The sequence below is a fragment of the Poromitra crassiceps genome, assembly GCF_964638095.1.
Source record: "Poromitra crassiceps genome assembly, chromosome: 21".
Classification (NCBI taxonomy): Eukaryota; Metazoa; Chordata; class Actinopteri; order Beryciformes; family Melamphaidae; genus Poromitra; species Poromitra crassiceps.
Window position 1 is genome coordinate 18,092,816 of NC_139638.1, and position 114,332 is coordinate 18,207,147.

The following is a 114,332-nucleotide window of genomic DNA, read 5'->3' on the forward strand; positions in this document are numbered from 1 at the left end:
TGAACGTAAACGTGAATCCACTATTGTCGGGTCAGCCACTCCCAGTTCACCCCCAGTCACTCCCAGTCAGTTTCGTACCCTTTCCTTATCCCATGCACCATCACCCTTATGGGTACACACAGCCTTATACTTACACTCAAGTATACTGAGTCCACTGAAATCGCCATATAGACAAATGCCAGGAGTCATTTTTTAAAGTCGGGGAGAGTGTAATGGGTTGAGAAAATGGACCTGTAGAGAAATTAAAATTGACAATTAGACTATTAGAGATTAGAGGATTCAAAAGTATATTGGAAAAAAGGGAACCCCTATTTTTTATTTTATTTCATTTATTTTTCATTCTCCTGCATGATTATACTGTTACTCAAATGGTTTGGACAGAGACATTTGTTTATTTGGGCTGCAATTCTTATACCTCCACGCCGCTAGAGGGCGCTATGCGCCTGAGGAATAACAGCGTTACAGAGGCCGACACCACAGAACAATAAACCCTGCGGTGTACATGACCAGAAGCTGAACTTCTCTCTGCCTCTTTTCTTTAAAACCACTGGTGAAAGTGGGCCGGAACCGTCCGGTGCGCAGTTCCTGTAAGACTTTCCGTGCCTGAACGCCGTTGGGGGAAGACATGCAGCTGCCTGTCAATCAAAATCCGATTGCTGCAGAGTGCAGAATACTATACGATCGATCGCATAATTTCCAACCAGGAAACACATGGCTGACGTTATGTCATTAGGTTAACATAAACAACATGTAGTCTCTCTCATAAATTGCTTCTAAATTGTTCAAATGCAGTGTTTTAGACCTGTGGTTTTAATCCGTGCAGTCAGGCTATAAGCACGCAGCTTCTGAATGCGGCTGCTGCTGCTGCAACTCGGCTATCTGTCTGTCTAGTCTCGCTTGCCTCCGCCAACAAAAACAGTTCCACCCAGGATTGCACTAGTGTTCCCAAGCAAGCAGAAACAGTAATATTTCCAACCAGTGAGAGGCAGCGATGTGCCTCAAGGCATCTAGTCTGCTGCAGAACTATTAGAAGCAGCAGAAGAAGAAGAAGCTTGCCCGATAGCACTAGTATTTTAGCAAACTACCAGAAACAGCATTATCTTTATGGTGTATTAATAATGGTACTAGACACACGTAACTCTATATAGCCCCGTTGTGAGGTCTGTTTATCAAAATAACGCATATTTTGAAAACGGTTTTACATTGTGGAGTAAATCAGCAGCTAACTAGTCTCGGTTTCCAGACGTTTGGTGAGCGGCGCCAACAGCGCCACCTAACCACCAAAGGTAGTGAAATGGATTAAGACTGAGAGCTGAGTCTAGCAGCTAACAGGCTGGATGTAATAGGCAATGATAGAGCAGCTGTGAAGCGGAGTGATAATACAGTGAGTGAAGTGTCAGTGCTCGTGAAATGTCTTCTTCTGTTGTTTAATGGCGGTTGGCAAAGGAGACTTGAAGAGACACAGTAGTTCACACAGGAAAGAAACAAGTTAATTGTTCAGTGAGTGGTAAATGTTTTGCCATAAAGGAGACTTGAAGAGACACGATAGTTCACACAGGAGAGAAACAATTTAATTGTTCAGTGTGTGGTAAATGTTTTGGTCAAAAAGGAGAGTTGAAATCACACATGATAGTCCACATAGGAGAGTCTGTTGTTGTAATGTTTAAATAATTCACTATACATATTGTCAAGTGTTTCTAATTTCTACACCATACAGGCATTAAAAAAATGGATGTGTGTGTTCAGGGATGCATGAAGCTGGGGGCGGGAGGAGAACAATATGAAACGATGAAGGTTGGGGTAGTAGGCCTATAGTTCCTGTAAGAAATTCAAACCACTTTCACCCCTGTTTAAAACCACAGGTTTGTAGGTATTCCTCAAATAACAGACAATGGGATCTTCTAAGAGATAAACATGTACTTCGACAGTTAGAAGTGGTTGTATTGAGTAAAATCGTCACAGTTGTGAGATTTGGTTAGTAATGCTCAAAGCTACATGTTGCTAATCTGTTATGCTAGCGTTTTGATGCTAGGTAGGTAGCAAGATGGCGGACTGCCTTATGTCTGTCTGCAAGTCCTTAAACTGAAGAATAACTAGCTCCAACCATGCCATGAATGAGTTTTACTGTGATGCAGGTTTTGTTTATGTCATAGTTTCACTGAATAGCCTAATAGTAATGACTGAATGATTATTTATAAATCTAATACCAAAGTGGAGATACAGTCATGCATTAGGGGTGGAAATGCAATGCAAATTTATGCACTTTATTTTATTGTTAATTTAATTCGTTTTTGCATCTGTAGTGATATCCCACAGGATGATATGCATCTGAAATACTGTAATTCAAGTGTCTAGTAGTTTTACAGGTAAATGGGTTACTGAACAGTAGAGAATATATTTTGAAGTGTTAATGTTTATACTGTAAATGTGTTTTTTTTGTAATAAATGATATAGAGTTAATTACTAAGCTAAAGGTAAATTCTGCTGCATATTATAAATATTTTGATATTTTCTAAATTACTGAACAGAAGTAAAGTATTCTGATATGATACTATCAGGGACACTGTATTTGGTTGTCGGTAAAATAGAGAAACCATTTAGTTGTACCTGAATCTGTTTGTTTTTGACTATTTGTTAAAAGAAGAAGTTTTGTGTCAAAAAGTCCGTTGCCATGATATTATTGAGCATCAATGAAAAGAGTTTTATTGCATTCAGACTGAATAGTCTTATGTCTATGTTCATAGAAGACAGAACAATAAACCCTGCGGTGTACGTGACCAGAAGCTGAACTTCTCTCTGCCTCTTTTCTTTAAAACCACAGCGCAACACCACAGGACCATTAAATTGCCCACCCTGACACCATCCAAGTTAGGGAGGCAACATAGGCTATATAAGGCAGACAAAGTGAATTCACACTCATACAGTACGTGCAGCCTGCGCCCAATTCTGAGACCAAATCCAGCTTTAGAACGAGGTAAGTTACACATCTTTCACCCCACAAAACTACTGTAGAAGTAGATGATATTACACGCTATATATATTATATTATATATTATATTATATGCTGACTTCTTCAGAATTCTGACTTTTTCATATGGCCCTGATCCCCTTCTGTAAGAATCCACTGCCAAATAGGCTGTGATCTTGTTTCAACTTTGCCTGATGGTGGGTCTATGGGAATCTTGTCAAGCCATATTGTATAGTACTAAACCTTTTCTTTTCTACAGTGACGTTGATACCAGCATGAGCCGAGGCAGATACCAATGGGCTGGAGAAGACTCTGATCCGCCCGATACAGTCCGACTGCAAGCTCTTTCAGTGCCAACATCTGGTAATGTCTACATCATGTACCACGGCACCTCCAAGGACAGCTTCAAACAGTCTGTGGACGGGATGCTTGGCCCTGGCGTGTACCTCAGCAGAGACCTGGACAAAGCCAGTCACTATCCCATTGGGCTTGATGAGTCCGAGCGCGTCGTCGTTAAGGTGATGGTCAATCTGGGGAAAGTAATCGCCATCAATAGACAGCACCATCCACGTCAGACGACCTGGCATGACCCCCCTGGCAAGGTGTTCGATACCGCCTGGGTGCCGCCCAAGTGTGATATGGTGCAGAGCGGTCTGCAAGAGATTTGTGTCTGGGATCCCAACCGAATCACCGTCCTGAGTCCCAACTTACGACGTGCACCTACATACACCTCAGGCGGCTATGCATCTGGATACATGTGAGCTCTTGAGTTGTGGAGAGAAGTAACCAGAATGTATTTTGAAATCTTGTCTATGGGAATCTTGTCAAGCCATATTGTATAGTACTAAACCTTTTCTTTTCTACAGTGACGTTGATACCAGCATGAGCCGAGGCAGATACCAATGGGCTGGAGAAGACTCTGATCCGCCCGATACAGTCCGACTGCAAGCTCTTTCAGTGCCAACATCTGGTAATGTCTACATCATGTACCACGGCACCTCCAAGCACAGCGCTGAGCTCATCCAGTGCTCCGGCTTCGAACAGTCTGTGGGCGGGATGCTTGGCCCTGGCGTGTACCTCAGCAGAGACCTGGACAAAGCCAGTCGCTATCCCCTTGCTCTTGCTCTCAGTGGGCTTCATGAGTCTAAGCGGGTCGTCATTAAGGTGAAGGTCAATGTGGGGAAAGTAATCGCCATCAATTATCATGACCATCCACGTCAGAGGACCTGGCATGACCCTGGATATGGCGAGGTGTTCGATACCGCCTGGGTGCCGCCCAACTGTGGTATGGTGCCGAGCGGTCTGGACGAGAATTGTGTCTGGGATCCTGACCGGATCACCGTCCTGAGTGTCATCTCACCACGTGCAGATACATACGCCTCAGGCGGCTATGCATCTGGATACATGTGAGCTCTTGAGGTGTGGAGAGAAGTAACAAGAATGTATTTTGAAATCTTCAAATGTATTTTTATGCCTCCGCCGGCGATAGCCAGGCCGGAGGCATTATGGATCCGGGTTGTCCGTCCGTACGTACGTCCGTCCGTACGGCTGTCCGTCCGTCCGTCCGTCCGTACGATGTTTGTTAACGCGATATCTGAGGAACGCCTGGACGGAATTTCATCAGATTCGCCTTAAACATTCACTTAGGCTCAAGGATGATCTGATTAGATTTTGGTGGTCAAAGGTCAAGGTCACTGTGACCTCTCGAACGCCATTTTCAAGCTTGTTAACGCGATATCTGAGGAACGCTTGTACGGAATTTCATCAGATTCGCCTTAAACATTCACTTAGGCTCAAGGATGATCTGATTCGATTTTGGTGGTCAAAGGTCAAAGGTCAAGGTCACTGACCCCTCGAACGCCATTTTCAAGCTTGTTAACGCGATATCTGAGGAACGCTTGTACGGAATTTCATCAGATTCGCATTAAACATTCACTTAGGCTCAAGGATGATCTGATTAGATTTTGGTGGTCAAAGGTCAAAGGTCAAGGTCACTGTGACCTCTCGAACGCCATTTTCATGCTTGTTAACGCGATATCTCAGGAATGCCTTGACGGAATTTAATCAAACTTGTCTCAAACATCGACTTGGACTCAAGGATGAACTGATTAGATTTTGGTGGGCAAAGGTCAAAGGTCAAGGTCACTGTGACCTCTCGAACGCCATTTTCAAGCTTGTTAACGCGATATCTGAGGAACGCCTGGATGGAATTTCATCAAATTTGCCTCAAACATCGACTTAGACTCAAGGATGATCTGATTAGATTTTGGTGGTCAAAGGTCAAAGCTCAAGGTCACTGTGACCTCTCGAACGCCATTTTCACGCTTGTTAACGCCATATCTCAGGAATGCCTTGACGGAATTTAATCAAACTTGTCTCAAACATCGACTTGGACTCAAGGATGAACTGATTACATTTTGGTGGTCAAAGGTCAAGGTCACTGTGACCTCTCAAACGCCATTTTCCAGCTTGTTAACGCGATATCTCATGAATACCTTGACGGAATTTCATCAAATTTGCCTCAAGCATCTACTTAGACTCAAGGATGAACTGATTCGATTTTGGTGGTCAAAGGTCAAGGTCACTGTGACCTCTCAAACGCTATTTTCAAGCTTGTTAACGTGATATCTCAGGAATGCCTTGACGGAATTTAATCAAACTTGTCTCAAACATCGACTTGGACTCAAGGATGATCTGATTAGATTTTGGTGGTCAAAGGTCAAAGGTCAAGGTGAGCTCTCGAATGCCATTTTCAAGCTTGTTAATGCGATATCTCAGGAATGCCTTGACGGAATTTAATCAAACTTTTCTCAAATATCGACTTGGACTCAAGGATGAACTGATTACATTTTGGTGGTCAAAGTTCAAGGTCACTGTGACCTCTCACACACACAATTTCCAAGCTCTGTAACGCAACATCACAGGAGCGCCTTGACGGAATCTCTTCCAATTTGCCTCAAATGGCGATTTGGACTCCAGAATCAACTAATGGCGGAGGCATAAGTCCGCGTTGCGGTCGTTCTAGTTATATAATTGGGTAAAAAAAATGTATGCCGAATTTTGTTACTCTGTCATGACATTCTGGAAAATAAATTGGTTATCTTTACCAGCTGGTATTGTTATTGTTTGTTTTCACCTTGTGAGTGGTGGGTGTGTGTGTGTGTGTGTGTGTGTGTGTGGGGCCGGCCCCCCGCATTGGCCACCCCACTTTACGCCCCTGGCCACGTGGGCGTGGGCATGGTGGCTGCTGTGATCCCATCCCAAGATGGCCTCTAGTTTGACATCAGGCTATATTTCATCCAATAACTTGTCAGATAAAGCAGACTTTCTATCATTATTTACACCAGTGATCCAGTGAGAGCTGCACTGGCAGGACAAAGTCAACAGTATATTTATAATAGTGCAACACAACATTGCACTATTTTTTTTAATCAAATGCTTCAATACAGTCAGAACAAATACATCAAAAACAATTCAGCCACAAAGTCCTGAATAAATTATTCAGGACTTGAATCTGTTGATGAGCTGCACTGATGGTGGTGTATTGTTATGGAATTTATTGAGTTGCCTCCTATCTGAAGGCTCTGAGTATACAGAGAAGTGTTGAACGCTTTTAGTGCTGAAGCAGGAAGTAGGCGGTCACTTTGCCCCTCTATCATCATATTGATAGTATTGTATTGAAAATGGGAAGAGGCATAGCCATGGTCAGAAAGTGTTCCACCTACTTGACATCCTTAGTTATGGGTCAAGTCGTTCAATCCTTGGTTTTTTGTCACCTTCATTACTGTCCTATCATATGGTCAGCAGCAACAAAGTCAGACCTGAACAAACTGCAACTTGTTCAGAACAGAGCTGCTAGACTGGTACTAAATTGTTCAACACGCACCAATATTTCATATATGCATTCGCACCTATCCTGGTTACCTGTTGGAAAAAACTGATCTGCAGTCTATTAATGTTCTTCAGGATATGGAATAGATCCATATCATCCTGGAATTCTTTGCCATCTCACATTCATCTCTCACAAAGTAAGCTATCATTCAAGATAGCTTTAAAGAAACACCTCTTGCAGCTGACCACATGACAGGTTTTTAATACTATGTTGAATATGATGAATTTATTGTATATGACCGGAGTTACCATCATCTTAACTCTATGATGTATTTATTTATATTGTAATAGGTTTGGTAATTATGTATTTTTCATGTTTTTATATTGTATGCTTTAACATGGACCCCAGGAAGACTAGCTGTTGCCCCGGCATCAGCTGACCACATGACAGGTTTTTAATACTATGTTGAATATGATGTATTTATTGTATATGACCGGAGTTACCATCATCTTAACTCTATGATGTACTTATTTATATTGTAATAGGTTTGGTAATTATGTATTTTTCATGTTTTTATATTGTATGCTTTTACATGGACCCCAGGAAGACTAGCTGTTGCCCCGGCATCAGCTAATGGGGATCCATTCAATAAACAATAAACAATATCACCGAAAGTTAGTGTAGCGGGCTAGTATGTTGGTTTGTGGGCGTTCTGTGCATGCTGTTGTGTTCATGTGTTTTAGGAAGGTCTGGAGTCAAGTCAATGCAGTAACCAGTCATAGATGACACCTCAGTCAAGCAACAACCAATGAGGGTACACAGCTTGGATAGCTCAATCACGGATTGGCCGAGACCGGCCCAAGTGGGAGGGGAGAGGGGGGAAAGCGGGAACTAGAGGGGTTTTTCGAAATGCTGGAGGAGGACGGAGGGAGAATTTGTGTTGTGACAGGAGAAGGGTTTTTCTCTGGGTTTGTTTAGCGTAGATTGTGGCTGACAGCAATATCCTGTAACTGTTCGGTTCTATCGGTTCTATCATTAAAGAGCTTTATTGAGAAGAGTGCCTCAGTGTAATCCTAAAAAAAAAAAAAACGATTTCAGACGGCAGCCCGTCTTTATTGTCACACAACACACTACAACACATGCACGGAGGGCCACAACACACACATGCTGATGGTGGCCGGTGAAATTTGTCCTCTGCATTTAACCCATCCTGGCTTTGTCCTTTCCTCCTGGGGCAGGCCAGGAGCAGTGGTCGCTTTCTCGTACAGCGCCCGGGGACCGACTTCGGATGTTGTCGTCACTGGTCGGATGACGATGACGATCTGTATCTGAACTGTATAACCAGCGGTGCCTCAGGAGGTCCCTGAAGATCATCAAAGACACAAACCATCCCCACAACAGCCTGTTCTCCCGGCTACCCTCAGGGAGGAGATACAGGGTTCCAAAAACACGCACAAATCGCTTGAGGAACAGTTTCTTCCCGCAGGCCACGAGACTCCTAAATATGCACAAATAGTGCAGTAGTCGTACCGCAGTACCGTACTGCAGCTGCTACTATTACGGATGCCTAACGTTTAATTGTAAATTTAAGTGTATGTTTAATAAGGTGCCTAACGTTTAATTGTAAATTTAAGTGTATGTTTAATAAGGTACATGCTATTTGCACATGTATGTATAAAACGTCGAATTTGGAATGTCTGAACACGTCTAACGTATGCACATGACATGTGCACCTATGTGCAATGAATATGCCACTGTCGTATAAGCCACCGACTTGTCTTATTGCTTATAAGATGCCTATTTCTTATTGCCTTATTGCTGTCTTATTGCTTATTGATGCCTATTTCTTATTGCCTATTACTTATTGCTGTTGCCTATTTGTACTATGTCGTAAACGGAGTCCACTGCACAAGAATTTCACACGTGGTACTTGTACCATGGAGTGACAATAAAAATCTTGAATCTTGAATCTGATCTTCTGCATGTTTTTAGTGGGGGGGGTTATATACGGAGGAACCCCCCTGGGGGAGCACGGAGAGCAGAGATGGGCGAAAATACATCATAAAGTATTTTGATACAAATTACAAATACTTGCTCAAAAAATGTATCACAATACAAATACAAAATACCTGTCTGAAAATGTATTTGAGATACAAATACGTATTTTGTATTTTGAAAATACATGAAAATACATTTTATAAAAACTTATAAAGAGCTGCAACGATTAGTCAATTCATAGATGAATTGCCAAATATTAAATTAATTGCCTATTTTGATGATCTATTAATCATTTAGAGACATTTCTTTAAGGAAAATGTCCTAATTCTCTGATTTCAGCTATTCAAAAGTGAAATTTTCTGGTTTCCTTAGACAGTAAATCCTCTCTTTAGTCCTCTGTCACAGTATGTGTACTCCCTAACACACTGCAGTTCTTCCATTTTAGTTTTAGTTGTTTTTCAGTAGAACTAATTTCTCCTTCAGCTCAGCTGTTAATCACCTTCTGTGAGGGCTTTTGACTTAAAGGCAGCATTTCTGCATGTTAACCTCAAGTTTTGGAACTTTGACTATGTTTAGCCATAGATATCTGACATCATAACACAATGTATAAATAACTGAAATAGGTAAAAGGCATAGTAGGTCCCCTTTAAACAACTTCACATTCACCACCATGTCAGTAACTTGTCGTCACAGTATTTATTTAACGTGCAAACATATTTATACAACTAGAAAAGGTTACATTTCAGGAATTGAATGCCCTGATGCACATCCTGTCTAAGGTTGTGAAATTGTGAATCGGTGAGAGGAACGATGAGAAACTGCATCTCAAACAAAAAAGGCCTTCCATGAAATTAGACTCTTGTTCAAATCCTTACATCCTTAAAATGACTTCCCCTCCTTCTGCTTCATAAACAAAATCCAAAACAACCTGGCTATCTAGAACATAATTACTAAAGAACAATCACTCACTGAATACAACTTTCCACTATCAGCAGTGGTAACACCATTCTAGTGTCAAAATCTGCACAGCCATCATTATGCACAGTGAAGCTCAGACATCCTTGTAGCAACAGAAAGACATTTTTGATTTTCATTAGGGTACTTTGGTGTTCAGTTATAGTTTTTCAGTATAACTAATTTCTCCATCTATTCAAATCAGGTTTATGACAGTTAGTTGTTTTTCAGTACAACTATTTTCTCCTATTCAAATCAGGTTTCAGTTTAGTTCAGTTAGGTTTTTTTTCAGTACAACTTATTTCTCAATCTATTCATATCAGGTTTTAGTATAGTTCAGTTAGTTGTTTTTTTTCTCCCAGTACAACTTATTTCTTCAGCTATTCACATCAGGTTTCAGTTTAGTTCAGTTAGTTAGTTTTGCAGTACAACTTATTTCTCTATCTATTCTGAATCATATCAGCTTTCAGTTTAGTTCAGTTAGTTGTTTTTCAGTACAACTTATTTCTCTATCTATTCTGAATCATATCAGCTTTCAGTTTAGTTCAGTTAGTTGTTTTTTCAACTTATTTCTCATATTCATATCAGGTTTCAGTTTAGTTCACTTAGTTGTTTTTAGTACAACTAATTTCTCCTATTCAAATCAGGTTTCAGTTCAGTCCAGTTAGTTGTTTTTTAGTACAAGTAATTTCTCTGTTTATTCATATCAGGTTTCAGTTTAGTTCACTTAGTTGTTTTTAGTACAACTAATTTCTCCATCTTTTCACATCAGGTTTCAGTTCAGTTAGTTGTTTTTCAATACACCTTATTTCTCCATCTTTTCATATCAGGTTTCAGTTCAGTTTAGTTCAGTTAGTTGTTTTTAGTACAACTAATTTCTCCTATTCAAATCAGGTTTCAGTTCAGTCCAGTTAGTTGTTTTTTAGTACAAGTAATTTCTCTGTTTATTCATATCAGGTTTCAGTTTAGTTCACTTAGTTGTTTTTAGTACAACTAATTTCTCCATCTTTTCACATCAGGTTTCAGTTCAGTTAGTTGTTTTTCAATACACCTTATTCCTCCATCTTTTCATATCAGGTTTCAGTTCAGTTTAGTTCACTTAGTTGTTTTTAGTAGCCTACAACTAATTTCTCCTATTCAAATCAGGTTTCAGTTCAGTCCAGTTAGTTGTTTTTTAGTACAAGTAATTTCTCTGTTTATTCATATCAGGTTTCAGTTTAGTTCACTTAGTTGTTTTTAGTACAACTAATTTCTCCATCTTTAGTTTAAACCTGTGTCAATGTTTACATGTGTCAATTTGAGAATAAAAAGAAAAATGTATTTTATGTATTTGAAATACACAAAATACAAGATCTGAAAGTATCTTGATACAAATTACATCTCATTTTTCTCTGCCCAGCCAAATACAAATTACAAAATACAAAAAAGTAGTTGAAATACTGCCCATCTCTGACGGGGAGAACATGCAAACTCCACAAAGACCTGGGCAGTGGGCACTGAGGATATGGGGGGGAACACAACCACAGCGCCCACAGTGTGCCAGGCGAGAATCGAACTCAGGACCTTCTGACTGCGAGGTGACAGCTCTACCACTGAGCCACCGTGCCCCCGGGCACATCCTGACACGTTACATTATATTAAGTGAAACGAAACTGAAAGACAGAGACCGACACAGCTGTTGTTGAATTCCTCGCTCCGACCTGAAGCTGTATATCAGACAGAGTGAATTCACACTCATACGTGCAGCCTCCTGCCCCCATTCTGAGACCAAATCTGGCTTTAGAACGAGGTAAGTTACACATCTTTTACCCCACAAAACTACTGTAGAAGTAGATTATATTACGAGTTATACTGTACTGTCGCTGACTTCTTCAGAATTCAGACTTTTTCATCTGGCCCTGATGCCCTTCTGTAGGAATCAACTGCCAAATATGCTGTGATCTTGTTTTAACTTTGCCTGATGGTGGGTCTAATGGAATCTTGTCAAGTCATATTGTACTAAACCAGGGGTGTCCAAACTTTTTGCAATGGGGGCCGAATTATAGATCATGTGAAATTACAGGGGGCCGGCCAGCTGTGCTTGTACAAACTGTATGATAGTGCTGTCATCGTTAGGTGAACGGAAAAAATGCAAATTGAACTTACTAGATTAACTAATACTGTGTGGAGGGCCACATATAGTATATTTTGAGAGACAAAAAAAAAAATATGCCGAATTTTGTTACTCTGTCATGACATTCTGGAAAATAAATTGGTTATCTTTACCAGCTGGTATTGTTTGTTTTCACCTTGTGTGTGTGTGTGTGTGTGTGTGTGTGTGTGTGTGTGTGTGTGTGAACGGCCCCCCACATTGGTCCCCCCACTTTACGCCACAGCAGCCACCATGGCCACGCCTTAAACCAAATGTGGCCGTGGCCAGGGGCGTAAAGTGGGGTGGCCAATGTGGGGGGCCGGCCCCACACACACACACACACACACACACACACACACACACACACACACACACACACACACACTCTATCTCTCTCTATCACACACACACACACACCCTCTCTCTCTCTCTTTTACACACACACCCTCCCTCTCAACTCAGCAAATGTGGAGCACAATGACAAATTTGCATAATATTGATGTTTGCCCATGTTTGCCACTAATTGCCAACCATACTGTAACTTGTGCATTTGATGATATAAAGATCTAAAACAGGTAAACATCTAAGAAGAAGAATTGGCATTGCAACCTCAGCCGTGACAAGACTGGCCAGCAGTATCTGGAGAAGCAATAGGGTACCATCAGCTTCTCAGACACCGAACGTAGGATGCAGGCATTTGAGAACAAGTTCTACAGTATAGAAGGATGTTCTGCATCTTGTCTGTACAAGGAGCCATGCTGGAGAACATGCAGGAAGCACTACTCATGAGCGTTAGGCACTGCAGACTTCTCTGGTAACTGGACACATCTCACGACACACCTCCCTGTCAAAGACCATCCTACAGGGGGCAGTAGAAGGCAAATGACAGAGAGGCAGACAGAGAAAATCCTGGCTCGACAACATCAAGGAACGGACTGGCTGGAGCTTCTCAACCCTAACACACACACAGATCCCTGACTGTCCAAGCATCCATCAGGACACCTCTATGGCCCCCAAGGTCACGAGTGATGGAGTGCAACATCTAACAATATCACATAACACATCGATGCCAGGTATTGGCAAAAACAGTTACTGTGTGACTCTGCTGTACTGTTCATTAGCATAAGAGAAATTTAGAACCAACTAAACCTGTTCAGAATTCCCAAAGTTGTTGAAATCCAATTCTGAGGACTGAGGAAAAAGGTAATAAATCGCAATATATCGCAATACTCAATATCGCAATACTATCGTATGAAGTATCGTTATAATATCGTATCGTGGGGCATTCCCACCCCTAGTAGATAGGGTAAGAAAAATAGAGCTAGGCCAGTGGTCCTCTTGTTCCCAGTACAACTTTCAGGTGTGTACAGGTGTGTGGACCCAAATGCAGAACAGAGAGGCAGCAGGCAAGGTTTCAGGAGCAACAAAGGTTTTTTACTAGAAACTTTAAATACAAAATAACATAATGCTATTAGCTCAAGGCTAGGCTAACTCCAAACAAGGCTGGAAACACTGGGAACTTACAGTAGACAACAAGAGACATACCAGGGACCGAGCCTTTGAGGCGGTCGCCCCAAAGCTCTGGAATGAGCTCCACCAGGACTTAAAAGCCTCTGCTTATGTGGAGATCTTCAAGGGGCAGCTGAAGACCCACCTTTTCAGACAGAAGTTTGGACTTTTTGTAGATTGAACTGTTGATTTCTGTACTTTTCTGTACTAACTTTTAGTCTGCATGCTGTGTATTATCTGTATGTCCCTTTTGCTGTATTTTATATTTTGTTGTATTTTATATTTTGACTTTAAACCATTGTGAAGCACTCTGTGCACCCGTGCTGAGAAGGGTGCTATAGAAATAAAGTTTTACTTACTTACTTACTTTACCATACCAACGAGCAGGCCCGTAGCCAGGGTTTGAGAAATACAGAGGTCCTTTTAGCGCAGTGTGGGAAAATTTTGTCCATTTTAAATTAATATGCTTCAATCTGGTGCACTTTGAGAGCACAATTAAGAGGCTAGATCTATAAAGAACTACAGACATCATGTTAGATTAATATCCTCTTTACTGTGCTGTTGCTTTACAATGATACAAAAAATAAATGTCTCCAGTCTCCCCATATAATTTAATTTATATTTTGCATACAGGTCACATGTCAGAATACTGCTCAATTAAATACAATGGCCCATCTACACAAACATCACTTACAGGGGAGTTACTTATCCATTCACTTCAATAGAACTGTCTCCAAAGTCTAGCCCCAATCTAGCCCCAATGCAAAATTTGAACGTTGTGGTGAGTTATGTCTCTTCCTCCTATAGCACACAGAGAGTAAGCAAATTGTTACATTTCATATATCATGTTATTTATGAGGGCTTTAAAATATCAATGACAGATGAATAGATCTGGGGGCCGGGGCTATTTAAAATAAATAAATAATAATAATAATAAATTGTGTGAAAATACTGAGATCATGACCTCGGTGTCCTCAATGGTAGCCACGGGCCTGCCAACGAGAGGGTAGACAATGACTCAACAAGGACTACACACAGACTGAGACAATAGAGAGCCGCAGGGATGACGTGTTTTTGTAGTCGGAACGCGGTAGTCCCGGGCTTCATGGTTCTTTACTGTTTCTGCCTATGGGATTTTTGAATGGGTTTTTGGCGCGATGCCTCAAATAAGGTCTCTGGGCAACGCAAGCTTAATCAAACGCGAACCAATTTTCAGCGGGATAATCTTCTTCACACATGAGGACCACTTTCATGAGTTTTGAAGCGTATACCAGCCCTAGAAGTAAAAAGCTCTTGCTAACTAATCCAGAACTACACACCGTGTCGCATAGGCTTCCACATCACGTCACCACTCAACCTGGAGTGTTGTTGATGTGTGCGCTGCTTTGCACTGATTACCCTGGGCTGAACCAGGTGAGGGAAAGAGAATTTCCGTGTTCGTCCTTTGAAGTGATGACGTTATTGACGTATATCCCTGTCGACTCAACAGTGTAGTCTCATTTAGCTGTTTGCTAGCTAGCCGCCCTTTTAACGACACGTAAAAGCTTAAAAACTCATAAAAGTGGTCCTCATGTGTGAAGATTATCCTGCTGAACACTGGTTCGCGTTTGAATAAGCTTGTGTTAACCACAGATCTTATTTGAAGAATCGCGCCAAAAACCCATTCAAAAATCCCATAGGCGAAAACAGTGAAGAACCGGGAGTGTTAGCATCGATGTTTTCTGGACTCATTCCTGCGTCTCTCTATATATAGACACAGGTAACTAATGAAACATGAGGGACAGCTGGGAAGGCAGGAACATGGAGGGCAAATCGGGAGAGCTGATTGGTGGGGAAAACTCAGGTAGGCTATTGATAGTGTCCTCTAGAGAGAGAGTGGCATCAGTGGAGGACCAAAATGCGAGACTCATTAGCCAATGAACAGCCAGGAATGGGTCTCGTGCTACTTTTGCACGCTAAAATAAAGCTGATCATGTACAATTTGATTCAAGGGGGGGAAAACCCTTTCAGAGTACAACACAAACTGTCTATTTTGCTGCAACTCGACAGTGCTGCTTAAACGAGGACCTTACTTCCTGGAACTCTGGAGAGTAAAAAAAACTGGTCCATTGGAGTGAATGGAGATGTCGCGACTCTTCTATCTATATGGCTCTGGGTATTAGGTGCAGACTAACGAGGACACATAGGCAACAGGTGGGAGGAAAAGACAAATAACACACAAGGAATAAACATAAGAACAAAGGCCTTTCTCTACAGTCTGACTAATAGTAGTCACAGTACAGTCAAACAACAACTGTTTCAGATCAAAAAGGAACAATGGATGGAGGAGATTTGGAAGAAACCAAAGCTCAGAAATTATGTCCAAATTAAAGAAGATTATTTTACTGAACCATATATAATGTCAAATCTAAAAAGAGGACAGAGGTCCCTATGTTCTCAGTTAAGAACTGGTACCCTACCACTGGCAATTGAGGTAGGTAGATATACATGTATTCCTGAAGAGTTGCGTTTGCGTGTTTTTTGTGATCTTGTTGTTGTGGAGGATGAATTTCATTTTGTGTTTCTTTGTCCCATATACAATGATTTGAGAAATCTTTTATTTGAGAAAATCCAGTTGAAGAATCACGATCTGTTTTGGCTGTCAGAAGGTCATATGTTGAGTTGGCTTTTTGATAAGGACATTTTTGTTTTAGCCAGATTTATAGAAAATGCTTGGCGACTAAGACAGGGAACATTGTACCCAGTATAATTGTTTCTGGAAAGTGAATGTCTCAGTGAAATGCCCTTTCTTTTCTTTTCTTGATTCTGTACAAAGGTATATTATGATTTGTTGTGTGGCCATCTTGGCTATTGTAAATATGATATAGTGTCTTGTACGCCCATATGGGCTGGGCACCCAGGTGCATGACACTTAAATAAAAATATCAATCAATCAATCAATCAATCACAGTATGACAGTATGATCTATCCCAGCTCCTAAGGAATTATACACATATGGAGTTACAGACAGGATGATAACAGAGGTGTTACAACAACAGGTAGGACCGGACTTTGGACATACACCTGCAGTAAAATGATAACCGGAACATCACACACACTCCTTATATGGAGAAGGTTATATCCTGTCTGACTATAACTGAAAGTTTTAAGAGTGTAAGAAGTGAAACGAAACTAAAAGACCTGCACACCTGATGAATTCCTCGCTCGGACCTGAAGCTGTAGGCTATATAAGGCAGGCAGAGTGAATTCACACTCATACAGTACGTGCAGCCTCCTGCTCCCATTCTGAGACCAAATCCAGCTTTAGAACGAGGTAAGTTACACGTCTTTTACCCCACAAAACTACTGTAGCTGTAGATGATATTATGAGTTATACTATTATTATACGCTGACTTCTTCAGAATTCTGATTCTAATGGAATCTTGTCAAGCCATATTGTATATTACTAAACCTTTTCTTTTCTACAGTGACGTTGATACCAGCATGAGCCAAGGCAGATACCAATGGGCTGAAGAAGACTTTGATCCACCGGGTGCAACCCGACTGATAGGTGTTTCAGCGCCAACATCTGGTAATGTCTACATCATGTACCACGGCACCTCCAAGCAGAGCGCTGCGCTCATCCAGCGCTCCGGGTTCAAACGGTCTGCGGACGGGATGCTTGGCCCTGGCGTGTACCTCAGCAGAGACCTGAAAAAAGCCAGCCGCTATCCCCTTGACCTTGATGAGTCTGAGCGGGTCGTCGTTAAGGTCAGGGTCAAGGTGGGGAAAGTAATCGCCATCAATTATCAAGGCCATCCACGTCAGAAGACCTGGCATGACGCTGGATATGATACCGCTTGGGTGCCGCCCGACTGTGGTATGGTGAAGAGCCGTCTGGAGGAGGATTGTGTCTGGGATCCCAACCGGATCACCGTCGTGCGTCTCATCTCACCAAGCCCACTCCCATACGCCTCAGGCGGCTATGCATCTGGATACATGTGAGCTCTTGAGATGTGGAGAGAAGTAACAAGAATGTATTTTGAAATCTTCAAATGTATTTTTATATAATTGGGTAAAAAAAATGTATGCCGAATTTTGTTACTCTGTCATGACATTCTGGAAAATAAATTGGTTATCTTTACCAGCTGGTATTGTTTGTTTTCACCTTGTGAGTGGTGTGTGTGTGTGTGTGTGTGTGTGTGTGTGTGTGTGTGTGTGTGTGTGTGTGTGTGTGTGTGTGTGTGTGTGTGTGTGTGTGGGGCCGGCCCCCCGCATTGGCCACCCCACTTTACGCCCCTGGCCACGCCCACATTTGGTTTAAGGCGTGGGCATGGTGGCTGCTGTGATCCCATCCCAAGATGGCCTCTAGTTTGACATCAGGCTATATTTTATCCAATAACTTGTCAGATAAAGCAGACTTTCTATCATTATTTACACCAGTGATCCAGTGAGAGCTGCACTGGCAGGACAAAGTCAAGAGGAGAGCCACTTTTACCGCAGAACAACTGAATTCTGTGTTTTACTGTTTGCACTATTTTAATCATCCGCGAGTGTCTAATAATGTGATGAATGAATGAATAAACAACTAATAAGATATAACAGTATAATAGTGCAACACAACATTGCACTATTTTTGTCAAAGACCATCCTACAGGGGGCAGTAGAAGGCAAATGACAGACAGATAAAATCCTGGCTCGACAACATCAAGGAATGGACTGGCTGGAGCTTCTCAACCCTAACACACACACAGATCCCTGACTGTCCAAGCATCCATCAGGACACCTCTATGGCCCCCAAGGTCACGAGTGCAACATCTAACAATATCACATAACACATCTATGCCAGGTATTGGCTAAAACAGTTACTGTGTGACTCTTTTGTAAATACTGTTCATTAGCATAAGAGAGATTTAATAATAATAATCATAATAATCATAATAATTGATTGGATTTATATAGCGCCTTTCTAGACACTCAAAGTGCTTCACATATCAGGGAGGGAGGGGGAGGGAACTCAACTCATCCACCACCGATGTGTAGCACCCACCTGGGTGATGCACGGCAGCCAGTTTGTGCCAGAACGCTCACCACACATCAGCCTATCATGCTGGAGAGTTGAGGACTGAATGTGCCAATTAAGTAACGAGGGATGATTAGGTGGCCATGATTGAAGGAAGGCCTGTGTGTGAATTGAGCCAGGGCACCGGGGTTACACCCCTCAGGGCACCGGGGTTACACCCCTCAGGGCACCGGGGTTACACCCCCCAGGGCACCGGGGTTACACCCCTCAGGGCACCGGGGTTACACCCCCCAGGGCACCGGGGTTACACCCCCCAGGGCACCGGGGTTACACCCCTCAGGGCACCGGGGTTACACCCCTACTCTTGTGAAGAGTGCCAATGGGATCTTTAATGACCACAGAGAGTCAGGACCTCGGTTTAACATCTCATCTGAAGGACGGTGCTGCACTCACAGGACAGAGTCCCTGTCTCTGCCCTGGGGCATTGGGGATATTATTCATCAGATCAGATTATTCATCAGACCATTTGGACCAGAGGGGAAGAGCACCTCCTACTGGTCCTCCAACACCACTTCCAGCACCAGTCTCCCATCCAAGGAGTATCCTAGGCCAGGCCTGCTTAGCATCCCAAGGACCAACCAAACTTGTTCAGAATTCCCCAAGTTGTTGAAATCCAATTGTGTTACAGTCGACTGAGGACTTTTTCAGCACAACACAAAATGTGGCAAAATTGTCACAAATGTGGGAGAGGAGGCTGGACCCAAACCAAGACAAGAAAAAGGGCTTTAATAGGGGGGCAAAAGTACAAAACAAGGCAGAAATCCAGGAAGGCAAACTAAAACTGGTCGCCAGGAAATAGGCAAGACACAAAAAAATAAAAATCTAAAATCTAAAATAAACAGAACAGAACAAAACTGCAGGCTATCCAAACTAAAAGCAAAAAACACAAACAGGCTGGCAGGCAAACGCAAATCAGAACCAAATCTGTGTCGAACAAGACTGAGAGATATGCAAAGAACACATAGCAGGGAATATACAGGTAGACGTGACAAACCTGAATAACCAACTGGCAAAGACAAACTGAAAAGAAACTAGAAGTGCACAGACCTCCGTCAAAGGCAATATTCCAGTCTGCTATGATATGCACATTTTGTGAGTCGGATCAGAACCCTGACCCTGACCCACCCGCACCCGCCAAGCAACTGGACGACGACGACTCTACGACCTAGCTGCGGTCCCTTTTCCACACCCCATCCCACCACCCACATCCCCATAGCCACTCCCCCTACCCACCCGTAGAATCCCAGCTCTCTACGACAGGGGTGTCAAACATACGGCCCGGGGGCCAGAACCGGCCGGCCAAAGGGTCCAATCCAGCCAACAGGATGACTTTGCAAAGTGTAAAAATTGCACTGAGCAGTTTTCAATTCAATGTGATGCATTTATGAAGGCTAAGAGGTGCCAGGTTTCAGGAGCAAGTTAAATATTAAATAGCCTATTCATGTTTTCTGTGTTCATCACTATTCACATGTGTACATCAACTATTTTCATTACCCTTGACTATACAGAATTGCACAGTTCAGTTATAAGTTCAATGGTGGACTGATAGCATAGGTAGACCTACTATAAGTGAGGGTGGTCAACCACACCTCATATTTTGTGGGCAATGTATCGTATTGTATCATATCGAATGCCAAGTATATTTTATATTGACTATAACTGAAAGTTTTAAGAGTCTAAGAAGTTAAACGAAACTGAAAGACCTGCACACCTGTTGAATTCCTCGCTCCGACCTGAAGCTGTAGGCTATATAAGGCAGGCAGAGTGAATTCACACTCATACAGTACGTGCAGCCTCCTCCTGCCCTCCATTCTGAGACCAAATCCAGCTTCAGAACTAGTTAAGTTACGCGTCTTTTACCCCACAAAACTACTGTAGAAGTAGATGATATTACGAGTTATACTATTATTATACGCTGACTTCTTCAGAATTCAGACTTTTTTATCTGGCCCTGATCCTCTTCTGTAGGAATCCACTGTCAAATAGGCTGTGGTCTTGTTTCAACTTTGCCTGATGGTGGATCTAATGGAGTCTTGTCAAGGCATATGGTACTAAACCTTTTCTTTTCTACAGTGACGTTGATACCAGCATGAGCCGAGGCAGATACCAATGGGCTGAAGAAGACTTTGATCCGCCCGGTGCAACCCACCTGCAAGGTCTTTCAGTGCCAACATCTGATCAAGTCTACATCATGTACCACGGCACCTCCAAGCAGAACGCTGCACTCATCCAGCGCTCCGGCTTCAAACGGTCTGTGGACGGGATGCTTGGCCCTGGCGTGAACCTCAGCAGAGACCTGGACAAAGCCAGCCGCTATCCCCTTGAGCTTGCTGAGTCCGAGCGGGTCGTCATTAAGGTGAAGGTCAATGTGGGGAAAGTAATCGCCATCAATGAACAGAACCATCCACGTCAGACGACCTGGCATGACGCTAGATATGGCGAGGTGTTCGATACCGCCTGGGTGCCGCCCAACTGTGGTATGGTGCAGAGCGGTCTGGAGGAGAATTGTGTCTGGGATCCCGCCCGGATCACCGTCCTGAGTCTCATCTCACCACCTGCAGGGGGCTTTGCGCCCTCAGTTCAATTTTCTGCCCTCTCACTTAAAAAAAAAAAAAAAAAAAAAAAAAAAAAGTTAATCTATAAAGGCCAGTTAGGCAATGTTTGTACCTGACATGTTTCGGTTGCTGTTTCTGCAGTCTTCATCAAATTTGATCAGTTTAAGTTAATGTAGGCTTCCCCCTATAAACCTAGCTCTGTTGTTTCAGAATTGGCAGGGAAGCGTTATTTGCTGTGCTTTGGTTGTCACAAGGTGTCAGAGATGTAGCTATTTATTAACCTCACTGCATGTTGTAGTGATCATGACGTGATTAAAACACACACACAGAGAGAGAGAGAGAGAGAGAGAGAGAGAGAGAGAGAGAGAGAGAGAGAGAGAGAGAATCAGCTGCACCCAAGCACACAGCATGCCATGAGCAGAAAGACGGGGACAACACATCTGATCACTTTATTTCTTTAATTTAATTAACCTGGCACTGATTGGCTATTATTTTGTTTAGTTTTTGTTGATTTTTGCAGCAATTGTTTATTCTATGACTTTTCATAGACATATATGTTCAGAGTGCTCCAGACAGGTCTCGCATTTCACGTTATGCAAAGCTCAGCTGTATTAATGCCTTAATCTGCTGCTGTGAAATAAATGTTTTATTTGATTTTGAATAGTAGTCTTACTTGTGTTGTTATTGCACTTTTCAGAGGTTATTATCGTTAAAAAGTCCAGAAATAGGCATAGTGGGTATATAACCTATGTTTTACGATATAAAAATATCAGCCCCCTCCCCAGTTATAATCGCCCCCTAAGTCATTTCATCCTGGAGCCAGCCCTGGCTATGCATCCGGATACATATGAGCTCTTGAGTTGTGGAGAGAAGTAACAAGAATGTAGTTTAAAATCTTCAAATGTGTTTTTATATAATTGGGTAAAAAAATGGTATGCTGAATTTTGTTACTCTGTGATGACATTCTGGAAAATAAATTGGTTATCTTTACCAGCTGGTATTGTTTGTTTTCACCTTGTGATTGGTGTGTGTATGTAAGTGTGTGTGTGTGTTTGAAATTGGGCGTGATCTGAACAAGGGGGCGGGCCCCCCGCATTGGCCACCCCACTTTACGCCCCTGGCCACGCCCACATTGGTTTACGCCGTGGGCATGGCGGCTGCTGTGATCCCATCCCAAGATGGCCTCTAGTTTGACATCAGGCTATATTTCACCCAATAACTTGTCAGATAAAGCAGACTTTCTATCATTATTTACACCATGGTGTAACGCCCAGTGTAACACCAAGTGTGGCGCCACAGGCCAAAGTCAGGCTTCAACAAAAATATAAATTTTTATGCCTCTGCCGGCGATAGCCAGGCCGGAGGCAGTCTGGATCCGGGTTGTCCGTCCGTACCCGTACGTACGTATGTCCGTCCGGCCGTCCGTCTGATGTTCGTTAATGCGATATCTCAGGAATGCCTTGACGGAATTTCATCAAATTTGCCTGAAACATCGACTTAGACTCAAGGATGATCTGATTAGATTTTGGTGGTCAAAGGTCAAAGGTCAAGGTCACTGTGACCTCTCGAACGCGATTTTCAAGCTTGTTAACGCGATATCTGAGGAATGCCTTGACGGAATTTCATCAAATTTGCCTCAAACATCGACTTGGACTCAAGGATGAACTGATTAGATTTTCGTGGTCAAAGGTCAAGTGACCTCACGAATGCCATTCCCAAGTTTGTTAAAGCAATATCTCAAGAACGGCTTGATGGAATTTCTGCCAATTTGGCTCAAACGTCGACTTGGGCACAAGGATGAACAGATTACATTTTGGTGATCAATGTTCAAGGTCACTGTGACCTCTCCAACGCCATTTTCAAGCTTGTTAACGCCATATCTCAGGAATGCCTTGACGGAATTTCATCAAATTTGCCTCAAACATCAACTTGGCCTTAAGGATGAACTGATTACATTTTGGTAGTCAAACCTCAAGGTCACTGTGACCTCATGAACACCATTCCCAAGTTCGTTAACGCTATATCTCAAGAACGGCTTGATAGAATTAGTTCTGATTTGGCTCAAACATCGACTTGGACGCAAGGATGAACTGATTCCATTTTGGTTATCAAAGGTCAAAGGTCAAGGTCACTGTGACCTCTCGAATGCCATTTTCAAGCTTGTCAACGCGATATCTCAGGAATGTCGCGATGGAATTTCTTCAAATTTGCCTCAAACGTCCACTTGGACTCAAGGATGAACTGATTACATTTTGGTGGTCAAAGTTCAAGGTCACTGTGACCTCACACACCCAATTTCCAAGCTCTGTAATGCAACATCACAGGAGCGCCTTGATGGAATTTCTTCCAATTAGCCTCAAATGGCGATTTGGGCTCAATAATAAATAAATATAAACGGAGTTACAGTGATCAATTTAGGCTTCAATGTCCGCTCTCGGTCGGAGCCTTCCGGCCGAGAGAATAAAAACAATTGTCCGTCTCAACTCTTCCCATAAGCACAGTCTGTTTAAAGAGTCCAGCCCGGCGGGGCAGTCTTGGTGACGGCGGATTGTACTATCAATGGTCTCACCTGAGAACAATCTTTAGACACCCTCCCACCACAGTCCATCCAAAGCCCAACCCATGTAAACCCAGGTAAGTCCATATCCCCAATCTCTACATATATTACAGTCCAACCCATAGGCACTAAGGGTAAGTCAGATTACATATTATAGATTAGTTTAATATAGAACAACAAGCCCTACTGGTGACATAAGTTCCTGCTCAGCCCTTTTCATTGTCTAAACCTCTTCATGATCTTGTTTATTCCTTAACAACAATCATAGTGGCTGCAACAGGAAACGCTACAGGAAATCTCTTATTGCTCTCTCTCTCTCTCTCTCTCTCTCTCTCTCTCTCTCTCTCTCTCTCTCTCTCTCCTATTTTTTTAACCTTTATTTACACAGGTGGAGTCTCACTGATAGCAATGCTCTGGTGGTGGCAATGGTTAAGGGCCTTGCTCAAGGGCACCTCGGTGGTGGTAATGAGGGAGGGGCAAGCGCTGCCCGTTTCACTTTCCCCACCCAGATTTATCCTGCCGGTCCCGGGGATTGAACCGACGACCTTCCGGTCACAAGCTCGCTTCTCTAACCGTTGGGCGACCAGTGCCCCCACATACACACACACACACACACACACACACACACACACACACACACACACACACACACACACACACACACACACAAACACACACACACACACACACACACACACACACACACACACACACACACTCTCTCTCTCTCTCTCTCTCTCTATCTCACACACACACACACACACACACACACACACACACACGCACGCACTCTCTCCCTCTTTCACACACACACACACACACACACACACACACACACACACACACACACACACACACACACACACACACACTTGCACACGTGTAAATCAGGCACACACACACAGTCACACAAAATGGATTTACATAGCTCCAGAGGATTATCTGCAGACATTATTTGAGGAGCAGCAGCTTGTTGCAGTTGAAGGCCGGACTTCACTAAACAAACATTCCAAGGATAGAATCTCCGTGGTCCAGCCTCGGCTTCCTGATGTGACGTCAGTCAGGAGGGAAGAGGGAAGAGGGAGGAGAGGGGGGCCCGCCGGGCCCAGAGCCCCACACTATCTGGAGGGGAGAGAAGAGAACCAGAGCCAGAAACAACCGCCTCCTCACCACCCCCTTCCTTTCCCACAGTCAACAGGAAGAGCGGAGGCCAGGGAGAGAAGCCACACACGCACGTACCCGGAGGCGAGGAAGGACTGAGAGGTCCAGCTGCACACACAGAACAAAGGAAAGGAACCAAGAAAGAGGAATGAACAAGAATCAGAAAGAAGTGAAGAAAGTCCAGTCAGTCTATCTGCAGAACCTGGAGAAATTAAATAAAGCGGAGAAGAAAAGCTGGAAACCGAAGGAAGGAGACCTTTTGGTGCCAGCAGCTGTGGAGCAGCAGCAGCAGCGAGCGCCTGCCATGGCTGCGCAGGTCTCCAAAAGCTCGGCTCAGAGGCTGAGCAGAGACCTGACCTGCTCCATCTGTTTGGACCTGTTCAAACAGCCGGTCTCCCTGCCCTGCGACCACACCTTCTGCCAGGGCTGCATCGCGGGCTACTGGTCGGGCCCGCGCGGAGGCGGCAGCGGCTCCTGCCCCCAGTGCAGGAAGGTGTACCCCGGGCAGAGCTACCGGCCCAACCGCATCGTGGCCAACATCGTGGAGAGCTACTGCCAGGGGCTGGAGGAGAGCGCTGCCGCCGGGCTGGTGGGAGACGTGCTGGTGACCGACAGAGCTCCTCTGTCGCCGGCCGCCCCGCCCACCCCGCGCTGTACCCGCCACCGGGAGGAGCTCAAGCTGTACTGTGAGGAGGACCAGGAGCTGCTGTGTCTGGTGTGCGGCCTCTCCCAGGAGCACAGGAACCACACCATGGTGTGTGTGCAGGAGGCCGAGCAGAGACACAGAGTGAGTGCACCTGGAGTTAACCTTCAGCACAATATTCAAGCAGGGTCAGAGGCTACAACATGAATACGTTTTTAATGATCTACCTTTCCCTGTATAGCAGAATGCATCTCAGGAAGTGCATATGCATATATATATATATATATTACAGTATGTACTTTGTATTCTGAGATACATTCATCTATATAAAATGAATTGAGTTCAAGTAAAGTGAAATGTAATAATAAAATACAGTTAAAATACTATATATATATATATATATATATATATTTGAGCTTATTCCAAATGAGTGCTCTCATTGCATTGCTTGCCTGCATAATAGCAAACATGATCCAGATTGTAGATGGCACCACTACAGATGATCGCTCAGTTTCTGTGGCCTATCCATAATATTGGTGCACATCACACCAATTTCTCTAGTATTTTAGTCACCTCATATTACATTTGTTTTTCATGTTTATGTTTCATAATTAAGGATTTTTTTGTCAAACAAATATTCAAATGAGACTATAAAAGCACGTCAGCAGCATCCGCTGAAGTTGTCCGTGTGTCTTGCAGGTGTCTCTGAGCAGCTCCATGGATTCTCTGAAGGTTGAGCTCAACACGGCGATGCAGTGTGAGAGGGAGGCGGAGGAGGAGGTCAAGAAGCTCAAGGTGAGAGGACATCTGAAGGTACATTACAAAAATGCATAGACCTCACTATGAGTTCATGGACATTGAGCCTCGCATTAGATGCTCCAATAAACTGTCATAGAATTGGCGTTAGGACTTCTTCTTCATATAACCTGAGATACTTTCCCTTATTTCCAGTGCAAATAGTCTTGTTTTTTCTAAAACATGTTATTAGGCTAATTTTATTGATATGAATGTCTGTGTCATTCTGCCTTGTTTCAAGATCCTATAACCACTTGTTTCGAGAACATTTCTGAATGAAAAGATGAAACTGGAAACTATGTGGGATTGTCCTTTTCCCCACCTGATTTCAAAATTGATTGTCAGACTTAAAATGATCATGATGTAAAAATGTGACATATGAAGCTACATTTTCAAAATAGAAGGGACATTTAAGGTTATGGTGCTAAAAGTAAAAATGTCTTATAAGAATGGAATGAGGGGAGGACAGGGGCCCTGTGCAAAGGCAACCATGAGGCCCCCTGAATCTCAAATCTCCATTGCTTTTTAATCCATCCTTTCTATATACATTTGGGTAGCTTTGCTTCTTTTAACTTTCTCTCAGAAACAAACACGATCATGAGCTTAAAGTCAAGGGGTAAAATCGCTCTAGAAGTTGCATAACTTTTATGACTTTTGAAGTGTTTTCCGAAAATCACGTTTAAAAGAAAATGCACATTTACTTTTCCGGAAAATCATAAAAGTTGTCCTCATTTGTATCTTGCTGAACACAGAGTTCGCTGTTTCATAAACTTTTCACCATCCTTATTTCAGACATTTAACCAAAAGCCCCATACAAAGAACCCCATTGACAAAATCCAGGACATTTTAATTGATGAGCTTGGGAAAGTACAGAGATGGCTAACAGATAACAGGCTTATCACTACATCTAGGCAAGTCGGAGTCTATTCTGTTCGGCTCTAAGCCTAAGCAAATGTACTTACTTTTAACTTATTTTAACTTACCCTGATTTGGGTTTTATAAATAAATTGCACTTTATTACTTTCATTTTATGGTTTTAATATTGACACAGTATTGCACAGTTCCTATCTTAATTTATTGTAATGGATCTTAACTACTTATTATGAAGTATATCTAACTTTATATTGCACATCTGTCCATATCAATTAGACTTAAATAAAAAAGACTTTTACACGCATAACGGGAGTGATAACATCCAGGTCTTCTGGACTCATTCGTGCTTAAATAACCATGGCCTCCCACCCTCTCAGGAGCACACGGCCGACCTGAAACAGCGCATCGAGGCCCAGTTCAGCGACCTGCACCAGTTCCTGTACCAGGAGGAGAAGCTGCTGCAGGTGAAGCTGAAGACAGAGGAGCGCAGGGAGCTGATTCGCCTGGACGAGCACAAAGCCCTGCTCTGTGTGGAGATCTGCCGCCTGCAAAGGGCGCTCACAGAGACAGAGGACAAGCTGCAGGAGCAGGACGCCTTCACTCTGCTCCGGGTGAGACTAGTGTGTTGGGAGTAACTAGCCACTGTCATTTAACTACTTTTTGCAGTAACTAGTAATCTAATTACTTTTTCAAATTAAGCAACCGCAGTTACAATTACTGACGTTTAAATTGACTAGTTACTAGTTACTTACTGTAGCACAACTTTAGATAATTATCCAGTTTATGATCATCGGACCTAGTGTGGGGAGATCCTCCCTGCCAGGCAGAAATGTTCCACACACCGCAGCTGCAGCCAGAGCCAGTTGGCTATAAGCCTCCCCAATATAGAGTACCACAGGGATGACGTATTTTTGTAGGCTTACCCAGAAGTCCCTGCACTTCCGGGTCTTCTGTCTAAAAGTGAGTGGGGTTTTTGTATGGGAATTTCTGTTAAATGCATGAAATAAGGTCTGTGGTTAACAAAAGTCTATGAAACAGTGAAGATTGTCTTCAGCAAGATCATCTTCATAAACGAGCAACACTTTGCTTAAATGCGTTTTTTTAACGCAATTTTCAGAAAACGCTTCAAAAGTCATATGTGGTCCCTCATTTGTGAAGATTATCTTGATGAGAACAAACTTCACTGTTTCATAAACTTTTGTTAACCACAGACCTCATTTTATTTAACCCTTATTTCATTGAACTGAAATCCCCATATAAAAATCCCATTCACTTTTACACCTAAAAGCCGGAAGTGCTAAAATCCAGGTCTTCCGGACTCATTCCTGCTGTCCTCATAGGCAAATGAAGCATCCTATGCAGGTAGATTACATTACATTACATTACAATGTAATGTAATCTATGCAGGTACATTACATTACATTACATTACATGTAATCTATGCAGGTACGATGATAGATACAATTTGACATTATGTTTTGCCCCACACTGTGCCACAGCAACAATAAAGTACTATGTGCATTAATAACTAAGAGAATCCAAGCAGACTTTTAAAAGGCAAAAGTTGCTTCCCCTAGTAACTAATTACTTTCATTACGCAGTATTTTTTTAAGTAATTAAATTACTTTTTGAGAGAAGTAACGAGTAACTGTAACTAATGACTAATTTTCAGTCACTCGCCCAACACTGCGGGTGATACAGCCCTGCGGTTCTTCTTATGGGCAACATACACAAAGGCAGTTAGTTCCCTGAATACATTTCATCTGGAAGCTGTTAACATCATGATGAGTCAAGCACTGCACATGGAAGACAAAGTGCTGAGTGCTCTCGTTTTAAAACCTTTCATATGTTTCTGTGATTCCAAACACAAAACTAGTTCCACCTCACTGCAGCCAAAGGAGCATGAGTACATAAAAAGAAAGACAATTTGCTTTATACATCAATTTTTTTTAAGCTCTACATGAATTCTGTCCTGTATCAGACACATTGCTTATAGAACCATGACCAAAAGGTGAAATAGGCAAAAATCAACAAGAACATTCAAATCAGATTTCAAGTAAGAAAGAAAAAATCTTGCTGTGCTGTTCAGATTGGTCAAAAATGTTTGCACACCGTTCTTAAAGGCTGTTATGTCAATGTAAAAACATAGATCATTTTAGTTCATGTGCATTTTTCAAAGGTAAAGGTTGAATTATTGGTAAAAAAAAAAATTATTATTAGAAAAGTTATTAGAAAGATGACCACATTGTCACCATTGTTATTAACAATAGCTTCTCTGAGTGCAGGGAGCACTCAGACAGGATGCGAGCCAATGATCTCACTCCTTGATGTGAGGATAAGGAGCTTAGTGCAGACGTCAGGCCCCGTACAGTACTCTCTGGCCCAGGCTGTGGGACTTTCCCCACGGCCATGGGGAGATCCCACAGGGCGGGATAGCGTGAGCTCAGACATTGATGTCATGTGGAAAATCTTTCCCCTTCTTTTTGCACACAGACAAAATAATCAACAGTCTCTCTTTTCCCTTTGTTTCCCCCCCCCTGCTCCTCGTCCCCCAGAGCATCAAAACCCTGCTCCAGAGGTGAGACCTCTCCCAACATTTTTTATATCTCGGCTAGTTTTGGTCTTGCTTCTCAAATGACTTGACCAAACACAATGCTGTTTTCCTTCTTCTCTCTCTCTCTCTCTCTCTCTCTTTTGCCAGGCCACCGCTGAAGTTTGAGAAACCCACGCTGACACCGCCCAGTCTGTGCGAGGGTCGCTTTGCAGGGCCGCTGCAGTACAGAGTGTGGAAGTCCCTGAAAGGAAGCATTTACCCAGGTACTGTAAACCAGATGCAATTTAGAGAGAGAGAGTGGCGTCAGCGGAGGACCAAAATGCGTCACTCATTAGCCAATGAACAGCCAGGAAGGGGTCTCGCGCTACTTTTGAATGCTAAAATAAAGCTGATAATGAACAATTTGATTTAAAAAAAAAATGTTCAAAGTACAACACAAACTGTCCATTTTGCTGCTTGATCAATAACCTTACTTCCTGGAACTCTTGAGAGGAGTAAAAAACTGGTCCATTGGAGTGAATGGAGATGTTCTATATCTCTTCTATATACACGACTCTGCTGTAAATCACAATTTGTCCACACCCCCCTTTAAAAATGTGTAGTAGGCTACGAGTACCGAATACAACAGACAAAACAAACACAAAACATCTAAACCTGAATCATAAAGGTGTCGTCAAACAATCTGTCTAACGCAGTGGTTCTCAAAGTGGGACTGGGACCCCCCAGGGGTCCCTGAGGTGGTCCCCACCCCAGCAAAAAGGGGAATAATTTATTTTCACTATAATTCCATCTATAGGTAACACATCGACAGAATGTATGATTATGTTTGATCATGTGTTTCATAAACTTTCTGTAATAAAACATCTAATAGCAAAAACAATCTAATCAGATGGGGGGACCCTGGGACAAAATCGTATCAAATGGGGGTCCGTGGTAGCCTGGTAACCAGTCCCAATGAATAATCATTCATATGGAGAGTGCTGACATCTGCGATTCATATGGGTCCTGGATACCAGGCTAGTTCTAATCTGTGTTAGTTTAGGGGTCCTTGATGTGAAAACGTTTGTCAACCACCCAGGTCTCAGTGGTCTAACACCAATGCTTTCCTGTCTTCAGTTCCCGCAGCCATCACATTTAACTCCAGCACAGCCAACCCCTGGCTCAGCCTGACCTCGTCCCTGACCTGTGTCCGCTACCAGACCTTCAACCACGCCGTGCAGGACAACCCGCACAGGTTCAACGCCGCCCTGTCCCTCCTGGGGAGCCAGGGCTTCACGCACGGCCGCCATTACTGGGAGATCGAAGTGTACAGCAGCACCGTGTGGACGGTGGGCGTGGCTCGCGAGTCCGTGTCCAGGAAGGGAGTCATCAAGGCCCTGCCGGCCAACGGCTTCTGGACGCTCTCGCTCTCCTACGGGATCCAGTACATGGCCGGCACGTCGCCCCCTACTGTCCTGTCCCTGGAGGAGCCGCTGGCCCGGATCGGCGTTTACCTGGACTACAAGAGGGGCCTGGTGTCCTTCTACAATGCAGAGAGCATGACGCACCTGTACACCTTCCGGGAGACCTTCACAGAGACTCTCTACCCTTACTTCAACCTGGGCTTCCTGGATAAAGTGCATGAAAACGAGCCTCTCAAAGTTTTCTTACCAAAGATTTGAACCCGCCTCAAAAGAGAAAGATACAGGTGCTAAACGATTCCAAATGTGTCTGTCAAAGTCAATTTGTATAACAGAGAAGGACGCATTCTTACTCTTTTTGTACTGTACAAAATGACACAAAACAGTGGATTGTAATTGTGCATTGTAAATAAACAGTTCAAATGCAATTGGCTGACAAAGTAGCAAAACATGTATATTGTAACTACTTTTGCTACAATGTGGAGTTTGTCAGCTGGATCTGCAATCACACATTTAATTTAACCACACCAGTACTTAAATGCAGAGTAGAAAAGTGTTTGGTTAGCTGACAGTTTCAGATCGATATAATGTGCTATTATAGTTATTAATCTTCAATAATCATCTTTTTTGACGTGTTATATTAAATACATACAATTAAACATCTGTAATTATCACTTTAACACTGTGATTGTTTTAGGCTACATGTTGAAATAATGTAACTTGTGGACATGACTGGGATTGCACCTATTAGCAAAGACTTTGTGGTAGTTATTCCTAAATTGCATTTAAGGAGGGGGACACACAGCCTGTCATCTATAAACCTTTAGTAAATAAAGTTATCCTCGCCTGTTGTTAGAAATGATGTGTAAATTATTTACAATTAATTTACAAGGCTTTCTGCATACTAAGTTTTCACTGGTGCCTCCAATGTAAACAATACTGTACACTGCAGTGAAATAAAAGTCTACCGCTATCAATTCCAAAACATTGTTATATGTTACTGATCTTTTTGAATTAAACTCGGTAGAAATAATATACAGCATGCTTTGGGAATAGCACTTGTTATTGGAGAGCTCATTGCCAAATAAATATCAAATAATTGCCTGAAAAGCACAAGGAAGTTGTCTCTCTGTATAAAGTGGTAATCCGTCAAACGCTCAGTGATGTACCGTGGCTGTCGATTGGCATGTCTACGTTATCAATAAATTAGATTAATTTGAGTAGTGGAAGATAAAGCAACATTGAATCAATTAAAAACTAGTGGCTAAAGTTGGATCAATCAATCTCTGGACACAAATAAAATGAGTAGTTGCAATTATGTGGACAACGTGATCTGATGTCATATACTGTTAGGATAGATGAGAAGGCCATTAGATTAAACAGGCTGAACCTGAATGAGCCCAGTGGTTTTCAAAGGGTGGTCCGTGGACCCCAGGGGTCCTTAAAAAGTCCTAGGTTGTCCTTCACTCAAAGAAGTAAAGAACTTGTGCAACTGCCTATCTACAGGGGTGTCCTCAGCCAAACACTACTGGATGGTTTAATACAGTAACTCCAGTAGTCCAAGTCAGTGGTTCTCAAATGTTTTCACATGAAGGTCCCCTAAACTGACAAAAATGAGACCACGGACCCCCATTTGATAGGATTTTGTCCCACGGTCCCCCATATGATAATAAGATCGATGCTTTTAGATGTTTTTATAAAACCCATGACCAAAATAGTCATTGTGTTACTTATGAAAGGAATTCGAGCAAAAATAAATTACCCCCCTTTTGGCTGGGGACCCCCTCAAGGACCCCTGGGGGTCCCCGGACCCCCATTTGAGAACCACTGGTCTAAGTAAAAACTACGAGGGTATAGTTTTGTCTTTTTCTCACAATGATACTAAATAACAGACCAAGCCCGATTTCAGGAATTGTGCATTTTCAACAAATCAGCTTCTTCCTCTCTTCCTTCATTAACATGTTCACTTTGTCTAATGATACAATCCAAAGAATTTAATAGTGCATTACATTCATTAGAAGCAATCAACCTTTCAACTTCAGACACAGTAAAAAGTGACACGGTCCATATCGCAACTATAGAACGAGGTGTTTTTCATTTGAGTGGCAAATCACATCACAAATATATATCTCGACCACTAACACAGTGCTGTGATTCAATCATAACAGGCTGCATACTGAATTTACTTCAAATCATCAACTCAAATCAACCTTTCTTTCTCCTTCAGCCCCAAATCTATATGATGAGAAAAATGTAAAGGCACACATGACTGCATGGCTCCGCCCCTCACAGATGATTGTAGGGCGTGTGTGGGTTGGTGTTTGTGGGATCAGTCCATGCGTTTTGCTCCTCTTTGGGAAAAGGGCGCGTCCGACCAAATGTTAGGGGTGAAGTCTCCGTTTGAAGTCAGATAGAGTAACTGTGAAAGGGAGTCACTTGCTTGCGTGTAAAGTGTCCTGGAACTTTGTGCTCGTGTAGCGCAGATGAAAGCCTTTTTTATTGATGCTATCATCTGAATGAAACTTTAGAACGATGGCATCCCCAGCTGAGTAAATCTCCTCTGGGGCCTGTGGAAGAGAGAGAGAGACAGAGAGAGACAGAGAGAGAGAGAGAGAGAGAGAGGGAGAGAGAGAGAGAGAGGCAGAGAGAGAGAGAGAGAGAGAGAGAGAGAGAGAGAGAGAGAGAGAGAGGCAGAGAGAGAGAAGAGAAAAACAGTGAGACAGTATTGCATTGTTATAGAATTATAATACTATAGAACAGTGGCAGTAGCGGAGCGTACACCGGGGCAGAGGGTGCGCCCCATCAAAAAAAAAAAAAAATTGCATGCCAGGCCAGGCCAGGCCTGAGTGTGAGAGCAATTCAATCAATAGACAATAACATTGGTGTGTTTAAAATGAGATATTGCACTAAATATGGCTAAAACAGATTCAAACATGCAAAAAAGGCAAATTTTTCTTCGCGCCGGCCTTAATTGGATTTTTTTGGGGGGGGGGGCCCCCTAAGAGCTTCGCCCCCCCTGAGCTGATAGGGTCGCTCCGCCCCTGAACAGTGGTCATCAACAGCGGATACAGGACCCCTAGGGGGTCTGCAGAGGTGCTGCAGGGGGTCCGCCAATTTGTGTCAAAGTAGTTTGTGAAAATTAAAAGAATGTATTTTAGATGAAAAATTATAATATTGAGTCAACTCCAATTAAGCATTAATAGGCAATAATAAGCAAAAATGACTTACAAAATGAACGATTCCCGTGAGTATATAAATAGGTTAATAAGGGATTATAAATGTTATTATAGGCCACGCTTCAAAAATGCGACACAATTTTATTTGATTTTAATCGTAGGGAGTCCCTGCTCTGTTTCTCTAGTATCAACCAAGGGGTCCTGGGGCTGGAAACGGTTGAAGGCCCCCTGGTCTAGAACAGGGATACTCAACTTGCTTTGCCCGGGGGCCACTTTCGTGAAATGATAGAAGGCCAGGGGCCAGTTAATATAAACAATCAATATTAATTTTTCTGTAGCGGATTGTAGGTTTTTGGGGTGTCAGTCGAAGTTTAGTCTGACAATGTTGCACACCGGATAGTTAGTTAGGTTAAGTACATACATAAGTGCCTGGGTAGCGAGCAGACGGCGGTATTTGACAATTTAGCGGCTAAATCATAGATTATTGAAAGATATTCCATATTCCAGGCTGAAATGCTATAACAGAAGTGGAGTATTGGCCAGAATGACATGAACATTTGGAACACTTATTCAGCGGGTATCTTGCATGTTGTGTTCAGGTGCACTGTAATTTTTTTTTTTTTTTTGCAATTCCATCGTGGGCCGCCAGTTGAGTATCACTGGTCTAGAATCTGACTGAAGGAGACCGTTTGAGGCGGCTTTTTGCTGCACAAAACCAAGAACCAGTCAGACTTTCCGTCTTACCCCAGAGCCACAGTATCGTCCCAGCCTCGGGGCCTTGACGTCGCCGCCGTCATACAGTTCCACGTAATCATAGCCACAGTCGGCCTCCTCCTCGATCTCAAACACTTGGAAGATGATCTCCACTCCGTAGCCCTTCTCGGCTGAGACCACCCAGTGACAGTCGCAGCCTCCCGGGTAGTTGTTATCTCCAAACTGGGCATGGGAGTACAAATCTTTAGTCTGGACCTCAGCTTTAAGGCTTCCTCCACATTCTGGGAAATGTACAACCACAAAATTAGAGAGTCAAAAAGAGAAGCTCGTAAAAGTGGGAAAAAATGCAGAGCTCAGACACACAGAAAACATACAAATACTGTAGTCCTACTGCTTTTTTTGTTTTGAATGAAGTTGAAAACTGAATCCATCACATTGGTATCCCTTACAGAAAAACCACATGAACTTCACATGTGCAAAATCACATGTGCAAAATCACGTGTGATCATATGTGATTTTGCACATGTGCAATTTCACATGTGATCACATGTTGAATTTCACATGTGGAAACACGTGGAACACATGTGGAACACATGTGAAACATGTGGAACACGTGTGAAACATGTGCTTTGCCCATGGGAAGCATGTGGTTTTGGAACGTTTTCACATGTGAAATGTGTGAAACCCATGTAAATTCCCATGTGATTACATGTGAAACCTATGTGATTACATTACATTACATGTGAACCTCATGTGTTTTTTCTGTAAGGGATGGTACCTGTATGTATCACTTATTAAATGACTTAAATGACACTATTAAGTGACTGCTTTGCCCACCTGCTGTATGCGAGGCTTCAAATCCTCTCTTCTGGACTGAGTTGTCAGAGAAAAAGCGCAGGAACATTTTGTCGCCACTAGAGAGGAGTGGAGAAGGCTTAGTGGTGCCACAGAAGCGTCCCAGGCTGGGCGCGCGGCCGTCTTGCCCGTCGAAGATCTCCAGATGGTCATAAGTGCACTCCACATGAGCCTCCATGTCGATCTCATTGAAGGCCTGACAAATCAGTCAGAGGCCAATTAGGAGAGATAGGCCTTGATATTTTGTTGACTACTTTTGAAGTCTCTTTAGTTTTTGGGTCATGTGACATGTTTGAATAATAATTCAAAGGAAAAATACAATAACACAATACAGTTGACGTACAAATCTGATTCGATGACCTGGCGTTGTGGAGAGAGACCAGGTGCAGGCTTTCTTGCTGGGGTATTTATCAGGCCAGTTGGGGCTACTGATTGTGCCTGTGACACTGTTCACAACATGATCACAGTCCCCTGGAAACAAACAAAATCAAGAAACCTTGAAAATCAACCAATGTTATAATTTTCCTTGTGAGGACTGTCTGTTTCAAACATAAATTACATTATGGTTGATTGTATATTTGATAAAGGTCCATCCATCCATCCATCAGATGAACTGTCAAATCAACTGTATACATGAGTGGAGACATGTAGAAATGCTGCAGCACAGACATATGAAGTTCTAACGTAAGTTCAGTCAGGAAGACTATAATCTGCACTTTACAACTTCCTCGGTTCACTTCTTATTTCTCCACCCTTTCAAATCTGCTCACATGCTCAAAATAAACCTGTCAACTTCCGGGCTTCAATTGAATAATCAGCTGTTTGCTACCTGGTCTCTATTATCCAATAGCATAATGCGTCACATCACCTCTCACCCCACACACCTCCATTGTAAGCCTATCCCATTGCTTTTCACCCCTCATCGTAAGCCTATCACATGGCTGTTGTCCTATTAAATATGCTTGTTTCTATCCATTCAGCCTCCCAACCTTGCTGCTGACAGTTTTGCACCCTCCGCCTCTCCTTCTCCACCCAGTCTTCACAGACCCATCAGATTCTTCAGTCTGAAGAGTCTCATCAGTTTCAGAAGGAGATGCATCACCATCACGACCACCAGTAGACTCTACTGGCTGCTGCTCATGGCTGATGCAGCTCTATCTCAATATCTCCCTGTGATGTCTAAGAGCCAAAGACTATTAACAACACCTCATTCTCATCATATTTTCTGTAAATCATCATTCATTCACTATTGTAATAAATATTATTTTATTCATTCTCTAGTATCAAGTCTCTCCTGATTGAAATACTGTACTGTACCTTCCTTGCAGTCATGCTGATTATCATGCAACACGAAGCCACTGCGACACTGACAACGGTAGCTTCCAAAGGTGTTCGCACACTCGTGTTGGCAGCCTCCGTTTTGATCGGAGCACTCGTCTTTATCTGTTGGGAAGTTTGGAGACATTCAGTTCAATAGAGAGGCAAAGTGAACGTCACTTCCTGCTTCAGCACTGTACCAGAGGTTTTCTTCCGCAATTTATTTTCCCATAGACATTTAGTAAAATACTTGTAAAAATAGTTTCACTTGGTCAAACCAAACGGTTCAGCTATATTTAGAATCGGGAGAGACCATAGAACATTTTACTCGGACCAAAACCAAAACAAACAAGGCCAGGTCGAAACCTGGCATAGGGCCGGTGTGCTCAGTAAAGTGCAGAACTCTGCCAAGGTGTATTGTGCTTAATGTATGAATTAAAAGCGTTATTGATAATGAAGTAGCCTATGCCTCATCATGTTCATTCAGGGATACTATGATGATGACAGTGGTTTGGGGCCCCTACTCTGATGTTGCATAGGGCCCCAAAAGGCCCAGAAGCGGCCCTGCAATCCCTCTCTCTCTCAGCCCGTATGACAGACTGACAGGCAGATGATCATGAGGCAGGGATGCAAATCATTCCTCAGCACATATACGCGGTGGTAAAACATTTTTGAAGGATGTCCTGGTCGAGGTGTATGTTGTAGGCTTGTTGTAGGCTACATGCTTTGCAGTATAACGTTATGCTGGAATTATGCTTGAAGTTTGGGCTGTCGCACGGAAATGAGAGACACTGAATCTTGACGAGGAAACGTGTGGAGCTTTTATACACTGTGTGGGTGTTTGTGCTCGCGGAAGTGAGCTGGAGTCTTGAAAACTCCACTTTGTCCGACCAGCCGCAGTTAGACAATTCGGGGTGTGCACGGCCAGGCGAAAACCGTCTACCTTGTGGAGGGGCGCGTCTGCTGATTTGACTCACTTTTCCGTGCGGACACTCGCCGATGCAGGAAGCAAATGAGACCTAATATAAGCGCTTGTTGTAGACTACATGCTTTTGCAGTATAGCATTCGTTTTCCGTCCCGTTCAAACTCAAAGACGCATGGGTATTTCACCTCGATGACAATTTCCTCGTCCTTTGTTGTGCGGGGGTGCGGGCGAAGCTCAGCTGATGTAGATGCAGCCAATTGTGCTCTGGAACTTTTTGCCATTTTTCCCCATAAATGTTTGTAAAGTGGCACTTATTGAAACCTACTACCCTGCTTGTAGGCATCAAAAGTCATCAGAAATTAATTTAGTGATGAAATAAAACTTTAAATTGTAAAAAACTTTCCGGAGCTTATGGCGTCTTCTCTGCTGCATTCTGCCTCTGCTTATGCCGAAATGCATGCTGGGAGTGTGGAAAGACATTTAGAACCTGAATCTGTGCTCAAATCTGGGCGACAGAGTCGAATGTAGGGGCCCTGCTGTGCATGCACACCGGCCCCAAAAACATTGAACAAATATTTTCTTTAAACCCGCATTTCTTTACATTTTGGTCGGAGTGAAATGTTATGTGGTCACTCCTGTTTCTAAATATAGCTGAACCGTTTGGTTTGAACAAGTAAAACTATTTTTATAAGCATTTTATGAAATGTCTATGGGAAAATAAATGGCGGATGAAAATCTCTGGTACAGTGCTGAAGCAGGAAGTGACGTTCAACTTTGGCTCTCTATATGTCATTGCAGAACGGATGCATGTGATGTCATTGTAAGTTGCACATATGCGCTTAATTTAGGCCCAGATCTGCTACTTCAACTACAGGTCACTTTGGTGCACTGCAGGCACCAAGTAGAAGACTGTGGTCTACTAACCAGGCATGTACACAAAATCATCCTAAAAGGAAAGAGAGTAAAGACTACTGTTTGTGCCCAGAAATAATCATGTGGGTGTCGCCGGCCTTTGAAAGCGCATGCGCCCCCCACTGGCCTTGGATGATATCGCAGTAGAACTTTCTCTCCTATGTCTGTTCTACTTCAGTACCCATTTCTCTAAATAAATAATAACATGTGTGGACTGACCACTGGCACTGGGCACAGCAATGTACAGTAGGCCTAATGTTTAGCTTTTCACATTGCAGACATGATTACATTTTCCTGTTGACTTCATCAATAAATGTCCATACTGTATGTATGTATACTGTGTTTTAGTACGACTGTAATTGTCCATATTACATTACAATAAAACAAGCCCATAGGATGAATCAGCGTGACGTCACTTGCCACCCAGAAATGCGGAACCCCGCGGCAGTTAATAGTAAGGAGTTGTGCCAAACAAACGTTAATATCTCAAAAACTATATATGTCATCGCTTATATTTTGACATTCTGAGTGAGAGCAGAAGTAGCTCAAGAGTTTGATGTATAATATGCATGTCGTGTTAAAGTTGTGTGAACTGTCGCAGTTTTTAAAATGTAAACAGAGTTAACTGGCCAGAGTCAGCCACTCACGCCTCGCGCCACTTGGGCCCCATAGGGTTCCATTGCCGTTGCCACCCAGTGAAGCGGTTTGTTTACCAAAATGCTGCTCGGCTGATCCCTCGTATAGAAATCCTTTTTTTTAACCTAGCAGTATCATTTCTATAGCCATCTGTGGCCTCACTGAGCAGGCCACATCTATAATCTACTGCAGTTATGGATTTGAGCACATTCTAATCTACATTCATTGATCATTTTGCCAAATCACATATTAAGCCACAAAATATCCTTCACACTATTTTTCAGAACATTTTTTTTTGACAACTGAGAAACTGTTTTACAAACCAATGGGAATAAAAAATAAAGGTTGAAAGACTGTCTATAACTTCACCTATGCATATTTGCCAACTATTGTGCCACCCTTAATTAAATGACAGTGATCATAAATTGGACACATAATTAAAGACAGCTGCCTTCATTGGTCTATAGTAGACTGTATAGGATAATGGTTTTGCCCTTCTAAGCAGATCTGGACCTCAGTGTGAATTACATACAGTAGAGTTGACATTTCATGGCTCACCAGAGAAGAACTGGGCTCTGAAGCCCTTCTTGGAGACAGTGTTGTCTGACTTGAACTCGACCCGCATGTTGTTCTGTTGGGAGGTGATGGCGTCGGGTCTCTCTGCTCCACAGAACTTGCCATGAAGTTTTGAGTCTGAACTCAGCCCGCTTCGCACCTCCACATAATCATATTTACATACCTGATGATGGCAAACAACTAGAACGTTTTAATTACTACCCAGGGCATTCAAATAAGAATTATGCCTAGGAAATTATCAGTGATTGAGTCTCTGTGACCGTGACATACTAACCCGGTACAGAAACACAACACAAGCAAATCGATAAGGACGTGAACCTACGTCGTTGCCTTCAGTCTCGAAGTCTTGGAAGAGCAGCGTGATGCGATACTGAGTGGGTGCCACCAGCTGCCACACACAGTTCTTGTTGGGCGGGTATTCTTTAGGCCATCCAGGGGTCGTCAGGGAGCCATTCAGCTTGGTGATGAAGCCGCCGCAGGCAGCTGCTGGTGGGAGACAAGGCTGACTTTAGTGGTGAAACTGTGGGAGAGAAGCTTCAGAGTTTTCCCAACTTGTGACTTAAAAAAAGAGAGAGAGAGAGAGAGAGTGTGTGTGTGTGTGTGTGTGTGTGTGTGTGTGTGTGTGTGTGTGTGTGTGTGTGTGTGTGCGTGTGCGTGTGCGTGTGCGTGTGCGTGTGCGTGTGCGTGTGCGTGTGCGTGTGTGTGTGTGTGTGCTACCAGTGTACCCGGCGTTGCCCGGGATATTAGGCACAAAGCGATATTTTTGTGTACATGTTCAGGAATGGTTACAGTGAATAGTTTATAGTTTAATAAACCTTTTTCATGATCCTCCTTAGAGCAATGAAACGTCCCACATGTACTGTATGTAGGAAGCGGGAAAGGGTTAAAAAATTCAGTTGAGAGAGAGAGAGAGAAAGAGAGAGAGTTCAGTAGAGCGAGCTAGTGCACAAAGGGAAAGCCGACAACCAATGCTTTTCCCTGCTCTTAAATTTGCATGAATCAAGATAGTAGCCCTGATGGACTGCAATATGACAAGGACGCTGCAGCAAGGGAGCATTGCCCTCTTCTGGTAAAAGAAGGAATAGCTGGGGAATCAGGCATCTCCTGTCACGGTAATCGATTTATGGATCATTTTGTGTATAGGTCATGTCCTAAAACTGTTTATCTAGGTGGGTGTTGTCATAAACTGAAAAAGACAAATTGAAATAAATTGTGGTCAGCATCAAGTCCACTAGGGCTAGGCAGACTTTGGCTTTCAAATTTTACATTTTGACCTTTAATTATAATACCCCATCTGTCTGACTGGCAAATGTGTGGAGCAAATGCAGAAGAAGAATATGTGTAGCAAGTTTCACATCAAGATAAGTTAAGATTTTCCTTAGAGTCCGAATTAAGGTGTCCATAACATAAAATCAGATGCACAAAACACCCTTAAATCTTCTCCTTAAGGTTAAACATTTTGAGGAAAACTTAAGCACAAGATTTAAGAGTGTTCCGTGCAGCCGATTCTATTTTCTGGACACCTTAACCCGGACTCTAAGGCAGATCTTAACTTAAGGTGCTTTGTGCAACCAGCCCCAGACTTTTGGTGTGTGTGTGTGTGTGTGTGTGTGTGTGTGTGTGTGTGTGTGTGTGTGTGTGTGTGTGTGTGTGTGTGTGTGTGTCTGTGTCTCAAGGCGGGTGGGGTCACCCCTGCTATACTCACTCTCACAGGTGCGTCGGTCAGAGGCCAGCTCATATCCGGGGTCACAGGCACACCTGTAGCTGCCCAGCGTGTTCAGGCACCGCTGTTCACACTGGCCATTGTCCGGTTTGGAACACTCATCCATCTCTAGCAATGAAATTATTAATTATTATTCATTTGCTAATTCATAATCAGCTTATGCAGGGCAAAATATCACCAGTCACTGGCACAATAAAGTAACACAGATACAAATACATGCAATACAGACTAATCAAAGAGTATTTCCAACATTTATTTGGCTGTTACAGAAGCCATTCATTGATTATTCCTTGCAGCATGTTGTGGGAATTTTAATTTCTACCTAGACATCATTATTTTTTATTAAGTTCGTTTGACGTATATATATTTATCTCATGTGTGCTGATTTTATTGTATTGCACTGTTTGTTCTTGTTTTTTTGCTTTGTATTCTGATAGTTTATCTTGGCAATTGTATTAGATAAGTCTTTTGGAAACTATTTTTGTGTTGGCAGTATAGGGGTGGGGGGGGGGGGGGGGGACAAAAAAAAATGCTTGTCAATATTTGTGAGAAAACAATACCTTTTGTTGAATAAAAATATATATTAAAAAAAGTTATTTTGACATGAATAATGTAATATGTAATAATGTAATGTAATGTAATAATGATACAATAGATTTTTGAAAGTGACATCTATAATAATAATAATAATAATAATAATAATAATACATAAGTTTTATATGGCGCTTTTCTGGGGAACTCAAAGATGCTTTACAATACATAGAAACAGTACATAATACAGTAAACAAAGTAAATAACAAGAACAAATACAGATACAAAACAAATACAAATCAATAGATTGCAGAGATGGAATGGTGGTTAGAGGTAAAAGTCAGATAGTGTAGGCTGTTTTGAAGAGGTGGGATTTGAGTTGGGTTTTGAAGGAGGTGAGTGAGTCGGAGTTTCTGATGTCGAGGGGCAGAGAGTTCCAGAGGGTTGGGGCAGCGATGGCAAAGGCTCTGTCCCCCGTGGTGCGGTGTCTGACATTAAGTAAGACACAATAAGACACAAGCACATGTCACCTTATGGGGGAAAAGGTTTCTACACTCTGCAGTTCACCAAAAGCCCTGATCACCACTGACTGTTCCTGAATGAAACCACTTCTAACCTTTGAAGAAGCTGGCTGCAAAGCCGGCTTTGTTGACGGAGCCGTCGGACACAAACTTGAGCCACAGCTGATTGGAGCTGCTTTTGACGTCGTCCGGTTTGTCGTAGCCACAGAAGCGGCCAATCAGAGGGCTGCTCTCCGAACTGCCATCCCTCACCTCCAGGTAGTCATAGGCACAGCTGTCATGTCTCTCAATCTACGGCGGAGACAAGGAGAGTGTTGACATGGGATCATTTCTACAGAGAGATATTAAAGAAGGTGGTCTTTATGACATTTTCTCAGCTACTCTGTTAAGACTATTAGGCTCCTCCTCCCTTCTCATTTTCTAAAATGACTCCAGACTAGGAGAGAAATACCATACTTTTTTTTAAAGTTTTTCTCACCAATTGCATACTTGGCCAATTCCCCCTGCTGCCATTGCTCCACCCTCTCTGCCTAGAGAGTTGTAGACTAGCACATGCTTCCTCTGATACATGTGCACTCGATCAGCTGCTTCCTTTCACCTGACAGCGAGGAGTTTCACTGGCAGGACATAACGTGTGGGAGGATCACAATATTCCCCTCCCCAGTCCCCCCCCCCCCCCCCATGTGACACTAATAAAATTATATAAAAAAATGTGGCTGTTGCCTTGTGTTTTTACCTTGCCTAACTAAATTATGCTAATGATAACAACACATTTACATTTTTTACCTCAAACGACTGAAACGAGAGGCCAACATTGAAACCCTCTGCCACTGTGATTTTCCACACACACACTTTGTTGGGCCGGTAGTCGTCAGGATAGTTGGGGGACTGGATGTGACCGTTGTCCCGCTGAACCTCGCCCCCACAGATGGCTGCAGGGAGGGAAAGACGGGGTACAGAACCAGAGGAAGAGCACATCTTTTAAATTCTTACCATGATCATCTTCCCACTGCGACGACTACAGCGCTGATTTGTTCCATCCGGACAAAACATTCATCTTTTAACTGACTTAACGTGTGTGAATCGGTGATGAAGTGGGGATGAATTATTACAATACCTCCAAACTACAAACTGGACTACAGAGGTTCCCAAAACTCATCACAGATCTTTTTTGGAATACTTCTAACACATATTAATCTTATTGACAGATATCATAATATTATTATCATGCTCATCCAAAAAAAAAAAGATCCATAATCTAAAAAATGACACATGAATTGAAAGTCACAATTGAAACCATTTAAAGTGTACTCAGATTAAGAACAGAGGGATACAGGTTTTGCTTAACAAACGTGACAGGACAGCTCTTGTTGGAATGCTGGTGTTCCAATTATTTTGGACAGTGATTGTAGAAATACAGCATTGATAGTATTCTGTTACATCACCACACGGCCATCTTGGTAGGAAAATAACAGTTGATTGTAATCAATTAACAGGTGATTACAATCAAGTGACACAAACAAGCCAATGAGCTGTGTGTATTGTAGCACCATATTGGTAGGAAAATGCTTATGACATCATGGGAATACTATGAATCCACTATAGTAATGAAGAAATGTGTGTCTGTGCCTCCTCCTCCTCCCACACAGCTCAGTTCCTGCTGAAGTACCTTCATAGACTGCAGAGAAGCCTTTGCCCACATAGTTGCTGCTGCTTCTGAATTCTATCCACAGTCGACTGTCAGTGGAGACGAGTGTCTCTGGAAGCTTGTCTCCACAGAAACGACCTGTTACAATAACACATGAGAAAACATCTAATCTCAAACATCTACTTCACAGCACTGAGCCTAAAACATAGGTCTAATGGACAGCCAGGGATTGCCCTTCTGCCCCCCCCCCACCATTAGAGAAACATTTGTATAGTTATTTATTTATTTTTTATATTTTTTCCCAGATTTTTTTAAGTCCCATCTTTATCCCCCATTAGTGCTAATTTTAATTTATTTATCCTGGTTGCTGCTCCACCCTCTGCCGATCTGGGGAGAGCCGAAACTGGCTCCATGCTTTCTGAACTGGCTCAGAGACATGGGCAGTTAGCCAGCCGCTTCTTTTCACCTGACAGGGGAAGCTTCACCGGTAGGACATAGCACGTGGGAGGTTCACGCTATTCCAACCAGTTCCCCTCCCTCCGAACAGGCGCCCCTAACGACCAGAGGAGGCACCACATCAGCAACCAGAATGTTGCATGTTTTGGTGAAGGGGGTTCCTATATGAAGGAAACCCCCAGGGGGCATGGGGAGAACATGCAAACTCCACACAGAAAGGCCCATTTGACGACCCCACCCGGGCGGTGGGCACTCGAGGACATGCGGACCAGCACACACTCCTTCAGCGATCACAGCGTCCCAGGTGGGAATGGAACGCAGGACCTTCTAGCTGTGAGGCGACAGCGCTTACCACTGCGCCACCGTGCCCCCATTTGTATAGTTATTAATGACAGTTTTGTGGATAGTTCCCCATGGGGAGAGGGGAGGTCTATTTCAAAATGTTCTTCTTCCATGTAAAGACCTTTCAGAGGAGCTTTCCTCCAGAAGCCATCTCGGACTTCCACATGGTCGTACCAGCACAGGTTACTCCTGAAGAGGTCCATGGAAGTGAAGTTCAAAACAATCTGTGAGAAATACAGCGATACACAGGGAAGAAGAGACATATGAAGGTTGAGAAGGTTACAAATAATATATAATATCAACAAGATTTAACAGCTAGGCTATCTAGATTCACGAGATTCACAACTTTCTACAAAATGACGCATTTAAATGAAGTGTATATCCAACAAACTGCCAGGAACGACAGTATGTTTACATGCACACTAATAACATGATAATAACCTGATTAAGACGGTACATCGATTATAGCAACTGTCATGTCATTTATGTCATGTCTTCTGCTGTCAGATAATACTGACAATAGTAGTGCTTTCATGTTCTGTACGTGTATTATTGTGAACAAAAAAGTACCCAAAACATTTGATATTTTTCACCTGACATTGAGATGGCCATGGGCTAACTATTGAATAAATCCATGTAAAGCCAAGTTATTGGAGGAAAATGTCTTGCTTCACACCACATTCATGCTTGAGTTGAACTCCCACTTAAATCTGATTATTTACAGTCAGTGTTGGGCAAGTTACTTTCAAAATGTAATATACTACATATTACTAGTTACTTTCATTTGAAAGTAATAAGTTACTTTACAATATTACTTTCTGTGTAGAGTAACTCGTTACTTATTACACTACTTTTGCATTACTTTCACCAAAACAACAGCAGCAGCAGAATGACATCGCTGCCCCGGAACCATCCCGAAAAATAATTTCAACCGCCTTGAAGTCAGTGTAAACAATCCAGAATTCTAAACGTTATTCTTTTCCTTTGTTATTGTCATCTATATAGTGGTTATTTGCATAAAAACCACACAGTTTGATTAGGAAATGATTGCATCTTTATTTAAATAGGTGCTTTGATTAAAAAACATTAACTCAATTTATAACTTGAGTTACTTGACAAAGTAACTGGTATAATATTACTGAAATCCTACAAGTAATAAGTTATATTGAGTTACTGCTAAAAGTAATATATTACATGTAATATGTTACTTTTGTAATGAGTTACCCCCAACACTGTTTACAGTGCAGTCAGTGTGATGTTTGCATGTGAAAAGACACAATGTTGTGTAGACAGGTCGACTTCACTGACCTGGTCAACACTGATGTAATACACTAACTGGGGGGGAAGGACAAAGTGTGTAAGCTGAGCTGTTGACCCGCTGCTCACTGTCATGTACGCACCTCCTCCCCGCTGCTCACTGTCATGTACGCACCTCCTCCCCGCTGCTCACTGTCATGTACGCACCTCCTCCCCGCTGCTCACTGTCATGTACGCACCTCCTCCCCGCTGCTCACTGTCATGTACGCACCTCCTCCCCACTGCTCACTGTCATGTACGCACCTCCTCCCCGCTGCTCACTGTCATGTACGCACCTCCTCCCCGCTGCTCACTGTCATGTACGCACCTCCTCCCCCGATGCTCACTGTCATGTACGCACCTCCTCCCCGCTGCTCACTGTCATGTACGCACCTCCTCCCGGCTGCTCACTGTCATGTACGCACCTCCTCCCCGCTGCTCACTGTCATGTACGCACCTCCTCCCCGCTGCTCACTGTCATGTACGCACCCCCTCCCCGCTGCTCACTGTCATGTACGCACCTCCTCCCCGCTGCTCACTGTCATGTACGCACCCCCTCCCCGCTGCTCACTGTCATGTACGCACCCCCTCCCCGCTGCTCACTGTCATGTACGCACCCCCTCCCCGCTGCTCACTGTCATGTACGCACCCCCTCCCCGCTGCTCACTGTCATGTACGCACCTCCTCCCCGCTGCTCACTGTCATGTACGCACCCCCTCCCCCGCTGCTCACTGTCATGTACGCACCCCCTCCCCCGCTGCTCACTGTCATGTACGCACCTCCTCCCCACTGCTCACTGTCATGTACGCACCTCCTCCCCGCTGCTCACTGTCATGTACGCACCTCCTCCCCACTGCTCACTGTCATGTACGCACCCCCTCCCCCGCTGCTCACTGTCATGTACGCACCTCCTCCCCGCTGCTCACTGTCATGTACGCACCTCCTCCCCACTGCTCACTGTCATGTACGCACCCCCTCCCCGCTGCTCACTGTCATGTACGCACCTCCTCCCCACTGCTCACTGTCATGTACGCACCTCCTCCCCACTGCTCACTGTCATGTACGCACCTCCTCCCCGCTGCTCACTGTCATGTACACACCTCCTCCCTGCTGCTCACTGTCATGTACGCACCTCCTCCCCACTGCTCACTGTCATGTACGCACCTCCTCCCCACTGCTCACTGTCATGTACACACCTCCTCCCTGCTGCTCACTGTCATGTACACACCTCCTCCCCGCTGCTCACTGTCATGTACGCACCTCCTCCCCACTGCTCACTGTCATGTACGCACCTCCTCCCCACTGCTCACTGTCATGTACGCACCTCCTCCCTGCTGCTCACTGTCATGTACGCACCTCCTCCCCACTGCTCACTGTCATGTACACACCTCCTCCCTGCTGCTCACTGTCATGTACACACCTCCTCCCCGCTGCTCACTGTCATGTACGCACCTCCTCCCCACTGCTCACTGTCATGTACACACCTCCTCCCTGCTGCTCACTGTCATGTACACACCTCCTCCCTGCTGCTCACTGTCATGTACGCACCTCCTCCCCACTGCTCACTGTCATGTACACACCTCCTCCCTGCTGCTCACTGTCATGTACACACCTCCTCCCCGCTGCTCACTGTCATGTACGCACCTCCTCCCCACTGCTCACTGTCATGTACGCACCTCCTCCCCGCTGCTCACTGTCATGTACGCACCTCCTCCCCGCTGCTCACTGTCATGTACGCACCTCCTCCCCGCTGCTCACTGTCATGTACACACCTCCTCCCCGCTGCTCACTGTCATGTACGCACCTCCTCCCCGCTGCTCACTGTCATGTACGCACCTCCTCCCCGCTGCTCACTGTCATGTACACACCTCCTCCCCGCTGCTCACTGTCATGTACGCACCTCCTCCCCCGCTGCTCACTGTCATGTACGCACCTCCTCCCCCGCTGCTCACTGTCATGTACGCACCTCCTCCCCGGCTGCTCACTGTCATGTACGCACCTCCTCCCCGCTGCTCACTGTCATGTACGCACCTTCTCTCCTGGTGTGACGGAGATCCTCCAGACACAGTGAGTGTACGCTGCGTAGCCGTTGGGGAAACCAGGGGAAGAGAAGTTCCCAGCACTCTCCTGCAGGCTGTCCCCACACTCTGTCACAAGCACACACCATGCCATCGATAAGACTTTAATAACACACTCTGTCACAAGCACACACCATGCCATCGATAAGACTTTAATAACACACTGCATTTTGACTGGAGAGGCTTTGAGCTGAAATCCTCTTTGATAAAGGAGAGGTTGTAGTTTTTGAATAGACATATCTTAATCAAGATCTGCAATAGCAAACTGCTTTTGAAAAAGGTACAAGTCTGGATCAATATATGATTTGATTTTATTGGCTATAATCACGAGGTGATCACAGCCTCATCAACTTGTCTTACTTGTACATTTGTAGAGTTTGCGGGCTTGTGTGATGTCCCCTTTGCTAAGCCTCGTCCTCTGTCCAATGGGAGGCCGGACGTCATTAACATCATAACGAGGCAAGATGGTGTCTGAGAAGATGCCTCTGTTGTTTCAGACAAATAAAAGTGGGTTAAAAGCAACCCGACCACATGTTGGAGAGTGCAGTCATCATTTCTCAGAAGAGATAAAAGCATCTAATAATGATCAGAGAATGAATCGCACCATAAGTTGAATCATACGTTGAAATAACACTGGGTGACTTTGTATGGGCTATGTGCGGGAAAATTTGGGGTCTTTAAGGATAAGTACACCCAAAAATGAAAATCAGGTGACCAACTTTCAAACGTGAAAAACAGCAGGGGGGGGAGGGTGCTTCCATACTGCTCATCTGGCGTAATCCAAGTGTCCACAAGCCCTGAGATGCCAAGTTGACTTGAAAAGACGTTTACCATTTACACCCTGTTTTTAGAGGAAATATTCACTGTGGCCACGTGCTCCGAATGTGAGGTGCAGATTTAAGCTAAAGACACTGTGCAAATTACGTCTTTTCAAGTCAACTTGGCATCTCAGGGCTTGTGGAGACTTGGATTACACCATTTGAGCAGCATGGATTTTTATTTTCTATTTTATTTTTACGTTTGAAAGTTAGGAGAATTCTGCAACAGTGTGTTTTTATGAAATTCCACAAACGTTTTGTGGACTAAAAAACTTCACCCGTGCTTCCATCACCATGAGGGGGTGAGTAGATAACAGAATTTTAATTTTTTGGGTGAATTTATCCTTTAAGTTCACACAAAAAAAGCCTGATAACATTCAGATCAGACTCTTGTCCAACTGTTTAAACACTTTTATTGATTTCGATATCCTCCCTCAGGGTTTGGAGCTCGCTCTTGCACAGTTCCCATGGCGACGCACCCATGAATGACAGGCATGTACAAACAGAGCGGTCTGAATGGGGTCCTTTTGGGCCGGGCCGGCCGGCTCGGTGGAGCCCACTCCTGAATGCCAGAGGAAAAGGCCACTCGAGCCCAAATTATTCCACAAAGCCCAAAACTGGCCTGGCTTTATTTGGCTTGGCTCGCCTCCATGACCCAGAGCAGCAAAGCGGTGATGGAGGTAAAACACCAAAGTGCAGAGAAAAGCAACAGGCTAACAACAGGCTAACAACAGGCTAACAACAGGGTAACAACAGGTTAACAACAGGCTAACAACATGCTAACAACATGCTAACAACAGGCTAACAACAGGCTAACAACAGGCTAACAACATACTAACAACAGGCTAACAACAGGCTAACAACAGGCTAACAACCGGGTAACAACAGGCTAACAACAGGCTAATAGCATACTAACAACAGGCTAACAACAGGCTAACAACAGCGTAACAACAGGTTAACAACATACTAACAACAGGCTAACAACAGGGTAACAACAGGGTAACAACAGGTTAACAACATACTAACAACAGGCTAACAACAGGCTAACAACAGGGTAACAAGGTTAACAACATACTAACAACAGGCTAACAACAGGCTGACAACAGGGTAACAACAGGTTAACAACATACTAACAACAGGCTAACAACATACTAACAACAGGCTAACAACAGGGTAACAACAGGCTAACAACAGGGTAACAACAGGTTAACAACATACTAACAACAGGCTAACAACAGGCTAACAACATGCTAACAACATACTAACAACAGGCTAACAACATACTAACAACAGGCTAACAATAGGCTAACAACAGGCTAACAACATACTAACAACAGGCTAACACCAGGCTAACAACAGGCTAACAACAGGCTAACAACAGGCTAACAACAGGCTGCACAAGACAGACATGAAAATGAGGCAAGTGTGAAACCATTCTTATCGCAATAAGGGTCAAGGCTCCTGAGGTTTCCTGCGGTGCTTGTTTAGCAGGAAGTGAAGCGTTATACTTGAGGGGGGACATGCACCAGGTCATTAAACACAGCATGACTGAAAACTGCCATGTCATGTTACAGCTCTTTCAGTGGGACATGATTCATTTGTTTTGTTTCAACTTTAGAAAAGTATAATTAATCACACAAAGACATTTCATAAACACTATTCAAAATTTGGGCTATAAAATGCTGTAGTGTGCGCCGGTGGGCAACAGGTGATATTATATCCCCAGGTCAAATAACCAGACATGCTGAGCAAATCGAGGTGAGGAGAGCGAATCGGTAATGTTCTCCTTTCCCTCAACAATTCGGCTCTTGAGCAAGGCATTTATCCCCCAGTTGCTCCTGCGCAGTGGCCAATGGCCAATGGCAGCACACTGACGATGGTACAGCTTCCACTTGATAATGTGTAACTAAATGCACGCTCGGCAAACCTCTCGGGTACAAAAACTTAATCTATTAAATCAAAATAAAATACTATAAAACATGAGTAAGCATTATAATGGTAGTGTATGCCAACCTGGAGAATGTGTTTCTCGCGTAGTGCATGATGCTGTCGAAGTCGTACACCTCCCCAAGTGAGTTGACCTCACCTGGTTCCATCTTCAGGAAGTTATACTCCTGTCCTGTTGATATATGGAGTCAGAGTCATGGATCAATGAAAGGAGAAACATCTGGAGGAGGATCAGTGAGGAACATGTTCAGCAGCTGGTTCAATAAAAACAAAAATCACAATTCCAAATGTCGATTCTCAGTTTAAAGACGTATAGCCGTTGCACTTTACCACAGCCAAATATAGGGTTGGTTGAGTAAAAACAGTCACATCCTCTCCTTCATGTCATGTCAGGCATGTAAATATTGCACCAAAACACGTGTGCGTCACCTGGCTGGATGTTGTCTCTGAAGATGCTGACATGCTCGTCGCGGTCTGGACGTGTATGCTCGTGCCAGAAGCCGATCACATGGCCAAGTTCGTGGACCACGATGCCAAACTTGTCGCAGTTCTTTCCTATGGAGATGGCCTGGGGGCCTCCGCCTCTCTTCCCCACGTAGGAGCAACACCTGTGGAAACGTACCACGAATCAGGTCCACATTCTGCACCGCCCCTGTTCTGCTGTTTTCTTATACAGTACATGTCAATCTGTCAAGTAAATAAATAAATAAATAAATGAATAAATAAATAAATAAATAAATAAATAAATAAATAAATAAATAGATAAATAAATAAATAAATAAATAAATAAATAAATAAATAAATACATATAAAGCAGGACTGACTTCTTAAAGAAAGACAATGGTGGCCCCTTGTGTTCAAAAGACATGTGGTTGAAGAGGCATTCGCCTATTTCACTTGCCACCCAAGTCACCCATTGGGTGTCTAAAAGGCAGGAAGTAACACAGGTGCAAGCAAGACATGAATTGGGGTCCGGCACTGGAACACCTAAATGGATTGGAAGTGGGGAAACCCTCATTAGTGTTCTGCTCGCACCTGTGTTACTTCCTGCCTTTTAGACACAAAATTGGTGAAGTAGGCGAATAGCATTCACTAACAAATAGAGGAGCAGAGGTATATCCTTGTTTGATTAAAATAATAAGATATGACCCATATTTTGCCACTGATTGAATACAGGGAACAGTGTGAGTAAAGATGAATGAATGAATGAAACAGGGAACAGTGTGAGTAAAGATGAATGAATGAATGAAACAGGGAACAGTGTGAGTAAAGATGACTGAATGAATGAAACTGGGAACAGTGTGAGTAAATATGAATGAATGAAACAGGGAACAGTGTGAGTAAAGATGAATGAATGAATGAAACAGGGAACAGTGTGAGTAAAGATGAATGAATGAATGATACAGGGAACAGTGTGAGTAAAGATGAATGAATGAAACAGGGAACAGTGTGAGTAAAGATGAATGAATGAAACAGGGAACAGTGTGAGTAAAGATGAATGAATGAAACAGGGAACAGTGTGAGTAAAGATGAATGAATGAAACAGGGAACAGTGTGAGTAAAGATGAATGAATGAATGAAACAGGGAACAGTGTGAGTAAAGATGACTGAATGAATGAAACTGGGAACAGTGTGAGTAAATATGAATGAATGAAACAGGGAACAGTGTGAGTAAAGATGAATGAATGAAACAGGGAACAGTGTGAGTAAAGATGAATGAATGAATCAGGGGTGTTTCTACGGGTGGGCCTGGGTAGGCACAGGCCCACCCACTTCTTGCCCTGGCCCACCCAAAAACAAAATGAAAAAAAAATGAATGCATACAGGGAACAGTGTGAGTAAAGATGACTGAATGAATGAAAAAGGGAACAGTGTGAGTAAAGATGACTGAATGAATGATACAGGGAACAGTGTGAGTAAAGATGACTGAATGAATGATACAGGGAACAGTGTGAGGAGGGTGAATGAATGAATGAATGAATGAAACAGGGAACAGTGTGAGTAAAGATGAATGAATGAATGAATGAATGAAACAGGGAACAGTGTGAGGAGGGTGAATGAATGAATGAATGAATGAAACAGGGAACAGTGTGAGTAAAGATGACTGAATGAATGATACAGGGAACAGTGTGAGGAGGGTGAATGAATGAATGAATGAATGAATGAAACAGGGAACAGTGTGAGTAAAGATGAATGAATGAATGAATGAATGAAACAGGGAACAGTGTGAGTAAAGATGAATGAATGAATGAATGAATGAAACAGGGAACAGTGTGAGTAAAGATGAATGAATGAATGAAAAAGGGAACAGTGTGAGTAAAGATGAATGAATGAATGAAAAAGGGAACAGTGTGAGTAAAGATGAATGAATGAATGAAACAGGGAACAGTGTGAGTAAAGATGAATGAATGAATGAATGAATGAAACAGGGAACAGTGTGAGTAAAGATGAATGAATGAATGAATGAATGAATGAATGAATGAAACAGGGAACAGTGTGAGTAAAGATGAATGAATGAATGAAAAAGGGAACAGTGTGAGTAAAGATGACTGAATGAATGAAAAAGGGAACAGTGTGAGTAAAGATGAATGAATGAATGAATGAATGAAACAGGGAACAGTGTGAGTAAAGATGAATGAATGAATGAAAAAGGGAACAGTGTGAGTAAAGATGAATGAATGAATGAAAAAGGGAACAGTGTGAGTAAAGATGAATGAATGAATGAAACAGGGAACAGTGTGAGTAAAGATGAATGAATGAATGAATGAATGAAACAGGGAACAGTGTGAGTAAAGATGAATGAATGAATGAAAAAGGGAACAGTGTGAGTAAAGATGACTGAATGAATGAAAAAGGGAACAGTGTGAGTAAAGATGACTGAATGAATGATACAGGGAACAGTGTGAGGAGGGTGAATGAATGAATGAATGAATGAATGAAACAGGGAACAGTGTGAGTAAAGATGAATGAATGAATGAATGAATGAAACAGGGAACAGTGTGAGTAAAGATGAATGAATGAATGAATGAATGAAACAGGGAACAGTGTGAGTAAAGATGAATGAATGAATGAAAAAGGGAACAGTGTGAGTAAAGATGAATGAATGAATGAAAAAGGGAACAGTGTGAGTAAAGATGAATGAATGAATGAAAAAGGGAACAGTGTGAGTAAAGATGAATGAATGAATGAAACAGGGAACAGTGTGAGTAAAGATGAATGAATGAATGAATGAATGAAACAGGGAACAGTGTGAGTAAAGATGAATGAATGAATGAATGAATGAATGAAACAGGGAACAGTGTGAGTAAAGATGAATGAATGAAACAGGGAACAGTGTGAGTAAAGATGAATGAATGAATGAATAAATGAAACAGGGAACAGTGTGAGTAAAGATGAATGAATGAAACAGGGAACAGTGTGAGTAAAGATGAATGAATGAATGAAACAGGGAACAGTGTGAGTAAAGATGAATGAATGAAACAGGGAACAGTGTGAGTAAAGATGAATGACTGAAACAGGGAACAGTGTGAGTAAAGATTAATGAATGAATGAAACAGGGAACAGTGTGAGTAAAGATGAATGAATGAATGAAACAGGGAACAGTGTGAGTAAAGATGAATGAATGAAACAGGGAACAGTGTGAGTAAAGATGAATGAATGAATGAAACAGGGAACAGTGTGAGTAAAGATGAATGAATGAATGAAACAGGGAAATGTGTGAGTAAAGATGAATGAATGAATGAATGAAACAGGGAACAGTGTGAGTCAAGATGAATGAATGAATGAATGAAACAGGGAACAGTGTGAGTAAAGATGAATGAATGAATGAATGAAACAGGGAACAGTGTGAGTAAAGATGAATGAATGAATGAATGAAACAGGGAACAGTGTGAGTAAAGATGAATGAATGAATGAAACAGGGAACAGTGTGAGTAAAGATGAATGAATGAATGAAACAGGGAACAGTGTGAGTAAAGATGACTTGTCCTGACTTTCAATAGTTTGTTTGTCCGTTAGTGACCTCTGCCAACAGTTGGCCGAGAGGGCATGTTTCTGAGAGGGCATGTTTCTGCCCCTGTTGGTCTGTCTGTTTGTCCGCAGGATATCTCAAAACGTTCTGAACGGTTTTGTACGAAACTTTGTACATCATCTAGGTCAAAGGTCATGGGCCAACTTACAACTGATTAATTAACTTTCCACGCCCCCTCTGGCCAAAAGGGGGCATGGCAATGGCAGTGACCAATCACAAAAAGGCACCTGACTGACTTCCAAACGGATTCCCGTAACACCACAAAACTTTGTACAAACGTTGGTCATGGGCCAAGGAAGAACTGATGAACTTTCCACGCCCACTGCCCAAAAGTGGGCGTGACAGTGGGCGTGATGGACGCACGTAGGCTACTCTAGCTAGTGCTCTCTAGTGTGTTTGCTCTTGTCTGTACAGATCCACTCAACATTCAGCATATTTGACAAGTTAACTGGGACTGTAAATTCATGTAAATTCCATGCACATTTAATGCCTATTTAACTTAGCCTGTAAATTTCATGTACATTCAATGTAAACTCTTATTTAACTCCGACTGTAAATTCATGTAAATCCACTGCCTATTTAACGTCTATTTAACTCAGTCTGTAAATTCAATGTAAATTCATATTTATCATCCACAGAACACTTCACCACTCATGTACATATTGTATATATTTACTCAATTTGATTGCACTTGCAACGTTGTGATTGTCTTTAGTTATCTTCCTACTTCTTATCTCTGTATATTGATGTGACCGCTACGCTGCATACAGACACTAAGACAAATTCCTCGTATGTAACTTGCATACTGTGGCAATAAAAGTGATTCTGATTCTGATTCTGAAGTTAAAGAAAGCATTATAGCCACATGACATGAGTCACACATGTGATGTCACACAGTGACGTGTTGAGCCCAGGACCTGAACACAGTCAGAGTTGTAGACACATGCTTCCTCCGATATATGTGCAGTCGCCAGCCACTGCTTTTCACCTGACAACGAAGCGTTCCACTGGGATGTAACGCATGGGAGGATCACGCTATTCCCCCCCAGTTCCCCTCGCTTCTGAACAGGCACCCCAACTGACCAGAGGAGGCACTAGTGCATCCACCAGGACGCATAACCTTAATCCGGCTTCCCACCCGCAGACACGGCCAATTGTGCCTGAATGGACGCCCGACCAAGCTGGAGGCAACACGGGGGCTCGAACCTGCGACCCTCGTGTCGGTGGGCAGGGAATCTACTGCTGCACTACCCTAATGTCAAAGGGAACAGAAGTCCTTGAAGGCTCCACACTGTGGCTGAGGCATTGTTGATCTGTTCATAGGACTAATTCACTGTGCACACTAATTAATGATGACCTAACTCGAACAGGATCCAATCCAACTGACGCTCTGAAGTGGCTGCAGTGTTAAAGCATGGTGGCCGCGCACCCAACTCACCCACAGGGCCGGTAGGTGAAAACGATATAGCTCTCTTCAGTGGTCCTCTCAATGAAGGTTACACAAGTGTGCTTCTCCCAGTGACGCATGGCCTGCCGGAATATGGCTCGCTGACTGCCTGGAAGGGACGGTGAGTTCCTCTTATTCATCTGAATAGGAGTTGGCTTGACATCTTGACTAAAATGTTATTATTGTGAGTATATTGTGTGCAACATAGGGCTGGGCGATATGGACCAAAAATAATATCTTGGTATTTTTAGGTTGAATACACAATATCGGTATTTTCTCCTACTAAGTGGGATAAGTCAAAAGCCACATGTCACAAGCACTTTTATTCAAACAAGACGTGATCAAAACAAAAAGCAAATGCAGGGTTTCCCTCCCTGAATATTGGTGCTTTCGCAAAAATATTTTCACAATTATATTTTTGATAAATAATATATCATGTGGATATAATGACTATGGGTAATGGTAAAAATTAGAGCAGCTAGAACAGTCTGGTAAGTTCAGAAAACTGTAATGCAGCCTTTAAAACCACTTATCACAATATTATAATATCCAAAATCAAAGACAATATAGTCTCATATCGATATATTGCCCAGCCCTAGTGCGACAAGCACCATTATAAATGATAAATTATTTCATCTTTTCACATTTCACTTTGAAAAGAGCAGACGAACAGTGAACAACACATAGCTCTGTTGTGGATGAAAGATTCCTCCTCCTCGGGCACGACTTACCACTGAAATTCCCACTGATCAGATATGGGATGACGCCGTCCGGCCAAACGCGCTCGGGTCTGGAGGTGGCGGCCCTCCTCCTACGAGGGAGACCGTCATGTCTGTCTGCGGCTCTCTGATCTCTGCTACTAGCGCTGGAAGTGGAGCCATTCACTGTAAACAATACATGACCAAAGATGCTGATCATCATCCCATCATTTGAACTCGTTGTACTTTCAAAATTACGATGATGACAATGTAGCCCTGCTTTTAACACCGTTTTTAATGATTCGATTCAGTCATTCAGAATGTGATACCTATGTCCGTGTGGTTGGTCCGCACGGTGTGCTGTGCAGCCTCTTTCAACATGCGTAAGTCATCCTCATCCAACGCAATGTCTCCCCAAAAGGCAGCTATAGGGCAGACACACAAATAATAATAATAATGATTGGATTTGTATAGCGCCTTTCCAAGGCTCAAAGCGCTTCACAGAATCATTATTCGTTCACACCATTCGTACCGGTGGTTCAGAAGCGTGGCAGCCACACATTGGCGCTCAACGGCCCCTCCGAACCACCATCATTCATGTCTACATTCATACCAATCATACCATTCATGTCAATCATACGAGGCAAGGAGGGTTAAGTGTCTTGCCCAAGGACACAACGACAGCAGCTGGGAGGGAGCGGGGATCGAACCGCCAACCCTTGCGTCATTGGCCGACCCGCTCTACCTCCTGAGCTAAAGCCGCCCCAAACAAACACAAACTTAAGATGAGAAGAAGAGGGTGTATTATTATTTTTCAGTATGTCAGTAATGTATTTTGATTATAATGAATCTTGAATCTTGAATCTTGAATCTTGTATTTACAGAGCCCAACTACAGTATCTACTACTATTAGCACATTTACAATAAAAAAAAAGCATATTTATTTAAATGTCCAATAATCTGAAGCAAAAACATAAAACACAATCTGAAAAAATAGAATCTAATTCAAAATAAAAACTAACGTGAAATAAAGTTTGACTGAGCTCCAGCTAAATTGTCAAATACCACCGTCTGCTCGCTACCCAGGCACTTATGTATGTACTTAACCTAACTAACTTAAGCTAACTAACTATCCGGTGTGCACAACATTGTCAGACTAAACTCCGGCTGACACCCCAAAAACCTACAATCCGCGACAGTAAATTTGATATTGTTTGTTTATTAACTGGCCCCTGGCCTCCTATCATTTGACGAAAGTGGCCCCCGGGCAAAGCGAGTTGAGTATCCCTGCTGTAACCCACTGACAAACAAGGGACCGTACACTGTCTAGCTGAGCTTACGTATTGTTATGCTGTTTGAGCAGCGCGTTAAATGAACTGGAGGTCAGAACCTGCTTTCAAAGTGAAACCAGCACAACTCTGGTGTTCACGCATGTCGTCAAATTACAGTGAAATATTTTGTTCCTAACATCCTGCAAGCTCCGCTGTGTGTGTCTGCGCGTCATCAGTGCACATATCTCTGCCCCGACAGGAGGCCCCCAAACTGGGCTGTGAGTGATCCAGTGTTTGACCAGCACACACAGTACCCCCAATGAGTCTCTACACCGCACATATCAGCACACAAACATGTTGGTCTCGACCTAGTTTCAAGATGAGAACCAGTCATGTTACCTCACATCACAATTATAGGCATCAGCGCTCAGCATAAGTCAAGTGTAATCCAAGTGTGACGTCCGTTATGACGTGTGTCTCCTGACTCATCAACCCGTCCTCAATAGCCAATCAGCCCCTGTCAATATGTCAATATGACGTCGGTAATGACGTCACTGCCGAGGCTATGACGTGGCAGTACATATAGCCATGCCCAGCGTGTCATCGTCCTCTTTCCCTGATCCTTCACCTCTATGGTCGCTGTACCTGGGCTGATCGTATCCCATCCTCTGAAGCTGTGTTTCGCCCATTGACCTATATATAATGGACCAACATAGCTCATTGACTTTGACACAGCAAAATGAAGCTCACTTCCGGATATTGTTTGATTTCGTTTGATTGGTTGAATGAATTATGCTACACGGAAGTACGAGGGGAGGGGGTTCTCTATCCTAGTCTGAGCAGATGCCCTCCTCTCTCACCACAAGAAGAGGGCATCTTACCATCGAGTCATTATGCCATAGAATTAGTTGCCATGCCGTTTGTGAATAAAGCTTGCTCGTTGAACTTTACCCACTGGTCTCTCATGATTGAAATACACCCATACTGTACTTACTGTACAGGGGCTATGCCATTTCAAAGGTTGAACACGAGCACTGAATATAGAGTAGTGCAGGCAGCTGCGAGCACGCTGTGCACAACAGCACAACAACAGTGCTGCATAGCCACTGACAATGGTAACATCCAAATCAGCACTTTGCACCTAACAATGGTTGCCCTCCTGTTACCTGAGTTTCATTATGAATAGCCTCCCAATCTGTCCTGTTTGCATGGATTTGTTTGATCTCTTCACCAAACTCCATTTACAAGGAAGTCACATTTACACAAGCTTCGTGTACTAAAGTGGCCTTGTCAATAAAATACAATTAAGGGCAAAATCATGAAGTGTAACATTTGTCATAAAGGTTAAGACGAGCAATGTTAATAAGAATACAATTCATCCGCTGCTGATTCATTATAGGACCAGAAATGCCAAATGTCCTTAATTAAAGTGTAGTACTATTAACATTATTTCCGGTGTACAACTTTAGTGACAGTGTGTTTTATCTTCAGAATTTGTGTTATTTTCTGCTATCAGCTATTGTTAAATGTCCTTGACCAGTAATGGATTAACTTGGTAGTGGAGTAAAGTCCTATCAAGACATTATACATGTCTGACAACATGCTGTTAACAAGGAATTCACAATTAAAAAGCTGCACATATTTCGATATTTCTGCACAGTCAAATCATCACTCTAACTGAGATGGGATGGCAGACCTCAGTATCTCCTAAAGTTAATCATTCAGCCTTTTGTGACCGATAAAGGCCACGACTATTCAGTGCTTACTCCACAAACATGTTTGATTTAATCACAGATGGATGGAAAATGGGAGAGAACTTGTTCCACCATTTGCGTCTCCTCATTTTGTGTAAATAAATTATTCAAATGTGCGTGTGCGTGTGTGCGTGTGTGTGTGTGTCTGTGTGTGTGTGTGTGTGTGTGTGTTCCTCAACACAACACTGGTGTTAAGAAGATACATTTTCCAGCTGTTTTGAATTACTTCTTTACATCGTTTGGATCATTATATTAACATAATGAGTGATTGAATTCATTACATATCATTCACATCTTTCCTAATGTTATACTTATAGGATATGAATACACCCATCTATTGCAGAAGGCCCAACTGTTAATCACCATGTTTAACGACGATTTCAGCTTAAACTTTTCTATAATTACGATACCAGAATTAACATTTTAGAAGTGACAGGCGCTGACTTTGCCCTCTCGGACATGAATTGGCCAACAGTCGTCCATCCAAGCCATTAGACAGTGTTTGTTGTCACTGTAGTAGGAGGTCTTTTAGATGATGTTTCCATTATTTCTGACTGTACATATGGCATCGTTCAGCATTTCATATACATGTCAAGCAGAATGCCATAGCTTGAGTATTCCCCATTAAATCCCCCATTTCCTCATGTGATGCTAACAACCTTTTATAGGCTTGAAAGTCGAGCAGAAATGACATAGCAGGGCCCTGCGTCTGCCTTTGAAGTGAATTCACTCATGCAAAGGGTGACTGTAAGTGACTGTCACCCCTGCAGCGTGCACCACATGCCCTGAAGCTAGAGGGATTTCACCAGCGTCCAGCCGAGGACTGCTCTGGCATGGCCTCAATGACCTCAAGTCTCCAGGCAACCGCCTCGGGGGGGGGGGGGGGGGGGGGGGGGGGGGAGAGTGGTGTGTTTTGGAAGTTTCAAGCGTCTCAAATAAAATGGACCCCGACCAGCTAGGAGGTCCCATAATAACCGAAAGAATGATCTGGAATGTTAACCGACTGTAAGGAAATATTATATTTTCAGCAGCAATACAGCAGGCTATGCATTAGATTAGTGGGCATGGCAGATGATGCCGGTTTAGCATCTGTAAGAGAAAGACACTGACAGCTTCAGACTTAACATGGCAGGGATGAAACGGACTTAGAAAAGATTTGAACCAGCATTCTTAAGAATTTTGATTAAATATTTGATTAAAAAAAAACATTATTATTAGTAGGCCTATATATCTGTATGTATATTCTATTTAATATTGTTTTCTTTTTCCAGTCTATAGACACATGACAAGAGCAAGGGAATAATAGCTAATAGTGGTCCAATGATATTTATAAAATCATAAAATGACAGCCTATAAATATATTTGACCATAGTTCATATAGCTTGAACAGTCTTCAGACCTCTCTCTCTCTCTCTCTATATATATATATATATATATCTATATATATATATATATATATATATAGCCTACACACACACACACACACACACACACACACACACACACACACACACACACACACACACACACACACACACACACACACACACACACACACACACACAGGCACACACAGGCACACACACACACACACACACACACACACACACACACACACACACACACACACACACACACACACACACACACACACACAGTTACATAGCTACTAAACCACATCTAGTAGCTACATTATTGACAGAGATTTTTAGTGGTTTCAAGTTATTTTAAACAGCCTAGTCCACTATAATTTATTAGGCCCTGGCCTGAAGGGATATTAGCCAATAATATTATGCTTGTAACACGTCTATAGGCTATCATTTCTCAAAACATATATTTATGATCAATAACACTAAATCGGTAGAAGAGGTAAAAGACACTGTACCAGCTTTACAAGGATCCTTGTAGTCGATTGCATGTGGGGCACCTGTAATGGGGCTGCCTGTGTCCACCACAAACTCCAAATCAGCCGCCAGTAAAACGCGTAACGTTAAAAGACCACAGAGCAGGAACGAAAATGTAGGAACGACAGCCATGACTTGTGCGCGCACCTATTTAGCAGGCCTGTGAGCATGGAAAATAAGCGCAAAAGTTTGTGTAGAGCGACAGTCCGCTTTATATAAACACTACTGCACCACTGCCCTTTTCCATTCACGTCTTCATTCTGCTGCAGCGATTCGTTGAGCGCGGCCGGCGGGCGGGCGGCCCAGTAGAAACGCGCTCAGCTCACACACGGTTTACAGCAAAACACGCACGGATCGATGCATGCACGCTGCCAGAGCAGCGAGACCAGTCAGAGGGCGACGTAGCTTGGCTACTGTTGAAAGAGCTGCTGCTGCCCCCACAGTGGACCCATCATTTAGTCCAAATAGATCCACCCACACACCACCACAGACCCCCCCCCCCACCTGATGAGATTTTGTTAGAACAAAATCTTTTGTCCAAGTAAAATGCTGATTCTAAATATAACTGAATCGCTTTGTTTGACCAAGCAAATTAAAAATTTTTTACAAGCATTTTACAAAATGTCTATGGAAAAATGAATGGCTGACCTGTCACCACCAGGGACACTGGAACTGTTTTTAAGTAGGGGGTGCTGCAAGGAAGGGACTGTGAAAAATGAACTTTTTTTGGACGTTTGGATGTTTTTTAGCCATATTTAGAGGAATATCTCATTTTAAATTAACATTAGGATTATACTGTTACTATGTCATTATTCAGTTTCTGAGATTCAGTTTCTCACTCACTCATAGGCGATTCTAGGCTTTGCAAACAGGGGTAGCACTAGCAGGATAAAAATATTAGTCTGACTGGGGGGTTTCTAGGGGGGGGCCCTGGCCAAAGAAATGTACATTTTATCTCGCGCAAATGGGGGACATCTAAATAGTTTATTATGTAGAAATAAAATAAAAAAATCATCTGGCCACTAGGGTTTGCACGTGCAACCGGTGCACCAACGTATAATCGCCAGTGCATTCACTTTCATGTCACCACCTGCTCTCCCTTTAGGTCGTTTTACACTACAACAGACACAGACAGCAACAGAGGCAGAAACACTGAAATTATTTAGTCTTATATTTTATTATCTTATTATTATAAACCAAACCTCAAAAATAACATCACCCTCTTTGCTTTGCTCATAGTCTTCAACTAAACCCTAAATATCACAGTATAAAACATATAAAACACATTTTAATCATATATTGTTTTAATTGACATTACATTTCCAATACAAAACAGCAGAGGGTGCTGCAGCACCACAAGCACCCCCACTTCCCACGCCCCTGGTCACCACTTGCCCACAGGCATCCAATGACACTAAATCATCAGACTTAGTCTTCTTGGAAACAAATTTTATTTTGTCCTGATTGGTCTTAGATTTGTGTCATAGTTATGTGGAGCCCAACATGAGCCCGACCAACAACAACAACAACAACAACAACAACAAAAATGTTTTGGAGGGCCCCTGGGCACCTGCTGCCTACCCACAGTAGGGGTAGGTTGAGGTAGGATATTGTGTGTGTGTGTGTGTGTGCGTGTGTTGTTTTGTTTTGTTATCTATGAACATTGGTCACAATGCCTGTGTGTGTCCAATTATGATATCACCGATGACATCATCAGTGTGTATGTGTGCCCCCCCTTATGACATCATTGATCAGTCTTGTCACAAATGCCTCATTGTGTGTGACATCACTGATCAGTCTTGTCATAATGCTTCCTTGTGTGTGTGTGTGTGTGTGTGTGCGCGCGCACGCCCAATTATGATATCACTGATGACATCCACAGTGTGTGTGTGTGTGTGTCCCTATCAGTGATGTCATAGGGCCTATGACATTGGTGATCAGTCTTGTCACAATTTGCCTCCTTGTCTGTGTGTGTGTGTGTGTGTGTGTGTGTGAGAGTGAGTGAGTGACCAAATCATGTGCTGTGCGACCAACTGAAAAAAAAAAAAATATTGAAGAAAGAAAGACTATAAAAATACATAACAACCTATTTGTGAGGCATATTGTCACAAAGCACTTTGCAGAAATGATTGTACAATAAAAATTGAGTTTTCACAAATGACTGTGATGATGCCAAAAGAATCAGCTGTTAACGGTTTACTTATTGATGCAAATTTAAACATGGCCTCCCCTGAAAAGGATAAAGGGGAAAAATCAAATGCTCCAGAAAAAGTCAAGTAGCCTTTTAGGCCTTTGTTCAATGATACTGCTTATGGCATTTGTTGATGATAATTAATTATGGTATTTATTTAAATTATTGTCTGTATGAGAATCTAATCTTATTTGACCATTTTAATGTGTTGAATCAAGATTGCAAGAGATGTGAGCCAATAAAGCAGGGGTGGGCAACTATTTTTCATGGGGGGCCACATGAGAAACCCAGATTGTTGCCGGGGGCCGAACAAATATTGTCATGCCGTAACCCACGGATGGGCAACTTTGATGATAGAGAGGGCCAGAAAAAATGTCCTCGCTACCAGGTTTTGCTGAGGGCCGAACGGCGCCAGCACGAAAAATTTGGGGCATTTGAAGGCAGGTTTAGAGGAATAACTCATTTTAAATTAACAGTTATGATGTCATTATTCAGTCTTAACCACCAATATTTGATCCTTTTCTCACTCACTCCTATGTCACCATCTGCTCTCAGGGCTTGAAATTAACTTTTTTGACCACCTGCCAATATGGCTGCTAGATTTTAAAGTTACGATTATAATTTCCACTAGCCAAAATGTTTTTCTTGAAATAAACCAGATATATGAGTGGGTTAATTTAAGCATAAGCATCAGTATGATCAAAGCCTGTGTTGAGGGTCACACAAACAAAAATGCACTCTTGAAGCTAAATAAATCCACAACCAATGAGTTAATTCAAAAAGAAGAAAAGTCCAAGGCACTCTTCTGGCAGAAAGTAAAAAGCCTTTATTTACTTAGATGGCTATATCATTTTGAAAAGTTTAAAAACATAGCTAGTGCATGTTAAAAGAGCTGGGACATGACCCACGCGTAGCGGCACAAACAGCCTTCTTCAATGAGTTAATTATTTAAATTTCTACTTCAATGTAGCCTTTGGCTTTTAGTCATAAAGATTATTGAAAGATATTCCATATTCCAGACTGAAATGCTATAACAGAAGTGGAGTATTGGCCAGAATGACATGAACATTTGGACACTTATTCAGCGGGTATCTTGCATGTTGCGTTCAGGTGCACTGTATTAAAAAATAAAAAATGCCACTGCATCATGGAAGCTTTTGAACTAAGAGAGGAATTTTCCATAAAAATATTAATATAAAATACAAGAAGCACTAAAATCGACAAACAAGTTAGAGCTACGTTACGTCAATAGCTACAGAGAATACATTTGCCGTTATATGTTACATTACATGGAAGGTTATCCACCGGAAGATTACTGTAACAACTCCATTACACACAACAACATTTCATGACTTTTCAAAAACTTTGAAGGATTTTAACAATTCCATGAGTTTTACAGGCCTGGAAAACAAGATTGTGAAATCCCATGACTTTTCCAGGTTTTCCATGGCCGTGGGAACCCTGAGTTAAATGTCTCCTAAGTCCATAAGTCTCCTTTACGACCAAAACCTTTACCACAGACTGAGCAATTCAATTGTTTACTCTTGTGTGGATTAGCATGTGTGTCTTCAAGCGTCCTTTACGACCAAAACCTTTACCACAGACTGAGCAATTAAATTGTTTATCTCCTGTGTGGACAATCATGTGTTCCTTCAAGTATTGTTTACAAGCAAAACCTTTACCACAGACTGAGCAAATAAATTGTTTATCTCTTGTGTGGACTATCATGTGTCTCTTCAACTGTCCGTTATGACCAAAACCTTTACCACAGACTGAGCAATTAAACGGTTTATCTCCTGTGTGGACTATCATGTGTTTCTTCAAGGTGACTTTATAACCAAAACATTTACCACAGACTGAGCAAATAAATTGTTTATCTCCTGTGTGGACTATCATGTGTGTATTCAAGGTTTCTTTCCGACCAAAACTTTTACCACAGACTGAGCAATTAAATTGTTTATCTCCTGTGTGGACTATCATGTGTCTCTTCAACTGTCCGTTATGACCAAAACCTTTACCACAGACTGAGCAATTAAACGGTTTATCTCCTGTGTGGACTCCCTCCCTCCTTATCCAGAGTTCTTCCTCTTTAATGTCTGGGGGCTCTGGGTCCTCCTGAAGCTGCTCTCCCTCCTGACTGATCCAGAGTTCATCCTGTTCATCTTTAATGTCTGGGGGCTCTGGGTCCTCCTGAAGCTGCTCTCCCTCCTGACTGATCCAGAGTTCCTCCTCTTCCTTTTTAATATGTGGGCTCTGGGTGCTCTGGTCCAGACTGGGGCTCCACTCCTGCTGCTCAGGGGGAACCTCTTCTTCAATGACCAACAGCTGCTGGAGGTCTGGAGGCAAGGCGTCTCTGTGTAAACGCACAGCGTCCAGCAGTTTACACTGTCGAGTAGCTTCCTCCTCGTATTCTGCTATTGTTCTTTCAAACAGCCCAAATATCTCTTCAACAGCCGCAGTTAGGCGCTGCTTCACCACAGCTCTCAGCTTGTGGACTTTAGACAGTTTCATTTTCACACAGTGACAGGAACTATTCTGACAAACTTTATCATTCAAAGCTCAAATAGCTTCACAGCTAACGTTAGCTTCACAGCTAAACCATTCATCTGAGTCCATGAAGTCTTCTTCTTCTTCCTCTGATCAACGGAGCCTCGGTTCCACTTCTTATATCCGTGATAATATCATTCGCACATATTACGAGTCTTATGTTTGTAAATTAAACTTCTCAAAGTATAAACAGGAAATAATATGCTACTGCTAACGTTACTCACGCTCCACTGACTGGCCGAGCTGAAATTTCACAGGAAGTGAGCTCCCAGGAAGTGTAACATGGTGGGGGGAAAAAAATCGTCTTCCTGAATTTCGTCAAAGATAGTATATGAGGACAAGCTCATTCCGTCCCCCTGCTTAATTCGTCCCGGACCTCCCCCTGATTTCTAACCCCACATAGGATAAGCAATAACCACGCCCTGTGGCGCCTGGATTGGCCAGGAGCATTGAAGCTTGGGACTAAAGCACCTGGGGTTTTTCATCTTTTAAAATAAAGATGTTTAAAAAACTATTGCTTGTTACATTTTCAGTGCTGTACCTTTTCTCTGGGTAAGAATTGAGCTTGAAATTAACGATATGATACATTATATTATGATATGAGCTATGATGTTTTTGTACATTTTGTAGATTACAATTATTATGCTTATTATTATTATTACTTTATTATTATTATTACTTATTACTATTAGGCTACTTATTTATTACTTAATTATTACTTATTATTATTATTATTATTATTTATTATTATTATTATTACTTATCCTATGTGGGGTTAGAAATCACGGTCAGACGTAGGGAGGTGATGGGGGAGGGGCGCAGAACACAACAAAACAATCGGAGACAACAGACAAATATGTGGCACAGTCAGTCACTCAGCACCCTCTGCTGGATCTAGTTAACAACACATCACTTTGTTAGTTGGTGATAAATATAACACACCTATACTGAAATCTACATAGATTCATTGAAATGTGTCTTTTTCAGATCATCATAGTCTAAGATCTCTGACTGTGTATAAATGCTATACCTGGATAAATGAGGGAACCTGGCTTGTGGGGGAACACTGGAACAGCTAAAGACTCGACTCTCACCCTGAATCATCATTTTGCTTCACTTCAGTCCTGTAACAGTTTTGCAAACTGAATGCAACAGCAGCGTTTATACCTTCCATGTTTCTATCATTGTACCTCCAATGTGTCAGATGGGTTGTGCCATGACAGGCTGAGCACTGGCTTTATAACCTTCCCTCCCCTGAATACATTCAAGACATGACAGGCTGAGCACTGCTTTATTACCTTCCCTCCCCTGAATACATTCAAGAGACAGCAGCTCATTTGCACTACATTTTAACAGTAAAACATAAATATAACTAATTGGAAAATTCAGAACTGTCCTCCTTCATAATGTTCCAGTATACATGATCAAGTTTTCTGATGATACAGCCATAATCAGTTTATTGACCAAAAATCAGATATTGGCATGTATGTAGCCTACAAACAAGAGATGGAAGAGGCTGTGAAGTGGTGTGAGGAGCACAACCTGATTTTAATTGTTTGATTTTCAGTTAAATTGGGCTCACCAAGTTGAGATTGTATCTTCTCGTATTAAGCAGCGTTTGCATGTTTTGGGAAGGCTTATGGTCCATACCATGGAGTAGATCAAAACATGATGTTGTTGTGCTACAGGGCAGCCATTGAATTCATTATTCTCTACGGCATCACTACATGGTTTGGGAACCTGTCCGTTCAACTCAAATCACAACTCCAAAACCTCATCAGGAGGGCTGGTCAAATTATTGCCATGCAGCTCCTATCTTCTCTCCAGGAGATTTTTGAGGAGACCGTGAGGAAGCAGAGCCTCAAAATCACCTGTGACCCAAACCACATCCTTCATACAGAGTATGATGAGGTGTTGCCATCAGGCAGAAGGTACAGGTCACCAAACTGTCAGCTGAACAGGTATACATCTTCTTTTGTTTCACTGTCAATCAAACTACTTCACAGTAAGAGATGATGTAGAGTAGGTAGCCTATACATCCAAAGTCCGGCCCGGCCTTTTGCCGCCCGCGGACTAATTTTAAACGGCCCGAGGCTTGTCTCTCAAAATACTACTGTATACTATGTGGCCCTCCACACAGTATTGGTCATTCATTGATTAACTGTTAATCAAGCAAGTTCACTTTGCATTTTTTCCATTCACCTAAACCATGACAGCACTCCAGTTTGTAGACAAGCACCAAGTAGGAACACCGCAGGCAGAACTAATGTTTTCAGATGGTAAACAAAATCCTTTTTCAGTAGCTATGTTAGTATTATTTTTTATTTTTTTGTTAACCCATGTGATGCACAAGCACATTTGTTAACCAACCCCCCCCCCCCCCAGGCATGATCTAATCTGGCCCCATTCAAACAGGTTTGGACACCCCTGATGTAGAACATCTGTGCAATACCTAAAATTACAGTTTATTGTGCATTAGTTTTATTGTATAGCATCGGTGCAATATTTAACTTTTCATTTTAATATCAAACCTATTTCTTAGGGGGAGGGGCAATACTTTTTTGTAAAGGCCATTTAGCAATATTAGGTAATATTCTTGGTGTGTATGTTTTTGGTGGATAGGGATATATCAGTATTGAATGTATTGTAGTTTGATTGTACATGCACTGTATGTATGTGTGCTATGACACTGTCCGAAGTAAAACACTGTAGCACTGGAGTACCTCAAGGTTCTGTGAGTTCCCCTTTTCTATTCACAGTTTACACAAACGAATGTCGAAGTAGCCAGCCCAACAACTTTGTCATCAAATTCTCTGACGACACTATTATTTTAAGTCTGTTGCGAGCTGGTGATTGCCCATCAGTGTACTCCAATGAGATTGACTCTTTTTGGGCCTGGTGTAAACAGAATCATCTCACCCTGAACATCTCCAAAACCAAAGAGATGATCTTTGACCCCCGTGAAGTGAGCGTAGCCTACACGCCCCCATTTATCATTCATGATACTGTAATTGAGCAGGTCGGCTCATATAAATACCTGGGAGTACAATTTGATAACCAACTTAAATGGAGCATGCATGTTGATTTCCTGTGTGGAAAACTAGCTCAAAGGCTTCATTTCCTCCGCCGACTCCGATTGTTCGGAGTGAGCAGCACAAACATGCTAACTTTCTACAATGCCGTCCTCGGTAGCCTGATCAGATATGGCTTAGCTTCCTGGTTCGGCTCCCTTTACCATCCAAAGTAAATCCAAGCTCGAAAGGATGGTGAAAGCCGCTATGAAGGTGATAGGAATAAAAAACTACCCATCCCTTCAATCAATCTTTGAGGAAGCTGTGATCAAGCAGTCTCATCGCATTCTGGATGACTCCTCTCATATTCTATTCTCAGAATATGAACTCTTACCTTCTGGAAGGCGATACAGAGCATGTAGGTACAAGTCTAACCGCTACAAGCTCTCCTTCCTCCCAACATCAATCGCACTCCTGAATAAACGACCTGTTTAATATAAAAATTCTGAAAACTTATGGGATTTGTTTTTTCTAATTCTTTCTATTTGAACCTTTTATTATATTATTTTATTTTATTATTATTTTATTTTTTTATGTTTCAATAATGCACTTTATAATTTTTTAAACGTGATCATGCTGTGGTCTTACTATTTTATTGGTTTTATTATCAAATTGCTTTTATCACCTTGCCATTTGTTTTAATTTGTAAGCCACTTTTGCACAGTAGCATAGGTCACTTTATCTAGTCTCCCGCCCATTTCTTTGCACGTGTCATCTTTTATCCTCAGTGCAATTCTTTATTTTATGGGTCTTTTCCTTTGACGGGTCAGCTGCAATACAACTCCATGCACTTCATATGTAAGGTGCATTTCTTCACCAAAAAATGTGTAGACCTTTGTTGTTCCTGTTATGTCATTTTGTCATTTGCGTTGTCTTCTTATGATGCAGCTGTATGTAGCACTGTTGTCCAAGACAAATTTCCTCTCTGGGACAATAAAGTATATCCTGATCCTGATCCTGATGACACATATTGTATGTGCTATGTACGTTTTGGTCTGAGTGAAATGTTATGTGGTCTCTCCTGTTGTCTAAATATATCTGAACCATTTGGTTTGAACCAGTAAAACTATTTTTATAAGCATTTTACCAAATGTCTATGGGAAAATAAATGGCGGATAAAAATCTCTGGTACAGTGCTGAAGCAGGAAGTAGGCGGTCACCCTCTCTCTACATTCTTTTCTGCTTCTTTTCTCCTGCTTCTCCTCCTCCTCTACCGGCATGATCTAATCTGGCCCAATTCAAACAGGTTTGGACACCCCTGATGTAGAACATCTGTGCAATACCTAAAATTACAGTTTATTGTGCATTAGTTTTATTGTATAGCATTGGTGCAATATTTAACTTTTCATTTGATCATCAAACCTATTTCTTGGGGGTAGGGGCAATACTTTTTTGTAAAGGGCATTTAGCAATATTAGGTAATATTCTTGGTGTGTATGTTTTTGGTGGATAGGGATATATGGGTATTGAATGTATTGTAGTTTGATTGTACATGCACTGTATCTATGTGTGCTATGACACCTATTGTATGTGCTCTCAAATGCCCAAGACACATTTCTCCTTAGGGAGACAATAAAGGCTAATCTAATCTAATCTCATTCATCAATCACACTTGTCCATTACAATGTGAAGAGGGTGACATCACAGGGGAAAGAGACCAGCCAATAAGAGAAGGCCAGTTCTGTACCCTATCTTTCACCATTAGGTGTCAGGCTTCACCAAACATTTGGGTTTGGGTGTAGTTACACTGGTGCTTTTCTTTTGCTGTTGTTTTGTTCTGCTATTTTACATTCAAGTCTATGACGAGTGTCTCTTGCTTTTCCACAGAAAAGGGGGCGGGGACATGTAGCCGGTCTGATGTAAAGGGTTTCAAACAGGTTTAAAACATTTACCACATCATTTTTTGTGATCTATTTTTATTGAGTTCTTTGTGTGATACATAAACAGAGGACAACACAACAAAGCACAAAAACGTACATACCGGTACATACATATCCTTTCAAGGATTTTACCAATTACATGAGTTCCATGAGGCCGGGAATACAAGATTTTGAAATCCCATGACTTTTCCAGGTTTTCCATGGCCGTGGGAACCCTGCGTTAAATGTTTACTCCTGTGTGGACTTTCATGTGTGTCCTCAAGGTTGGTTTATGACCAAAACATTTACCACAGACTGAGCAATTAAATTGTTTATCTCCTGTGTGGACTATCATGTGTGTCTTCAAGGTTTCTTTCCGACCAAAACTTTTACCACAGACTGAGCAATAAAATTGTTTATCTCGTGTGTGGACTATCATGTGTCTCTTTAAGTTTACTTTAAGAGCAAAACATTTACCACAGACTGAGCAATAAAATTGTTTATCTCCTGTGTGGATTATCATGTGTCTCTTTAAGTTTAATTTAAGAGCAAAACATTTACCACAGACTGAGCAATTAAATTGTTTATCTCCTGTGTGGACTATCATGTGTGTCTTCAAGTTTGCTTCATGACCAAAACCTTTACCACAGACTGAGCAAATAAATTGTTTATCTCCTGTGTGGACTATCATGTGTTGCTTCAAGTTTACTTTCTGACCAAAACCTTTACCACAGACTGAGCAATTAAATTGTTTATCTCCTGTGTGGACTTTCATGTGTGTCATCAAGTTTCCTTTCTGACCAAAACTTTTACCACAGACTGAGCAATTAAATTGTTTATCTCCTGTGTGGACTATCATGTGTGGCTTCAAGTCTGCTTTACGACCAAAACATTTACCACAGACTGAGCAATTAAATTGTTTATCTCCTGTGTGGATTATCATGTGTATCTTCAAGTCATCTTTACGACCAAAACCTTTACCACAGACTGAGCAATTAAATTGTTTATCTCCTGTGTGGACTATCATGTGTCTCTTCAAGTTTCCTTTATGACCAAAACCTTTAGCACAGACTGAGCAGCTGAAGTGTTTCTTCCTTGGAACTTCACTGTTTATATGTGAGCCTAAACCTGACTGAAGTTCACTAGTTTCCACCCATTCATCATCATTGTCTTCAGTCTCAGAAGAGTCTGAAGTCTTGTCATCAATAGTTGGTTGTGAATTATTAGCTTGATATAAGGATATCAAGTTATTTGTTGGTTCTGATACTCCACAGTCCTCTCCATCAGATTCTGTTTTCATCTGTTCAGTTGAGCAGCTGGCTAGAGGCTCTGCCTCTCTGTTCTCTTCAGTTTGGCTTTGATGAAACTGTGAGGACTGAGGTTTCTCTTCCTCCTCTTCACTCTTCACAGGGACAACAGAGAATGGGAACTTGATATCAGCCTCCTCCAGCCCTTGAAGCTGCTCTCCCTCCTGACTGGTCCGGAGTTCCTCCTGTTCCTGTTTAGTATGTGGGGACTCTGGTTCCTCCTGAAGCTGCTCTCTCTCCCTCCTGATCCAGAGTTCCTCCTGTTCCTCTTTAATATCTGGGGGCTCTGGTTCCTCCTGAAGCTGCTCTCTCTCCCTCCTGATCCAGAGTTCCTCCTGTTCCTCTTTAATGTCTGGGGGCTCTGGTCCCTCCTGAAGCTGCTCTCCCCCCTGACTGATCCAGAGTTCCTCCTGTTCCTCTTTAATATCTGGGGGTTCTGGTCCCTCCTGAAGCTGCTCTCCCTCCTGACTGATCCAGAGTTCCTCCTGTTCCTCTTTAATGTCTGGGGGCTCTGGTCCCTCCTGAAGCTGCTCTCCCTCCCTCCTGATCCGGGGTTCCTCTTTAATGTGTGGGGGCTCTGGGTCCTCCTGGTCGAGACTGGGGCTCCACTCCTGCTGCTCAGCGGGAACTAACAGCTGCTGGAGGTCTGGAGGCAAGGCTTCTCTGTGTAACCGCACAGCATCCAGCAGTTTATCTTCATCACCCGCAGTTAGGCGCTGCTTCACCACAGCTACTTTAGACATTTTAATGTTCACACAGTGACAGGAACTTTTCCTCCTGAACTTTACTGACAAACTTCCTTCAAAGCTCCAATAGCTTCACAGCTAACGTTAGCTTCACAGCTAAACCATTCATGAGTCCATTGAGTCTTCTTCTTCCTCTGATCAACGGAGCCTCGGTTCCACTTCATATATTCGTGATAATATCATCCGCACATACGAGTCTTCTGTTTGTAAATTAAACTTCTTAAAGTATTTTAAACGGGAAATAATATGCTACTGCTAGTGCTAACTGTAGTATCCTGTGTAATCAGATACCGCAGATCGGTCACTGCCGATGACGTCACAATGTGCGACACTCAGTTACCCCAAGTCTGAAATAAACATGGACGCAATCGTGTACCGTCAACGTGCCTCGTCTTTGTACTTAGACAATTATATGTCAGTGCCAGACAGTAAACATTACATGGTGTCAGATAAGTAGAAGCTTGCATCAACCTGACGACGGAAGATGTTAAACATGGGTGTTCCGACACCGTGCATGGACTGGGATTCAGGTGTGTGTGTGTGTGGTGACTGTTGAGAGTCCTTGAGTGAGTGGGTGAGAGAGAGAGAGGAGATAAATAAGGAATTTGGCCTTGAAATATTCCACACTCCATTAGGGGATGGATTGGGTGAAATGTAGCCTCCAGCATCCAGCCAAAAACACAGAGTGAAGCTAGTTTGCAACATCCACTTTATTACAACAGTGTGAAAAGCATGACATCACATTTGATAACCTCAGGGCAGTGGCCGGTGTCTGCAGCCTCCTGACCGTGTGCTCCTCCTCTGGTTTCAGCTCAACCCAAGTATCAGCTCATTCCAGCGGCGCTTCGTCAGCGAAATCAAGAGATGCGAGGAGATGGAGAGGATTCTGGGTAAGACAGCACAGCAGCCGGGGGGACGCATCACGTGGGCGTACACCTGGGCAAAGTGTCATCTAGACCGCACACAGCTGACTGGCTGATCCAGTGCTGCAAAAAAACCTCAGAGACCTAGACGTTGTTCATTTGGCTTTATGTCAAAACAGTTTGTCATCTGTGAGTGAGATACTGAGTTCACCCGAGAGCAGTGGTTCTCAAAGTGGTCCCCGGCAAAAATGGAGATCATTTATTTATTGTCACTAATGCCGTCCATAAGTGACACAATGACAGAATGTATGACTAGTACGGTCATGGGTTTCATACACTTCTTTCTGTAATAAAACATCTAAAAGCAAAATAATCATATCAGATGGGGGACCGGACCCTGGGACTAAATCTTATCAAATGGCGGTCCGTGGTCTAATATGTGTGTTTAGGGGTCCTTGACGTGAAAATGTTTGAGAACCACACTGCACTACAGATGACTAGTGGAAACATTGTAGCTTTAACTTGCTTTCATGTTCTCTCCCTTCAGGCACTTCCGACAGAAATTTAATGTCTATCTGCTATTTCTCCCTGAGCTGCTCTTCCTGCTCTGTCTCTTTGGCTACCTGGTCTGCATGATTCTCTACAAGTGGATGGCGTTCAGTGTGCGCGACTCCTCCCTCGCCCCCAGCATCCTCATCCACTTCATCAATATGTTCCTCATGCAGGGAGCCGACGTGACTCCTCTCTACCCGGGACAGGTATGCCTTCATCACATCGTCTGAAATATGATCTGTTTATGGGGCAGCGTCTGCGTAGTGTAGAAGTAAACGCACTCGCCCACCACCGCCGAGACCCGGGTTCAATTCTTGGCGGCGCTCGGTCAGATGTTCCTCCAGACCAGGTTGTAGTGAAGCCACTCTATCTCAAGTCCAAGTGGAGCCTCGAGTCCTCAATGTTCAAGTCCAATTCAGATTCACCAAAGAATATTCCAAGCCGAGTCCCCATTACCTAAGTCTGAGTAGTCTTGAGTCCAGTTACTGAACATGAGCTGTAAATCCGCATGTAGATGGAACACACGCATCTGCCCGAAACTTAAAATAATATCACAATATTAATATAGCTATCAATATCTGGTGCCAAATTATTAGTGCTTATTACAAGAAACTACCCGAAAAAAGTGCTCAAGTCCAAGGCGAGTCACAAGTCTTGAAAATGTGGTGCCGCGTCTATGTGCCGACAGGCCGCAGTGCCGACAGGCCGCAATGCCGATAGCCCACAAGCAGAACCAGCTCATGAGCGAGGCAGCGTGTCGGTGGACCGGCTGGAGCTAACCTCTACCAGCCCCCACGCCAAACCTAACCTCCCCCAGACCCTAACCCAAAGGGGCACGGTGGCTCAGTGGTAGAGCTGTCGCCTCACAGTCAGAAGGTCCTGAGTTCGATTCTCGCCTGGGACACTGTGGGCGCTGTGGTTGTGTTCCCCCCCATATCTTCAGTGCCTACTGCCCAGGTGGGGTATCTCGTCGTAAGGGCCTTTCTCTCTGTGTGGAGTTTGCATGTTCTCCCCGTGCTCCCCCAGGGGGTTCCTCCGTATATAACCCCCCCACTAAAAACATGCAGAAGATCAGATCGTCATCCGACCAGTGACGACAACATCCAAAGTTGGTCCCCGGGCGCTGTACGAGAAAGCGACCACTGCTCCTGGCCTGCCCCTCGGAGGAAAGGACATGCCTGGATGGGTTAAATGCAGAGGACACTTTTCACCGGCCACCGTCAGCATGGGTGTGTTGTGGCCGCATGCATGTGTTGTGGTGTTCGTGTGACAATAAAAGACGGGGCTTGTCCCGTTACGAGAGTTTTTTTTTCTTTTTTCAAAACCTAACCTCTCCCACCCCCCACGCCTAAACCTAAGGTCGGCATTGCGGGTGGACACCGAAAATGTGTCCCGGACTCGAGTCCAGGCCCGGTTTTACAGGGGTGCAAGAGCACGCATTGCACCCTTATTTTAATTGTCTGCATGCTCAGTTGAAAAGTAAAAAAAAATAAAAAATGCTGCAGCTGCACACTTACTGTTTAAACTTGAATTATAATTGTTGTTTTTCTTTGTTCTTTGCTGTGAATGTATGGCTTTTTGGCACCTATATGCAACCTTTTAAGGTTGAGATAATTGTATTATCATTATATGGTCCAAATATTTCAGTAAAGCACTTGAAACACTTGAAATATTCTTGCTTGGGTCGGCCCGTGCATGTGCACCCCTTCCTATCTAGGATGCATCCCTAGTCATCTTGTTCTGGAACCGGCCCTGCTCGAGTCGACGACAACACCGCCTATTAGTGATGCGCGGGTCAGGGTTTTTTAAGGCCCGCCCCAACCCAACCCGCCATTGGAGCCAACCCGCCCCGCCCAGCCCGTTAAAATATCTGAAAATTCCGAACCCAGCCCAACCCAGCAGCCCGCAACGGCCAATTTAATGTAATATGTCTCCGGACTCAGGAGGAGCACAGCAGAGCTTCCAAGTAGGGATGGGCATTTCTAGCAAAAACACTATTCGAAATTCGCTGGCCAAAGTCGACTTTTAATCGAAATTCGAAAATAAAATAAAAAATGTAAAAAGATTTTTTTTTTTTTGTGAGTGAAATGTTGCATTGTCTCCCCTGATTCTAAGTCTAAGGCTTTATTAATTAATAGAAAAAAGCTTCTGCTGTGGATTTTTAGCTCAAACAAGCATTGCACCACTGAAGTAAAGAACATGTTACATGACATTGACATTTTCGAAAATAAAAAACAGTTTTGACAATCATAAGTGGTTCATTAAATATTTAGTAGGCTCAGGTCTGAGTGCCAAAGGGGTGCCAAAGTCACCCCCTCTCCCTCTTCATGGGATTTCATCCGCCATTCATTTTTCCATAAACCTTGCTTAAAATGCTTATAAGAATTGTTTTACTTGCTCAAACCAAGCGATTCGACTATACTTAGAATCAGGGGAGACAATGCAACATTTCACTCACAAAAATAAAAAAATACATTTTTATTTTTATTATCGAATTTCGACTTTCAATAATAAAAGTCGACCTTGATAATAACGATTATTCGAAAATTCGAAATTCGATGCCCATCCCTACTTCCAAGGTGTGCAAAGTAGCTAATAACTCTGTCCCCCCCCCTCTCTCTCACACACACACACACACAGACACTCACATGCTGCCGTGCGCGACAACAGTTTGTAGCCTACTGCTCTGGATGAGTTGCGCTGCTGCTTTCATGTCGGTCTTTCTTCAATTAATCCATGGTCTTCAGATAGCGCGACTACGCTTCCCCAAAGTGCGGATGGCGTGACCTCAGTGTTTCAAATGGAGGTAGCAGGTAGAGGTAGGCACTAGGCAGGCTACAGAAACAGTTCTTCCCCATTTCTTTTAATTACCTCATGCGCTCTCAATTGGCCATGTTGCAGTAGTAGGCTACTAAACGTAGTAGTGCAGCAGGTGCGCACACGGCTTGCAGATACGGCTAGACTCGCTGTCTGATTTCTTTTAATTACCTCATGCACTCTCAATTGTTCACAGCCTATACTCACGTTGCAGTAAATTTGACAAATAGATCACAGTCGAGTCCACAACAGAAAATCTGCGGTGGCATTAGTTTTATGGACACTTCAAATAATAATTACAGCGAATAATCCTTCCAAAATGTTTGTTTTGAGAGCACATATAGGCTACCTCATTGAAGAGTTTCTTTACTCCATGTAGGCTATAGAGAGTGCAGCAGGAGTCTGTCTGATTGTGTGTACCTACGTGTGAGAGAGAGTTCACGTCTTTACGGTTAATTACTCTGCGTGTTTCACTGCTCTAAATTATTTAATAATGTTGCTTTGTCATGTTCTGAGCCTGCCCCGCCCGCACCCGCGATATTTTCATAATTTGCCAACCCAGTCCGCCTGCGGGGCGGCCCAGCCCGCGGGACCCAGCGGGTTCTGGGTGACCCGCGCATCACAACCGCCTATACAGGCACAATTGGCTGTGTCTGCGGGTGGGAAGCCGGTGAGGTATGAGTCCTCGTCGCTGCGCTAGTGCCTCCTCAGGTCGGTCAGGGGAACTGGGGAACCTAGCGTGATCCTCCCACGCGCTACGTCCTGCCGGGGAAACTCCTCGCTGAAGGTGAGGTGAAAAGAAGCGACTGGTGACTGCACATGTATTGGAGGAAGCATGGTGCTAGTCTACAAGTCTCCCCAGATCGACAGAGGGGGTGGAGCAATGACTGGGACAGCAGGGGGAATTGGCCCAGTACAATTGGTGAAAAAATGGGAGAAGAATATGAAACAAATAAGTATATACCGTATGTCAGAGGTTCTCAAATGTTTTTCAGCCAAGGACCCCTTACAAGGTAGAAAATAGACTGAGGACCCCCTCATTCTGATTTGTGATTTTGGGTTAAGCTTAATTGTTTCCACGGTAACGTGCTTGACTTTTAAATTGATAGGTTTGTTAGATTAGAACATAATCCATGAACCATTTTAGATTTAAAGCATAACATATTTTTGTTGAACTATGAAGCTATAATATAATATATTTGAGAACCACTGCTGTATATAATGTGTTTATCAGCTGTGCACTTGTTTGACCTCAGTGTTGTATGAACGTGTGTTATTTTGATTGCGCAGACCGGACTGCAGATCTTCCTCGTCGTGGTCGCCATGCTGTCAGTTCTGTGCTGCTGTTAGGAAAACCTCTCTACCTCTACTGGCTGTACCGCGGTGGCAAAGGCCTGCGCAGACGCAGAGTGAGTGTGATGTCACTTCTGAGCATGTTGTCTGCTCGAGCACAACGAGCAGTAACATCCATACATTCCTTCAATACTCATGATAATTAACGCTGTCATCATCTCACCTCAGGGTTATGAGAGGGTGAGGCGTGTAAGCGAGGACGACAACTCCACAGCACCGCCGTATGAAGACGACGAAGAGGAGGGGCTTGATGACATGAGCAGCAAAGACGTGATTCCCAAACAGGTGTCCTCTCCCTGGATGTCCAATATTGCATTTAAACCTGCAATATGCAAATCTTTTTCACCTTAGAATAACAAGAAATATTACAGTGTATATTAAATGACCTCTGGCTGTGACCCAGTGTATACATGCCTAAATCCCACCATTTGAATGAAATAGGCTTTTAAAGGTGGGAGTTTTTGGGGGTGTATACCTGTGCTGTGGGTGTACGCACGGCCAGCGGTGAGCAGCCACAGTGAAACCATAGCTACAGCGACAATGGCACAAAGCAGGAGAAAAGAAGCAGAAAATAATGTACATATAGAGAGGCAAAGTGACCGCCTACTTCCTGCTTCAGCACTGTACCAGAGATTTTCATCCGCCATTTATTTTCCCCTAGACATTTCGTAAAATGCTTATAAAAATAGTTTTACCTGTTCAAACCAAACGGTTCAGCTATATTTAGAATCGGGAGAGACCATAGAACATTTCACTCCGACCAAAACAACAACACAGAAAAAATATGTTCTTTTTTTACATTTTGGTCCAAGTGAAATGTTATGTGGTCTCTCCTGTTTCTAAATATATCTGAACCATTTGGTTTGAACCAGTAAAACTATTTTTATAAGCATTTTACCAAATGTCTATGGGAAAATAAATGGCGGATGAAAATCTCTGGTACAGTGCTGAAGCAGGAAGTAGGCGGTCACCCTCTCTCTACATTCTTTTCTGCTTCTTTTCTCCTGCTTCTCCTCCTCCTCTCTCCTCAACCGGCATGATCTAATCTGGCCCAATTTACAGTTACAATTACAGTTTATTGTGCATTAGTTTTATTGTATAGCATTGGTGCAATATTTAACTTTTCATTTGATCATCAAACCTATTTCTTGGGGGTAGGGGCAATACTTTTTTGTAAAGGGCATTTAGCAATATTAGGTAATATTCTTGGTGTGTATGTTTTTGGTGGATAGGGATATATCGGTATTGAATGTATTGTAGTTTGATTGTACATGCACTATTGTACGGGTACGGTGGCGCAGTTGGTAGCGCTGTCGCCTCACAGCTAGGAGGTCCTGAGTTCGATTCTCGCCTGGGACGCTGTGGGCGCTGGAGTTGTGACCCCCCCATATCTTCAGTGCCTACTGCCCAGGTGGGCTATCTCGTCAAAAGGGCCTTTCTGTGTGGAGTTTGCATGTTTTCCCCGTACCCCCCAGGGGGTTCCTCCGTACATAACCCCCCACTAAAACCATGCAGAAGATCGTCATCCGACCAGTGACGACAACATCGGAAGTTGGTCCAATGATGGTCCCCGGGCGCTGGAAAGAAAAAGCGACCACTGCTCCTGGCCTGCCCCCTGGAGGAAAGGACAAGCCTGGATGGGTCAAATGCAGAGGACATATTTCACCGGCCACCGTCAGCATGAGTGTGTGAGTGGCCGCAATCATGTGTTGAAGTGTTCGTGTGAAAATAAAGACGGGCTTCCGTCTGAAATCGTGTGTTTTTTTTTTGTTTGTTTTTCGTGTATGTGCTCTCAAATGCCCAAGACATATTTCTCCTTAGGGAGACAATAAAGGCTAATCTAATCTAATCTCATTCATCAATCACACTTGTCCATTACAATGTGAAGAGGGTGACATCACAGGGGAAAGAGACCAGCCAATAAGAGAAGGCCAGTTCAGTACCCTATCTTTCACCATTAGGTGTCAGGCTTCACCAAACATTTGGGTTTGGGTGTCGTTACACTGGTGCTTTTCTTTTGCTGTTGTTTGGTTCTGCTATTTTACATTCAAGTCTATGACGAGTGTCTTGCTTTTCCACAGAAAAGGGGGCGGGGACATGTAGCCGGTCTGATGTAAAGGATTTCAAACAGGTTTCAAACATTTACCACATCATTTTTTGTGATAAATTTTTATTTAGTTTTTTGTGTGATGCATAAACACAGGACAACACCACAAAGCACAAAGACTTACATACGTACATACCTAACTGGACCTCAAATCTCCCCTCCACCACAGAGTTCCCACACATTTTCATGGATTTATAAAATCTTCCATGACTTTTCAGGGATCAATAATTCCCTTGTCAAGCTGTGACCTATGACCTCCCAACAATACGACTTCCGGGTCCAAGCCTCTCTGCGCGGTCAATATGCTGCAGTGCTGTGTCCCTCATTGTTGGAATAGATCTGAGACTAAGAAAACGATTCAACTGTCATTCTACCACTTTCCTTGTGATGAGAAAGAGAAGAGGAAATGGTTGCCGTTAATAAGGTACGTTACAATTCGGAGAAAGTAGGTAGAAAAACAAAGTTTGGCGCTAAGTCTAAAAAGATTATCAATAAAAAGTGGTGTTAGGTTAAAAAATAATTCATAAAAAGATATCTAAATAGATTCACGGGTTTCGACATAGTTCTTTTGAATGAGGCGAATGAGGAGCGGTGCCGCTTGACCCCGGAGGTGACGCAGGTTGAAAGACTGTCGTCAGTCTTAACAACCGAATATAATTTCCATTTACTGTAAGACAGTGACTCTGAATAAATACCAGAAATGATTATTATAGACAAATAGACACAGCTGCTCTTTATATTGGTTTTTAGTGCGTTGGTGTCACTGCATCATGGAAGCTATTGAACTAAAACAGGAATTTTCCATAAAAATATGAATATAAAATACAAGAAGCACTAAAATCGACACAAGATATCGACAATCGACAAGTTAGAGCTATGTTACATCAATGGCTACAGAGAATCAATTTGCCGTTATATGTTACATTACATGGAAGGTTATCCACAGGAAGATTACTGTAACAATTTGATTACACACAAGATTTCATGACTTTTCATAAACTTTCAAGGATTTGAACAATTCCATGAGTTTTACAGGCCTGGAAAACAAGATTTGGAAATGCCATGACTTTTCCAGGTTTTCCATGGCCGTGGGAGTTAAATGTTTCTCTCTTCAAGTCACCTTTACGACTAAAACATTTACCACAGACTGAGCAATTACATTGTTTACTCTCTTGTGTGAACTAGCATGTGTGTCTTCAAGTTTACTTTATAACCAAAACCTTTACCAGACTGAGCAATTGAATTGTTTATCTCCTGTGGACTATCATGTGTCTCTTCAAGTGTCCGTTATCACCAAAACCTTTACCACAGACTGAGCAATTGAATTGTTTATCTCCTGTGTGGACTATCATGTGTCTCTTCAAGTGTCCTTTATGACCAAAACCTTTACCACAGACAGAGCAATTAAATTGTTTGTCTCCTGTGTGGACTATCATGTGTCTCTTCAAGCTTCCCTTTTGACCAAAACCTTTACCACAGACTGAGCAATTAAATTGTTTATCTCCTGTGTGGATTATCATGTGTCTCTTCAACTGTGCTTCATAACCAAAACCTTTACCACAGACTGAGCAATTAAATTGTGTATCTCCTGTGTGGACTATCATGTGTATCTTCAAGTAGTCTTTACGAGCAAAACGTTTACCACAGACTGAGCAATTAAGTTCACTAGTTTCCACCCATTCATCATCATTGTCTCCAGTCTCAGAAGAGTCTGAAGTCTTGTCATCCCTAGTTGGTTGTGAATTACTAGCTTGATATAAGTATATCAAGTTCTTTGCTGGTTCTGATACTCCACAGTCCTCCTCACCATCAGCTTCTGTTTTCATCTGTTCAGTTGAGCAGGTGGCTACAGGCTCTGCCTCTCTGTTCTCCTCAGTTTGGCTTTGATGAAGCTGTGAGGACTGAGGGTTCTCTTCCTCATCTTCAGTCTTCACAGGGACAACAGAGAATGGGTACTTGGTATCAGCCTCCTTCAGCCGTTGAAGCTGCTCTCCCTCCCTCCTGATCCAGAGTTCCTCCTGTTCCTCGTTAATGTCTGGGGCCTCTGGGTCCTCCTGAAGCTGGTCTCCCTCCCTCCTGATCCAGAGTTCCCCCTGTTCCTCTTTAATGTCTGGGGGCTCTGGGTCCTCCTGAAGCTGCTCTCCCTCCTGACTGGTCCAGAGTTCCTCCTCTTCCTTTTTAATATGTGGGCTCTGGGTGCTCTGGTCCAGACTGGGGCTCCACTCCTGTTTCTCAGGGGGAACTTCTTCTTCAATGACCAACAGCTGCTGGAGGTCTGGAGGCAAGGCGTCTCTGTGTAACCGCACAGCGTCCAGCAGTTTACGCTGTCGATCGATCTTGTCTTTTGAACGAGTAGCTTCCTCCTCGTATTCTGCTATTGTTCTTTTAAACAGACCAAATATCTCTTCAACAGCTGCAGTTAGGCGCTGCTTCACCACAGCTCTCAGCTTCTGGACTTTAGACAGTTTCATTTTCACACAGTGACAGGAACTATTCTCACAAACTGTATCATTCAAAGCTGAAATAGCTTCACAGCTAACGTTAGCTTCACAGCTAAACCATTCATCTGAGTCCATGAAGTCTTCTTCTTCTTCCTCTGATCAACGGAGCCTCGGTTCCACTTCTTATATCCGTGATAATATCATTCGCACATATTACGAGTCTTCTGTTTGTAAATGAAACTTCTCAAAGTATAAAGGGGAAATAATATGCTACTGCTAACGTTGCTCTCGTTACTCTCAAGAACGTTTGCATGGGACCACGTCACCACCACAATACCCAGAATGCCTTGCGTCACCGAGGCGAGCAGTCAGGGGGAGGGAGGTGATGGGGGAGGAGCCAGAACACAACAAAACAATCAGAGACAACAGACAACAACCATGTGGCACAGTCAGTCACTCAGCACCCTCTGCTGGATCTAGTTAACACCACATCACTTTGTTAGTTGGTGATCAATATAACACACCTCTACTGAAATCTACATAGATTAATTGAAATGTGTCTTTTTCAGATCATCATAGTCTAAGATCTCTGACTGTGTATAAATGCTATACCTGGATAAATGAGGGAACCTGGCTTGTGGGGGAACACTGGAACAGCTAAACACTCGACTCTCACCCTGAATCAGCATTTTGCTTCACTTCATTCCTGTAACAGTTTTGTAAACTGAATGCAACAGCAGCCTTTATACCTTCCATGTTTCTATCATTGTACCTCCAATGTGTCAGATGGGTTGTGCCATGACAGGCTGAGCACTGGCTTTATTACCTTCCCTCCCCTGAATACATTCAAGAGACATGACAGGCTGAGCACTGGCTTTATTACCTTCCCTCCCCTGAATACATTCAAGAGACAGCAGCTAATTTGCTCTACATTTTGACAACAGTAAAACATGAATAGAACTAATTGTAAAATTCAGAACTGTCCTCCTTCATAATGTTCCAGTATACAAACAACTACATGATGAAGTTTTCTGATGATTCAGCCATAGCCTAATCAGTTTATTGACCAAAAATCAGATATTGGCATGTACCTACAAACAAGAGCTGGAAGAGGCTGTGAAGTGGTGTGAGGAGCACAACCTGATTTTAATTGTTTGATTTTCAGTTAAATTGGGCTCACCAAGTTGACATTGTATCTTCTCGTATTAAGCAGCGTTTGCATGTTTTGAGAAGGCTTAGGGACCATGGAGTAGATCAAAACATGATGTTGTTGTGCTACAGGGCAGCCATTGAATTCATTATTCACTGTCAATCAAACTACTTCACAGTAAGAGTTGATGTAGAGCAGGCACATCCAAAGTCCGGCCCGGGGGCCCGAGGCTTGTCTCTCAAAATACTACTGTATACTATGTGGCCCTCGACACAGTATTGGTCATTCATTGATTAACGGTTAATCAAGCAAGTTCACTTTGCATTTTTTCCATTCACCTAAACCATGACAGCACTCCAGTTTGTAGACAAGCACCAAGTAGGAACACCGCAGGCAGAACTAATGTTTTCAGATGGTAAACAAAATCCTTTTTAAGTAGCTATGTTAGTATTATTTTTTATTTTTTTGGTAACTCATGTGATGCACAACCACATTTGTTAACCAACCCCCCCACCCCCCCCCCCCCCAGGCATGATCTAATCTGGCCCTATTCAAACAGGTTTGGACACCCCTGATGTAGAACATCTGTGCAATACCTAAAATTACAGTTTATTGTGCATTAGTTTTATTGTATAGCATCGGTGCAATATTTAACTTTTCATTTTAATATCAAACCTATTTCTTAGGGGGAGGGGCAATACTTTTTTGTAAAGGCCATTTAGCAATATTAGGTAATATTCTTGGTGTGTATGTTTTTGGTTGATAGGGATATATCGGTATTGAATGTATTGTAGTTTGATTGTACATGCACTGTATGTACAGTATGTGTGCTATGACACCTATTGTATGTGCTCTCAAATGCCCAAGACACATTTCTCCTTAGGGAGACAATAAAGGCTAATCTAATCTAATCTCATTCATCAATCACACTTGTCCATTACAATGTGAAGAGGGTGACATCACAGGGGAAAGAGACCAGCCAATAAGAGAAGGCCAGTTCAGTACCCAATCTTTCACCATTAGGTGTCAGGCTTCACCAAACATTTGGGTTTGGGTGTAGTTACACTGGTGCTTTTCTTTTGCTGTTGTTTTGTTCTGCTATTTTACATTCAAGTCTATGACGAGTGTCTCTTGCTTTTCCACAGAAAAGGGGGCGGGGACATGTAGCCGGTCTGATGTAAAGGATTTCAAACAGGTTTCAAACATTTACCACATCATTTTTTGTGATCAATTTTTATTTAGTTTTTTGTGTGATACATAAACACAGGACAACACCACAAAGCACAAAAACTTACATAACTGGACCTCAAATCTCCCCTCCACCACAGACAGCAATTAACAGAGTTCCCACACATTTTCATGGATACAATTTATAAAATTTTCCATGACTTTTCAGGGATCAATAATTCCCTTGTCAAGCTGTGACCTATGACCTCCCAACAATATGACTTCCGGGTCCAAGCGCCAAGCCTCTCTGCGTTGTCAATATGCTGCAGTGCTGTGTCCCTCATTGTTGGAATAGATCTGAGACTTAAGAAAACGATTCAACTGTCATTCTGCCACTTTCCTTGTGATGAGAAAGAGAAGAGGAAATGGCTGCAGTTAATAAGGTACGTTACAATTCGGAGAAAGTAGGTAGAAAAACAAAGTCTAAAAAGATTATCAATAAAAAGTGGTGTTAGGTTAAAAAATAATTCATAAAAAGATATCTAAATAGATTCACCGGTTTCGACATAGTTGTTTTGAATGAGGCGAATGAGGAGCTTGACCCCGGAGGTGACGCGGGTTGAAAGACTCGTCAGTCTTAACAACCGAATAGAATTTCCATTAACTGTAAGGCAGTGACTCTGAATCAATACCAGAAATGATTATTATAGACAAATAGACACAGCTGCTCTTTATATTGGTTTTTAGTGTGTTGGTGTCACTGCATCATGGAAGCTATTGAACTAAAACAGGAATTTTCATAAAAATATTAATATAAAATACAAGAAGCACTAAAATCGACACAAGTTAAAGCTACGTTACGTCAATAGCTACAGAGAATCAATTTGCCGTTATATGTTACATTACATGGAAGGTTATCCACGGGAAGACTGTAACAATTTCATTACACACAACAACATTTCATGACTTTTCATAAACTTACAAGGATTTGAACAATTCCATGAGTTTTACAGCCTTGGAAAACAAGATTTGGAAATGCCATGACTTTTCCAGGTTTTCCATGGCCATGGGAACCCTGAGTTAAATGTTTCTCTCTTCAAATCTCCTTTACAACCAAAACCTTTACCACAGACTGAGCAATTAAATTGTTTACTCTCTTGTGTGGACCATCATGTGTGTCTTCAAGGTGACTTTATAACCAAAACATTTACCACAGACTGAGCAAATAAATTGTTTATCTCCTGTGTGGACTATCATGTGTGTCTTCAAGTGTCCTTTATGACCAAAACCTTTACCACAGACTGAGCAATTAAGTTGATAATCTCCTGTGTGGACTATCATGTGTGTCTTCAAGTTTGCTTTCCGAGCAAAACATTTACCACAGACTGTGCAATTAAATTGTTTATCTCCTGTGTGGATTATCATGTGTGTCTTCAAGTATGCTTCTTGACCAAAACCTTTACCACAGACTGAGCAATTAAATTGTTTAACTCCTGTGTGGACTATCATGTGTTTCTTCAAGTTTCCTTTACGACCAAAACCTTTACCACAAACTGAACAATTAAATTGTTTATCTCCTGTGTGGATTATCATGTGTCTCTTCAACTGTGCTTCATAACCAAAACCTTTACCACAGACTGAGCAATTACATTGATAATCTCCTGTGTGGACTATCAAGTGTTGCTTCAAGTTTCCTTTTTCACCAAAACTTTTACCACAGACTGAGCAAATAAATTGTTTATCTCCTGTGTGGATTATCATGTGTCTCTTCAAGTGTGCTTCATAACCAAAACCTTTACCACAGACTGAGCAATTTAATTGTTTATCTCCTGTGTGGACTATCATGTGTGTCTTCAAGTTTCCTTTACGACCAAAACCTTTACCACAGACCGAGCAATTAAATTGTTTATCTCCTGTGTGGACTATCATGTGTCTCTTCAAGTCTCCTTTTTGACCAAAACCTTTACCACAGACTGAGCAATTAAATTGTTTGTCTCCTGTGTGGACTATCATGTGTTTCTTCAAGTCTCCTTTTTGACCAAAACCTTTACCACAGACTGAGCAATTGAATTGTTTATCTCCTGTGTGGACTATCATGTGTTTCTTCAAGTCTCCTTTTTGACCAAAACCTTTACCACAGACTGAGCAATTGAATTGTTTATCTCCTGTGTGGACTATCATGTGTGTCTTCAAGTTTCCTTTATGACCAAAACCTTTACCACAAACTGAGTAGCTGAAGTGTTTCTTCCTTGGAACTTCACTGTCTATATGTGAGCCTAAACCTGACTGAAGTTCACTAGTTTCCACCCATTCATCATCATTGTCTTGAGTCTCAGAAGAGTCTGAAGTCTTGTCATCACTAGTTGGTTGTGAATTACTAGCTTGATATAAGTATATCAAGTTCTTTGCTGGTTCTGATACTACACATTCCTCCTCACCATCAGCTTCTGTTTCCATCTGTTCAGTTGAGCAGCTGGCTACAGTCTCTGCCTCTCTGTTCTCCTCAGTTTGGCTTTGATGAAACTGTGACGACTGAGGTTTCTCTTCCTCATCTTCACTCTTCACAGGGACAACAGTGAATGGGAACTTGATATCAGCCTCCTCCAGCCCTTGAAGCTGCTCTCCCTCCCCCCTGATCCAGAGTTCTTCCTGTTCCTCTTTAATGTCTTGGGGCTCTGGGTCCTCCTGAAGCTGCTCTCCCTCCCTCCTGATCCAGAGTTCCTCCTGTTCCTCTTTAATGTCTGGGGGCTCTGGGTCCTCCTGAAGCTGCTCTCCCTCCCTCCTGATCAAGAGTTCCTCCTGTTCCTCTTTAATGTCTGGGGGTTCTGGGTCCTCCTGAAGCTGCTCTCCCTCCCCCCTGATCCAGAGTTCATCCTGTTCCTCTTTAATGTCTGTGGGCTCTGGGTCCTCCTGAAGCTGCTCTCCCTCCCTCCTGATCCAGAGTTCCTCCTGTCCCTCTTTAATGTCTGGGGGTTCTGGGTCCTCCTGAAGCTGATCTCCCTCCCTCCTGATCCAAAGTTCCTCCTGTTCCTCTTTAATGTCTGGGGGCTCTGGGTCCTCCTGAAGCTGCTCTCCCTCCTGACTGATCCAGAGTTCCCCCTGTTCCTCTTTGATGTCTGGGTGGTCTGGGTCCTCCTGAAGCTGGTCTCCATCCCTCCTGATCCAGAGTTCCTCCTGTTCCTCTTTAATGTCTGGGGGCTCTGGGTCCTCCTGAAGCTGCTCTCCCTCCCTCCTGATCCAGAGTTCCTCCTGTTCCTCTTTAATGTCTGGTGGTTCTGGGTCCTCCTGAAGCTGCTCTCCCTCCCTCCTGATCCAGAGTTCCTCCTGTTCCTCTTTAATGTCTGGGGGCTCTGGGTCCACCTGAAGCTGCTCTCCCTCCTGACTGATCCAGAGTTCCTCCTGTTCCTCTTTGATGTCTGGGTGGTCTGGGTCCTCCTGAAGCTGCTCTCCCTCCCTCCTGATCCAGAGTTCCTCCTGGTCCTCCTGGTCGAGACTGGGGCTCCACTCCTGCTGCTCAGCGGGAACTAACAGCTGCTGGAGGTCTGGAGGCAAGGCTTCTCTGTGTAACCGCACAGCATCCAGCAGTTTATCTTCATCAGCCGCAGTTAGGCGCTGCTTCACCACAGCTCTCAGCTTCTGGACTTTAGACATTTTAATTTTCACACAGTGACAGGAACTTTTCCTCCTGAACTTTACTGACAAACTTCCTTCAAAGCTCCAATAGCTTCACAGCTAACGTTAGCTTCACAGCTAAACCATTCATCTGAGTCCATTGAGTCTTCTTCCTCTGATCAACGGAGCCTCGGTTCCACTTCTTATATTCGTGATAATATCATCCGCACATACGAGTCTTCTGTTTGTAAATTAAACTTCTTAAAGTATTATAAACGGGACATAATATGCTACTGCTAGTGCTAACGTTACTCTCGTTACAAGAACGTTTGCATGATGGCAGCTTCAACACGTGACCCAATACCCAGAATGCCTTGCGGTAAGAAATGCGAGCAGGGTCGGGGGTCAGGAGGTGATGGGGGAGGGGCGCAGTGAGAACCTGCTGAGAACACAACAAAACTGCTGCCTACACACAGTAGAGGTACGTTGCAAGCAGGTTGGGCTGTGAAGCCATTTGAACATGGTGGCGAAGCTCTATTGCAAGTCACGTGACCCCATGTAGGGAACTGTGCCCTGGTACAGGGGCACCACGGACTGTTTTGTATGTTACACTTCCTGTTTCCTGTTTAGTTCCTGTCTGGCCGTAGCACTATGGTAGCAACAACATGTCTGTTTATTGCTTCTGTTATTAAACAGCCTGCAAAGAGAACTGCGTTCTTATTTACTATGCAGCCCAGAAAGGAAAATTCCCGTCCACTTGCATGGGGACCGAATGCATGGGTGGGCGTGGCACGTCCCTTATCCAGTTCTTTTAATACATCCATGGTACGTTGAGGTAGGATCTTGTGCATGTGTGTGCGTGCGTGTGTGTCTGGTGGTGAGAGTCCTTGAGTGAGTGGGTGAGAGAGAGAGAGAGAGAGACAGAGGAGATAAATAAGGAATTTGGCCTTGAAATATTCCACATATATTTCCTCATTTTCAATATTCATCATATCCGTCTGCTTTGGTGTCTCTCTACCACTGCCATCTTTATCCACACCCTGAGGAATGATGAGGAGAGAGCCGACGTGATGGACAGCCTAAGGACACGCATCCAAGACCTTAACAATGTAGGACTGATCAATCTTTTACCTCATTACAGTTGGTCCAGGTAGTGTAGTAGATTCCCTGCCTACCAACATGAGGGTTGCAGGTTCGCGACCCCGTGTTATCTGCGGCTGGGTTGGGCGTCCATACAGGCACGATTGGCTGTGTCTGCGGATGGGAAACCGGCTTGAGGGTGTGTCCTGTTCGCTGCACCAGCACCTCCTTGGTCGGGGCAGAAGGGAACTGGTGGGAAAATGCTACGTCCTGCCGGTGAAGCTCCCCGCTGTCAGGTGAAAAGAAGCGGCTGGCAACTGCGCATGTGTCGGAGGAAGCATGGTGCCAGTCTCTCCCCAGATCGGTAGTAGATGGTGCAGCAGGGGGGGTGGGGGGGGATTGGACAAGTACAATTTGGGAGAAAATGAGGGGGAAATCAGAAGAAACAAAATACAGTTGGTCCAGAATAACATCTAACTGTAACATTCAAACACTTTGAATACATTGGAGACTGAGCCCAAGTAATGTAGGGCTGGACCAGGCATGAACATTGCATGTATTTTACCCTACACAACAATTTGGGTAGCATTTGGGGCACTTGCGTTACAAGCTGAGTCAGTCAATAACATTGGTCTCACTCCACCCATATACAAATCAAAAACTCTCCTTCGATACCTGTATATCTGATAATAAAATAAAACCCAAGTGCAATAACTACTAAATATTGCAATTTGTGCAATAATCAAATAATCCACTGACTGGACCTAATGCACCTTACTCTTTATTAGTATAACTCTTATTATTACTCACACTGATGTATAATATATTGTGTACCTCACATATTTCACTTTTTACTCAATGGTAGCCTACTTGATAAGGATTGTAGGAGAAGGCACATTTGTGATATGTTATTGTGTATAGGCTACCTAACTTCTATTTTATTGTTTTTACAGTCTATCCCTATGTCTCTTATAATGTCTCTATGTTTCTATTTTTCCCTCCCTGAGTGCGAGCAACTGTAGCATGACTCAATTCCCCCTCAGGGATCAATAAAGTTTTTCTGATTCTGATTCTGATCACACATCGCTATACAGTTGTTAACTTGAATCTAATACTGTATCGATCAAATTAAAGGTATTATATGCCTCTGTATTATAATGGAATTGTTTTACATGATCATAACTTGATGGAAGATTCCGTCACACTGGACTAACAGCTGAAAATAAAATAAAGTAAAATAAGCTGTAAAGCCATGGGTGCCGTGTCCTGTCTGGATCTGGGGTTTGGTTGGTGTGGGTGGGTGCTCTCTGCTGTCCACCTGACTCTGACTTCCTCAATCTCTTCTTGTTCTTCCTATGATATTGATATGATATGATTAGGATATGATATGATATGATATAAAATACAATTCACTTGTTTCATATTAGCTAAAACTTAAAGCATAAAGCTAGCTCTCTTTCTCTTGCTGCATTTGTCTTTAGAGATAAGATGTTATTTTAATCCTGTATATTTGCACCATGTTGCTTTTTCCCTATCAGGACATACGGCCTGTACCTTCTGGCAGAGACTAACAATGAAAATCAGTCTTGTGACTGCAATTGTCATGCATTTACATTTTGCTCAAATGTTCATTAATGTACACTGTCCCCTATTGAACAAATAAAATTGAATTGAATTGAATATTTGACTGGCATTTTCCTATTTGAAGGTGATCATGGTAGCACTGGTTTATGATGTATTGTCTCCCCTCCAGGTGCTGCACCGCACTGAAGACTATCTGAGGCAGGTTCTGCAGAAGGCCTCCGAGTCGGCCTTCACCTGGGTCGTGCAGGTGAAGAAGATGAAGGCTATCTACCATATCCTCAACCTCTGCAGCTTCCACGTCACCAACAAGTGTCTAATTGCGGAGGTGTGGTGTCCTGTTAGTGACCTGGCCAACCTGCGGGGGGCACTGGAAGAAGGCTCGGTGAGTGGTGAAGTCTGTCGAATATGAATCCGGTGTGTAAAGTTAGTACCAGTTTTCCCATCATCCTCTTATGTTTTTGTTTCTGTTTGATCAGAGAAAAGGTGACGCCACCGTTCCGTCCTTCGTAAACCGCATCCCGAGTAACGACACTCCGCCCACCCTGTTAAGAACCAACAAGTTCACGTCTGGCTTTCAGAGCATTGTGGAGGCTTACGGGGTCAGAGACTACCGGGAGGCGAGTCCAGGTGAGAGCAGATATGATCTGATGAGGCTATCTTATATTAGTTACCTATATTACCAGGTGTAGACTCAGTGATTGGGAAGACACATAAGTGTGTCGGGTAACATTAAAGTGCTTTTGTGTGTGTGGATATTTACCCTTTTCATGCATATCTGCTTTCAAATCCGAATATAAATAAAGATGCAATACTTGCACTTAAATTAATCCAGTGCCACTCATAATCTGGTTTATTTCCAGAGAGAGAAATTTGGCTAAATTCTGTTTTCGGCTTTTAACTTTAAAATCTACTAGTATCATTTGACTTGAAATTTTGGGAAAATGCATAATTTTTAGTCAAATAACATGCAATTTTTCGCCAGGCCAGCCAACAGGCATGTGCACCCCCCTCTGAGGGTGTATACTTTTCTGGAACCGGGCCTGACCTCAAAGCCCATTGCACACGAGGATCAACCCGGAAACTGTAGAAACACGTCTGCACCGGTTTGAGATTGAACACACCCTATAGACCCTTCTCACGGGGGCCATTTTGTGTCGAGAAGCCAGGGTAAACACAGGTGCAAGCAAAACACTAATGAGGGTTTCCAAATCCCAATCATGGAAGTTGGAAACCCTCATTAGTGTTTTGCTTGCACCTGTGTTTACCCTGGCTTCTCGACACAAAATGGCCCCCGTGAGAAGGGTCTATTGGCCCAATTCCAATCCGCCCCCTAAAGACTCAAGCCCTGAACCCTCAGTCCCTCTAATGGCCGCCATCTGAAAGTGGTTGAGTCATCAAGTGTGGAAGGGATCCACATTGGCTAAATAAGAGGATTGGGACAGCAGAGCCCTTTGCACTTGACAAGATGATGTTGACTCTGGCAGGTTTTGGGCTCGCTATTATATTGTTTATTGTCAAGACGCTTTGAGGGATATAATCCCTGATGAGTCTGTTCTCATCCAGGCTCTGGCTCTACATAGGTAATTTAAAAATAAATGTAGCCTACTGCAAAATCTGCAATCTGCAACATGTGTAATTATAATTAAAATAAGCATAATAATGACATGTCACCCAACATTATACACAATGTCAATACTGTACAATACAGATTCGGTAAAACTATTTCTCATTCATCAAAAAGGTTGTGGATTGCAATTGTAATAGAAATGATCGATGATTATTCTAGGATTGTGTAAAATAACTACTTGCATTCCTCTGATATAATATTTTTGTCTAATCTGACATCCCTATTAATGTAATGTTTCATTGTCAATTAAGGCATTCCAGCGCACTTGCAAACACCGCGTTCGTTTTGCGCGTGTTCTTTTATTTTTTTGACAGATATTTGCAGCCTTCCCCGTTTTACGTCACAACGCTATGCATTGTGGGCAATTCCCTTTCCGTAAGTGGCCATAGCTGCTCCCTTACGGTAAGGGGGCAGAAAGGGCTCACTGAGCCCTCATTCACTTTGCGATTTCACCGTGGGACATCCCTAAGCCCTCACTCCCTTCACGTGAACGCGCCTCTAAGGGCTTGAGTCAGTAAGGGGGCGAATTGGAATTGGGCCATTGTCTCAATTTGCTTGTCAAAGGGAGGAGTCAGCCACTTCTGAGCAGCAGGGAGAGGTGTAACCAATGATCCAGTGATTGGGAAGACACAGGTGTAACTAATGATCTAGTGATTGGGAAGACAGCTCTTATGGGGCAAAGACACAATATAGATGCAGTAGTGAGTTGAACTGGCAAGGTTTCTTTCTTGAGCTCTAGCGGTCCAATTTTTATCAGGAGTTTTTTTTAATATCAGTGCAAAGGGAAAACTTTTAACATGTCCGACAAATGCAACATTAAATCTGAAAGCAGCTATTACACAAATATCATTCCATCAGGCAGACAGCTCAACAGGACCCCTCCATCTCGACTAACACGACAGTTGGATTTTTCCAGTGAAGAGGATGGCCCCTATGTTTCCACAGAGGACCCACAGCTGGATATGGAGGTGAGCAAAATGGTAACCATTCAGCAGACATCCAAAGAGTTTTTGCAAGTCTTTTCAGTACATGACCGGTAATCAATTCCCTGATCTTCTCCCCTTCTCAGCAGACAGGACAACATCCAACTTCAACACAGCCTACAACATCTGACTTCACTGCTAATCAGAAATGGAGTGAGTTATGAATATACTATAATATGCAGTGATATATCTTTTAGATGGCTTTGTCGTCCTCAAGTCACAGAGCAAAGAAAATGTATTTTGATGCTCTTTTGCAATTCCATGTTTGATCAGCTTTCAAGGCGCCATAGGGTCCTGAATGTACATGAATGATGACTCATACTTTCAATTATAAAATAAATTCTACAACAGTTAGTTCCGGCCGGGCAATTTGATTGGACAAGAGGGATCCTACCAGTGCCGATATTTCATGATAACGCACTGGCGCTTCACTGTGTGTAGATCACTTCGCTTCACAGCTGCCCTAATCAACGAAACGCTTCACAGCTGTAGAGTAGACAGTAGTAAAGTAGACAGCATGCAGTTAATTAGGCTGATTAGGCTACATTTTCGGCAAAGCAGAAAGCTGAGGGAACTATTTTTGTTGGCGGAGGAATAAATAGAGAAATCATATATTTTCTCAGCTTTTTGTCTTTTTTAATCAGCTTTGTTTAATAGAACTGTTGTATAAAAGCAATATCACACTCGAGGTCATGCTGTTATCTAATATCAGCACTGCTGTGATTATCTTCGGCACTCGGCCTGCGGCCTCGTGCCTACGACCGAATCACAGCAGTGCTGATATTAGCCAACAACAGCACTCCCTCTCGTGTGATATTGCTTAAATCTAAATTATAAGATAACTGTACAGCAGTGACTTAAAGGGTTCTCTGATGGAAAGGAGGTCATTTTAATTTGTAGAGACAGTACATTAGTGGCATCAAGAGTGCTGTTGGATCTGCTAACGAAAGACATTAATTGAAATCCACTGACGAGTTGTGAGTGATGTCAAATCAGATTTGGTGCATCTGCGCGGCCGCACTGAAGACACATCAATCAAAAGCACATTTGAAACCGATTGGAAACTACCTCCATATGTGGTTTGGGACAAGTGACACAAATCAGACTTGGAGCGTCCAGACTCATAAAACCAATCTGGATAAAGTCATTGATAGGTCACTAAAGTTCACAAATCAGATTTGGCCTCCTAGTCTGAACATGGCCGAGTGGATTGTTGATCGGTTTAGTGCAACTTGAGCCTGGTTGCCGCATCGGCCAGGTTAAAGTCACTGTAGCAGAAGTGTCTTGTGCATATGTCTGATTTCTCTTGTGCTTCACCCTTTTTATCCAGGTTCCCAACAGCAGAGGTCATCTACCTTAACCAGGCCCATGGACATCAATAACCATGCTACATTACCAAGATCCCGCATTGGTTCAACACCAAGTGAGTGCCATAAAGCCGTAGCTCATATCACATTCTACTACGTCACTAACTTTCAGCTTGATTGCTTATGAAATTTAATTTTCAGGTTGTATGTAAAATTTTATAGTCAAACTTTGAGCCCTGTGAATCTTTTTTTCCATGTGATTTTCAGTCTGTTCAGTAGATGTATCATCGGTATTCGATGACCCCAACTTGATGCTGAGAGGGATGGAGGGATACAAGTCAACATCAGATGACCTGGAGTTCATTGAAAAGATGATGCAAGCCAAACGCATCAGAAAACTGCAGGTGATTTTCACAAACGGCTACACACACACCTCTGAGCAGCTGGAGGTGGCTGCTACACACACACACACCTCTGAGCAGCTGGAGGTGGCTGCTACACACACACCTCTGAGCAGCTGGAGGTGGCTGCTACACACACACCTCTGAGCAGCTGGAGGTGGTTGCTACACACAGTATCTACACTATAATGCCAGCAGTGTCTGTCTGGTCTGTCCTTCGCATGTCTAGAGAACTGTTCGTCGGATCGACTTCAAACTTGGGTAGTGCGCTGCTGGGAACCACAGAGTGCAGTGCCAAATTTTGTGCAATTCGGCATAGTGCCACCTACTGGCAACTCAAATCGGTTTACCCTTCATCCGATCGACTTCAAACTTAGCGGGCGCGCTGCTTGGAAGCCGATAAATTGCAGTGTTGAATTTTGTGCGATTCGACCTATAAGATCACGGCTCTCGCGTATCTCCAGGACTGTGCGTCCGAGGAAGGGGCACTGCACTATATATTGTACAATAATTCCAGGACTGTCTGTCTGTCCTTCGTGTATTTCGAGAAGCGTTTGTCGGATCGACTTCAAACTTGGGGAGTGCGCTTAGGGGGACCTGAGTGCAGTGTGGAGAGGGGGGAAGCACCCACAGGGTGGTGCATGGGGGGGGGGGGGGGGATGGGCGCTGCACTAGTAGGAATGTGACACAATCCAGGATATTTCGACAATATTTCTGTAGCCACAAAGACGGTGCTGTTTCCCCGCTGGGAAGTGGAAGAACAACAACCATGCCTCTCGCATGACAAACGCGGCTCTGTATTGAAAACTATAATATTTAAGAACACAAATGGCTCACTCATCATTCCAATGGACAACAACCTTGGGTTTAAGGCAAGGAGGCCTACTCTTTTATTGTGATTGCAACATGTATGAAAAAGTAGGGCCTTTCCAAATGGAGCCCACAGTGGAATTTGTGGGTGTTTGTCTGAGATTCAGAAGGAAAGTATTGGTTCAGAGGCTACTGAAGACTGAGCAAGAAGCCAATATGTGTCTGTCCAAATCCCTCCATGATGCTACATGCATGTCCTATCAATATGGCACACTGCTGTGAATACTAATCCTCACTGACTGATGATTGATTACACGGTTATCTGGTTACACCTTGATTGCCATCATCGTATGGTTTTCCCACCTAGCTGGCTGTGTGAAGTAACTGATGCTATGACTCTCCTCAGCACCTAACTGGCTGTCATGGATGCTAGTATGAGATCATCGTATGGTTTTCCCACCTAGCTGGCTGTGTGATGTAATGGATGCTATGACATCGTATGGTTTTCCCACCTAGCTGGCTGTGTGATGTAACGGATGCTATGACATCGTATGGTTTTCCCACCTAGCTGGCTGTGTGATGTAACGGATGCTATGACATCGTATGGTTTTCCCACCTAGCTGGCTGTGTGATGTAACGGATGCTATGACATCGTATGGTTTTCCCACCTAGCTGGCTGTGTGATGTAACGGATGCTATGACATCGTATGGTTTTCCCACCTAGCTGGCTGTGTGATGTAACTGATGCTATGACATCGTATGGTTTTCCCACCTAGCTGGCTGTGTGATGTAACGGATGCCGATTGTCCTCAGGGTGACCTGGCCGAGGTGCAGAGGCAAATTAACAGTGAAACGATGTCCTTGGAGCTGAGCTTGGCTTCTAAGGCGAACGCCCAGGCCCAACTTGCAGAGGTACAACTTTCTTGCCTTATACATATTCACATACCTGATACTAAGGTGGCGATGTTTATATCACGGTTTTTGGGTAATGCCTCATCTTTTCAGAAACTATGAATGTTCTCCACCCATAGAGGAGCAAGAACTCTTCCAACTGAAATTAAGACACGAAAATAAGTTTGGTTGCTTAGTTAGTATGTTAAGTTATGAGGTTTTCAGGTGACAGGACTCAGGAGCCATTATGCGTTTTGTAGATCTAGTTGCTATTGGGGAACGTCTGACCTTGTCTACAGAATAGTTTAAGCTTGCAAAACCTGGCTTCCCTTTAAGCTAAACTGTGGCATAAACGCACACTAAGCAATGCATGATGCATCCTTTGAGGTACTTTCTCTGGCATTTGTGTTCAGTTAGATAACAGACAGTGGAAATATACAGAAAAGATGAGTGATGATGACATGCAATGTGAAGAGGCAGATTTGACATGTGCACCTGAACCTATGAGCCAGCAGAACGCCCCTAATGCTGGATTGTATTTCAATAAAATTGGCACGGTACATCTTTTTGATACAATATCGGGGGAATGACGCAGTATAAAGAGATTCAGATGATCTGACGCTCCTGTTTTCTGTCAGTTTCCATCCTGTGAGGAGATCATCAACTTGGCTAGGATGTCCCTCCAGACGAGATGGCCTTCAACTCTGGTCATGTGGCTGGACCCCAAGTCTCTCTTGGCCCAGTTGAAGAAGGCCGATGTCCAGAGACTCATAGCGCAGAAGAGAGACCTCATCGCTCAGAAGAAGACTACGCTGCTAGACAAGTAATGATATTTGTGTAGTTTGAGCCGCATGTCTTGAGACAGTGAAGATGGCCATTGCTACTGGTATTAACAACTATTGATTATCCATTGTCAAAATTACCCCTCTCATTCATGTATAAAGGTTTGTATTGTGACATTTTAAAGTGCGACCAAAACATGAAGTCATCAAATGGGACTTATTTTATTTATCCAAAAACTGATAGGATGAAGAAAGCGGAGAGGGAGACTGGGCAGCAAGAAGAAAGAGTCCTCGCTAAGCAGGTGAGACCATCTTTAATTTGAGTCGCATTCCAACAGCTATCAATGGCTTATCAAGGTTTTCAATGGTTTCATGTGTGGTTTCAGCTGGAGATAAAGCAGCTGATGAGCGGGTTATTCAGCCTGAAAGCCGAACTTGCAAAAGTAGAGGTAAGCATTGCATTTAATCTTTAATTAATTCTAATTTTAATTCTAATTTTTTTCCAACTTACTTACTGTAATGCTGCTTAGTGTTTGCCTGAGCAGCCAAAAAGGCAAAGTGAAAACTAGATGATTCAAGAAATACTTTTGATTTCACAGGAGACCAATGAAGCCCTGCAAATGAAGCTGGAAACGGCAGAAGCAGAAGGTGTGGCTAAAGTGCAAGCCACCAAAAGCAAAAAGCAAGCCACCAAAAGCAAAGTGCGTTCTCCAAAACGTCAAGGGAGGACAAGGGAGGCCACTGAAACGGTTGTTACCCCTTTTCCACCGAGGGCGCTGCTGGCTCTGCAGTCTCCTCTGCAGGAGCAGGCAGAGCAAATCCCTTCCCTCAGAAGGTCGAAGAGAGTAGCCAATCGGAAATGAATGTTGTATTTAGTCTTTTTAGTTATTTTGTTTCCCCCAATTTTTTTTAATAAAGATTGTATAAATATTTATCTGTCTTAGTTTCTTTGTCTTGTCAGTTTGGTTTGGTTACACATGCCTATGTAGACGTGAGCTGTCACTGTGTTGTGCAGTGGTAATAAAAAGTAAAGAAAGTAGTGGATTTCAGTGACACTTTGACAATAAACCATTTACTTTACCGGAAATTAGTTTGTGAGCCAGTAGGGTTGGTCGGTACTATCTGAGGCGAATAATACTCTGTGAATGGTGAAGTGATTTTTGGCAAGGTAGGTATAAATCTAAGTTGGGAACTGGTAGCAGTGCACCAGCGTTGGCTAAATGTTATCAGTCGATGTATAACTCCATGAAAAACACACTTTTCAAACCTATTAATTATATTTTGGGTGAATTACATCTAGTTTGGTTGATTATTTGGACTTGCCTTTAAAGGATATTTTTCTTTTGTGAGTGGTTTTCATTGTACCTCCAACACTCGATTTATATTGAGCTTCCCTGTGTTTGCAATGTCACTGACTATTTGTTTGCATTCTGCTTGATGCTTCAGATTGATGCTATGTGGGTTCATGGCAGAGTGTAAACATCTTAGCATAATACAATTGTCAGACTAAACTCCGACTGGCACACAAAAACCTACACTCCGCTACAGAAAATTGTATATTATATTAATGTATGTTTATTAACTGGCGCCTAGCCTCTTGTCATATTGTGGCCTCGAGGCAAAGCAAGTTGAGTATCCTTGCCCCTAGTGTCTTAAAGGAACACTCCGCCCATTTTCAACCAGCTTTGTATCAGAACATCAGTAGTATATCAGAAAACTAAACTGTTTTGAAGTCTGTCATTTAATTTGACAGTTATTGAGTGTTAAAGTGTGGACCAGTGACATCAATGGTCCACACTAACTCAAATGAATAACTCATTAACTCAAATCAACTCTCAATAACTGTCAAACTAGATGAATGATGAATAGTTTGACAGTTATTGAGAGTTGATTTGAGTTAATGAGTTATTAATTTGAGTTAGTGTGGACCAGTGATGTCACTGGTCCACACTTTAACACTCAATAACTGTCAAATTAAATGACAGACTTCAAAACAGTTCACAGTTTTCTGATATACTACTGATGTTCTAATGATACAAAGCTGGTTGAAAATGGGCGGAGTGTTCCTTTAAAACAGACAATTTGGCTCCTGCAATTTTCAAACGCTTCCATCTACCCGTCTGTCCTTCAAGCTTGACCAAAGCGGGAAGGGAAACTCAGGGAAAATAATGAGCGATGGGCGGATGTCCCGGAGCTCGTGTTTCTCCAATCACCTGCATCGGTTCAATCACCTGCATCGGTTCAATCACCTGCATCGGTTCCAACATCCTCTGGTCTGAAGCGTTTTTTCCCCCCAACTTCCTTTGACCAAGCTGTCGGGGCGGGACCTCGAATGTCAATTTTTTCCACATTTTTATTTTTTGTCATAAATCAATGCCACTGGTCACCTTCACGTCTCTGTGTGGGTTTCACAAAAGTTAACAAATGGAAAAGCAGTAAAACGATCTTGTGAGTCATTCTCGTAACACCATTCGCCCTCAATCTGTCACTCAAACCTCAAAGCTCCTAGTCCTAACCTACTTCCATCTGCCCCCCCCAGGCAAGACTCTATACCCGAAAAACACACACGGGCAGTCGGGCTGTGTATTTCAGATATCGCTTTGTTTAATCCTGGCTTCCTCTGGCGTAAACAGATCAATAAAATGTTTTTGAGTTAACCCTAGGCTGCAAACTCATTTAAACTATGCAAATGGAAGTGGTTTCTGATGAGAATAATGTTTACATTAGAGAGATACTTCTCGTCCCCATGACAGAGCCCCTCTCTCGGCCTGGGAGCAGCAGCAGTGCATGCCCGTGCGCTCCATAAGGGTTGCTCGGCTGGGAGAAAGTGCCTCAAAGTCGGACTGATAATCATGTAACATGATTTGAGCTTATTCAGGTAAGATGCTTATTCAGGTAAGATGGGAATAATGTAATGACACATCCAGCAGGAAATTGACTATAATGAAGACGTGCCAACTTTGACGATGTGGTGTTCAGTAATTTAAGAGCACAAGTTTTTTTTTACTTCCTGAAAAGTTGCCGTTTTGGAGATCTGAGTTTTCGCCCCGACAGCGCCAATTTGATGCATCCGCAGAATGTATAAGAGATAGTCTGGCTTGAGATACTATTGAACCCATAACTATAGGTAGCCATTATATCTCCTCAGATATTTCCCCTTTCCTCACTTCCTTCATCAACTCATCCTTGTCCTCTGGTTCTGTTCCCGCTCCCCTCAAGACCGCTAGAGTCAAACAACTTCTCAAAAAACCTTCTCTAGACCCCTCCACCACCCATAGCTACCGTCCCGTCTGCCTTCTCTCCTTCATATCCAAAACCCTCGAACGCGCAGTCTCCGATCAACTCTCACTTTATCTCTCCCAGAACAATTTATTAGATCCTCTACAATCAGGTTTCAAGCCATATCACTCCACCGAGACAGCCACAGTCACCCCATGCCTTACATTCTGCCAAATCCTCATCCCTCTCCTCTGTCCTTGTTCTTCTAGATCTTCTAGAACAGCAGCGTTTACACCTTCCATGTTTCTATCATTGTACCTCCAATGTGTCAGATGGGTTGTGACATGACAGGCTGAGCACTGGCTTTATTACCTTCCCTCCCCTGAATACATTCAAGAGACATGACAGGCTGAGCACTGGCTTTATTACCTTCCCTCCCCTGAATACATTCAAGAGACAGCAGCTCATTTGCACTACATTTTAACTACAGTAAAACATGAATAGAAGTAATTGTAAAATTCAGAACTGTCCTACTTCATAATGTTCGTTCCAGTATAGGCCTACAAACAACTACATTATCAAGTTTTCTGATGATACAGCCATAATCAGTTTATTGACCAAAACAAATCTGATATCGGAATGTACAAACAAGAGCTGGAAGAGGCTGTGAAGTGGTGTGAGGAGCACAACCTGGTTTTAATTGTTTGATGTTCAGTTAAATTGGGCTCACCAAGTTGAGATTGTATCTTCTCGTATTAAGCAACGTTTGCATGTTTTGAGAAGGCTTAGGGTCCATGGAGTAAATCAAAACATGATGTGTGCTACAGGGCAGCCATTGAATTCATTATTCTCTACGGCATCACTACATGGTTTGGGAACCTGTCCGTTCAACTCAAATCACAACTCCAAAACCTCATCAGGAGGGCTGGTCAAATTATTGCCATGCAGCTCCCATCTTCTCTCCAGGAGATTTTTGAGGAGACCGTGAGGAAGCAGAGCCTCAAAATCACCTGTGACCCAAACCACATCCTTCATACAGAGTATGATGAGGTGTTGCCATCAGGCAGAAGGTACAGGTCACCAAACTGTCAGCTGAACAGGTATACACCTTCTTTTGTTTCACTGTCAATCAAACTACTTCACAGTAAGAGATGATGTAGAGCAGGCACATCCAAAGTCCGGCCCGGGGGCCTTTTGCCGCCCGCGGACTAATTTTAAATGGCCCGAGGCTTGTCTCTCAAAATACTACTGTATACTATGTGGTCCTCCACACAGTATTGGTCATTAATTGATTAACCGTTAATCAAGCAAGTTCACTTTGCATTTTTTCCATTCACCTAACCATGACAGCACTCCAGTTTGTAGACAAGCACCAAGTAGGAACACCGCAGGCAGAACTAATGTTTTCAGATGGTAAACAAAATCCTTTAAGTAGCTATGTGATTATTATTATTTATTTATTTTGGTAACCCATGTGATGCACAACCACATTTGGACAAAAAAAAACGATTCAACTGTCATTCTACTGCTTCCCTTGCGATGAGAAAGAGAAGAGGAAATGGCTGCAGTTAATAAGATACGTTACAATTCGGAGAAAGTAGGTAGAAAAACAAAGTTTGGCGTTAAGTCTAAACAGATTATGAATAAAAAAGTGATGTTGTTAAAACAATTAATCATGAAAATATATCTAAATATATTCACGGGTTTACCATAGTTGTTTTGAATGAGGCGAATGAGGAGCGGTGCCGCTTGACCCCGGAGGTGACGCAGGTTGAAAGACCGTCGTCAGTCTTAACAACCGAATATAATTTCCATTTACTGTAAGACAGTGACTCTGAATCAATACCAGAAATGATTATAGACAAATAGACATAGCTGCTCTTTATATTGGTTTTTAGTGCGTTGGTGTCACTGCATCATGGAAGCTATTGAACTAAAACAGGAATTTTCCATAAAAATATGAATATAAAATACAAGAAGCACTAAAATCGACACAAGTTAGAGCTACGTTACATCAATGGCTACAGAGAATCAATTTGCCGTTATATGTTACATTACATGGAAGGTTATCCACGGGAAGATTACTGTAACAATTTCATTACACACAACATTTCATGACTTTTCATAAACTTTCAAGGATTTTAACAATTCCATGCGTTTTACAGGCCTGGAAAACAAGATTTGGAAATGCCATGACTTTTCCAGGTTTTCCATGGCCGTGGGAACCCTGAGTTAAATGTTTCTCTCTTCAAGTCTCCTTTACGACTAAAACATTTACAACAGACTGAGCAATTACATTGTTTACTCTCATGTGTGGACTAGCATGTGTCTCTTCAAGGTTACTTTATAACCAAAACCTTTACCACAGACAGAGCAATTAAATTGTTTATCTCCTGTGTGGACTATCATGTGTCTCTTCAACTGTGCTTCATAACCAAAACCTTTACCACAGACTGAGCAATTCAATTGTTTATCTCCTGTGTGGATTATCATGTGTCTCTTCAACTGTGCTTCATAACCAAAACCTTTACCACAGACTGAGCAATTCAATTGTTTATCTCCTGTGTGGATTATCATGTGTGTCTTCAAGTTTCCTTTCTGACCAAAACTTTTACCACAGACTGAACAATTAAATTGTTTATCTCCTGTGTGGACTATCTTGTGTCTCTTCAAGGTTGATTTTTGAGCATAACCTTTACCACAGACTGAGCATTTAAATTGTTTAACTCCTGTGTGGACTATCATGTGTCTCTTCAAGTCTCCTTTTTGACCAAAACCTTTACCACAGACTGAGCAATTGAATTGTGTATCTCCTGTGTGGACTATCATGTGTGTCTTCAACTGTTCCTTACGACCAAAACCTTTACCACAGAGTGAGCAAATAAATTGTTTATCTCCTGTGTGGACTATCATGTGTGTCTTCAAGTGTCCTTTCTGACCAAAACCTTTACCACAGACAGAGCAATTCAATTGTTTATCATCAGCTTCTGTTTTCATCTGTTCAGTTGAGCAGCTGGCTAGAGGCTCTGCCTCTCTGTTCTCCTCAGTTTGGCTTTGATGAAGCTGTGAGGACTGGGATTTATCTTCCTCCTCTTCACTCTTCACAGGGACAACAGAGAATGGGAACTTGGTATCAGCCTCCTCCAGCTGTTGAAGCTGGTCTCCATCCCTCCTGATCCAGAGTTCCTCCTGTTCCTCTTTAATGTCTGGGGGCTCTGGGTCCTCCTGAAGCTGCTCTCCCTCCTGACTGGTCCAGAGTTCCTCCTCTTCCTTTTTAATATGTGGGGTCTGGGTGCTCTGGTCCAGACTGGGGCTCCACTCCTGCTGCTCAGGGGGAACTTCTTCTTCAGTGACCAACAGCTGCTGGAGGTCTGGAGGCAAGGCGTCTCTGTGTAACCGCACAGCGTCCAGCAGTTTACGCTGTCGATCGATCTCCTCTTTTGAACGAGTAGCTTCCTCCTCGTATTCTGCTATTGTTCTTTCAAACAGACCACATATCTCTCCAACAGCCGCAGTTAGGCGCTGCTTCACCACAGCTCTCAGCTTCTGGACTTTAGACAGTTTCATTTTCACACAGTGACAGGAACTATTCTGACAAACCTTTCATTCAAAGCTCAAATAGCTTCACAGCTAACGTTAGCTTCACAGCTAAACCATCCATCTGAGTCCATGAAGTCTTCTTCTTCCTCTGATCAACGGAGCCTCGGTTCCACTTCTTATATCCGTGATAATATCATTCGTACATATTACGAGTCTTTTGTTTGTAAATGTAAATGAAACTTCTCAAAGGATAAACGGGAAATAATATGCTACTGCTAACGTTACTCTCGTTACTCTCAAGAACGTTTGCATGGGACCACGTCACCACCACAATACCCAGAATGCCTTGCGTCACCGAGGCGAGCAGTCAGGGGGAGGGAGGTGATGGGGGAGGAGCCAGAACACAACAAAACAATCAGAGACAACAGACAACAACCATGTGGCACAGTCAGTCACTCAGCACCCTCTGCTGGATCTAGTTAACAACACATCACTTTGTTAGTTGGTGATAAATATAACACACCTCTACTGAAATCTACATAGATTAATTGAAATGTGTCTTTTTCAGATCATCATATAGTCTAAGATCTCTGACTGTGTATAAATGCTATACCTGGATAAATGAGGGAACCTGGCTTGTGGGGGAACACTGGAACAGCTAAACACTCGACTCTCACCCTGAATCAGCATTTTGCTTCACTTCAGTCCTGTAACAGTTTTGCAAACTGAATGCAACAGCAGCGTTTACACCTTCCATGTTTCTATCATTGTACCTCCAATGTGTCAGATGGGTTGTGCCATGACAGGCTGAGCACTGCCTTTATTACCTTCCCTCCCCTGAATACATTCAAGAGACATGACAGGCTGAGCACTGGCTTTATTACCTTCCCTCCCCTGAATACATTCAAGAGACATGACAGGCTGAGCACTGGCTTTATTACCTTCCCTCCCCTGAATACATTCAAGAGACATGACAGGCTGAGCACTGGCTTTATTACCTTCCCTCCCCTGAATACATTCAAAAGACAGCAGCTCATTTGCACTACATTTTAACAACAGTAAAACATGAATAGAACTAATTGTAAAATTCAGAACTGTCCTCCTTCATAATGGTCCAGTATACAAACAACTACATTATCAAGTTTTCTGATGATACAGCCATCATCAGTTTATTGCCCAAAACAAATCTGATATTGGAATGTACAAACAAGAGCTAGAAGAGGCTGTGAAGTGGTGTGAGGAGCACAACCTGGTTTTAATTGTTTGATTTTCAGTTAAATTGGACTCACCAGGTTGAGATTGTATCTTCTTGTATTAAGCAGCGTTTGCATGTTTTGAGAAGGCTTAGGGTCCATGGAGTAGATCAAAACATGATGTTGTTGTGCTACAGGGCAGCCATTGAATTCATTATTCTCTACGGCATCACTACATGGTTTGGGAACCTGTCCGTTCAACTCAAATCACAAATCCAAAACCTCATCAGGAGGGCTGGTCAAATTATTGCCATGCAGCTCATCTTCTCTCCAGGAGATTTTTGAGGAGCCTGTGAGGAAGCAGAGCCTCAAAATCACCTGTGACCCAAACCACATCCTTCATAGAGTATGATGAGGTGTTGCCGTCAGGCAGAAGGTACAGGTCACCAAACTGTCAGCTGAACAGGTATACATCTTCTTTTGTTTCAATGTCAATCAAACTACTTCGATGATGTAGAGCAGGCACATCCAAAGTCCGGCCCGGGGGCCTTTAGCCGCCCGCAGACTAATTTTAAACGGCCCGAGGCTTGTCTCTCAAAATACTACTGTATACTATGTGGCCCTCCACACAGTATTGGTCATTAATTGATTAACTGTTAATCAAGCAAGTTCACTTTGCATTTTTTCCATTCACCTAACCATGACAGCACTCCAGTTTGTAGACAAGCACCAAGTAGGAACACCGCAGGCAGAACTAATGTTTTCAGATGGTAAACAAAATCCTTTTTAAGGAGCTATGTTATTATTATTATTTTTTGGTAACCCATGTGATGCACAACCACATTTGGACAAAAAAAACGATTCAACTGTCATTCTACCACTTTCCTTGCGATGAGAAAGAGAAGAGGAAATGGCTGCAGTTAATAAGGTACGTTACATTTAGGAGAAAGTAGGTAGAAAAACAAAGTTTGGCGCGAAGCCTAAAAACATTATCAATAAAAAAGTTATGTTAAGTTAAAAAAATTATTCATAAAAAGATATCTAAATAGATTCACGGGTTTCACCATAGTTGTTTTGAATGAGGCGAATGAGGAGCGATGCCGCTTGACCCCGGAGGTGACGCGGGTTGAAAGACTGTCGTCAGTCTTAACCAAATATAATTTCCATTTACTGTAAGGCAGTGACTCTGAATCAATACCAGAAATGATTATTATAGACAAATAGACACAGCTGCACTTTATATTGGTTTTTAGTGCATTGGTGTCGCTGCATCATGGAAGCTATTGAACTAAAACAGTAATTTTCCATAAAAATATTAATATAAAATACAAGAAGCATTAAAATCGACACAAGTTAGAGCTACGTTACGTCAATAGATACATATATGTTATATGGAAGGTTATCCACGGGAAGATTACTGTACAATTTCATTACACACATTTCATGACTTTTCATAAACTTTCAAGGATTTTAACAATTCCATGAGTTTTACAGGCCTGGAAAACAAGATTTTGAAATCCCATGACTTTTCCAGGTTTTCCATGGCCGTGGGAACCCTGAGTTAAATGTTTCTCTCTTCAAGTCTCCTTTACAACCAAAACCTTTACCACAGACTGAGAAATTAAATTGTTTACTCTCTTGTGTGGACTATCATGTGTCTCTTCAAGTCTCTGTTATTACTAAAACCTTTACCACAGACTGAGCAATGAAATTGATAATCTCCTGTGTGGACTATCATGTGTGTCTTCAAGTGTCCTTTTTGACTAAAACCCTTCGCACAGAATGAGCAATTAAATTGTTTATGTCCTGTGTGGACTATCATGTGTCTCTTCAAGTTTACTTTCTGACCAAAACTTTTACCACAGACTGAGCAATTAAATTGTTTATCTCCTGTGTGGACTATCATGTGTTTCTTCAAGTCTCCTTTTTGACTAAAACCTTTACCACAGACTGAGCAATGAAATTGATAATCTCCTGTGTGGACTATCATGTGTGTCTTCAAGTGTCCTTTTTGACTAAAACCCTTCGCACAGAATGAGCAATTAAATTGTTTATGTCCTGTGTGGACTATCATGTGTGTCTTCAAGGTTTCTTTACGACCAAAACCTTTACCACAGACTGAGCAGCTGAAGTGTTTCTTCTTTGGAACTTCACTGTTTTTCTGTGAGTCTAAACCTGAATGAGGTTCACTAGTTTCCATCCATTCTTCATCACTGTGTTCAGTCTCAGGTTCAGAAGAGTCTGAAGTCTTGTCATCACTAGTTGGTTGTAAATTACTAGCTGGATATAAGTTTGTGGCTGGTTCTGATACTCCACAGTCCTCTCCATCAGCTTCTGTTTTCATCTGTTCAGTTGAGCAGCTGGCTAGAGGCTCTGCCTCTCTGTTCTCCTCAGTTTGGCTTTGATGAAGCTGTGAGGACTGAGGTTTCTCTTCATCATCTTCACTCTTCAAAGTGACAACAATGAATGGGAACTTGGTGATATCAGCCTCCTCCAGCCCTTGAAGCTGCTCCCCCTCCTGACTGATCCAGAGTTCCTCCTGTTCCTCTTTAATGTCTGGGGGCTCTTGGTCCTCCTGAAGCTGCTCTCCCTCCTGACTGATCCAGAGTTCCTCCTGTTCCTCTTTAATGTCTGGGTCCTCCTGGTCCAGACGGGGGCTCGACTCCCGCTGGCCGTGGACTACCCGCCGTGTGTGGACTATCATGTGTCTCTTCAAGTTTCCTTTTTCACCAAAACCTTTACCACAGACTGAGCAATTCAATTGTTTATCTCCTGTGTGGACTATCATGTGTGTCTTCAAGGTTTCTTTACGACCAAAACTTTTACCACAGACTAAGCATTTAAATTGTTTAACTCCTGTGTGGACTATCATGTGTTTCTTCAAGGTTGATTTTTCACCAAAACCTTTACCACAGACTGAGCAATGAAATGGTTTATCTCCTGTGTGGACTATCATGTGTCTCTTCAAGTCTCCTTTTTGACTAAAACCTTTACCACAGACTGAGCAATTCAATTGTTTATCTCCTGTGTGGACTATCATGTGTGTCTTCAAGTGTCCTTTATGACCAAAACCTTTACCACAGACTGAGCAATGAAATTGATAATCTCCTGTGTGGAACATCATGTGTGTCTTCAAGTATACTTTCTGACCAAAACTTTTACCACAGACTGAGCAAATACATTGTTTATCTCCTGTGTGGACTATCATGTGTCTCTTCAAGTTTCCTTTTTCACCAAAACCTTTACCACAGACTGAGCAATTAAATTGTTTATCTCCTGTGTGGACTATCATGTGTCTCTTCAAGTCTCCTTTTTGACTAAAACCTTTACCACAGACTGAGCAATGAAATTGATAATCTCCTGTGTGGACTATCATGTGTGTCTTCAAGTGTCCTTTTTGACTAAAACCCTTCGCACAGAATGAGCAATTAAATTGTTTATGTCCTGTGTGGACTATCATGTGTCTCTTCAAGTCTCCATTACGACCAAAACCTTTACCACAGACTGAGCAGCTGAAGTGTTTCTTCTTTGGAACGTCACTGTTTTTCTGTGAGTCTAAACCTGAATGAGGTTCACTAGTTTCCATCCATTCTTCATCACTGTGTTCAGTCTCAGGTTCAGAAGAGTCTGAAGTCTTGTCATCACTAGTTGTTTGTAAATTACTAGCTGGATCAAAGTTCCTGGCTGGTTCTGATACTCCACAGTCCTCTCCATCAGCTTCTGTTTTCATCTGTTCAATTGAGCTGCTGGCTAGAGGCTCTGCCTCTCTGTTCTCCTCAGTTTGGCTTTGATGAAGCTGTGAGGACTGAGGTTTCTCTTCCTCATCTTCACTCTTCAAAGTGACAACAATGAATGGGAACATCCTTTCATCATCACTGTCTTCAGTCTCAGAAGAGTCTGAAGTCTTGTCATCACTAGTTGGTTGTGGATTACTAGCTGGATATAAGTGTATACGATATAAGTTCCTGGCTGGTTCTGATACTCCACAGTCCTCTCCATCAGCTTCTGTTTTCATCTGTTCAGTTGAGCTGCTGGCTAGAGGCTCTGCCTCTCTGTTCTCCTCAGTTTGGCTTTGATGAAGCTGAGGTTTCTCTTCCTCATATTCACCCTTCACAGTGACAACAGTGAATGGGAACTTGGTGATATCAGCCTCCTCCAGCCCTTGAAGCTGCTCCCCCTTCTGACTGATCCAGAGTTCCTCCTGTTCCTCTTTAATGTCTGGGGGCTCTGGGTCCTCCTGAAGCTGCTCTCCCTCCTGACTGATCCAGAGTTCCTCCTGTTCCTCTTTAATGTCTGGGGGCTCTGGGTCCTCCTGGTCCAGACTGGGGCTCGACTCCCGCTGCTCAGCGGGACCCGCAGTTAGGCGCTGCTTCACCACAGCTCTCAGCTTCTGGACTTTAGACATTTTGATTTCCACACAGTGACAGGACGTTTCCCCCCTGAACCATTTACTGACAAACGGTATCCTTCACAGCTCAAACAGCTCCACAGCTAACGTTAGCTCCACAGCCATGGAGTTCACAGCTAATACAGCTAACATTAGCTTCACAGCTAAACCATTCACCTGAAGAGGAGCTTCTTCTTCCCCTCAAGAGATAAACGGAGCTCCTGTTCCAGTTTATATATCGTGATAATATCATCCGCACACACTTCTGTTTGTAAATCAAACTTCTGAAAGGGTATAACTGGGGAAATAGTACGCTACTGCTCCTCCTTTCAGGAATTGCATACACGCAGATGCGCCATCTTGCGTTACGTCACACAAAAAAACGCGGGGGGGAGGGGAGCGCGTGAAATAGACGTCATTCGACAGTCACGCCCACCGTGGGGGAAACCATGAGGCGGGTGTGTGTGTGTGGGGGGGGGGGGGGGGGGGGGGTACTGGGGGGTCTATCGAGATCTAATCATGCTGTGCGCGACCAACTGAAAAAGTTGCTCACGTCAGTGCTGCCTGTGGAAAAGTTATTAGTCTGGAACCCTGCCGCTATGGATCATTTCCTCAGGGGCATTACATTCATTGAGATACAGGTGAATTGTTATTGTGCTGTTGGCTTTGAGTAGCCTATTCATTGGCTGTGCTGTCAATACTGTTGAGAGATGCAGGTGAATGTAGGCCTATATGTCTTAATTATTCTTCTTATCTTATTTATTATTCTGGCCTTAGCCTAATTGTGCCTTCATTGTGCGCGGTGACATTTTATGTGTCCAGGAGTGAGTGGGATGTTCAATTGGGGATTTGTTTAAGTAACTGTATGATTGATGTTACCTTACCCTTGCCATATAAATAAATAAATAAATAAATAAATAAATAAATAAATAAATAAATAAATACATACATACATACATACATACATGCATACATACATACATACATAAATAAATAAATAAATACATATTTTAAAACAGGGCTGAGTCATGCAAATGATGTAGATGCCATACCCTGGGGCAACCAACCACCCCATCGCACCCTCCACCTCAAACTCTGAACCCAGACCCTGCCTGCACCCATCCTGCCAGCGTGCAGAGCCCTCTTCCAGTAATGCACGTCATCATGCTCTCTCCGCAACATCGACACATTGTGTTAACGCAGTTAAAATCCACGCATTCGTCGTATCCTTTATGCAGCCCTGCCTAATGTTATGTTGTGGTGTTATTATTATCCTAACATTTTAACCGCGCCGGAGCGATAGATTTCTGCCTTGTTATTATCAACCAGTAGCCTATAGGCTAGGGGGGGCTGGTTGCATCTCTACCTGAAAGATACCCCACTCTCTCAGTAGGCTACCGCAAGCTAGCTTACAGCAGCATCCCCCCCGGAGCCTGGAGGAGCAGTCACGCTGCAGTGTATGGCACTGTAGAAAGATAGCTGGTTCACGTAGCAGCGAGCTAACGGTGTAACGTTACAGCTGCTGCTGCTGTCGACTCAACACAACTGCACCGCCTGGAGCCGCTGATAACGAGGAGCAAATTAACGAGCTGATGAGGAGTCTGCCCTCCTCGACTCTCTCGGGGATCCGTCTCCCCGGCGTGGACACCTGCAAAGGCTGGCTCTTTAAATGGACCAACTACCTGAAGGGCTACCAGCGGCGATGGTTCGTCCTCAGCAACGGCCTCCTGTCATACTACAGGTAGCCTAACGTTCACGGTTAACTTGACTGCCGAGAAAAAAGTGGAAATGATTTTAAAGTAGGCCTAAAGGTTAGATGATCTGCACTGCAGACAGGAGTTTTACCAAAGTTTATTATACAAAACAAACAACGCCTCGACCTGGATTGGTTCCTCAGGTGCATTATTCATTAGGCTACAGTAGCTCATGTAATTTAAGTAGCACATCACTGTCACAAACAGCACCTGACATGGTGACTATTATGACATCATGCCTTTTATAATTCATATTTTTCTTTACATTAGACTTTTTCTCCTGGGTTGGCCTTGATGTTCTCTCTCATGGAAAAAATACTTTTGCCCCCCCCCCATTTATTTATGTATTTATTTAGGCTCATCCTTTTTTGTATCAATGTTATGGTTTTTGCCCTTGGAATTCATGGATCATTATGATCAATTG

At 42.9% G+C, this 114,332-nt stretch overlaps 3 protein-coding genes across 3 annotated transcripts; 2 read left to right on the plus strand and 1 right to left on the minus strand.

Moving 5' to 3' along the window:
• Nucleotides 1-16,607: 16,607 nt before the first annotated feature.
• Nucleotides 16,608-24,826, plus strand: LOC310795313 (uncharacterized protein; the record flags this gene model as incomplete). The annotated part of the gene is made up of 4 exons (XM_083657363.1): nt 16,608-16,705; nt 16,860-17,372; nt 20,528-21,032; nt 24,758-24,826. The coding sequence occupies exons 2-4, from the start codon at nt 16,876-16,878 to the stop codon at nt 24,824-24,826; spliced, it is 1,071 nt and encodes a 356-aa protein (XP_083513489.1). The 5' UTR covers nt 16,608-16,705; nt 16,860-16,875.
• Nucleotides 24,827-24,868: 42 nt separating this feature from the next.
• On the plus strand, nt 24,869-31,957 carry trim69 (tripartite motif containing 69). The gene is made up of 6 exons (XM_083657840.1): nt 24,869-25,514; nt 26,070-26,165; nt 27,416-27,649; nt 29,594-29,616; nt 29,740-29,855; nt 30,709-31,957. Exons 1-6 carry the CDS (start codon nt 24,876-24,878, stop codon nt 31,251-31,253), a joined length of 1,653 nt encoding a protein of 550 aa, XP_083513966.1. The 5' UTR covers nt 24,869-24,875; the 3' UTR covers nt 31,254-31,957.
• A 1,467-nt stretch (nt 31,958-33,424) lies between these two features.
• On the minus strand, nt 33,425-62,700 carry LOC310795314 (bone morphogenetic protein 1-like; the record flags this gene model as incomplete). The annotated part of the gene is made up of 20 exons (XM_083657364.1): nt 33,425-33,559; nt 34,913-35,163; nt 35,720-35,933; nt 36,081-36,208; nt 37,055-37,180; nt 40,087-40,267; nt 40,427-40,590; nt 41,810-41,935; nt 42,975-43,170; nt 43,666-43,811; nt 44,549-44,665; nt 45,447-45,549; nt 48,653-48,768; nt 49,060-49,184; nt 51,531-51,636; nt 51,894-52,072; nt 56,933-57,050; nt 57,673-57,825; nt 57,969-58,064; nt 62,550-62,700. The coding sequence occupies 20 exons, from the start codon at nt 62,698-62,700 to the stop codon at nt 33,425-33,427; spliced, it is 2,931 nt and encodes a 976-aa protein (XP_083513490.1).
• Between the last annotated feature and the right edge of the window lie 51,632 nt (nt 62,701-114,332).

What these genes read in the sequence shown, in the direction of transcription:
- trim69 (XM_083657840.1), top strand. Translation starts at nt 24,876, where the DNA reads ATGAACAAGAATCAGAAAGAAGTGAAGAAAGTCCAGTCAGTCTATCTG. An exon ending in AGGCCGAGCAGAGACACAGA is followed by an intron (nt 25,515 to 26,069) that starts GTGAGTGCACCT and finishes TGTGTCTTGCAG; the next exon opens with GTGTCTCTGAGCAGCTCCAT. An exon ending in ATCAAAACCCTGCTCCAGAG is followed by an intron (nt 29,617 to 29,739) that starts GTGAGACCTCTC and finishes CTCTTTTGCCAG; the next exon opens with GCCACCGCTGAAGTTTGAGA.